Raw genomic sequence first — 144179 nt, forward strand, 5'->3', positions numbered from 1 at the left:
CACTGCAAATTGAATCCTTTGCTCCCTGCTTATTACATGTAGCTATGTAAATACTCAACAACTTTTATGGCGATTAATAGAGAATATGGTAGGCAGTTTTGAGCATTCCTTTCAAAAATACCCTGACAAAACTGGGATTTCACAATGCGTGTCTAGTCCCTTTCCATGTCACTCCAGACATTCCATTAGCATTCCTCATCTCACACAGAGTTTGTATCTGTCCAGTTCCCCCAGACAACCTGTTCATTAAATCTTCTTAAAAAGGAAATGCTGAATTTGCAGCTCACAGTAATTCCTCTGTTTAATCTCTCTTCTAAACCTCCCTTTGAAGACAAAACATTATCCATTTTCACCCTCCTCTCAGGGTACAACTTTCTGTTCATCGCTGTGTCCAAAGATTGCCTCCAGTCCACATTTTCCACCAGCTAGTTTTGGAGAACCCACTGTCTCCTGACTTTGCAATGCAGAAGCAGGTCCTAACTCTCTGCTTTCCCTTTCCATGCATCTACATCAGCTGTGTGATCTAAGGACCACTCACACAAGAGCTGATTTTGCCCTCAGTTAAATTTCACATAGCAACTGGGTAGCTCATAGTGCAATTCAAGACCTGATTTTGTATGATCACTCTTCTTTCTTAAAATAGTGTTTTCACTGAGATTTACAGTATGTGATATAACTTGCAATAGGATTGAGGGATGGCACAGGGTTTTTGTTTAAAAACTATGTGCAGCACTTCTTTTGGTGTAGTTGAATTTATTTGTTGATTTTCAGGTACAGAACTGTATTTGCTTGCTTGCTCACTGTCAGTAAAAAAGCCGAAACCTATCCTTTCATAAAAGGAAGTTGACTAATTTCTCTGGCACAATGAGGAAAAGCAAACAGAACAGATTCAGAAATCTTTGTATAATTTCAATACAGATGATTTGTTATGACCTGCTAAATATAAAACTTCAAACCTGAGAAAAAGGGAGGAAAGTTATTTTATTTTTTTCCTTTGGTTGTACATTCCTAATCTGTTAGTTTAGATGCTACCTATCTTGAATCAGAAATACATTGCTTGACATGCGATGAAATCATTATTTATACCTCAAAGGTCTTCTGGACTAAGACATGCAAGTGCTCATTACAGTAACATCCTTCCCCAAAACCAGAAGGGTGGCACTCTTATCACTGATTCTTACCTCTTTGATTCTTGCAGTGCCATTTACAGACTTCAAATTGCACAGTTCAGTGCACTTTGAGTGGAGGAGAGAAAGTGAATTATGAAGAAAGCATGACTGAACTTTGTGCATTTCTCAGCTGCAGAGTTCAGTTTAGTGCAGCTGCAAAAGTGGGTTTATGGACTTCTGGACTCAAATCATTCCTTTGCATAAAATCTACTCACCTACAGTTTTAAGACATGATGGTAATGATGCTTCTTCCATTTTGCAGAAAGAAGCTCTGTCGCAGGCACTAGGTGACTGGCATTTTTGGCAAGCATTTTAGACTTTATCCAAACTGACCCAAGCTTCCACAGCTGCTTGTCTCCTGTGCCCTTACCACCATGGATTTCCACTGCTGAGACTAGAGCATGGGTACACAGAGCCAGTTGGAAGGGAGCTCAGTAGGAAGGCTGAGGAGTCAGGGGATCCAGTACATATGCCTCTGGTTATTTTTGCTTTTTTTAGTAAATGCTTCTCTGTGCAACATATAGACAAACACCCTAGAAACCTGGGAGCACAACACAGAGCCCTTCTTTCCTGCTAGCCAGCAGGCTACAAAGTCAGGCTTTCTTTCACCTTTTGTCCCAGCCTCTTGCTTCCCATCTGTGATGCTGGTCCAGCTTCAGTGTGAAGAGTGGTCCAGCAATTTGGGCAGCCCCAGCAAGGTGGGAGAGAGGGAGGGAGGTTAGATGCTCTGTGACTGAAGCCTCTTGCTCCCTAGACTAGAGCTATAACCACAGGACTACTGTTCACATTCTTGCAGACCCATGTTTGCAAATGAAACTGTTGAGCTTTGTGCTGGCCTTCCAATAGCACCCCTGGCTGAAGAATCCTCTCTGGATTTGTAAGTACAGGATGCCTCCTTTCTTCATCGAAAACAACTGGAGATGGGTGACAGGTGTCTCCATGCTGAAGTTGGTTGAATCACAGGAGCCATGAACCTTCACAGCAATTGACTTGAAACATGCAAAAATGTTTTTGTTTTTGTTTTTGTTTTGTGAAAAATGCAAAGCTTGAGATGTCATTCAAGTGCTGCAAATATCCACTAAAACATCCTTTTGATTTAACTATCCTTTTAGACATCTTCATTGACATTTAGGTGCCCTAAATAAGCCTGTTTTTCACTTATATCTGAAATATCTTAACTAATCTGAGATACAAAGCTCTAGGCAAATTGAAGTTACCAGTTTGGGCACTCATGTCTTAACCATGTCCTTCAGTATTTCTTTCACCCAGATTTAAGTCATAATACAGAGGAAGACATTATCAGCTCCCATCTATAGTACCACCTGTGCCCAACTATTGTCATTTAAATCCATGTCCAAATCCCTACGAAGACCATATTCCCCTCTTTTCTACAGTGCTTTGTTGAAAAGTAAACTTTACATAAACATATAATAATTTGATTCTTCTCTGAGCCACTAAGTACCTTGATACAGTGTTTGAAAGTGATACAAGAATGAGTGCACTGGTCCCAAAAGGAAATTTGTGGTTTGGTTCATATAAGAGCTCTGTTATTTTCTCTGGAGCAGCGCGCAGAGGACCCTAGAGATGTGAACATCACTCTTCTCTGCTCCTCATATGTCTAATGGCCTGGCTGGTGCCATTGTTTCTGTCTCTTCTTCTGACTCATAGCCCTCAACTTCTCCCCCATTGAATCGAGTTTTTGGCATTAGAGTTAGATTGTCTGCTCTGGTTAAACGATGCTGACTGGTTGAATTTCCTCTTTGACCTGAGAAATTGGACGGGCAGACACGTCTGTCTAAGCGTGCCATTGGAATCAGCTCCTCCTGGTGGTGCTTTGTTTCAAGCGGCCGTAGTCGGGGCTGGGGTCTGAACCTTACTGGGATGCCAGCCTCAGAGTTGCTTCTGGGGTGATCTGAGGGAAAAGAACAAAGAATTCATGCAATGAAGCAGAAAAAAAGAGAAACACCATGATATTGGCAAGGACAATTGAAAGGTATTCAACATTATACAGCATTATGGTTTTAAAGTCTAAAGTGGAATCATTTTAAATAATTACTATAGAATAAGAGAGCAGTCAAGAACTAAAAATAACCCTAGATCTTTATTTTCATACCAAAGATGATGTTTCAGAGATGTTATTGATTTTGCCTCTACTCTGAAACCCCAGTGAAAGAAAAAATTCAGGTATCTTTCCACACCTTGTAAAGCAGCTCATGCCTTCACAGGGCAAGATCACTCCTTTATGTACATTTCAACCAATATCACAAGTATATCTAGTGCCATAGTTGAAAATAATTGTAAAACTCACTAAGAAGATGACTCTAGCACCACTGAAAATCAAGATAACCAGTCACCTGTGGTTAACAACTGGGAAGAAAACAGTTTCACCCGAAACCAGGAGTTTGACTCTAGGGCGCTTTGATTACATTGGGTGTGTCAGACCTGCTCCTACCACCTTGCAGTGCTCCAAGTACACAATTAAAATGTGACTGTGATAGGTCCTAACTCTTTTATTCTGTTGAGTTTACAAAATATACTTTGTAACTCTTCTTAGGGTTACTTCTACTTTGACTGCACAGTAGCATATTAGTCAGTTAATTTAAAGAACAACTCCTAACACGCTGGGAAGTTTGGTGAGATAAAGACCATAAATAACAAAATTTAGACCATACCCTGCTGCAGGTAAAGCTCACATGTATTGGATACAGTCACACAGTCAAAACTTATTAGGTTATTTCAGCTTAATAACTAAGTTATTTAAAGCTTTTTTATTATTATTTTTAAAGATATTTTCAGATTTCAAGGACTTCTACTTAGTGCTATGAGACACTCAAGAGGGACATCAGTGTCCACAAGAAGGACATCAGTGTTACAAGTTTTGATTGATGTATACTGCCAAAGAAATCATTCACTTTTATGAAAGGCAGGAAGAGCTGTTGGTCAGTTTGAGGATCTATTTGTAGTCATTTCTGTCCTGTTGGTTACTAAAATTTCTGCGCATGCTATGTATGAGTTAAAACAAGCTTGCTGGAGGGTGCTTGTTGCAGGAGGACTTCAGGCATAAACAAGTGGTATTTTTCTCTCTAAAGATATATGTATTTACATGAAGTTGTCATTCTGTTTCATATATACTGAGTATTTCTTTTCTCAGTTCCCAACTGCAATTCATCTCATCCTAATATTGATTATATGAGGGGAATTTATGGTGGTTTCCTCCTGAAGTAGACTTTTCAAGTGGTGTGAATGCTACTCTAGGGTCCAGAGATGATAATGGAATCATAGAATGTTAACTGAGTGTTCTTTTCAAAGTAAATACAACTCTGAACTATTTGATTTATTTGATTTATATACGTTTATTACTCCCCACCCTGTTTTCCCTTTAATCTGATAATTCACAGCAAGTCCCCTTTAATAGTAGGAAAGCCTTGTACTCCAGTGGAAACAAAAAAGAAGCAATAAGACAAGATTTAAATTAGTTCATTTTGAAGTATATGTTGTACAGAGATTATAAGAGAACATGTTCAGGTTTGAATTTGATATATATTTGATTTTCACAAGAACAGTACAGAATATTTTATGGAGTTTTAGGATGCCAGAAGCCAAGCCAAGAAGTACAATTATTCAAAGAGATCACAAGGCAGGTCTGAAATGTAGGGCTGAGTATTACTAAAAATGTACCTATATTCACTGCTTCAGGATTTATTCCTCACCCTACTGAAATAACATGCCTGTTTGTGATACCAGGACTTGGTCCTTTGAAAGCATCTGAAATGCTTTCAGGTCTGAGGCAGCTGTGTAGAACAATTTGAGTCTTTCAGAAAGACTCAAAGACACATATCCCCCACATCCTGACAAACAGAACAGAAAATAACCAGCTCTTTAAAATAAAAAAATAAAAGAAATAATAACAAAAATCCCCGTGAGTAACTTTGATCTTCCTCTCTGAATAGATCCTATGGGTTTCTGTTCTGCCTCTACCATGTGTGGGTGCACAGCACCAAGGGGATGGTTTGCCTACACAGATCTCTTTTGCTTTCATCTCTTTCAGAGCAAAACAGAAAGAGAAGAAAGAAAAAATAGTTTTGCACCTGCAGGAAAGGATCTTTGTTGTCCAGGTTTTGATACAAAGACAATGATTAAAAATATACTTTCAATCACTGTAGCTAGTTTTTCCAGAAATCAGAAGTAATTTTCAGAGGTACCCAATATATTTCAGGGTCACATAAAAAAAACTCATAAAGTAGTCAGGAAAATTATATAGGGAGATAATGCTGGACATTCAAGTGTCCTAAATTCCATACTTTCTCTGACACTGTCCTGCTATGTCTCCTTGGGCAATTCAGTGTTGCTCAATCCTTTATCTCTGTCTTCTTAATTAAGGGTTTATGGATGGGTGGTATTCTGTAGTAATACTGGTATTTCTGGACAAACTTACCATCTCGTTTCAGTACCGTTTGAATTATTCTATGTCCACAATACAATATAAATACAATCACTACGGAAAGATCACAGAGAGCAAGCTGGAAAAAAGAAGAAGAGGCCAGGTAATTGCCAGGATGCCAGGGGAAAGTATCTGGGGATCATACAAGACTTATGATGAGATCTTCAGGGAAGGAACCAAAGGTGGGTAAAGGAAGGAATTAGGGTGGTTTGGGGAGTATGGGACAAGTGCAGTAAAACAGAGAGAAAAGGGGATGGAAAGGGGATGGATGCATTTAAACAGAGGCTGGTCAGGACATGTGTCTGGCCATGCCTTGCGCCAGATCAGGACAGTTTTTTCCTGTCTTCTCATTAAACTCCACATGTGTCTGTTTTCCTGAGTGAGCAGCTCCCTGTACTCTGTGCACATGTGCATGAAGGTCTGAATGCCAGCAACCAGAGGGACTGAGGCCCACTCATATTGTGTGGGTATATATCAGTGCAAAACCACTAGCAATCATCAAGCCAGAGGAGCCACTGAGTAGGACAAGAGGCTTGGGAAGCAAGTGTTGGAGCAACCATGACTATGGGACAGACACTGAAGAGGGCAGGGCTGTGAACTAGCTATCAGATGGACCAGGAGATCCAGACCGGTGACTGGAGAGAACATGGGGTGGCTACTGGTAGGGCCACAGTCTAGACCAGGTACCAGAGAGACTGGTTTGTACATATGTATCTGCATACAGGGTAAGGGGGACCCAGGAACCAGCAAGGGGGAAGACTGGGTGGCCAAGGCCACTTATGGAGGGATCTACAGTGCATGTGTATGCATACGTGCATGCATACAATTTTCCACTACCAGCTCTTCATCCTGATCAGTCAGAGAAGAGAACAGGATGATACTGTTGGTGCTGTGTGTTTGTGTGTGTGCTGTACTCACTGTGCTGCTCAGGGTGGTTGGTTGTGTGTGTGTGTGCGTGCATACACTGATCTACAGTGTGTGGGCATGCTGTTGGGAGCTTCTGCTCAGCTTCACTGCCCACTGGCCCTGTAGGCATGGCTCTGTGTCAGCCTCGCCTCTATCAGGCTACCAGCATCAGCATCTCCTTACAGTTCTGCATGCAGCTGAGTCTGTGGGCCTGCAGGAAACAGACAATTTGCTTTCTTGGGCTTATGCACATGCCCTCATGACCAGGTCAAACTTCAGGGATCAGAGGAGAATTTGTGCAAGAAGAAAAAAAGAGAAAAGTAGGTGGTGCTGGAACAAGACAGAAACTGCAGCAGTCATGACCATATAAATGGCACAGATAAAAAGATAGGAGAGAAGGGTGTAACTCATTTAAAGAGACCAGGGATTTCCATGGCAGTGTTCATTGAGTACTGTTAAATCCACCAAACAATTGGCCAAATATCTTTCATACTGGAGCAGGATAGAACATAAAACATTTCCATTACCTGTAAAAGTAACGTGCCTGGCTTTTCGCCAAGTGGGCTGGCCATGGCCCTGCGGCAAGGAGAGGTAGCGTGTGCCCGTGGTGCTAGCCTGCGTACAGACAGACATGGGTTGAACTCAGCTTCTGCTACATAGAAAATCTGTGTCTGTTTTAATAGGCCTAGGGGTGTTTTACAGTCAGTAGAGAGAAATATGCTCTTCTAAGATTCACCTTTCCTATTTCAGGTGACAAGTATGAATAAAATGGAATTGTATCCAGCAAGAATTTATTTCTATTATTTAACAGTGATTATCTCAGCTATGCTATCCAATGCCTACATATGGTCAAACGAATCTTACCTTACGGATCCAAAGCTCAAATTGTGGTGTCAGGGTGTCAAGGCCTTTGGATCAGGCTTTTTGTGAGGCTACAAGCTCACATAGGTGTGATTATACCTTGCTTTGCACATGCCAAAACAATGAAGGTTGCATTATTTTACTACTTCTAGACATAGTATGCAATTTTTAACTGATGTATAGTGGTAGGACATTAAAAATGTGGCTGTCTACATGCTAAGTGGAATCCTTTCTTCTTAGGAGCTGCACTGGGGAGAGTATCCATTTTAATTGTAAAAAGCATATAAAAATGTGTGTCTCTTTCCCTATTTATGGAAAAGCAGAGGATTTTTTTTTCTCTGTTTTGATTACATGAACAGCAGTTTGCATAACAGGTACCGGTCTACCCCAAGGTAAGCTGTTTCCCTTCCTGCAACTCTGCCTCAGGCTGTGCTGCCGACGGATGAGGATTTCCTGGGCTTGTTTCTCTCTGGTGTTGGTGGGCAGGTTGTGGCGGTTGTACGACGGTGCCTGTAACAGAAAGTTCACTCTGTTAGTTTCCTTTGCACTCACAAAGTTAATTAGATAAAGCTGCACAGCCTTGTTGGTCACAGGGCCAAGGGCACGCCACAGACTTGCCATGGGTTTTTTTGGCAACTTGTGGAAAAACACAGCCTTGCACTAACCTCACTCTGCACAGCAAGGTGTGAGGACGTATGAGCACAGCTGTAAGCCCTGGACTACCCCCACTCCCAGCTGCCTGTGCTACCTCTAGGGCTGCATTTTGATGCTCTTTTTGATGCCTGCTTGAAGAGCACCATAAAACATCCACCTGCACTAGCCTGTTAACACCTCTGAGCTTTACCTCCCCCTCAGCCCTCCCCTGATCATGCAGTTGGGAGCTACAGGTATGAGGCAGGTCCAAAGAAACAAATATCTGGTTAGCCCACCCCTGAGCCTTGGTACTCATACTACTGCGCCAGAGCAAGTTGCAGACGTGACTGGGAGGTAAACATAATGCTAAGAGTACATCTGTAGAAGGAGATGCACAGCTCAGTTTCCTTTCCATATTAGGACAAATTACACCTTAAGGTTACCCTAAAGCTCAACATTTTTTAGGACAAGATTTTTAATTTATTGTTTACTTCTTGTTAAATGAAGGGAAAGAGATTAATTCTCTGCCTAAAAGAGAAAGAATCACTTAAGTTTACAAAAATGTCTTCAAATGCAGGATCTGATCTTAACTTGACTGGAATAGGTACTTTCAAAGTGGCTTGGATAAGGCAAAGCACAATCAGGCCTTCAAAGTTTAAAGTGAAGTATTAGAAGTAGTATTATTTTACTTCCAATCTTTTATTTCCAAAGCACACAGACCTCAATGCCACATAGGAAGTGACTGGCACTAATGGTCATTACTGTAATTGATTTTGAAGAGAGAGAGGTCATTTCAGCTAAGATGCAGCCATATATGCAAATTGTTGCTGGCAAGATAAGAAATTAATATCATAAAGATAATTGGCCATGGCAAATCAAACAATATTGGGAATGAATATCATATTAATACTGACACATTTAAATGAGCAGGGCCTAGCTTTTTCTAGCAAATGTGTGTTACACGAGCTAGTTTCATTTATCTGCATAATTTCAAGGTTATATCCTCTATATCCTCTCCCACTCCTTGCTGTATGAGAGCACTCAGTTACATATTCAGGGCCCAAGACTGAATTAAACAGATAGGATAACTTGGTCCGCAGCAAAACCAGTACAAATTTCTGCAAAACAAATCTCTGCTAAGCTTTTTTTTTTTTTGGGGGGGGGTGGCGGGGAGGGGAACTTGTAAAATGAAACTCTGAAGGAGGTGGAATGGTGGAACTTTTTTTTTTTTTTTCCTCTTTTGGCAAGGGGAAACTGTAACTCCCACGCAGGGGGAGGACACACCAGCCTGCCTCTCAGCTGACTTTGGGCCATGGTTTACCACCTCCGCAGAAGAGTTTGGCGGCTTCTGGCGACCCGCCATCCTGCTGCCTCCCACGAAACCCTGCCAGCCTGGGAGTGATTGAAGCCCTGCCAGACTGGGGGTGCTCGGATGCTGCTGGCCCCACTCACCCCCATCCTGCTGCCACGCCACGTAGGCATCTGCTGCCAACCCAGCTTCCCAGGCATCAGCAAAGCAGGGGGTCCCTGAGGGGCCTTGTCACACCTTTGGGTCTTAAGGCTCTACTGTGGGTGGGTTGCTTGGAAAATGTGCTGTGGCTGTTGCTGAAAATACACTGTCTGAGCTACAGTGTGAGGCGGGTGGCCCGTGCGGCTGTGGGAGCACCCCAGCAGAAGCAGGTCACAGGTGATGCAGGGAGAGGACCTGGGAGGCCAGCCTTGGCCAGGGAGATCCAGCAGCCTCAGAAAGGCCATTTCTGAGATGCAGGTAGCTGTACAGTGAGGGAAGCCTGACCTCTACAGCTCACTCCTGGATTTTCCTGGATTTTTCTGCTGCTCTCAAGTGTGAAAAGCTGATGGAAAAACCTGCTTTTTTGTTTTCCACTGGGTAGCAAGCTCTGAGGCTGGCCTCCTTCCCTTCATTGTACAGCCATGGGCTGGTCCCACCGCTAACACTGCCCTTGCCATGAGGTAAGGAGGGCAAACAAGAGCTTTTGGTCCGCAAACACTGCGCAATAGAAGGCGACTCACACACCCTTTGTCGCACTTGGTATAGGTTATGTGTCAGGACATTTCTCATGGACTCCACCTCAGCAGGGGAGAGCCTGTGCACACGCCGATTTCTACAGCTCCTGGAAATAAAGGAGAAGTTTAATTATGACATTAGGTTGGTGAAATGCTAATGCTATGAAATGATGCATGAGCTGCTTTTTGTATTAGGACAGAAGGCGGCAAAGAGCCTTTCAGTAACCAGTGACGGCACAAAGTCATCCAAAGCTGAATGAACAATGTCAGGCTTGGCTCCTTCCCAGGTTTTATCAAAACACTGGGCAGTCAGAGCAGATCCACAGCCTTTATAGAGCTGACAGCAGACAAGTTTCCTTGTCCTTCAAAGTGCTTTAGAAGGAAGTTCATAATTAAGGATTAGATTGGGCAACCAACAGGAAGGTATTGCAATTTCCTCCATTTGAATCTGTTCATCATGGCGTAACAGTCTGGGCCTTGCTGTCCTGCTGGTTTTAACTCCTCTGAGAAACCATGGTACATCCTTAAGAGATAAAACACACCCTGACTAGAGTCCAAAAGACCTCTCTGTGGCTAAAGGAACATATAGGATTTCCTTGGTACTAAACCTGTTTCTCCATTTAAAATAAAAGAACTACCTAAGAGATAGCAATCTTTGCATTTTTAGCAAACTGGGACAAGAAGCTGACAGTCATTTGTAACTGCCTGTCCTTTTCACTAGCAAAACAATACATGAAGGCTGCTGTGAAATGTTAACTGGACCTGCTAAGTCAGTCAATCTGTGTGAGAGTTAGTGTTCGGCTCAATTCCCAAGAAAAGAAAGGGAAACAGATAGTCATCATCCAGGATGAATCAGTTTGAGTTCATCTTGTTGTTTCTGGTTTTTCCCTTTCTCCATTTTTTTCTTTTCTCTTGTTTAAAATTTTATCCTAAATCTTTATTTTCAGCTCAGTGATGTCTTTTAAGTTCTGTCTGTAAATTGTGCAATTAAGGAAGGGATTGTTATCAACATACAGTATTGCCACAGTTTTGTGTATATTTATTTTTTACTCCTTCTGAAATAAAATAACTTTTAACGGCAAAGGAAATTAGATTCAAACAAAACTAAGATTATACTGTAATCATAGGGAAAAGGTTTGAATTTTGCAATTGCAGCTAATTGAACAATGTTACCACAATTTCATGCTATAATCTAAGAAGACACAGGGAGAGAAATGGACTCTTTTCCTGGCTTTGACTAGAAATCTTATCCTGGCTTTGAGAAATCCTTCCCAACAAATGTATGATGGACACAGATCAGTTCTCAGCACCAGCAACAATAACAAACCTAGATATTTACTAGCAAGGAAGAAAGACCACCACAACCACATAATTTCAGTCCAGCTCGTGTTTTTGGTTGGTTGGTTAGTTAGCTTTTTGCTTGCTTTCATTTCTCAGGGTTACCACTGAGAGGATCCAGGGATTCCTCCAAGTTCCCAGGTGAGCACTTTCAATGCACCTTTATTCCATACTGGGTCTGGCATGTCCTAGGCTGTAGGACGGCCCATGTATGCTACTTTCCAAGAAAGGAAGTCAGCCTCTCTGCTGTCAGCAGCCCCTTGCAAACATAAGCATAGCCCCTGGGGACTAATGGCAATCTAATTGCAATCAGCTGGTCAACCAGTACTGGTATATGAAATGCAGCATTTATGTAATGTAAATTGAACATCCATAGTCAGTGCAAGTGGTGTAAATGTCACAGGGAGTAACTGCCTCTCACATCCTCACTTCACCAAATGTCTCCATAGGGTCTTTACACCTTGCTGTTGGGAATAACTAGGAAAAGTGGTGAGTAGAACTTCAGCAAGGCATCAGATAATCTCTTTACCTTTCCAGTTGCATACCTGACCTGTCCACATGCCAGTACAGAAGAGGAGGCCATTCCTAAGCCATTTAAAGGCTTATTGCATATCTTTTAAAGTGACATATAAAATCAATAAAATTCCCCAAGTTTTGCTGAGCTGGAATAGCAAGAGAACAAACAGCAGGAAGATAATGTGCCTTGTTTTGAAGCAGAAATAAAAAGTATGCATTCTTTCCATGGGATTAGATATTAACCTACAAAACTGATAACAAGACATACATATGGTAATAAAGAACAGGTTGCTTTGAAATTTTGCAATATATAATACATTTAAAAAACTTTTTTTTTTTTTAATTGTATTTTACTAAACCCATAAAGCAACCATTATTGAAAATATTTATTTGTTCTTATTAAAACCTTTAGAATGTTATTGACAAAGAATGGCACAGGCAATATAGTTGCAAAGGAAATATTGAACTGATACTATGCCACGGAAACTGCCTCTCTCTGCATAATGAAGACCATGACAGTATCTCTTCTTAAGACATGGAGATAGTTGATACAGGGAGGAAATAAAATTCCTTCCACAATGCTTGTAAAATTATTTTTTATGTATTTTATCCAAAATTTTGAACTTTGTGAACTCTCCACCAATCTTCACTTACCCTATGAAGGAAGTAGCATTCACCAGGCACAGCTCTTGCACAGCTGCACCATCACAAAAGACAAAATGCCATTTTATTCTGATCTCTACTGTATTGATACTCTGTAAGATTTACTTTTACACAAGTCCATATTGCAGTAATATGAATCCAGCATTAATTAAACTCAGAGTTGATTCATCTCTGTCTCTCTAATGGGCATTCCTAGGGTATAATTCCAAAATAAAACCATAAAAACACAGTTTTGATAATATTTGCTTGGCTATGCTTTTGTCTTCAAAATTCTTATTTCTAAGGTTAATATTCTCCAAGCCATCATAACATAATGCTCTATTTTCATTTACATGTGGATTTTTTGTTGCACGGCCTGTGGACACATTTCTACAATCTGCACTGGAAATGCTTAGTGCATATTGAATACCCACTCCACCTGCAGGATTCACACCGGCATGAATGCAATTTCTGAGCACAGAGTTTATCTACAGTGATGGACATCCACCTTGATTGTTATAGAGTATTTCCCCTCATGTCCCTAAATGCTGCAAAGTGATCAGAAATGCTGATGAGGTTTTTTTTACTACTATAGCACCACAAATATTGCTATACATGATATAGATTGGAATATGATTTAAAATCTCCATTGCTTATGACCAGATTTTTGTATGCTGACTGAGGATAGCTTAGTTATAAGCCAGCTCAGTGAGAAAAATCAAATCATTTATGCATGCTTCCATTAAGAAACATTTTAGTCTTTAGCAGATTTACTTAATCACTCAGGAGAATGGAGTTATAAGAACTGCTGCATTGTCTCCATCCTTTACTGGATGCGGGGGGAAACTTAGTTACAAGAGATGAGGAAAAGGCGGAGGTGCTCAATGCCTTCTTTGCCTCAGTCTTTAGCGGCAATACCGGATGTTCTCTGGATACCCAGTACCCTGAGCTGGCGGAAGGGGATGGGGAGCAGGATGTGGCCCTCATTATCCATGAAGAACTGGTTGGTGACCTGCTACGGCACTTAGATGTGCACAAGTCGATGGGGCCGGATGGGATCCACCCAAGGGTACTGAGGGAACTGGCAGAGGAGCTGGCCAAGCCACTATCCATCATTTATCAACAGTCCTGGCTATCAGGGGAGGTTCCAATCGACTGGCGGCCAGCAAACGTGACGCCCATCTACAAGAAGGGCCGGAGGGCAGACCCGGGAAACTACAGGCCTGTCAGTTTGACCTCAGTGCCAGGAAAGCTCATGGAGCAGATCCTCCTGAGAGTCATCATGCAGCACTTGCAGGGGAAGCAGGCGATCAGGCCCAGTCAGCATGGCTTTATGAAAGGCAGGTCATGCCTGACGAACCTGATCTCCTTCTATGACAGAGTGACGCGCTGGGTGGATGAGGGAAAGGCTGTGGATGTGGTCTACCTTGACTTCAGCAAGGCTTTTGACACCGTCTCCCACAGCATTCTCCTCAAGAAACTGGCTGCTCTTGGCTTGGACTGGCGCACGCTTCGCTGGGTTAGAAACTGGCTGGATAGCCGGGCCCAAAGAGTCGTGGTGAATGGAGCCAAGTCCAGTTGGAGGCCAGTCACTAGTGGCATCCCCCAGGGCTCGGTGCTGAGGCCGGTCCTCTTTAATATCTTCATCGATGATCTGGACGAGGGCATCGAGTGCACCCTCAGTAAGTTCGCAGATGACACCAAGTTAGGTGCATGTGTCGATCTGCTTGAGGGTAGGAAAGCTCTGCAGGAGGATCTGGATAGGCTGCACCGATGGGCTGAGGTCAACTGCATGAAGTTCAACAAGGCCAAGTGCCGGGTCCTGCACCTGGGGCACAATAACCCCAAGCAGAGCTACAGGCTGGGAGAGGAATGGTTGGAGAGCTGCCAGGCAGAGAAGGACCTGGGAGTGATGGTGGATAGTCGGCTGAATATGAGCCAGCAGTGTGCTCAGGTGGCCAAGAAGGCCAACGGCATCCTGGCTTGTATCAGGAACAGCGTGACCAGCAGGGCTAGGGAGGTGATCGTCCCCCTGTACTCAGCTCTGGTGAGGCCGCACCTCGAGTACTGTGTTCAGTTTTGGGCCCCTCGCTACAAGAAGGACATCGAGGTGCTTGAGCGGGTGCAGAGAAGGGCGACGAAGCTGGTGAGGGGCCTGGAGAACAAGTCCTACGAGGAGCGGCTGAGGGAGCTGGGCTTGTTCAGCCTGGAGAAGAGGAGGCTCAGGGGTGACCTTATCGCTCTTTTTAGGTACCTCAAGGGAGGCTGTAGCGAGGTGGGGGTTGGCCTGTTCTCCCACGTGCCTGGTGACAGGACGAGGGGGAATGGGCTTAAGTTGAGCCAGGGGAGTTTTAGGTTAGATGTTAGGAAGAACTTCTTCACTGAAAGGGTTGTGAGGCACTGGAACAGGCTGCCCAGGGAAGTGGTGGAGTCACCATCCCTGGAAGTCTTCAAAAGACGTTTAGATGTAGAGCTTAGGGATATGGTTTAGTGGAGGGCTGTTAGCGTTAGGTTGGAGGTTGGACTCGATGACCTTGAGGTCTCTTCCAACCTAGAAAATTCTGTGATTCTGTGATTCTGTGTCTCAGACCAAAGACACAACTATCTCACTATCCTGTCTCCTCCAGGGTTCCTCAGTGGACACTTACTGAAGAACAGAGCTGTGAAAACTTGTATTTTCCTAACACTCTCACAGCCTCCAAGGATCAGAAAGGTTCTGAGTCACTTTTTTTTTTTTTAAAGGTGACATTTTATTTTTAAAAAGTCTGTCTCAAGAGGAAAATCTGTAAATCAGAGGCTGATGCACAGTGGAATTTTATTACAGTTTAAAGTAAAGATGGCAAAATCTAGTCTGTCATACTCTATTTATTATAGAATATTTTTTCAGTCTAAATGCTTATCTCGGGAGAGAATTTTTGAACCACTCTAAAGCAATTTGTCTTATTTTCTTTTTCTCTCAAGAAAAGAAGAGGAAAGTGGTTTGTTTGCCATAGACTGTCTACCAGCCTTTCACATTTACTCTTGGCTCAGAGCAGTTAAGGGAATACAGCAGACAGAAAGGAGCCTGACAGACATGCAATCTCTTTTAATATCATCCATTCAGCAAAGAACAACTTAGAAAGAAAAGAGCTAGGTCTTACACTGCAAGCTGACATCAGTTTCAAGAAAGCAGATGAATTTTGATGTGATTATGCCAAACAGTTTCAAGAGAGATTTTAGTTTAAATTCCTGTTGTTATTTGAACTTTCTGGTGTGGGGTGAGAGAAACAGTCAGTAAAGAAAATATGCTGGGCCTTGCCAGAGGCTGCTGCAAAATAGAAAGGACATACACTTTGGGAGAACTAGCATTCATTTAGCACACTATTGAGAAACTAGACAACTGCATTGGTGTAAATTACTCATTTTCCATACTGAAAATCCAAGGTAAGGTTTAGAAAGTGTTCTCTATAATTCTTTCTGTCTTTTTTTTTATTTTCTTCTCTGAAACCATGTTCTGGCCAAAGTGGGTATGGAAGTATCAAAATATAGCAGAATGATTTGAGGGACAGGAACGTGAAATAGCAAAAACTGCAAATGCTAGAAGGAAAACTGTTCTCTTCTCATTGGGATATTGGAGTCAAGACCTTTTCTCTAGCCTCTCCTTCAGTTCTCTTACCAGCTGGCAGTGATGAATAAAGCGCATCAGTCAGCACACTGAAGGTTACTGTCCCCTCAAACCACTGCTGTGATTCAAAACAGTGAGAGTGGCCTTTACACCTGACTTGTGTTTCTTCTTCTGAATTGCCCATCACTTATAAATAAATAAATAAATAAATAAAAAGTAATTTTCAATCTGTCAGCAAAGAACCGATGTACAAATATGAGTGCCGGCCCAAAACAACACATTCCCATGACTTTTTTTTTTTTTTTTCCCCATACTTTTTTGTTAAAATCACAAAATCCTTTGGGTGTTGCTTGATTTTTATTGCCTTTCCTCCTATCCCACTCAGCTCCACAAAGGATGAAGAGGTCAGTACTCACTGTAAAGAAGCTGTGGATGATTTTGAAATTTCCATGGCATTCTCAGCCATCTCTATGGCCAGTTTTATCTCCATCTTTTTGTATAATGACACAAGGCTGGATTTGGGTTGATGCTCCCGAATTAAAATTTTCTTCAAATACTTATTGTCAAACTTCTTAAATCTGCAAAAGAGAAGTTAAAAATGAAGTGTAAAAAAGTGAAATGTATTTTTATTTCTGTAGGTCAAGCTGATCTTCATTCAAATGTGCACATCTATAATTCACCAGTGGAAACTGTATCCAAATTAAAGGCACCTGTGGACTCCTGAAGAGCAAGTGAACAGAGACCTTTAGGGGGACATTTGGCATGGTCTGGTGGTCCACAGAGATTGTAAAGCCCACTGGACAAAAGAAAGAAACAATCTGCAATCAAAGCAAAGAAGAGGACTGGGTATGTGTTTATATAACACTGCCACATTTGTAAGAAAAGAATATGGCCAGTCTCCATGCTTTCATACAAATGTTGTATTCTAATAGGACATAACAGCAGCAGCTGCTCTTACAGTAATCCTGGCCTATTCAGCCAGCCACCAATAATGCTTCAAATGGCCCAGTAGTTACAGTAGTTTGGGCACATTATGTTGATGATAATTTTGAATCCCAACAATTAGGCTGGATAAAATATATTTCTTTGTATTCTGAATGACAGAAAAATTGAATGGACCACAAAATACTATGTGCACGCATGCTGCAGATTGTAAAGTATCTCTGATGTATGACATAATTTGAATGTGAATGTATGTGTGTGCTTTGGAACAGGTATCTACTTTCAGGCAGATGTTTAGCAGAACAGCAGATCTTCTTATAAGTTTCTTTCAAAGGAACAGTTTACCACAGCAAGATAATGCTTTCCACAATGCTAAGAAAAGGAATAGAATTTTGTACATTTTCTCTAAACATGACTGGTCTTCATTCTTCCTCAGATAATAGAGAGAAGTACATTAATGTTTCGGTTGGGATTGAAGCTCTTTATATATATATATATAATTATTATTTTCAGAAATCAACCTGAAGTGTCATCACTAAGGTAATTAATTCTGATACACACATGCTAAGCATTTTTGAAGTTACACAGGAAAGTCTAGGGAATATTTTTTAATACAATCTTCTTACATTTTTTTTTTTTTACATATATACAATGTGTCATTGGAATCTGCCCATGAACAGAAACATTACATTTATGAAAAAAAAAATAAATAAAAATGGACAAATGTCTCTTATCAAAGCATATGCGTAGATGTGAGATAAGTGGAAATAATATTTTATCTTACTGAAATTTGAAATGCTGTTATTTCAATTAAATTACTGTTCTAAGAGGGATTTGTTTAGCTTATTGACTGCACAGGCAGTGGTGTTGCCCCAGTGGCTGCTCTAAAGCTATCTATCTCTACTGTGAGAGCCAAGAAGACATTAGAAGGCATTTAGCTTCCAGGTCCAGGTATGCGCCCTAGATACATCAGCATACCCTGTAGGAATGAGAACTGAATACAGACCAACCTTCTTCCCACTCCTAATTCTTGATTTTTATAAGGAGAAACCTAGTCATGAAGGGAACTTCCACGTGTCCCAGCAAACACCCAGTCTAGATTACTGGGGTCCAGTGCTGAGTGGTGAGCTGGAGGTCTCAGACACAGAAGTCTAGGCATGATCTTAGGGATAACACTTAGTCCATAGCATCAAAATATGATGTCTGTGGAAAAGATTAGTCTATCTTCAGAACATTAACATGTTGAGGTGGAGGCCAACATGATTGCAGAGTGCCTTTGGGGAAGAAGGCAGCTTAGAATCCCAGGTTGATTTCTTCTGAGCAATGCCTGAAAGATCCACAAAACTTGACAATATCACCTCATCCTGCTTATAGAAGACAGCACAGGTCCTGTGTTTTAGGGCTACTAAGATGATTAGAGGACTGGAGCACCTGCCATATTATGACAGGCTGAGAGAGCTGGGCCTGTTTAGCCTGGAAAAGAGAAGACTGAGGAGACACCTCATCAATGTGTACAAATATTTGAAGGAAGGGTGCCAAGAGGATGGAGCCAGTCTCTTCTCAGTTGTGCCCTGCAACAGGCAACAGGCACAAACTGAAGCACAGAAGGTTCTGGCTCAATATGAGACGGCACTTCTTTACTGTGAGGGTGACAGAGCACTGGCAGAGGTTACTCGGAGAGGTTGTGGATTCTCCTTCTCTGGAGATATTCAAACCCCTCCTGGATGCCATCCTGTGTAATGTGCTCTAGGTGATCCTGCTTATCAGGGTGGTAGAACTTAGAGGTCCCTTCCAATCTTAGCCATTTGTGGATTCTGTGATTCTGTGATTTCCTGGGTGAAGACCTGAACGAAAGTATATGCCTGTGCTACTCGATATTTAAATGCCAACATTTCCTCCACTATTTTTTTTTTTTTTTAATTTTGAATATAACTAATTACAAAGGTTTGTAGGGAAAAATTAGTAATTCTTTAATCCGTACTCACCTACAAGGGATTGTATTTGCCTTGGAGGCTTATAGAGAAAGACAGTGAAGCACTGACACCATACACATCTTCCATTCCAAATCTCAACCTAAAGGAACACTGCCATAGACCAAAGATTTATGCCAAAGCTATATGCATAGTCTGATGCCTGCAGCATGAATTTATCTGCTATGTTTTTTTTTTCTTTCAGAAGGCTCATTTTCTCCCTGTTTGTGCAGAAGCAATTTAGCAGACAATATATGGGCACTGCAGTCCCAAGAGATAGCGATTACTCAGGAGTTCACTTTTTAAAAAGAGATATTGCACACGTCCCCAATATTATCATACTATTTTAGCCTCATGGGGCACAAGATGGATTTCTTATTCTATTTACCTTTTGTATTTTACATCACAGATGATAGGTTATTTTATTATAATAGTCTGCAGTAAGAGATGCTTACTTATCTCTCAGCTGATAATGACTCCAATGTCCACATACGTCTTCAATACCAGCCTTGAAGTGATCCATCAACTGGAGAAACAAACACGGAAGAAATCTAAGTGGCCATTATGAGAAAATAATGTCACCACAAATATGCAACTGTTGACAGGATTTTCTTTCTATTTTTTTTTTCTTTTTTAAATGGGAAGGGTGAGTTAATTCTGAAAATAACTACATTTTTCTAAAAATCAAGGCAAATATCCCACTGTGCTTGGCTGCTGTGGCAATATTTTGATTGAGGTGGCAGTTCTGTCAGTCTGATGTCATCTCACCATCACCTAACAAAATACAAAACTGAGTAAAGGACTGTACACAGTGGAAAACAATACTGAGCATCTAAATTGCATGGTCCTTTTTGTCTACTGAGACCAAAACCAAAATTATTGGATATGCCACCTAGGTCTTCTTTCTGTATGTGTGACATCCCTCTGCATGTGTGGGGCCAGGTACTCCACACTTTAGCCCTTGCCATGACCTGAAAATTCCCTGATTTTGTATATTGTCATGAGAATGGCAAGTTCATCACTGCTAAGTATCAGAATTTTCAGTCGTCTTCTGTCCATTTCTAGCATTACAGAAACAGACAGAAAACGACCAGTTCTTCCATATGTATAGTTGTAAGTGGTGCTTTTGAACAATTACCATTCAAAGGTAAGTGCAAAGGTTGGAATAGCAAGAATTAAATTCAATTCAAATTCAAATCAGTTGAGATGCTCTGGTTTTGCTAATGTTTTTTGAATGTGTTTAATTTTAAGGCACGATCATTTTGTTAATTTCAGATATATTCCCTGGAGTAAAAATAAAAGTGTATGCATATTTTGCCTAGTGTTGCTAAGTTAGTTTGAGCAGTTTTCTATTATTTTATACATAGGTAATTTGAGAGCTAAAGCAAATGTTTGAAAGGGAAAAAGATTGTTATTCAGAATTAAATTTGCAGACCAATGGTTCAACCCTTTTCACTTCACCAAAACATGATTAAGACTTTTAAGGTGTCAATGTGTTTATAATCAATCAAAAGATGGCAACAAAGGTGTCTAACAAATCTGTCTGGAAAGGATGATAAATGCATTTTGTAAATGCTGCTTTTATGTACCTGTCCCACCATGGTCACAAGTATCTAGATATAAGAGCCCTGCTATGCCATGTCAGTTACAGTACTGTATTATTATAATGTGACAGTCACTATGAATACAAAAGAACTATCACATTTTAGAATATTATGCCTAGGTTTCCCTCCAAATGTTCTAAAAAGCATAAGAAGCCCAAATTCAGTAAACGCCAGGGCTACCAAATACATCCTTTAATCCATTTCTTTCTGAACACCCTACCTTTTCTTTTTAGGCTACTATTTACTGATATTAAAAACTTACTCTCATGTGAATTTCTTCATTGATGGACTCCTTTTTGTTGGTCTTTTTAACATCTAGATATCTGACCAATGGTCCAATTGTGATTCCCTGCATTTGGAACAGTAAGTTGAAGTGTTAATAATACCTCAAAAATTAAAGCAGAAAGCAAGAAAATGGATTTCATTTTAATCAGTCAGAAAAGCTGTCTTAGACAGGATAATGATTGGTTACAACAGGAGAGGATTAAAACTCAAAAACAAAAACTAAAAAATGTGTACCTATATTTTAATCAAGACTGTGTTTATCAACATGTATTAACCACATAAAGTAACCGACTCATTGCCAACTTTCACCAAAACAGCACTCAGTTGGAAGAAGGCATTGTCTTTGTGAGGTCCTTATGGTCTTAAAAACTCTTACTTCTATATTTTCAGAATTAAGCATTTTGGTTTGGTTTGATTTGGCTTGGTTCTTTTTTTGTTTTGTTTTTCATGTAGAAACCATTTTTAGCTGTTCCTGATTCTCTATTGCACTACTAGAGAATCTAGCATTTAAAAAAGGGAAATAGAAACAAAACTGGTTTTATGAAAACATTCCGATGGGATCTAAATGCCTGACCACTATTATGCTGAGGTGCATAGTGCTCTATGGACACCCTAGAGTATCTGAGTTATTTGTAGGGGAAAATAAAGAGTATGAGACATCCAGAAGATCCAGTTCCTCCTTGTGCAGCAGTGTAAACCAAGTGGAATGACCTGGTCACCTTGGTTTTGTGAAAGCAATACATTAAGCAATACATCCACTTACCTGGATGAACACTGTAAAGTATATAACTACAAGTGTAGCAGTAATGAACAAATTTTTCCTTGGAAAGAGGTTCACTGGGAGTAAGAACGCAAGAGAGAAGCTGCTGGCTCCTCGAAGACCACTGTAGGAAATAATGAGTTGGTCTTTCACAGTGAAGGGATACGTTCGGAACTTGTTACTGATATAGAAGAGAGCAAATACGCCTAAGAAGGCAAAACAAACAAACAAACAAACAAACCCCAATTGTTATTAAGAAAGCAGAAAAAGAAAATGTTCAAAGCAAAACAAAACATGTTTTGTCTCAGGCAGCAGTTGACAGACCTTTCTTTTCAATTTTTGGTTCTTGTAGTTTCTCTTTGACCAAATATTTAATCTTTGTGTGAAAAAGTCCTAGAAAAGTGTTTATTAACTGCTTCAAGTTTTAAATTCTCATATGGGTTTAGAAGTGAGATTAGGGGAAAAGATTTACTTCCTGTCTTTATGTTGCACTTCTCTGAAGTGTTCTGGACACAAAATAAACCACTAGATGAGAGTTTTTTCCCGTGCCTTCCCTTGCAATGTTTCCTGCTTTCACACAGTGTCTGCCCAAAGTGTTTGAACAATTCTTTACCAACAAATCCTGTGGATAGGTTCACTGAAAGGCAGAGTAATAACATTTTAATTTTTAATCCTCTGGCTTTCTGTCTCTGTAATTCTCTGTTTATTTCTCAGATTTCATTTTGCTTTCAATAAATGTCAATAAAAGTTAAAATTAGTCAGACAGCCTGTGGCTATGTAAGGACTGGTGTTTTTTTATCCTATGATTTGTGTGTGATTTGTGTGGAAACTTATATTGCTAAAGTAAATATTGAAAAATCATGATAATTACTGGTGTTATTTTACTCTGTATTCACTGATAAATTCAGTGAATTATTTTGGGTAAGGCTAGTAGCACTAGCTTTAGATATGTATGGTAGTTTAACATTGATGGGCAGCTAAGCACCACAACACCAAATCTCTCATTGCCTCTCCTCAGAAGGACAGGGGGAGAAAATATAATGAAAACAAAAGCAAACTTGTGGGTTGAGATAAGGACAGGAAGATCACTCAGTTACTGTTATGGGCAAAACAGACTCAGCACAGGGAGATTAATGAAATGTATTGCTTGTTGCCATCAGACTTGAGCAGCGCAAAGATAAAAGGAAACTACAAACACCTTTCCCCCATCCACCCTCTTCTACTTCCTTCCCCCAAGCAGCAAAGGGGTATGAGGAATGGGGGCTGCAGTCAGTCCCTTCGTCTCCACCGCTCCTTCACAGTCACTCTCTGCCCCTGCTCCACATGGGGTCCATCCCATGGGATGCCATCCTTCCTGAACTGAGCCTATGGGGGCTGCCCACAGGCAGCAGCTCTTCAAGAACTGCTCCCACACGTCTCCATACCACAGGGTCCATCCCCAGGAGCAAACTGCTCCAGCACGGGGCCCCAAGGGCAGCAGCTCCCCCCAGACTCCTGCTCCTGCGGGTGCTCCTCCATGGGCTGCAGCATGGAGATCTGCTCCATGTGGGACCCATGGGCTGCAGGGGGACAGCCTGCTCCAACAGGGCCTCTCCACAAGTCGGACGGGAACTGCTGCTGTGTGCCTGGAGCACCTCCTGCCTTCCTTCTGAATTGACTTTGGTGCCTGCAGGGCTGCTTCTCTCACATTGTCTCACTCCTGTCTCCCAGCTGCTGTTGCACAACAGGTTTTTCTCTTTCTTAAATATGATTCCGAAGAGTCACAACTAGAATCACATATTGGCTTGGCTCTGGCCAGCAGCAGGTCCCTTTTGGAGCCTTCTGGAACTGGCTCTGATTGACATGGGGCAGCTGCTGGGCTCTGCTCACAGAAGCCACCCCTGGAGCACCTCCCAGTACAAAACCCTGGCTGCATAAACCAATACATTATGCTAGATAATCAACTACTCAGACCGAAACTGTGTTATGTGTCACCCTCAAACCAATTCTTTTTACCTTATTCAAGCTTCAGAGAAAATGATGCAATCATTTTAGCAAACAAGTTCAGGGGAAATATTTTGACCATCCTCTAGAAAACTCTTGCACTCCCTTTGGTGTTTGAGAGACAAAGGGGCATGCGACAGCAAAGTGGTTTTACACCCAGAAAAGATTTTTTTATCTCTTTATTGGAAGGTTATTCCTATATGGACTCCAAAAGGAAGTCTTTCAAAACATACAGGGCACAGTTGGTCCAGGGTTAGCAAGGAAATATTTAATCATTGCCTTCTTGCTGTCAAACCCACAACAATCACATCACCTTTACAGTTGAGTAATTGTGTCATCGCTATATAACAGAACTGTTCCAATGCACCAGAGCTACCTGAGAGATTTAAGAAATAGCACCTTAATCTCAGCTCTTTGATGCCAATACTTAGTTGGTCCCAAACTCAGAGTATTTTATGTTGGAAGTGACCTTTGGAGGTCATCTAGAACAAACTCCTACTCAAAGCAGATCTAATCAAATCAGGCTGCTAAGAGCACTAATCAAGTCTTGAGTACCTTCAAGGTTGTAGAGTTGTGCTGCTGTTATAATATTGGATCACTCTCATGTTAAATGGGTTCCTACTATCTAATCAGAATTTCCCATATTCTACCTTATGTCTGTTACCTCTTATCTTACTGATGTGCACCTCTGAGAAGAGTCTGGCTTCATCTTCTCTCTGTTCTCTGATCAGGCTTTATCTTCTCTCTACCCTCTGATCAAGTACTTATAGACAGCAATAAGGTCTCCTGTGAGCTCTCTCTTTTTCAGGGTGAGCTCTCTCAGGGTCTCCTTGTATATCCAGTGCTCTAGGTCCTGACCAGTTTGGTGGCCTCTACTGCACTTGCTCCAGAACCTCCATATCTTTCCTTTAACAGGGAGCCAAGAACTGGACACACCAGATACTCTCACCAGTGCTGAACAGATGGGAAAAAACACTTCTTTGGGCCTGCTGGCTACACACTTGCTAGTGTAGCCCAGTATGCCATTGGCCTATTTTGTCACAAAGGCACATTTTTGACTTGTGACAAAGCATATTCCACAGCTGGTTCATCAATCACCTGCATCAAGAAATTTTCTTCAACATTTTTCAGAAATCTCCTGGATGTCTCGTACATAGCCATACTGCCCTTCCAACACATATCGGGGTAGTCAAAGTCTCTCATGAGTAGTGGGGCCTGTGACTGTGATACTTTCTACAGAGCATAAAATATGGTTCATCTGCCTCCTTCTGTTGATCAGGAGGGCTGCAGTAAACACCTGACAAAACATCAGCTGTACTGGTTTGTCCTCTGATCCTTAAGCACAAACTCTCTGCTGATTCCTCACATTTGCCAAGGGAGAACTCCATACATTGAATACACACCTTCACAAAGAGCATAATTCCTCCTCTGTGCCTTCCTATCCTCTCTCTCCCAACTTTTCATTTTCTGCTGACCCATCCTGGACATTAGGAGAAGATGAGAAATTGTGTCCCACATATAGTTTGACGTCCTCTAGGCACTCCTGGCACAGGACCTTTAGTGTTATAGACCCAGGACCAGAAGCATGCTTATGTACATTTATTATCCAATTAGAAAGCTAATTACAGAATGCAATTAAATTATTAAGTCCACTTACCCAAGGGCATATAGTTTACTAAGATATATGCTTCTATATAGGCGTAATTATGGTAATATTTTAATTTTGCTTAAAGTTTTCCATTCTTGCTTAATCATAAAGCCTGCACTTGGAGACTGGCATTAAGATTTGTTTGAATTTGTTTTTTCCCCTTTTTCTGCACATGGGGATTTATGAAATTCAGTTGACTGTAATGCATGCCTAGGAAATTTGTTATTAAACTGGTTATACCAGTCTGCACAGGCTTTACTAACATACCTTTGCACAAAAAGTTTTCCCTCAGAGATGTAGCTTGCCCACAAAAGCTGACTTACTCAGTGCTCGCCAAATGAGGCAGAAAAGCAGAGTGAAGCAAATGAAGGCCCAGTTCCACTCGTGGTTTTTTCCCACTGTAGATACTCCCATGAATACAAAAATCAGGGTCTCACTGACGCTGCCCAGCATCTTCATGAAGTATTTTATTGTCGTATAGGAATTCTGAGAAACATTCTCCTCCACGTATTTCTTCATAGTCACTGCACATGCTGTCATGCTGTACCAGACAAAACATCACAGATCAGTTGCAAACAGTTTTTTAAATTATTATTTTTAATTTTATTTTACTTAAGAACAACTTTTGCCTTCATTACCTGCACTCTCCATCACTGACTTTTAACCTTCCTAATATCATATAGCATTTTACTTCTTCAGTATCACTAGCTATTTCAGTGAGAGCATCTTAATGCAGCACTGTGAACCAATTTTGTATACAGGAAAAAGGAAGCAAATCAGTCAGCCTCCCTCGGGAGGAAGTGAGGGTATCATATTCCTGTTCAAAGTCCATTTTATTTTGAATGTCTAACACACAACCACCACACAACAAATATTTGAGTCTCAAACAAAGGGCGGTCAATTTCGTACCAGCCTGTGGATAGATCAGTTAGAGAGACATAACCTGCCTGTCAGTGATCATCTGCTTCAAGATGATGGTGGGAGAATATGGTGGTAGTCCTCTATATTGACCAAAGCCCCCACTGTCTCCCTTCCAGCTGGGTGGCAGATCAGCAGGACCATATTAAGTTTCAGAAATTCCCATTCCACAGAAACCCACTGTGGGGAAAATTAATTACCCCACAGATGTGTCCTTTACCCCTTTTAGTTGCTCACGGTGTGGGGGATACTCCTAAGGAAGGAAAAGAATCTTTTTCCACATCTTTGCTGTTAATCAAGACCTGCTTCAGAGGTATCGGCCACGATCCAGCACAGATGCTGGTCACATTCATACTGAGCAGTAGTCTCCAAACAGGACTACTGAAGATGGTTTCTCTTATCCCCTTTATTTTCCACAGTAGTATGTAGACAGATTCAGTGCTATGGTAGTAATATATTCCATCATCTGTCTAGTTTCTGTTGATATTCTTTTAGTCTTTAGGGGCTTCTTGGGATTATATTTTTCTGAACTTGTGAATTCAGAGAATGTTGACTGCTCGTTAAATAAACCTTCATCTAGTTTCTGCTCATTTAATTTCCACTGAAAAAATCTCAAGGGTATTCTGGTAGAAATGAGACATTTAGCAGGTCCAAGAACACTTTAAGACAATGTCATTAAGCATTAAAGTTTAATACTGTTGACTTTCAAAGACACATGCATAATAGACTTTCATGATCCAAGTGACAAATGAATGAATTCCTCAATAATTCAGAAGGGTGACAATAAGTTCCCATCCCTAAAACAAGTAATAATTTCCTCAATGAAGCAGTAAGAGTAATGAATCCCAATTATATTAACATTTTTTATTACTAATAATTTCAATACTCTAATGAAAATAAAAAGTAAGAGGAATAAAGAGCTACATAGTCATGTGTAACAAATAGGCAGGGAAGCATTATTCTGGGCAATACAGGTAGAAAAGGGTCCATGTAGTATTTGTGATCACTATACAGGTGGTCTAACCCTGCTCATCTAAAGTCACCAGTCACCTTAGGGTAAGTGTGCTGGAGATGCAAAACAAAGCCTAAGATTCAATTCTGTTGTCTAATTGCCCAGAGAAACGTATTTCCTACCTAAATACTTATTTAATATGGTTAAATATTCCAAACTAGCTTCCCAGGCAATCCTGAAAAAGTTGCTTGTACAAAGCCAGTTGGGCTGTACAGCTAACCAAACCAGGGTTTGACAAGTAGACATGAGCAAATGTACCTGTCTGGAAAGCAACAGCTACACACTTTAATTTATTAAATTTTAACTGGTTTGTTCTCAATATGTAAGTAAGATTTTTCTGGAGATCCCTCTCCTCTGGGAGCACCAAAGCCTGTGAGGCCTCACTGGCTTGTGAGCTCAGAGCCAATGCAAGCCACACCAGCTCCTGCCGCCCACCAGCTGGGCAGCCCACAGCACTAGCTGGAGCATTTGCCACCTCACCGGGTACACTTTCTTTATACTTCACCCTTCTGAGGGGTTGTTAGGTGCCGGATCTTTTCCTCTACCAGTAGTCTTTTCCTGATATTTCTCACTTTTGTCTCCTATTCCTTCCTTTCTCTTCTTCTAGTGATGTTGTTCTAGCATAGTGTAATTCCAGTAAACTACATTAGAACTTATGTTCACAACTATATACAAAAGCAATAACTCTGACATTTTTTAATATTTTTTTTTTTTACAGTTTCCACACCTTACTTTTTATCCCTATTGTAGTTTGATGGTGATGATGCTTACCAATAAATGCAGACACACTGGTCTAGTACCAGTGGCATCAGATCATTCTCTCACTGAACTGGTCTTACCAAAGGTAGCAGACTGCTCCTTCATGCCCCAAGGAACAGAAAACAGCCAGCTGGTGTCAGCACTGGTCACATTACACAAGTGCAACCTTTTTTTTTTTTTTTTTTCTGGCAGGCAAAAGTCTCCCCAAAACGCCAGCACAGATATCCACTCCTCAGTACTACATTTATGCCTACACTGAGTATAGGATTGCTTTTCCTAATTATCGATGCACTAATAGACCCCTTAGAAGCCATTCACTGCAGGTCTCTAAGCCAGATGCTGAAAATGATGGTGTTACACTAGCCTCAAGCAAACAACCTCCATGAAAGGTTACCTGTTCTCTCAAGAGTACATCCAAAAAGCCATAAGGAATACTCACGCCAAAATTCCCGAGATGTAAAGGGTTTCAGCGGACAAGTATGACAGGTAACTGAACATGAAGACCAGCAAAGGTTCAATAGCAGAAACATTGTGGGTGAATCGAGTCATGAGTGCTGAAACAAATCCAAAAACGATGCCAAACAGCATACCACCCAGCCCCACCACGAAGAAGCGAGCAAAGCCAGCAAGGATGTCGATGGATTCGATCTCTTCATACCTGTGCATCTGGGTGAAGGCGATGAAGATGTTATATAATACCTATGTGCAAAAATGAGGATATAGCAGTTATATTTCTTTCTGAAACTTGTAAATTTACACATTTTATACATACATATATGTGTATATACGTGTATCAGATATTGCTTTGGACAGATCAACAAAGTAGCAGTTTCAGGTTGCCTCTAGCTAGATAAATACAATTATTAGAGTTCTGTTATTGGTGTTCGAGTAGAAGTCTTATTTAATCTAAGTTTTAATGAGTTGACTTATTGATACAATAATTATATCCTATCATGATTAACACTGAAAAATCTAGAGTAAATGGCTGTCACAACTGCATTTACACAAATATTCAAAGGAAGCTTTTCCAATCTGGCTGAAAAAGGTGCCAATCTGGCTCTACACCTCTTTACTTTTAACACTCTATTTTGGAGTTTCCCTCCATTTCCTTGCCCACCCTGCTCCCTATAAATCCTATGTTAATGTAGCATCAGTATGTGAAGTTCTTAGTCTCTCTAACCTCATACATGTATGTTTTCGGTTTCATGCCTCTTAAACTCATTCCCAGGAATTCTGTGACAGTACTCTCAACTTCAAAGTAGGAACTAAAAGATATGGCACCATAAAGGGCTTAAAGACCCTTCATACTTACATTCTGACTATAAAACCTGAAATGTCAAAAATAAAAAGAAAACAATGTTGTATTACATGACAGATTGAATTCACTATATTTTATAAATTGGTCTGTAAAGATAATTTCATTTATTTTAGATCAGATAAGTTTACCAGACTTATATTATTAATAATTTCTCTCATTCAGAAATTCATGATGACAAATCTTCAGTATGTTCCTCTTTCATCCATTATTTAAAAACTAATCCAAAGTCTCCACGGGAATGAAGGGAGTAGTGATAAAAATTTCTTAGAAGCTGCTGACAGTTGGTTGTCATTAAGTCCTGTCAGATTTATTTATAGGAAATGTCTAACATATGAAAGTCACCTTTCAGTTTTCAAGAGAGTTTTAGGAACATCTAAGACACCATTTCTCCATACCTGTTGCACCAAAGTATAAGTTCCACAACACAAAATAGAGAAAAATCATTTGTTTTATGTTTTTCTTTTGCTATCTTCTTCATATAGTTAATTTCAGAAGAGTGTTAAGAAGATTAAAGCATATATTTGCAGGTAGAGGATTTAAGCTTATTAAGATAATAATTATTCCCCAACTACTGTGCAATATTAAATTGCTGCTGGGAACATATAAACCTGAGCTATCACAAAGTCTGTTCTCCAGGAGGCTCATTGATAATATTTCTGGGGGACAGACACAGTACAATAAAATATTTCATGTGAAAGCATCCCAAAGTAAATCATCATAGATGTTTTTTTTTCAGGGTGAATATGTATGAAATTGGGTTCTTCAATGACACGTAAGGAAAAGAGGGTTCATGTCTTCCCACAGCAAGCAAAATTTCTAGTACTTACCATGCAGTGTTTAATTACAAAGCCTGTTCTCTCTTTCCTCTTTCTTGCTGACTTCAATCTCTTCCTAAGACGTGATTCTTTATAAATGATATCAAGGTATTGATCCATGCTCACTTTTGAATAAGGCTATTTATCATCAGGAAATGATTTAGTAAGTTTTTCTCTCCTTTTCTGCCTCCTGAAGTAGCTATACAGCGTAAGAGAATTTGCACAAAAATGGTAGCTATTGAAATACGATGCAATTTCCATCTTTTGTAATGTGATTTGTGGAAGTGAACTGTTCTTCACAACAACATTGGACATTACACAAGTAAGACCCCAAGTAAATGTTGCTTAGCTAAGTTACTTTACAGTGTTTCCAGCACATGAGGTACTATAATTCTTTACAGAATCATAGAATAATAGAATAGTTTGGGTTGGAAGGGACATTAAAGCCTTTCTAGTTCCAGCCCCCTGCCATGGGCAGGGACACCTCCCACCAGACCAGGTTGGTCAAAGCCCCATCCAGTCTGGCCTTGAACACTTGCAGGGATGGGGCAGCCACAGCTTCTCTGGGCAACCAGGGCCTCACCACCCTCATAGTAAAGGATTTCTTCCTTATATCTAATCTAAATCTCCCACATTTTAGTTTAATTTCTTTTTTTAGTTTTAGTTTTAATTTGTCCTATCCCTACATTCTCTGACAAAGAATCCCTTTCCAGCTTTCCTGCAGGCCCCCTTCATATGGTCTCCTTGGAGCCTTCTCTCTCCAAGTTGAACAACCCCAACTACCTCAGCCTGTCTTCATAGGAGAGGTGCTCCAGCCACCTGATCATGGCCTTCCTCTGGACTCTCTCTAATACTTCCATGTCCTTCTTGTGCTGGGGGCCCCAGAGCTGAACGCAGGGCTCCAGGTGGGTTCTCATGAGAGCAGAGTAGAGGGGGAGAATCACCTCCCTCAACCTGGTGGCCACAATTCTTTTGATGCACCCTAGGATATTGTTGGCTTTCTGGGCTGCAAGCACACATTGCTAGCTCATGTCAAGTTTTCCATTAGCCAACACCTCCAAGTTCTTCTCTTCAGTGCTTCTTTCAATCTGTTCTCTGAACAGTCTGTGTTTTTTATATAGAAAGAAAGCCTGAATCAGCTTAAGATGCCTTGGTTTGCTCACAAAGAAGGTATAGATTGATAGTTGGCCTCATTTAACAAATTTGTGAATGTCATGTTTCAGTGCTTTTTCTTTTTCTTTTTTTTTTTTTTTGAGGGGGCATTATCGTGTAGTGGTGTGTCACTGGGTGACTGATAGAGCCAGGGAGAGGAAGAGAGAGTGTGACACTGTTGCCCATAAAGTACCAACTTCTCTGGGCTGGGTTCCTTGCTTTAGCTGCTGTTTTGTCAGCCTACATGACACATTGCATACAGTGTTTACATCAGAAACATTGGAAGAAAAGATTTTCAGCTGGCTACCTTAACCACCAACATAGACAGCCTTGAAAACTTTCTTTTTTTCCCCTCTCTGGCCACATGATATTTTTTTTTATATATTCTTAACTTCAGTGGCAGGTGCAGAGAGTATCTCCATCCTTCTCCCTAATACTCACACAACCAGTGGTCAAAGCCTTCCCCAGAGACATCAGAGACATAAGTTCAAGCTCCTTCAAATAGAGAAATTAATTTTACTTTGGTCTCCATTATGTAGGAGATTTCTTTAACTGTTCTGTGGCTGCATACAAGGAAGAGCTGACACCATTGGAGGAAATGGTCGCTGCAGCTTCATTTGGAGTATGTTGTGGTATATAGGTGTTCTCAGAGTTTCTAAAATCAAGCCCCAGAGATGAAGTAGTCAGGGGAAATGTTTAGTTTTCTGATGCACACAGGTACTCAGCTCCTTTCAAGATGGAAATGGTCTAGTCATAAGCAAGGACACAGCTTCAGAATCTTGAAAGACTTAGCAGCAAGATCAGGGTTCTCCATTTGTGTTCAACATTTGAATGAAATCTGCACTGAATTTACCAACAACACTGTTTTGGATGGGGTTTTGAAAAATTGCACTAATGTTAAGATACACACTAGAACCAGTCCTGTTGCTGTCTATGCAATGATACTGATGTAGACATTCTAATGATAAAAGTCTGCTCAGGAGAAGCTATTGGGAAAAGAAACAACAAGACCTGGAACCTTCTTGTTCCATTGACAGATATAGCTCATCTGTGGAGAATGAGAAAAGGTACAAATGGGTACAAAGGGTACAATTATCATCTTCTGTTCCAGTACCTTCAGTCAAAGGAAAAGCTCCCAAATAACTGTTATAATTCAACAATGAATTAGTTTAGGAATTTTTAATACCAAGATATTAAACTAAATACGGGAGAAAGGGAACTATTGTTGCCTCAGATATAACGTACAAGTTCAGCAAAAATCATACCTTTTTGTCCTGCTGGGAGAAAACGTTCAGCAGGCTGGAAAGAACCAGGGGATATTTGTATTCAAACAATAGAAAATAATATGTATTTAATATATCTTGGTGATATTACCTTTTAAACACATTGAGTTAACTCAAAGGAAACTGTTAAGAGAGAAATAGTGAGGAAATGGTAAGATAAGACAGCTAAGGTAAACAGTTTTAAAGACTTTAAAATAGCAAGTGGAATATCAGGGAGGAAAAAGCAACCTATCGGGATCCATCCACATGAGAAGTTCAGTCTTCTCTGACAAAAAAGTCAGGTAGAGACTTTGGAAACCTGCATGCCCAGAAAAACTCTGAGAGGTGGCTGATGCAGGGATGTGCCAGCAGCAGCTGACAAACTGATCGCAACATAGCTGCTGTGAGAAGAGACCAATGATGAGGTGTATGGGGCAATGGGAACTCACTCACAGCGATGTAGCAAGCTCTTTTATTTCTTTTGCTAACACCACCTTGTACTGTGGAGGAATGCCTAAATACCACTGGTTTTAAAGGCTTTCTGGTACTGCAGATTTGTGCTGTAACAGGATCCTGACTGAAAGCTCGTGTAAATGCCATCATGACTAGGACCCACATTGTAAACACATGGGAACAAAAGGAAGACAGGGTAGAGAGCCAGTCAGAAAATGGACCAAACAAGTTCTTCCAGAGTGAGGAACAGGCCTTAAGTTCTTAAGCAGATAGATAAATTGTGCATTATTTTGTTTGCTTGTTTGCTTTACCGCTGTAACACATTAGCAGTATGCATGCAAAGTTAAGTAACATTTGTCCTTTAATCAATAGCCCTACATTTCTGATTTACCAAGATAAGGATTTATGATCGATAGGCTGTGAATTTACTGAAATTACTTTATTCCTTTTCCTTTTCACATTACACATGAACTTCACTTCTCCCATGAAGCCTTTCAGCAGTGAACTCTGTACAGATTTAACAAGTGCAGGTTGTACTGTACCTCATGTATAATAGTATCTGAATAGTTTTTGTGTGGTTTAGATTCCTGTGATTTAAATTCTGTAAAGATGCTATCTAGCAAAACTCCTTAACCTGCAGTTAACTTTCAGTGCCTGAAGAGTCCTTTTGATTTCTGTGCAATGAATTTCCTGTTTGAAATGTCTTGCTTGAAAAACATTCACGTTCTAAGTGTCTTGGTCAAATGTGGCCCACAGCTAGAATTTCATGTTGCTCCAAGTTTTAGTATAACTATGCAGAAAGCGATGAATATATTAGCAAAAGGACCTTTGTTAAAAAATAATAATTATTAAATAAATAAAAATAATAAAACAACAACAACAAAAAAACTTTTCCTATTAAAAAAAATATATATTTTTTTCCAAAGTATTGTTTCTGGACACTTGAGATGACACTTGATTCCCAAAAGAGATTAACACTTGTCAGATGTCATGATGTTATTTTTTTTCTGACAGAATTAGACTTATGTGAAGCAATTCATGGGTTTTGGAATTCCTGTCCAAGGCCTCTGGGAAAAAATCTCAGCAGTAGATGGAGGAGGGATTGAGGCCACCAGAGATTGTCCATACTAGCCTTTTTTTTTTTAACGAGTGCTCTCTAAGACATGGAATATTGGAAGGTCTCTTGTATTGCTACCCCTGCTGTCTTCAGTCCTTAGGGAATACATTTTTCTGTTTATTTGCTTGCACAATATCAAGTATGTTCCTAGGTCTTACACTGGTTCTATCAGCAAAATAAGCTTTTCTTTATCCATTCACCTCAGTGAATGCAAGAATAGGGCGTGTTTCCAATGTCTAATCAGAAGCAGTATCTCTTCCAGAAGCTCTAAACCAGCACGTTTTTGTAAGAGTTAATATAAAATGTAGTGTTTACATATATTAAAATTAGTTTTGGGTTGACAGTGGAATATATGATAAATAATGTGTCTAAGACTTCCGTAGGGCTGCTCTTGCCCTGTGTCCGATAAACCTACAAGCTATAAGGGCCCTAAGGGAGGAAGACAAGGAATGGAAAGAAACTCACCACAGTTATGCCATCATTTAGCAATGACTCTCCAAAAATCATCATATAAAGCTGCTCATTAACAGAGGCTTCTTCAAAAACTTCCAGAGCTGCCACAGGATCCACAGCCGAAATCATGCTGCCAAAGAGCAGGTTCTGCAGCAGGTTCAGGTCAGTCAGGCCAAAGGCTTCAATCTGGCACACACCATAGAGGGAGAGACCAATCCCAAATGAGTTCAGCAGAGATCCCAGCACAGACCACCACAGAATGGACCCAAAGTTTTCAAAAAATGGACGAGTTGGCATGAAATAGCCCTCTTCCAGGACAATAGGTGGAAGGAGATACAAGAAGTAAATACTTGTGTTCATCACTGGTGGGGATTTGTGATCGGTACCAAAGATGATTGCTCCAACCAGTGCTCCGATGGCAATCAGGATGCAGCTTTCGGGCATGAGTCTTGGTAATCGGTGGTAGAGATGGAAACCTTAAACAAAACATTGGGGTATTACTCAAGTTTAAATTAACCTGGTGTTAGACATGTTTTGCCTGCTTTTGAATACTTAGTCTGCAGATGGCCAGGTTCTGCTCTTAGGATTGCAGTTGTAATTGTACAGACAGTACCATTCCCTTCAAAATTAAACATGACTTCTGTCATTACAAGAAAGGAAAAGTTTGTCCACAAATCTCTTTTCATCCCCCTTCCTAGCTGTCAATTTCTGAACAAGTGTGCTTCAGTCTAAGCTTCATTACTAGAAAGGTAAAAACATCTTCAAAAAGACACTGCGCAAATTGGAAATAGTATATTCTTAAAATTTCTTCAAGTATCCTTGCTGAACAACAGCTGCTACCACCAAGCCTCTGGGGCACAGTATGTCCTGCCATCTCAAAGAGCCTCTCCATCCCTGGCCATGTGTTCGAAGGCTGCTCCCACCAATGCTGAGGAGGATTCCTGGCTGCAGAGCTACTGCTGGATTTGGACTAACCAGGAACCTGGAGAAGCCCAAGGGAGCAACTCAGATGCCAAGGTCTGTTCAGCCCTTTTCAATTCCAGAAGTCCCCTGAAGCATTTCACAGACTCCAGATGACCCACAGACTGAGGAAGTGAATACTCATAAATACCACAATATACAAAGTAGCTCAGTTATCAACAGGAACCAAGCCACAGCTGCATAACACTTTCTACAACCTGATTAACCTAGCTTTTCTGGGAATTGTTTTTTCTACATAAAGTAAACAGCACTCTGTAAAGAACCTGATGAGTTTAGTGAAACAAAACCACAGGTTTCAGCAGAGCTGAAAGAACTACTGACAGCCATCAAATAACAGAAAATAAAGGATCCCTATTATTTTTTTTCCTCACTAAAAATAAAGCTTTAGGCCACATTACAAATGAAGTAAGCTAAAGTCTTTTCCATTCAGAAAAGTTTATCTTGCACGTTTACAGCCAAATTCTCTTTTCTACTCAAGAAAAAAAAAAAAAAAAAGTCATATTTAAACTGCCTGTGGGAACAACAGCTGGCCAACTGGCTGTTTTACAGAGAAAGAATGACATTTAGCATATAAAAGTCATGGATGTGAATCTCCTCTTAGCTACCTTGATGTCCTACTACTGTGTGTTCATATAATCCTTCACAGTTGACATGAATATTGATACTAATACTGAGATAACATCTAACAGTAGCTCATCTAGTTGCTATATCAGGAACTGTATAATCATATTGTGAATGAGAGATGCCTCATCTAGAAATGTAGGGAGTTGCTCAGAGAATGAGAACAAGACAAAAACACCCATAAATAGGCAAACAGCTTTAGATGGCCCTGCCTGAGCCAGGGGTTTGGACCAGATGACCTCCAGAGGTACCTTCCAACTTCAGCCATTCCATGATTCTGTGTGAAATCCAGTGCCTCTGTTTCCATAGCTGAAGCTAGATCAACTTTCGTCCCATACCTCTAGCAGTTAATGACATAACTGTATTTCTGTGATGTTAGACTTATCCATGTTCAAAAGTAAAGTAAATGAAAAACATTCCTTTGAATTTTAAAATTATTTATTTGGGAGACTGTGTTTTTTACCAAAAAATATGCTATAATCATAACACTACTTATCTTCTATTTTAATTTAAAGAAAAGAAATAAAAATCATGTTCAAGTCTTCTGTCAGTTTTGCAGAATAAGGGAATTATTTCTCCTTTCAAGATGACAGAAATTTTTCCTACCTTGAAATTCTGAAATCCTAAAAGGAGATTAAACTTGAAGGTGACATTGAAAAAAAATATAAAAATTTGAAAGTCTTCTTCCATGGGCAGCCAGATTATTCAAACTAATTCTTTCTCCCAAGTAAATTTGAAGTCAACAGCTCCAGAATTTTCAACAACAAAAACATTTGTTGGAAAATTCCCAGCAAAACAAGTCTGGCTGGGAGGTGTCATAAAATTCTAAAGTTACCTTATTTCTTGCTTTGAACAAGAATATAGAGTAGATGTGCCTTATAGCAATTCCTGTGCTTTTGCAGATGGTGAATAAAGAAATTAGTCATGCTCACCGCTAACACAGTCTGCTGATACAATAACAACAAACCTGATTTGGAAAAAAAAAAAAAAATATATATATATATATATATATATATTATTACTCCAGCAGTGAAAATATTTGTAGGATTTGGACTCAAACCATCATCTACTGTGAAACTTGTGAATCATGGTCAGTGGCAATGATATTTAACAATTGTGTGACTATGACATGAAAACTGTACATCGTTTGTCCACCTCCAGAAAATCATCAGTACCACCTACCAGCCTATTTTACAGCAATGTTTGAAAATCCCATTGAACTTCAAAGGGGCAGGGAAATCACATGTATGTAGCTATTCGTGTTACTGCCATCTTATTTGTTTATTTCATATTGCTGCATTAGTTCTGAAAGGTCAAATCCAAGTTAAGCCCAGCCATATAGATGCAGAAGACACATGGTAAGCCATTTTTGCTGTATTAATTGCGATCTCTACATCTCCATGAGTTGTCTCTCTTCATTCAAATACCTACACAGAGCCCCCATAGAAGCTAGATGTATTGGTATATCTTCAAAAGGTCTTTTAATGCCTCCAATGACCTACACCTCTCAGACTGACTCTTTCCTCTGATATTACTTTCTGAGCAACTTTAAACAGCAACCATTTAAAACAAAGAAACATAGGGATATTTTTCCTATTATTCACATGACAGAAGAGTTCTTCCCACTTTCCTCTTCCCCAAAGTAAGTACACCTGAAGTTTCAGTCATCTGCTTTTTGATTTCTACAGCTGTGTCGAATTGTATAGTCTTATATCTTATGATATTTAATGAACGGAACAAAGAATAGACAGCACTGTGTGGAGAACATCTATTGCAACTCATTAACATAGACAACCCAAGAGAAGGCTAGAGGTCATATATTTACTTAAATAAGTTGGAAGCATTCAGAAGATGAAATTTTGTCATTGTCAAAGTAATGATCTGTTCTTTCCGGAATGGATAAAAACAATCCCAGGCACAAAAAAATGCATGCAGGGTACTTGGTTACATGGTGTGTTTTTAAACTTTTGCCAACAAAGAACCCAAGATGCCATTTTTTACTTACCTATTTTTGCAAGAGAAGCAAGGAGTATCCAAAGAGTAACTTCATAGGGAATTTGCACATAGTTATAGTCCACTGTGAAAACTTGTAACCTCTTCTCTTGTAGAGAACCAACAGCATCCTCATGGCCAGGTTCATAGTGAGGCAACAAACTACTGCTCGACTTGGGCTCATCTAAATAAGCAGCAGCAGGAAGGCATAGCAGAGTCAACAGCAGCAACAGCAGCCAATTCAAAAGCTTTGCGTGTGTGAGTGCAGGAGAGCCCATGTCTAGGGTTGTGACCCTCCTTTATTACAGTTGTAGCGTATGTTGTGTTCGTGAAGGAATGCAGTACTCACACCTGTCGATTCACACTTCTAATAGACACAGCCACTTCTTCCTCAGGACTGCTTCATTTTCCTGTTAGAGGTAATTCAAAAAACCCTCATGTGCCTGCACTGTTCCTTGTGTTACAGGTGGACGTGGAGTTTTTATAAAGATCTGCAGGTTCCTCAGACCCGGATAAACCCCAGACAGCATCACTATGTTAAAATGTAAAGTCCTTCCCAGCTACATCATTTTTCCAGCTATTCTGACTTTTTTTATTTTCTCTAATTAAAAAAAAAAAAAAAAAAAAAAAAAAAAAAAAAAGTGCATCAGTGTGCATCTTTCAGGCAGTAAGCACAGCACAAGTAAATAGTATCAGATAGGTAGGAGAGGCTCCATACCTTCCTCTCCTGCCTTCACTCCCCGTCTGCCTCCCCAGAGCAGCTGGCACCTCAGGTACCACACTTGGCACTGCTCACTGCTCCTGTCTCACCTTGTAACAAAACCATTTGGTGTGCAAATAAATGTACTCCGCACGGTTTACAGTAGGGACATCTGGTGGAGGACTAAGCAAATTACGTTCTCATTTAGAATTTTTTTCTCTCTCTTAAATGCACGTATTTAAGTTAACACATAACAAATTTTGTTCTAAAAAAAAAAAAAAAAAGCGGAAGATGTGAGTCAGATCACATGCCTAAAACTGTATGCCGACTACTCTTGTGTTTAAAATTTGTTTTAACCATTCTAGCAAGGCATATACTGGACAACCACATTATCCTCCTCCAGCAAGACACTCGTCATTATGGAACGTTTTTAAAAGGTCAGTACCTCCTCCAGAAAAGCTATCATGTTTAGTGTTAGGCTAACAAAGCATTCAAGTGCCGAGTAAAAGCTGCTAAAGCTTATATTAGAAGTGAGAAAATTTCATGTACTGCTAATTACTCCTTTTACACCCACTGATCTGATTGTGTTGGAAAACAATTATGAATCTCCCAGGCTGTCGGGTTACCTCTACATTAGCATGTACTGCAACCTAGTGAGAGCAGAGATGAACTCTAAAGCAACCAGTGCTGAGGACTCTGCATCCGTACCTTGTGTTTGGGAGGGGATTTCTTTAAACTAGATCTCAGCTGGCTCCACAGACCAAAGGTTCCTTCATGGGTGGACAAATCCACTTTATTTTTTTGTGGAAAGGGATCCAGTTTGTGCACTCTACAATGCTCTGAAGTGCAAAGCAAAAAGCAAAAGGCAACAAGTGGTGGCAACTGGGAAACTTGTTTCAAAAGCTTATCATGATCTGAACTAAAACCCCAACGCAGATACAGCTGCAATGTCAAAATTTTCTCCAGTGCAGCCAGTGATACTGGTTGATGCTTTATCTCTATGAGAGGCACTATCTTCTGCTTCTGCCCCGAAGTACCACCAACAGTCCTCCTGAAAGCTTTGAACCCAATACAAAATTAGGTAAGGGAATCAGGCCTGCTTGCAAAGCAGTCTTTTTTTTTTTTTCTCTCTCTCTTTTTTTTTTTTTTTTAATCCTGATCCTACTCAGATTTTCTTAACTGTATTTCATTTACTTAGAGCCATACACACAGACTGCAAGCTGTTTTGCAGGTAAGTGATATGAACCCTGGTGAGCTAGCAGCCAGACAACTGTTAGGGAGAGGTAACTACTTCAGAGTCCCTGGAAGCCTACTAGCTGTGACAATCATGCAATTTACAACCATGATGCACCCATAGTACCAACGGGTTCAGTGGGGCCCATGAGTGACCACTGCCACACAGTGCGGACATTTCTGAGAGTGAAATATTTCATGGCTTGTATAAACACTTTCTCCCATTCCAGGAAGGATGGAGATGCCTGGAATCATTCCTTACACAACATTCCTTCTTCTCTCAACTGCTTCAGCATACCCAGTTGTGGCAACCTCCCAGAGCTTTCATCCTTGGTACTCTCACAGGAGGAGGTAACTCCTTTATAGAGTTTGGATTTGTTCCACAGGAGTGCACAAGAATAGCAAACTGCAAGATTTCTCTGGAGTTCCCTTTTTTAATCCTTTTTGTAGAAAAAAAAAATAAATATATATATTAAAATGTTTCAGCAGAAATACAGTGTAAAGAGCAAAACATTTTCATGTCTCAGCATCACAGTAAAATAAAATAATAAATATAATAATAATAAATTACTAAAAATAGTTCACATTTATGGTTGTGTGAAGTGCCATGTAGTTTTACTGTGTGCTGTAGCACATTCACTCTGTAGTCCTTCTCATTGTTTCGGAGTGAGCTATTACTGGTTGAAGTGACAGTCCACAACAGTCAGCTGATGTATAAAAAGGTCTTTAACAATCATGTCATCACTCCTGAGACTGCAGTCATCCCTCTGTGAAATTTCTGTTATCGATGTACCAGGCTGAATAACCTTTGAAAAAAGCCCTTTAGGCTGCATTCTCCCAGCACCTTAGTAGTATTCACAGGCATGTGGTAACACAGATATTTCCAGAACTTCTTGTTCGGAGCAGCAGATGCAGAGGGCTTCCAGGTAATGGCTGGTAAAATCCTAAGGGCTTTCTTAACTACTGGAGGCAAAGTCTCTGGCTCTTGGAAAGCCTGGAACTTTATTAAAACCAGTTTGATCTTTTTGTCTTCCAACGCACAGTTCACTGCTGCCTGCAGTTCAAAGATGCTTGGTCCGCTGACATAGGCTGGGCTCAAAATAATAATTATTCTTCTGCTTTGTCTAATGGCTGTAACAACTTCATCTGTGTATGCTGGAGAAGAAATTACAATAGTTACTACACTGTATATTGGACTTTTATGAAAATCAGTTCCTTTAACAACAGCTAATCACCATAAATACAGAAAAACAGAAATAGGGATGTCGAGCAATCGCATAACACTTAGAACTGTGTTTGCCATCAAAGGGTACCACTGCCATTTTTACTCAGTGTGCAGAACACAAGTTCATACTCAAAAGGCACAGCTGAGACCACAACACATTCAAGCAAGGTCTCAAAGGATGCTTGGATTTGTCTTCATGTCTCCCAGGGACAGGTACTGAGGGCTTTCTAATTACTGCTGGTGGAGCACTGTCTAAGGTTTGTCAGAAAGTAACTACTGAAAAATTCAGGGCCTTCTTTTCATGGAATGGAGTCTGCCTGCAAAATTATTGGAGAAGAATCTTTGTCTCATCTTAGTATCTCCCCAGAAACCACACTCAAATATACATATTTCTCAGGTGCAGGGACCAGATACAAAAATCAAATGTGATATGATTTAATCAGAAACTCTAGAGCCAAAATATATCATTTGTTGAACTAACACATAAGTTTTTTTTGGAAAGTGAAAAACAATTTTATAAGAAGCAGAAGATTTTCAATCATCCACTGGAAACTTACCTCCTCCTGGAAGAATATCTCTTTCAAGAATACATAACTTGTACCCATATTTGTTTTCAAGCACATCTGGAAGAAGCTCCAGGGCAAATTTTTCCTCACTAATAAAAGCAGAGTTGCTTTCAGAAGAGTCTGATTTTGCATAGGACACAAATGCATCAAATTCTTTGCCATCTAAAATAAATAAACAAGGAACAGTATGTACATTAACAAGTGTCTAAAGCATCCAGTTTCTTAATACAAAGTTTTGATTTATATTTTATACATTTACCTTCTATTTAAGCAGACCCAACACAATCTGAAAATTATCAGCTGTTCATGAAGTACAGACATTCAGTCCCCCAGAGCCAACCCATCCTCCCCAGTCTCTTCTCTGCAGCCATACAGTATCAAAGTGAATGAGGATACTACAGATGACTATTGGAAAGAAGTTTAAATCAGGCACATTTCTGTATTTTCAATAGTAAGTGCCAGCTTTCACCAGTGGAAGATCTGGCCACTTCGAGGCAAATTCCTTGTTGTAGGGAATGATTCCCAATTTTTTCTCTCCTTCACCCAAATGCTAATTCCAAAGACAGTCATCAATGTACAACCTACTTTAAATATGGTGAATTTTGTTTTAAAAAGAGGGAAGGAATTAGTATTGAATATCAACTATTTGTGAAAGATACACAGTTTTCATTTACTTATGTTTCTAGTCAGAGAGATGGGTACAAGTAGCAGTGCTTAAATCTGATCCAAATATCAGACATTGAATACCCACCAGTTCCTGAACTTCGTTCCAGTTTCATTAAAATAATTTGTTTTTCAGGGTGCGGATTACAAATATATAAAGAACTTCTCTCAGCTCTGAAATACCCTGGTACCAGTGTCACAAATTATACCTATTCCTAACCACACGATAAAAGAAACCTTATCTATTTGCTAAACAAAATTTAAACTACACTTTAGGGAACAGGAAAGAAAACGTAAGAAATTGCTTATGAAAGCAAAAGGCACACTGGTCTCATTACAGTTCCCCATATGTATGTTCCTAATGCCATTTGAGATGCCCTAAGGTGCCCTTCTGAGACTGCCAAATTTCGCACAGGAACTATTGGAGACCCAAACATTTTGGAACAGCAGGATAACCTCAGGCAATTCAGATAACATTGGATACCTGTGTTTAAATACCTGAGTCATTTCATGTGTCAATACAGACAACAGAAACCAGACAGCAATTCAGCTGTTTAGCAGAGGGTCCTACTCCAGGGTCTTTCTGCAGGGTGAGCTGAGAAGCTCTCTTGATTTCACTGCACTGACTACATCTATATTGAATGGGAATTGAGACACCTAACTTTGGCACATACACCTAAGTAATGGTACTGAATGTTACCCCATGCATCTGTGCTGACATCGTGATTTCTGTTCCTAGAAGTTAGATTAGGATCACAAATCTGAGCTAGCCCCATCACGTTCCCACAGGATCAGAAGAGACCCTCTCCCTAGGAAGAAAAGAGGCTTGAACACAAATAGAAAAGGGTTTCAATAAAAATGGAAAACTAATGACATGTGTGAGTTGGAGTCAAACAATTCATAACTAGCAGGTTACATTCATAACCAGCAGGTAGCAGAAAACACATAATCAAAAGAAAGCGTAGGTGTACAAATCCGTTTTGGAGGCTGAGGATATGATTAGACAATAAATGTTATATCTCTGCTCCTCCCCCTGCTCCTTGCCAAGTGGCATACACTCCTGCCACTTCCTTGTATGAGTGTTGAAACGTTTGCGGTATCAGAGGAAGCTGTTACCACAAAAGTAGCTCGCTAGCTAATTATCTTGTGCTGGGCTGTTTTACTGCCAAGCTGAGCCAACATAGGTCCACAAGAAAGAATCACCAACAGCAGGCATACGTGGACTGGCGTGGGGGTTGGTGGCAGAACAGTGGGTCATTAGGCTAGTGTAGCCAAAATGTCCAGCTACATCCTAATTTGAAGCTGCTTTGAAAATGTTTTTAAATGACATAAAATCCTTTGCACTACAAGCCAGGTATTCCTTATTTCACCCACAGAGGTCACTGCAGTCTCAGTAGACAATGACCATTGATTAAATGCATCACTTTTTCTTTTTTCTTTTTTTTTCTTTTTAACATCACTATTACAACGTCAAATTAAAAGCATATCCATAGTAAACACCACTGATTTTTTTTTTTATTTTTTTTTTCCCCAGAATTGTACAAGAGAACCGTTATACCTTGAGAAACTTTTGAGACAAACATTTAAGATGCCCCAAAAGCTGAAAATGAAGAACACCTCAGTTAAGGAAAGCAGCTGCGTCCTTTGTCTACACATGTTAACATCACAGCTCTCTTTGTCCTTGTGGGAGAAGGTGAGATTTTTAAAAAGTATATCTTAATTAGGTAAGGAGGAGGCCCAAGAGTTAGAGAGGCATGAGAGTATGACCTCACTACTCTCTTCAGTGACCTAGTATGAGGGTACACAGGAGATGGTGATAGATATTTCTGAGGTACAAGGGGTAAGAGGAAAGGCAACTGCCACAGGCTGCAACAAGGGAATTTCTCAATAGTTGGTAGTTAAAAAATTTTCACGGTGTGAGTGGTCAAACATTGGAGCATGTTGTCCATTTTGTGGATTCTGTGTCCTTAGAGGTACACAAAACTCGTCTGAAAAAGGTCCTGAGCAATCCAGGCTAGGCTTGCTATGATTAGAGCAGAGCCTTGGATGAGATGACTTCCAGGGTCCCTTCCAACCTGTGTGATTCTGCAATTCTCTGGTTCTGTGTTAAGAGGGATAGGAGAGAAGCAACAATGGAAAGGAAGAAACAGCAAAATGAAGTCATAAGTTCTGCTTGCTCTTTGAGCAAGCCATTTCAGATCTCAAGTGACTTGATATGTACTCACATGAAGTGAGAAGTACATATTCTTGCAGATGGGAACACCTTTTGTAGTGAGTCATCTTCAGGCATAAAACTATCTGGATAGGCACAGCAAGTCTGCACATTTCATGCCCTCGTGCTGCAAATGGCACTGTGCACATGTGGTATATAAGAGTCAGGTATAAGGACAGAGGGTACAAGAGACCCAAAGGTGTCTTAAAACTCAATGCACAAATCTCATCAGGTCTGTCTCTGTCCTACTCATATATGTTGCAAGGTCTAAGGGGACTTTCCAGAGGCTCTTAAATCAATTTTCTACCAAACAGAGGGGAAATTTTGAGTGATTTCCCAAATAGTTTTTGCTAGATGCCATAAGGCTTACAAAAATATTTTCCAATTATTTCATTGTGTATGTGTTTATAGATAAATAGATATAGCTATTTCAACCTCACACATAATTAACATACACATATGGAAATGTAAAAGCAGACACATATCTCAAGTTGCATCAAGAGCTAAGGATTTTTAGAAAAATTTCCTTGGGCACATACTATCAGATTTATTTAAACCCATGCAAGAAAACTAAATGTTAATTTTTTTGAAGTAGGCACTGTGATTTCAGATACGTTTCCACACTGCCTACTGTGTTGGCACTCCATTTTAGCTGAGATGATGTGGCAATGCTGCTACAGAGATTTGAAATGTGAAAGAGTTAATCACTGATGTAAATGTCAGGAAGGTCAACATAATTTTTGGAAAGGAAATACTGCCCCAAAGTGCACTTCTCGGTGTCCTGCCATCATCTTATTTCACAGAATCACAGAACCACAGGATGGCTGAAGCTGTGAGGGCCCTCTGGAGGCCACCAGGCCCCAGCCCTGCTCCAGCAGGGCCACCCAGCACAGGCTGCCCAGGCCCATCTCCAGGTGGCTTTTGAAGGTCTCCAAAGAGGAGACCCCACAGCCTCTCTGGGCAGCCTGTGCCAGGGCTCCTCACCTGCACAGCACAGAAATGCTGCCTGGTGCTCAGAGGGAGGCTTCTGGGGGACAGTTTGTGCCCAGGGCCTCTGGCCCTGACACTGGGCACCTCTCACAAAGGCCTGGCTCTGTCTTCTATGCCTCCTCTACTCAGATATTTAAACACATTAATAAGAGACTCCTCTTCTCCAGGCTGAACGGTCCCACCTCTCTCAGCCTCTTCTCATAGGATATTCCAGTCCTTTCATCATTTTAGTGGCCCTATGTTGGACTTCTTCCAGTATGTCCATGACTCTTGTACAGGGGGCTCCAGAACTGGACACAAAGATCCAGGTGCAGCCTCACCAATGCTGAGTGGAGCAGAAGAATCACCTCTTTTCACCTGCTAGCAATACTTCTTAGCATCTTCAGTGTACTGCTGACTCATGTTCAAGAGGCTGTCCACCAGGACCTCTAGGTCCTTTTCTGCAGAGCTGTTTTTCAGCTGGGTGGCCCACAGCCTTTACTGATACTTGGGTCTTTTCCTCTCCAGGTGCAGGACTTGAGCCTGCCAAAGTCACTCTGGATCCCAACATGGCCCGCTGGTGAACCTGCCACTCCCCTCAGTTTTGTGTTGTCTGCAAGTTTACTGAGGATGCACTCTACTCCATCATCCAGATAATAAATTAAAATGTTAAACAGGACTGGACCCAGTATTGAGTCTCTGTATTTTTCTTTTCTGTTTTCTCTTCTGAGATATTATTTGGTTTACACTGAAAAATACATTAGACCTTGGACTCCTTCACTTAGTTCTGCAAGGACATTTTATTCTTGTCCATAGGTTCAGTTGCACATTAGAAGTCTGGTGATGCTTTGTTATTTCCTGAAGATGAACTGGTAAAATGCAACTTCTTATTCTGATCATCTATGGATAAATTAGGGATCTTGTAAAAATCTTACCGTGGTATTTCAATTGGTATTTAGATATTTCCTCCATATTGCTTGGCCTTTTTATTATTATTATTAATTTATTATTATTTTATTCTGAATTTATTATTATTTTAATTCTGAATCCACTGAGCATCTTGCTAGCTTTAACAGCACTTGTATCAGCTCAAAGAGAACAGGGTTATTAAGAGAATTGAATTGATTAATTCACACTGGATTAACCCACACAGAAAAAGACAATTGTAAATGAGAGAAAAGTAATATTACACCACGGTTCTTACCTCCTGTAGTTTCATTGTGGACCAGATAGCTTCGGTACATCAGCACTATTTCAATCCAGTGCTGGTAAATAAAAACAGTGCACGAAAGGAATGCAAAGAGGATAGAAATGGCACTGCATAGTATGTATAAGAGAAACACTGTAGAAAGAAAATCATAATTCATTCTTTTCAAAATAATGTTGACACTTAGATGAAAACATCAGTTCACAAATGGGGATAACCCAGCTCACAATCATCACTCTTGCATCTCTGGCAACCCTTAGCAAAGTTGGGGATTAATTGAGCTGCAAATCTCAGCATAGCGTTTCAGTCTACCACCGGAGACCATGATTAAATTGCATCTCCTTGATGGTGTGAAATGCCCATCTGTGATGAAAGGCACAGAGAAAATAGTCTATGGTACACTCAACAGAGACGAAAGTAGTCATTTCTTGAGATGGAAAAGAAGCAAATAGCTGCACACAGTGCCCCGTTGGAGACTTCCTGTGCCACCCCAGTGATGAATCTTCAGTGTGAACTATGGTTAAAATCAGAGAGCAGTTTAATTTCCATACTGATTCTGGTTTTGGCCTTTGCTTGAAAGACTGACACATTCATATCAGTTATGGTAACTTCTCAGAAACACGCATGCTATAGACTGGGGAAACAAACAGAAAAGTCCTATGAGTCCAATCAAAGAATACTATTGCTTTCAGCAGACACTCTGCCACAGTTTAGTAGATTGCTTATTACCACTCAGAGATGCTGCTATCCTCTTTCCCCTACCACTTACTCTTCAGCTTCCACCTGACTGCAGGAAGTCCCCATATATCTCCATCCTCTTGAGCAATCATCAGAATAATGTGTGTTTCTGACAAAACAAACTTTTTCTATCCAGCTTCAAGAAAGTGCTGTAGCTAGATAAAAAACCATTGACCATGTCAATGGAAAAGAAATATGTAGCAGTGAGTAAATCAAAATATATCTGTAAGGGCAAATAGTCCTCCATCTGGTTTTACCTCTCCGTTTTCTTTTCAGCTGGATCACAGCAGTAGCATTCCCCACAGAATTTTGAGCAAAGCACGTGAAGTTGCTTCTGAAGTCCATCTCAGAAACTTCCTCCAGTCTGGCAACATGAAGAAGTATGTGTCCTTTTAAACCTTTTGGATAAACACTAAAGAGAAAAAATATATATTTGCATGACACCTTTGCTGTTTATTCACACAATCCCCAAATGCCTTAAAGACATTGAAAGAGGAGCTTAGCAACTTCTTGACATTCAGCTTTAAGTTTTAACAGAGATGCAATACTCTGATTTAGAACTTCCATTTGCTTTTTCATTACATGTTGAAGGACAAAGCCTCAGGAGTTTTCTTCCTTAAAACTATATATTAAACTGTTGTGGTAAAATTTTTACAGTTGCTGACAGTGTAACCACACTACTGTGTTTTGTTGTTGTTGTTGTTCTCCTTACCTTGTTTTCTGGTTCAGTTTCTTATCTATATTTTCTTTGTTGCTTCTTTTCCATGTTACACTTCTTATAGAACCTCTTTCAAACCCAAACTGTACTGGGCATTCCAGTTTAAGGGGCTTTCCTGGAAGAAATTAACACAAGAAAACCATGTATGGAGGACACTTCCCTCAAATAGCCTGGGATCTGTAATAATATGTAGTCCTGCCTTTAATATTCACAAAGATATATATGAAGAAAAAAAGATGTATAGAAAATTCTCACGCTCAAAGAGAGCAAAGCTCTTTTGTTTTATCAAGATCTACCATCATCTCTCTAAATATCTCATTTAAACTTTTTCTTTCACTTTCAGAGAAGAAAGCAAAACTTACCAAGCTCTGCTTCAAGGAAAACCACTCCACTGGGATACAAAATATTTGGTGGATGGATAGTATTTCTTGCTGCAATTAATAAGAATATTATTAATGTTCATCTTAATATTAATTATTAATATTCTTCTTAATAAAACTATTGTCAATGCCAATGACCAGAAAAAATATTTTACTGATTTTTCTTTTTCAAATACTGGATCAACTTTAGACACCTCAGTCCAAGAGGACGATTTATGGTTGCTGAAGTGTCTGAGAGTTCACAGATACAAAAGTTTTGACTACAAAATTTATGTAACTACTTAAAGACTTGCTATCTCAGTTGCTCTGATACACTGCCATCTTACCTGAGCTGGGGAGCTCAGCATCTGTCCTGCACTTAAGGTTATTTAAGATTCAGATATTTGGGGCCCCTTTACAAGACCCCTGAGGGAACTTACCCCCACACCAGTCCCCTGCCAAGCCCCATTCCAGTAAGCATACATGCAGCAGGTTACTTCCATGAGTTTCTTTTCATACCATAAGTTTATTTTCAAAACAGAGCTTGTCAAAGAGCACAGACAATGACACCCACAGTTTGTGCAGTTGTGCAGCTAGGCAATGACCCAGGCTATGGGAAAACAGCCTGAAGGGGCTAAAATCCACACTTCTGATACTCTGATATTCTAGAAAAGTCCCATACTGAAGGAAATTGTGCCACAGAGACACCAGAGGCACTTTTTTTTTTTTTTTTTTAAACTAAGCTGCAGCAGAGAAATGTATGCAAAGTTCACGTGTAGTATATATGTACACAGTAGATTTCAAGTGTTTTTCTGACTGCTGTGAACTGAAGAACAAAAACTGAGAAACATAGTTTATTAGTTCATGTTCAGCCAGATCAGAATAAAAGCAGATCTAGTCCATGCCTGGGACCTGTGATTGACTGGAGCGACAGAAGTGTCTGATAAGAGTGTCTTCCAGCACTCAGTCACATACATCTGTAGAAAAGCATAGCTTTTTGACTACACAACTTAGGTAGCTATCTCTGTTATCAAACTAAACATTTCCTGATACTGAGCCAAAAATGTGCTCCCTTGCACAGTGCTGATGTTGCTCAACTGCACTCTGCTAGGCAATGTACATCGATTGCTCACAGGTCCCCTGTTTCTTCTGACATTAAAATATCATGGAAGATGACAGTGATCCCACCAACATCACCTTCCTCATCATTGTCAAGAGCAAAAAAGGGAAGTTCTCATTCATGTCACAAGAAAAATTCTGTCACCTAACTTCAGAAGAGGATTCTGTAACTCTTACTTTCACACAAGCCTCTACTTTAAGATTGAGATACACTGCTTTTTGCTACATTTGCCATGCAGGATTAGCATACAGGATTCTACCTTCCCAGTGTTCAAATACCTCTCTAACATTGCATACATGTATACGCTAAGTACATGGAGAACATTGGCACCAATTGTGGTTTCATAAATTCTACTCACAGATTGAGAGATTTAAAACCTTTTTTTTTTTTTCAGAACAAGAGCCTGAACAAAAGACATAAGTTGGGTAGTAAAAAATAGAGGAAACATTTTATTTGAGGCATTTTATTCTTAGTTATTATATTACTCACCAATGACTTCTACTGTAACTGCTGTTCTCATTGTCCATTTAGTAGTATTGTCAAATAGAGTGTAATCACATACATATATGCCAGCATCTTCATCATAGGTTGGATTCAAGTAGATTTCATTATGCTTTAGCTTTAGGCTTTTTCTGTTTTCCCTGTGTTTTACTCGATGACCATCCTAACGAGAAGAAAAGAGTATCAGGGATTTAGATGTCCTTTTGTTGTTGATACTGCTGTTTAAAAAAAATTATTTTAATACATGTGGGTGAGATTGCCATGACAGCGTGGCTAAGCCAAACTGTTTCCATTGAAACCTCAAAAAAAATTTATTAGCAGTCTGAGGACTTTTGCAAGTTACATTAAAAAATATTGCCTATAGTACATGGATATCATTGCCTGTAAAATAAATAAATAAATGAAAAATATTTAATAGTTGTGGCACGTTAGAGAAATACGAAATCATGAACCTAGTATAAATGAAATTCATGTTACCAAAGAGACAAGAAAATCATCAATATTTTATTTATTGACAGACTATTTGTATTTTGTAAATAAATGATTTTGAAACTAGCTTCACATTCTTTTATGATAAGATTATGGTTTGGGATTGTTTGAGGTTGATAATACCATCACTATATTCAAAAGAAAAAATGCTGACTTTTTTTTTTTTTAAAAAAAAGCATCCTTATTTTTCACAGTTTAGTTTAAGAAAAATCTCTAGGTCTATTACAATTTTTCCTTAAATCAATTTTATGAAACAAAATCCACCAATGTAGAATGAGGTAAAGACATACCTCATTTAAAACTTAAATGTAAATGAAGAATAATTTTGACTAGATGATCATTCTACTTTATAGAATAAATACTGTAAATAAATCAAGATAGTAAAATGCACAACTGAATTTTCAGTCATATTAATTTGCATATATAGTACAAGTTTAGATAATATATTACAGTTATAAACAAAGTAGGAATAAATTTTAGATTGCTACTATTTTAAATTAGTTGAAAAAGATTAAGTCAATGATTTTCCAGTGGACTACTATTTCATTAAAAACAACAGTCCTAGAAAGAACAATCTGAAACATTAATCTTGAAATTCTTTTGTTTGTAACAAAGCCACTTTTTCTTTCTTATATCTGACATTTTCATAATTTATAATGTCAAAACAAAACTTTCAAATTTTAAGTTTCAACCATGTCAATTTTGTAAAAAACTTATTTTGATTCTCAATTGCTTCAATTAGTTGAAAAGAAAGCATTTCTAGACTTCTGTTTCATGGAATAATGTTGCAGGTGTTACCAGTTCCATCAAAATTCTTCCTTATGGACTTGATAGACATTCAAGATTTTGCTTTTGGGCTGAACACCTCAGTCTGTGTTGTTTGTCACAGAAGACATTCAAGAGCCTACGGCACATGAGTATCAACCAGGCCTAACCCTGTACGTCCACCGAGCATTTTCAAATGCTTAAGAGAGTGACTCTTACCTTGTACCATTTTACATCTGTCTTTCTTATATGGCTGTAGCATTTTGTCCCAGGACAAGATATGGAATTCCCATTACCAGCAAGAAGATACAGCGTATTTGTGTCGTAACCAGAACATTTTGCCTCCTTTTTTGTTTGAACCTCCAGAACAATTTTGAGACATGGGATTTTTTCCCTGAGTGATGCATTAAAAAAATATAATATTTTAATACACAAAACAAACAAACAAGAAAACCACAACCAAACAAAATTTATTAATTCTTACACAGAAATATGAGCCTTTTTCCCATTACATACCGTATCATACAGATGTAGATTCCAGAAGCATTGTCCCTTACTGGTTTAAACCAAAGTGCATCCCCTTGCAGAGCAGAGTTAGTGCTTTCCCTGATAGCTTCCAGATGCTCTTTGTCTTTCTGATGCCAGAACCATTTCACCTCATGTTGTTTTACAGGTGAATTTTTATAAATGTTGGTGGCATCTTCAGCTGGTAAAGCGCATCGTAAAACAAACTCCTCATCACTAATAGTGCGATACCATAATTGAGGTTTTGCGTGGAAACACCCTGAAAAGCAGGAAAATAAAATACAAGCACCACATGAAAAAACACACAGCATTCATGTTAAAAAAAAAAAAAAAAAAAAAAAAAAAAAAAGAGAGAGAGAGAGAGAGAGAGGAATACTGAAATACTGAAAAAAATAGTTTTGCTTTTCTTCATGCTAAATATTTTTATGTGACCTTATGCTCAGCTAATGAACAACTTAAATTTTCTTAAACACAGAATTGGTCAAAGATTTCAAACACTTAATCAAAGGCTGTCAAATGTTTATTATGCCTTTTTTAAACATCTAATATGAAAATAGTTTAAGATTTATAGCAAACCAAAGATTTTCACATGGGTGTTAACCTGTTAAACCTCAACTTTGTAGGAAAGCCAAAGCTCTCCTCGTTTCCCTCATATTAATGGAGGAGAGACTGACGCAAACCTGAAAAAGCAGACCCTGCCTGCCTCACTCCCTAATGAGGATGAGATTGACAAACATTTCATTATCCTATCATTGCTTTCAAATTTTTCTCCTTGTAAATTGCAGTTACCTTCTCTAAAGCTAAATGATATTTTGGATTCCGAAAGCTGTGGTCACACATCCTAACCCCCAATTCTCAATTCTCTAAAGGCTCACCGACCTTGCTGCATAACCCCTCCTGCTAGTCAGGATGTGGTAACCCTTGAAAGCAGGATGAAGGCACGATTTCACTTCAGCAGAAGGGAGCACATGAATTCTTCAGTTCCTCGCCTGCCCGTCTGAGAGTTTCATTGTACTTTTGGTTTCTCTCTGCAATTTGATCAAGCTTTTCCAGACAGATTGTGTGGGTAGGAGACTTTGAAATCTCAGTCTCACTCTGCATTTCTCTTTCACCTCCCACTTGCTTGGAACAGCTGCTGGAGACTTCAAGGAGTCATGAAAGCAATTCGTTTGCTCCATTCGGTTATAAGAAATTCTCCTTTATATTTTCCCTTTCCTTTTCATTGAGGAACTGAATTTTGCACTCTATGTAGGGTCAACTGATCTGTACTACCAACACTTAAACAGGCTTCAGAAAGGCTAAAAAGCAGATATTTGCCTGAAACAGCGTTAACAGGTGCAGGAAAAACTCATAAAGGCATGGCAAAATGTACACCCACTTTTCTAAGTTGTCAGCAAGCACCACAAACACCAAAACAAACACCTCACCAAAGCAAACTCTTACCTGGCAAATTAATCTCTCTAACTTCTGCTCCAGTGACAAACAATGCTAGAATCCAACAAAAAGTGAGCATTATTTTCTTTATCAATTTTGGTTGACATTCTGAGACATTTTCTTTAAGAACCATCTTGCTTTCTATAAAAGAGGAAAACAGACATTTATTGCAAATAATAAACCAAAAAGATAAGTAGGTAAATATGTATCTCATGTAGCTCTACAAGCATTAGCAGACAATATTTCCAAAATATTGTGTGTTTTAAAAATGGGGTTTGCAGCACTCTTCCTGCTCAAGCTATTACATGCAAGTTTAGGATAGACGGTATTCAAGAATACACAAAAACCTGTCTAAATACACTTTGCTTACAGTTGCTTACAGCTGTATTTCTGGGTTATACCTACAGAAATGCGGAATTGCCTGCCTGCAGTGGAAATGCAGTTTTTTCAGCAGCTGTTGTTGTTACAAGAGGAGCCTATCCCCTAAAGTGGGTCATAACATATCAGATAATGAGATCAGCCTTTAGTTAGTCAGTGAGAAAGGTGTAAGCGGTACCAAGACCCATGGAGTTCTGTCACAACTTAAGGCCAACAGCCCCAGAGTGTGTAAAGTGGTTTCCTCTGAGATCAAACCAAATCAGAAGGCATGCTTATAGCTGCAAATGGCAAATGGCATGAGGCAGGCTGTCCAGCATTTATTTTCAATAACCTTAAATTAGGTATTTAGTGAGAAGAGTGTCCAGTGTCTGTGACTGACATGTCTGGACCGCCTGATTCAGGATCTCAGTGAGTAAAGGCTATATCCTTTACTGATGTTCACACTGTGCAAATGAGACCTCAAGTACTTTTTCTTTGTTTATTGGTCTATAAAGTGACTCTGCATTTGCACTGCTGCCAGAGAGGCCCTGAGTCAGCCCAAGGGCAAAAAGGAAGAGGTCAGGCAAGGGCCAGTCCCTACTCTGTTGGCACCTCATGCAAATCAGACATGACTCAGGCAGGCAGCAAGAGATCATCCAGTGCACACTGAGCGGGCAACCTAGGAGAGGAAAACTCCCACTCTACAGTTTTTTCAGGCAGCTGTTCTTTGTAGAGAGGAGCACTTTAGTCACTGTTCTGTTCAGCATGTCTCTATTCCCTACAAGTGAATGGAACAATCTATTTTTACACTCAGAGTTCGTATTAGGTGTCTTGCCTCATACTGGTATTTTCTTACACATTGGCTACAGCCAACTATCATCACCCCATACACATTTTATAATCATCCTGAAACTTCAAGCCAATATGTAAGTCTGAATAAAGAGAGAGTTTCACTGGGTGAAAACCTCCTAAACTTTAGAAAGACTGTCCTATCCACTGCAAAAGGATTAATGGATCCTGACTCTTTTGAATCTGGATTTAAGACAGTCACAAAGATCTCTCTCAAAGTACCCATTAGTGCTGCATCTAGACATATGCACACTGCATAAAACAAAAGATAATGCTTTCAGTTATGTCACCCCCCCAGCCAGTATGGCAAAGGCATACTGGTTGCAGCAGCAAGCAGAACCCAAAGGCCTTGTGTGCGATTCAAGCTGGATTCCCTTGAGCAAGTGAGCTGATGCAGTGTGTCAGTGTCACCAAACAGGGAAGGTCTCATCTGCTGTTCTGTCCTCCCACTTCCATCTCCCTTGACCCCAAACAAATGGTCCAACCCCTGTCCAGTGGCAGTTTGGGTCCTCTTTGGTGACTCAGTTCAACTTTCTGAGCCACTAGAAACTATTTGAGGAGTTCCTGACCTGATACAAGATAAGCTGTGAGACTGTTGACTCTGTTGATTCTGTTGACTGTTGACCATGACTACCCATTTGTCTGTGTTCAGGGACTAGCAGCCTATAAGTAGTAAAATTATATTAAGTTGCCATTCACAAAACATTTAACAATGCCACTGACACATAATGTCTCCAGTTTACTGCCATGCTAACAACCTGCTCTTCAAGTTCAAAGGGTCATCAGGAAGGGGAAGAAGTGGGAAAGGGAGGGATTACTAATTAATTTAATAACTTTGGTTAACAATCTGTATAATTCTCTGTTGTATTTTGCTAGCCATGGGAAGACACACCACTGCCAAATTTTGGGGCTAATTTACAACACTTCAGTTAGAGAGCTGCAGAGCCTTCACATTTTTATAGTGCTTGCAAAATCATTACAAGATGTGAAACTAAGAAGTGTGGTCTTGCAAAAGTGTTTGACGAGAAGAAGGAAATTCACAGCTGAAGCAAAAAACAATTATCAAAGGAAGGGGTTACGTGAAATAGTAAATGACCATCCATGTGTATTTGCACTGCAGGTGGACTCAGGGTGATTCAGTGACTCAAAATATTCAGTGACTTGCTTTTATCTTGGTCGGTATCTGCCAAAAAAAAAAAAAAAAGAAAGCAGCCTTTCCCTGGGCAACTTATTAAAAGGAGTCTCTCTGCCTTCTGCCATGTCTGCATCCCTATTATCATATCCTAGGTCCAGTAATTTAGTATGTCATTTCACTGAAACGTAACTTATATGCAAATGAGTCTAATGTTATCTTAACATGGTAAAACAATGTAAGAGAACAAGAACTGTCTTATTTTGCCTATGTTTAAACTCCTTCAGGACTCTCACAAGGAAATAATAAATCTCCATTTGACAGTATTTGGTATACATTTACATAAAATATAAGGAAAAGAAATAAAAATCCTGAGAGCGGCACAAAATTTCACAGTATCTCTGAAATGTACTAAAAATCATCAAACAATTATCTTATGTCTAATATTCTGGTGAAAGTTACTTCAGACTCGGAGCTACCAATTTCTATGAGTTGTTTTGGATTTACATCCAAAAAAAAAAAAAAAAAGGGCAAAGATAATCTAATTCTAAGAGCAAGATTACAAATAGTCACACAGGAGAAGAAAAATAGGTTCACCATGCCTATGAAACAAAAAATATTCTGATGAAACTACTTATTAAGGAGCCACTGCTTTGCCAAAGTAATTAAAACCAATTTACTTTAAAATGCATTTTCAAAGACAATAAAAACAACTCATTTGTCAATCAGGTAGGGGGAGGATTTAAATTTGAAGCTAAAAGCTAATTAAAAAAAGAAATTATCTGAAAATCTTACCTGCACATCCTACACTACACGATACAAATTGTGGTTAGCTTTAGCTGAACACTGTTGAGTTGTTTCCTTTACAGGAATTTCCTCTACCTCAGTGTCATCATCCCTTCCTTTTTCAGTTTAGGTACACTAGATTCAAAGTTTACGGGTAATTTTCTTGTAAAAAGATCAGGGGGGAAAAAAAAAGTTTGCCTCTAGTAAGAGATCTAAGCATTCTGAGTTTTAAAATCTTTTACTTGCTTTGTGTCAAAAATGCATTGGGCTTTTTAGTTTGCTTCATTTAAGAGCAGAAAGGGTAAAAGATTTATTTATTTTTTTTTTCTTTTCCAAATGCTGCTACTGGATGGTTCATAAAAGTGTGTAATATCAATAATCTGCAAGCTAGCCAATGCACAATACACAACACAGATCAATATTCACTGTAACAGGCAAGTTCTCCCTGCCTGTAGTCTCTTTCCACATGCACTGCAAGCAGGCATTATATGAGGGCTATTACTTTCTTTCTGTGCCCTCACAGTTTAGCTTTGTTGGCTATCTTAGTGGGGCTTTTGTAGGAGATAAAATGAATAGTCACAGCTGCCTGTGACTTCCCCATTGGACTGGCAAGGCAGGCAAACCTTTCAGCATATACCGTCCCAGAGAGTCCAGTCCCTCTTCCAGTCTTCCTGTATGGACATGAAACCCTTAAATGACAGGTTGCACAGTGACTCTAACTACAAAAAGACGTCTGACAGCACTTTCTTATTAATGCATTACAATTCTCCCCATTTCAATAGAGGTCATGTGGATACACAGGCCCCTCAGATTGCACCAGACATTTCAAGACCAGTAGGACTTGTTTCTGCTTCCCTGGTGAGATCACTCTCTTTACTGCGGACTGAGGCAATTACTCTATTTCATTCAGGGTCCATAGGAAGAAGCTAGGAACGGCTTTTTGCTGTATAGCAAGTGAGCTCAGCATTGACTATGTTCATGTGCATATTCCTTTAGGCAATGTCCAGTACTAATATTTGGCTATTATTATTAATATTAATTATTATTAATAATATATTGGCATATATTAATATTAATATATGGCTACATTGGGTTCTGAGCATCTGGAGATATAGGATGTGTATTCTCAGATTCAACCACGTGTTTATCCCTTTGCCCCTTCCCAAACGGAGTTCCATATGCTTGCTGACTGTCTCCCCAAATACCTTCAGTATTTTGTCCCAATACAAAGTATATCTTTGGTTTATAAGTTACAGAACACTCCAATGTATCTTTGTAAGTTTCAATATAAAGAGTTAAGCCTTTTGAAGGTGTCTTTTCTGAATGTGGAAAAATAATAATAAGTTTACTTATCTTTTTCCTTCAAGCAATTATGGACTGAAACATAAACAAAGTCAAGACTTCAGACTGTTGGTAAGAGAAGATGGATTTTTCCCAAAGACACACCTTACAAAGATAAACACACTTCATTCTTTTCAAGTGCTCATTGCAGTACTCTCTAGGTAATAGGTTTATTAAATAAATTCTAAAACAATTAATAGGTCAGTCCAATTACTAGAGCAGAATACAACAGAAACACCAGTCACACACAGTTTTGAAAGTCATGCTGACAAAACCACACCAGATGAATATCTTGTCAAGTAGAATCAAATATTTGACAGAGCCTCTGCCCCAATTCACCCATCCTGTTTTGTAAAAGTAATATATATGCTAAAAAAGCAAACTCATATAATGTTCTTCCCAGGCTCCTATTTTCCCCTTGCACGTTTACAAAAGAGAAGGTAAAAGTCTGATCCAGAAGTCCCTCTCTGCTTCCTTTCCCCTCACTCACTCACTTGTTCACTCATTCAGCATACTTTATGCTACAGCTACAGGATATTGCAGGCTCCGTTCTCAGGAATGTCTTCCCAGCCCTGTGGAAATTCAAGTTGGGGATCCATGTCCTACCTTATCCATCTCACTTTTGCTTAAGCATTTTGTCAACCAAGAAGCAGAAGGGGAAATGTACCATCTCAGTATGTAGTCTTGTACTAGTGGGAGGAATTAAGTCTCTAGTTTTCTGGTACTATTCTGGCTTAACACATTCACACATACATCCTCCCCTCCCCAGCTATGGTTAACACTGAGTAGGTAAGAAAATTTCCACTCCAATTATTTTCTACACTGAGTTGGTGGTGTTGATTCTGCTATCACAGGAGGTGTTAAACAATATCTAAACACGAACTTCTGTCTGGTTTGTACTAGTTTATACAGTCAGTGGAATGGCATGTTGTCAAGTGTGGCTTATGGAACAGTAAGGTAATTCACCTATTACTCCCCTGGGAAATAAGAGAAGGTCTTGTTACTTAGCACAAATCTGCTGTACAGTCTGTCTTGGGTATTAGGGTGTAATAATACCAGTGCCACATGGAGGTACTAATAACTGAATAGAACACTTGACAACAGAAAAAAGAACAAAGAAAATGCTCATAACTCAGACCTTCAAAACCTTTTCACTCTTACAATCTTTTTCATTGTTAATTTGGAAAGATTGCCTAGTACTTCAAATTCAATAGCAATCCCTTCTTGACTTTCTTGTTAGTCTAGTCCACTTACTGGAAGCCAAGAAATATAAACCCAACACAGATGACCACCACCATATTATGAGTTTTCTAAACTCACTGTCACTTCTAAATTTGCACAGTAGTTTTTTGTTGTTGTTTAAATAAAAGTCAGATTCATACTGCTTTACAAGCAGTTTTGGATCCTCTTACGGAACAGCATTCCTTCACCATAGTCAAAAAAACTCAACCAGCTACTATTTTCTTGCAATATATGTAGTCAACAGTTTTGTAACCACGTATTGAAATAAGGTCTCCAGCAAATGACTGAAACTGATTTAACTATGGAAGTTATCAAAACAATTAGAACAATAAACTGTGAATTTATTTGATTGTCTTCCGTAAATACTTTAAGCCATCAAAGCACTGAACTTTATTACTTTTGTGTTCGATAGGTAATAATAAATATATTACACTGGACTGTTGTGTATCTCACTGATGTACATCCTATATCCCAGTAATAGAGGCCAGACGGAAGATAAAACAATGCAATCTAAGAGACAAAACCCTGTAATGGGATAATTATACATTTAGTGAAACTCAAAAATGAGACTATTGTGGTCTATCTGCAGCTGCTGTCACTGAAGTCCAGGAATTTGCATTACTGAACCACATGAAGCTGTCACAAGTTGATCAAAACTGGAACAGATTCTAGTGGTGTCTTTTTTCAATTTTGTATCTTATGTAACTTGTGGCTGTTGCAGAAAGCTTAGTAAATACCGTTTCACTCAGGCACCATGTTTAATTATAGCTACTAAACCAGAAAAGTATTTCCCAAAAATGCAATCACATTTTCTGTTTCAAAACACTGAATACGTTTTAACTATGTCACAAGCATAACACTAGAAAGTCAATGTTTCAAAAATTGTATTAAATTAACATAAGATTTAATGAGTTAAAAGTTGCCTCTTCCATGCAAGCTCATTTCTAAGTAATTTCTACGATTTTTTATTTTATTTTTTTTTACTTTCACCAAGAAAGCATGATTGAGAAGTATGACTTTAATATATAAGCACAGTTTTTGAGTACTCTTCCTGGCTACACTCATGTCTGCCAATCTTTACTTTCTTGCCTTTTTTTATGGCCTTTAATGAATCCAGGAATCAATCTATCAACTTCTGGATGTGACACGTAAAATTTCGGACCTTCCTGAACAAATCAATTGCGTCTTTCCTCTACGCCCTGACATGTCCAGCATATAGTAACCTTGCCCTGCACATGCAATAGACACGTGCCCACAGTGTGTTACCATGTAGGACACCTCATTTTTGAGCTGACTGAAAATTTTCTGTTTAGTTTCTAGCTTGGGAAACGTGCTACTGACAAATTACTTCTGCACTCATCTTCAGTATAGCTGCAACATAACCAGCAAATCTTCTACCAGGACTCTTGCAGTTCCCTATGTACTCCAGCCCTTCTGCAAACCTCCTGCTTTCTTTACAATCTTTCTTTACAATCTTTCTTTACAGGTGGAAGAGATAGGATTTGTCCTGAAGCTTGGATACAGAGTGACATATTCTACCTCTCACCACATGTATGTAAAGAATGCAGATGACAATAGAGGAACAGAAGTGTTTGTAGTGCTTGCATTATTTTTCTTACTAGAGGTACAATTTTTGACACTTACTGCTGTCTAACTGCAGCAAAAATAGAAGCCACTGTTGTGTGGAGGGGGAAATGAAGTTTTATTAAGAGCAAAAAATGTAACAGAAATACTACAAAAATCACTGAAATGACCCATTACTTCAAACCAACTATCATGTGAAGTCACTTGTAAATTGACATACACAAGATTAGGCAAATCAGCACAACTACATTCTATAAGTCACATTAGCAGCTTCTTTTCTCTAGAGATTGGCAAACAGAAAGCAGGCATTTCCAAGCCCTGGTTAAAGTCAGTAATTCTGGATATAAGAGCACTAAGAACAACATCTGGCATTAACGTAGACTTAATTTCCTTCGTCTCCTTTTACCAAGGCATGGGCAGTGAGGATTAGCTATATCACCTCTCCAAGCTGAGGTGGGGAGTTCACATAAAATCCAATCTTGCTTTATAATAGCTGATTCTTGTAGAGGGCAGGCTCAGTCCAAAGCTTTAAATAAACTCTGTGCACTCTTCATACTCACATTTGACAATTTAAGTTGTTAGGCAATGTGTTGATGACAACGTATGAAAAACAATGTGGCTGAGGAACAAATATAACATATTGGTTAAGTACCAGAAAGGTTACCACCATTTCTTTTAGTTTTATGGCCAAGGAATGGAAATGCATGGTACAACCAATGGCATTTCTGAAGTAGGGACAATCATTAGTCCTGCTGAAAAATGTTAAAAAGGAAACATGTTAAATGTTAAAACAGGAAACACTGGTGGAAAAGAACTGAACTTTGAGAAAGATTTAGAAATATAAAAGCACACTTATCTACAGAGTAGAAACCCTCTTTGGTAAAAGCTTAAGCCAGAGGAAGGCTTTTGCCTAAGTACCACAGTTTGACAGCTCTTTAGTTGCATGACAGAAATAGGGAGACCTCATGAAGCTGCTATGAAAGACACAAAAAATGTGTGTCTTATTCCTCTATTCCTTCTCATTTGTGTGATTAGGGGATATTTGAAAAGAAAAAAAAAAAATGTATTTCATTCTCATAAATCCCGAGACAGTTATAACATCCATCACTACAACTGTATTCTCAAGAGCACCAAGAAGATAACAGAGCTGCATGAATTAAATGTCAGTATCAAAGATATATCTCCTCAGAATTAGCATTAGTTGAATAAAAGACAGTTATGAGGGTGGGACAAGCCTTGATGGTCTCCTAGCAAAGTGATTGACGTTCTTCCAAAATAATTTTCCAATACTTGTTCTGTATTGGCGTTAGGAGGAAATAGAGTTCCATAGTTTCCAGGTACTTATATGTCTGATTGTAATCTTCTGCCAGGCAGCTAATAGTAACAGAGTATGATCATGGTTTTGAATGACATTGCTAGGTTTGTTATTGAAAATAATGCTAGGTATTAATGTTCTAAAGGGTTAGGAATAGATGTATGTATACTGATCTCATTTTTGCATAAATCCTCTGCAGCTATCAGCTGAAGGTACCTCAGGATATGACGTAGATATTGGTGTCCATGGACAAAGTATTATTAGCTCTATCCCATTCCTCTCTTTTCTCTGCCAAAATGACAATTTACAGTATTCTCAGTTAAATTAGAGGATGAAAGCAAACTTTACCATTCCTCCAAATAACTGCCACTTAGCTTGTCTATACCACACGCAACTCAGGAGTGAATGCAGTTAGCCTGAGTAAATGTCTGATTCCTTTTATCCTTCCCTGTCTTCATTTTCACTTGACTTTTATGCTCAATGTTGCCTAAACCCTATATGCCAAGCTCCCTAGGGCAGGAGCCATTTGGATCAGCTCCCAAGCAGGGTTCTTAGGAAATATCAAAACACAGAACTGAGACCATCTAATTCATAATACTTTGTAAATACTTATAAATTCATTGAGGGGTCTCAAGAAGTATGCAAGTATAACTAACATCATTCTACAAGAAGGAAAAAGTGAAACCAAAAGGTTACGTGTTGTTCTTGGTGCCAGGTGTTGACTTATGCAGAATCAAAGTTCAGCTCCTTGTGTAGACTACTGAGGAAAATGTCTCTGGAATAGCATTTAGCACTGGAATTAACATCATCTTAGCCACTGTGACGTTTCTTATACTCTTCTTATATCTCAGATTGGCCTCTTATGAACACTATCTCCCAAAAATAAGCACAGTTTGTGTTTTCTATTTGGATTTAGCAAAACTGGCAATTTTCTGCAGCATCTTCCATCTCCATAATTGCTATATGACTGCATTACAGTCACAGCCCCCAATCCATGGTTGAGTCCCATCTGAGCCTAGACCTAGATTGTTACAGTGCCCTTTGGTGTTTGACTTGGTAGGTTTCGCTGGCATCAGATACCGAAGATTCTTCCAAAACCTGGAATTCGTGGGAAGAGATTTATCCTTTTTCCACTTCACAACCCTCTTTGATGGTAAAAGAGACAGGGATTCTGGCAAGAAATTGTAGTCACTTATAGGCATATATTCAATTAATATGATCTTAGTTTTCCTTTCAACTAGAGCTTTATGTAGTCCACTCTCAAGTTCATATACGGCTGTGTCAGAAATGTAGTTTTGGCTCAGTACAATGATTAATCTTCGACTTTTATCAATGAATGAATGGATATCATCAACAACAGCTGCAAATTAAAGATAAATGTGTTATTAAACTAAATTGAAAGGACAGGCATTGAATTGATTTCATTTAACAATTGCGCATGTACCAAAAATGTTCCCCTTATAAAGTGACAGCAAGGAAACATCCTGCCCTTAAGACATTAATGTGCATTACAGATCATGAGTCTGTGAAAATGAATTCTCACAGGGCCAAAGCTTGTTCTCTGGGACAGATAAAAACCTACAGTCTCCAGCTACTTGAGACAGCTGTCTGTCAGTAGTCACATGGACTGAAGGTGACAGCAAAATTTATTCTTCTTCCAGCCAGATGTCTCTTTGTTCTTTCGTAATGGATACCGTTAGAGAGATTCCACACAAAGTCACCAGCAGCCACCTGAATATTCAGTAAATCTCAATTTACTCCTTCCTTTATTTCACTGAATCCCCAAATCTATTGCCAGTAATCCAAGGCTGAGAAGACCATCATGTGATGACAGAATGAGTTCCAACTCTGTCTCCACAACCATGGGACAATGAGATCTACAGAGACAACAGGTCTAGAAAACATGCCTTATAGGGACAGAGAAAGCAAACTGCAGTAGTAACACAATACAGAGAAAACAGAGAGGAGAAGAAGGCTGGAAAGGGTATTGCAATATACCAATGGCTCCTGTAAATAGAGGGAAACAATCTGTTTTCCATACTCACAGTGGATCAAACCAGAGAAAAGGAAATAAGCTAGAACTCCTGCAAGGAAGAATCAGACTGAACACTTAGAAAAGCCTTTTTTAATACTCAAAATGGATTGGGAAAGTTGTGGTATCTCTCTCAGGTTAGAAGAATGTGTCAGGAAAGGACACATGAAGAGAAGATCCTGCTGTAGGAAGGAGGGTGACTAAGCTTATTGTTCTGTGTTTTTAACAAGAAAATCCAATTCTCCAAATAGGCCTTCAAACTAAATGGAATCCCCCAGTATCTTTTTTTTTTTTTTTTTTCTTTTTAAGCACCTGTAAAAGGCCATTAGTAATATAAGGAAAAAAAATGCCATGTTCTCATGGCATTTTCTCATATTTTCTTACCCCTATGGCTCCCAGCGCATTCACAACATGCTATCAACTGCCAGACTGAAGATACAGACAAAAATGCAAGTTATCTGAGGATCTGAGTAACAGAACCATTAACTGCTCAGTGCAGTAAGCATGAGTTCACACACAGATGCCTGCCCTCAGCAAAAGCAGAGCAAGAGTGCTATTACCATAAAGCACATTATATTCTCTGTGTTCTCACCCTAACTTTCTCCATGATTGCTTTTTCACATTATTTTGATTGTGTAATTAAAGGTATGTATACATGTATATATGAATTCATAAAAATATATAAAATGTATAAAATGTATTTATGCTGCCTTTGCATGCAAACGCAGCCTAGATAAAATGAAAATGTACCATTTCAATGCATAGAACTTCTGTCAGATTTCTTTCTCGTTGCAGACTTTTACATATTCATGAAAAGGATATGTCTATTTAATGACAAAAATGTTCAATACACTTACCTCCTCCAGGAGAGACATCTCTCTCAAATATACATAACTTGTACCCAAAGTTTTCTTCTAGTATCATCGGTAATATCTTCAAAGCAAATTCTCTCTCTTCTTCACTAGTAGAAGCACAGTCTTTCAGATAAGACACAAAAGCATCATATTCTTTTCCATCTGGAAAGAAATCACCAATTTTTGTCTTATTGGCAACCGTTAGAAATACAGTATCTGATCCACCATTCTGGCTTACAAAATTATTGTCTCAGTATCAAAGCATCCAGAAACATCTTCCTTATTACAGACTAGTATGCTCAACATGTCTGCAACTTGATAAGAAAGTTATACAAGTCCTATTGCCCATTTTCACAATGATTTTATCTTTCATCTAATGCTACCAAGTAGTTCTGTAGAACAGGTACTGAAAAAATAAGCTAGTTTATTATTTTAATCACTTAGAGTTATAAGAATATACTGTGTCTGGTCATATATTGGCCAGTAAATTATAAACATAAAATCCAAGTAAGACCAATTTAGAAACCAGGCTTACCACATTAAGCAATCTTTAATTGAAACTTGCAATAAAACTGTCTGGATTGATGCAATAGCACACATGGTTTTGAATCATAAACTATGCTTCTTCCCTAGCATGAATGGAAAAATAAATAACCCTGGCAGGCATAAATGACATTCACCCATTACTGAGAAAACTCCAACCACTGCAGCTCATTCAAGGTATATTCAAGCAGATTTAGAGACTGAGGAGGTCTAAGGAAATTAGGTACATATAGACAGCAAACTGCAATTCTCAGAAACACAGTCACAGAGTGAAAATTATAACCAGAGTTAGGTAATTGTCAGGCTTGCTCCTTAAGTCAAGGTCCCAGCAAAGTTGCTTGGTAAAACACTGGCAGTGTACTCTCTTTAAGTGCATTTAGTGACAAACCTATAAACACTGCAATGACCTCTACAGACAAGGAAGCATTTTAACCTCAAGCAGAAAGACATCAGTGAGGTGAAAACAAATTTGGAAACAGAAACTAAAAATGGGCTGTCAGTTCCAGGGTGTTCATCCTCCCTGAAGATAGATTACCTATATACTTCCATATCTTTGCCAACAATTCTTCAGCTTCTGTGATAAAGAACATTGCACAATAAAGCATGCTGGATCAGCAGCCAAATGTGTTCCTTCTACTGTCTGTTCCAGAGGCAACTTCCTGACTGTGTTCATCCGCTTTATTACCCCAAGGTGGATAACACACTAACTTGACAATCAAGTTCCCTTTCACATATTCCTCGCTGTTTCAACTTACAAAACTCCTGGACTTATTTTGCCCCTTCCTCTATGATGATTGTTTTTTAGAGCTTACCAGAAGCTACTTTTTAATCAGCACTCTCTTTCAATGTCAGCATTAGCTAAGTCATACCTCCAGCAGTGTCATCTCTTCTGCATATGTTCCTGTAAAGTAGAACTAAGTCTACTCTGAACATCACACAGACAACTATCATGGCTATTAAAACACATGGAAGTAGTACAGCAAGAATCATTCCAGTTGTAAATAGGTGTACTGGCAGATCTCGGGTGTTTTCTGTAAAAGAGAATCCCAGGAAATTAAGGCCTTAACAAAGAGTATTATAGGACAAGATTCATTTAGTAAATTCTCATGGCATCTTAAAATTACCCAAACTAAAATGTTTGTGTGAATTCTCTCCTGCCAGTATCTCAAGTACACATGCATCCCATTCATCCTGAGATGGAGAAAAACTACAGAACATAGATTACTCTAAAAAGTGGAGATCTTGCATGTCTGCACACATTCTGCACATACATAAATGAGATGTATGTGGAATCAGTACTGAGACTACAAGTCCTCAAAGATGTATGGCATCCCAGACCGGAGGAATATACTGGAATATACAACCACTTTTATGATGAGTTCTCTTCAGGATCTCTATCATTTTGTGTTATTCTTTACCCTTCTCTCAGCCCATCCATAACAGCCCTTAATGACACATTTAATCTCTTTGCCCAAGATCTTCTTTTGTGTCTGTCTCTATTCTCTTTCAGGCTTTTTAAAAGATTTATTTTATTTTATTTTATTTTATTTTATTTTATTTTATTTTATTTTATTTTATTTTATTTTATTTTATTTTATTTTAAATTGGTTTGTTCTATTATCCTCCCCTTTTCAATTCCAAATACAGGTTTTTAAGTATTAAATCTTTGTGAAGTCCTTTGTGAAGACATCATGTCATGCTCATTGTAGTCTGTATTTCATTTGTTTTATTATATACTACATCTTTTAAGATCGACTAGTCTACTTTCACACATACAGAATTAAATATTTCTTCTCAATAAACTTTGAAAAGGTCTAAGAGAGAGAGAGATGGAAAACAAGCAGAGTATGCCCATTTGCCATGAATCTCCAAGCTGTATGGACTACAAGTTCAAAGTAGAGCTCAACTTTCCTAAGCTAGAAAGATAGAGTCCCCGACTGTATCCTTCTGAGAAATTATCAACCAGAATGTGTGAGACATTAACAGGAATATCAAAGACTACCTTTTCCATGAATGAAGGAAAGAAGAAAAAAAAAAAAAAAAAAAAAAAAGAGCTGCTTAATAAGCAAAGTGGCCCAAATAACAGACTCTGGGTTGCACTGAGGTTTACGTAGTCAACCCTGATGATCCCACCAATGTGATGTGCTGGAGATGACAGGGGATGTTTTATTATGGAATCTAACAAACTGCTGCAAAGGGATCTGTCAGACAGAGCTTAGCTCAGCCTCCCCCATCTGTATCCACACCATCATCGGTTTAACTGTGGAGCCCTCGCACAGTTAGGGCTGATGTAGCAGAAGGAGAAGCAATCCCCACTGCCCCATCTCAGAGCATAAGGAATCACCCAAAGAGCTTGTTAAATCAAACCCCAGAAGAACCAGGGTCTTTACCAGCACACACCCATATCTGGATCAGTACCCTGCTTCCTCTGTTGAGAGGCTGGCATGATTAGTAATTAAAAACGAGAAGTATGGTTCATAGATAATACTGTACCTTTCTTCAGTTTCACTATTTTTATTTTCGTTGCTTCATCAGCTTGAAGCTTACAGGTGAAATTGTGATGCAAGTCCTCATCTCTTACTTTTTTAATCTGTAGTAGCCTTGTGACATAAAACTTGTTTCCCAAACTGCAAGGAGGAATGGTGTTAGCAACACTACCTGCATAGAAATCTACAATAAGTTGAGAGGCAGATTTTGAGGAAAAGTATGTAGAAGAACCTCAGACATTTTAATGAGTTTGCAGTGCACAAAATATAGGAATTGATCACATACATCAGAAGTTCAGTATTTTCTGGAAACCTACTGTAATTTTTTGAGTTCTTCTTCACATATCAAAGGGTCATTCTTGGGGATATCTGAGCATTTTTCTGGAAATGTTTCATTAATCAACCAGTAGAGGCTGGCATCTTCTTGCATATCATAACCCAAGAAACCTGTGCAATTGAGTATCTCTTCTTTACCTACACAAAGCATAACATAAGAAGATGTAGTCAAAAGTGACATTCATGTTCACAGTGCAATAAAATGTCAGCTTTCCAGGTCTCATATCCAAGCAGAAAGGTTTCCTTATGGGCTTAGTAGCCCCTTTCATACGTGTGCCATGATGGCAGTGGCTTTGGCAACCAAGCACAGGGCTCTGTTGCACTTCACTGTAGAGGGAGAGTCATCCACTCTTTTATCTCAGATTAACTGTAACAGCCAGAAAAGTTTAAATAGGCCAAAGCATTTCAGACTTCAGAGAACAAAACTGTGTGCTGCAGGCAGAAAACAGGAGCGTACCACCAACACCAGTGCCCCAAGGACATATAAAATAAGTAACTAGTAAGGGGAATGATTGATGATGATAGCTAAACTGTATACTACAACGTAAGAAGTAACAAAATCTGCTAGCACCCGTGCTGACCTCTCACAGAGAAATTCTCTTCCCAGCACCACACCTGGAAATCAGCATAATCCTGAATGCATAAATAATATTTTTTATTTATGCTCTGTATAGCTGCTCTGTACCACTCCAAAACACTATTTGGAAGTGTAAAGGAACAACGCCTTAGATTCTGGTTAATTATAAAAAAGAGCAAAAGTAAAAAGACAACAGTGCACATGGGAAAATAAAAGGAAAGATCTGGATCTGTGGAGTGTAAAATCTGATGATCTGCAAGGCATTTGAATTTAAACATTGTCATGGAAAGCTTGTCCTGAGGTTAGCTACAACATTGCATCACCATTTCTAGGTTATGCCAGCACCATTTCCAGGGAACACATCCAGAACACATTTCAGTAAACCACAAAAGCCGCACACTAATTCTTGTTCAGGACACTATGCACAGATGCTTTCCAGTAAGTCAGCATGTCCAGGAATACTTTGAGAACATACATTATAAACAGACTTCTCAAGATTTAACAGAGTGGATGCTTCCAGTGAAACTGCTTAAGAATCTTTAAAGCTAGATCAAGATGAAAATGTGGCACCCTTAGATTTAGACCTTACAAATCCAAATCACATTTGCACAGATTGAAACATAGACCTAAAAGAATATTATTATCTACCTTACAACTCTAGCCTTTTCACTGTGCACAACAGCTACAAAAGTTTTTTTTTGTTGTTTTGTTTTGTGGTTTTTTGTTGTTGTTGTTGTTTTGTTTTGTTTTGTTGTTGTTTTTTTTTTTCCCCAAGGAGATCCTATAGGGCACCATCAGGTAGTTCAATGATCTTATCAAAAAATCTGATCAAAGCATATAAAATGTAGAAGACTTATGGTTCATAATCATTTGATGCTGAACCACGTTTCCATGTAAGGGTTCAGATGAGCAGAGTAAGTGATAAGAACTGTGTAGGAACAGTGCTCTGGGAGACTGGGAGACATAAGGCGATATAGGATTGGGGTGCTGGCATTAGAAAAAAGGACCTACCAGCTGCTCTTTGTGGGGTGGAAAGTAAGCCAACATCTGGTGTCTTAGCTGAGCAGATGAGATACACATATGAGCCACAGAGGTGGTGAATATGTGTTTGCAGAAATGTGCGAAGACTAAGTAATCAAATTGGAGAATCCCTCAGACACAGGAGAGCAAAAATACAGGTGAAGTTATATTCTTAAGAATTACATACAGCCTCTTAGATGCTTTGTGGTCAAAATCTTGGATAGTTTCCAACACTGTGTAAAGCCTACAGACCTTTTCCCAGATAAGAGGACAGTCAATTTTTTGGCTTTTGACAATACGACAAATTCTTTGAAACAGTAACAGATCCGCATGCTTGCATTGCCAGGACTGTCATCTTTCACGTTTCTCATTTCTCTGCAGAATGATGTCCTTGACTGCATCAAATATTAAAGAGATTACTTATTGTTGCTCACTGGACAAACCAGATATATTTCACACATCATTCTGTGGGGTTTGCCGTCTAAAAAGGGAAGTCGTGGTTTATCATCACTGTCACTTTCTCTTGCTGGTCATAACAACAACCTAATCTTCGGCCTCTGTAAGGGTGAATTTAATGTATATCAATCATGAAATCCACTAAGCAAAATGTAACCATATGTGAAGATAGATCACATCCAGAATGGTACACAGACAATTAGTTCAATCAGACTTAACCAAACAATCAAGTATAAAGAGATCTGAACAAAATCTTATATATGATGCAGCTAAAATAATTAGTTCTTGAACTAATCTGATACCTATTTCTGTTTCAATTTCTTCATCGCGTCCAACTATCTCCAAAGTTACAGCCTCTGGTGCATCTAAAAAAAAATAATAATTACTGATATTGAAGTAACAGCTTTCTTAGGTTCTACCACAGTAAAAATGACATTTGCATTATTTCTAAAACAAACCATATAGATTCCATTTGATTCAAGGAGAAATATCTTGACCTGTTATCTGGACCTGTCATTACCAAGCAGTTTAAAAAGCAGTATGTCCTGTTGATTTTTTTTTTTCACTTGCATACATGTACAATATAAAGTTTGCAATGGTTGGAAAGGCTCTCTCACAAAACTCTTAGTAAGTTTGTCTGACTTACAGCAAAGAATTTTGAAAAAATTACAACTTCAGGGAAGACATACTAAATACATTTTTCCAAACTGGTAATAAGTAATGTAAACTTCTGGTTTTTATTTTTAAATTATTGCAAAATAGATCAGATTTCCAGATCTGATCACCTTTATATATTTATTTATTGATCAAATAACTATAATTAGGGGATAATGAACCATATCCATAAACAAATAAGTTTAACAGGGAATTTTTTCCATAGTAAGGAGAACCAAAAGCATGCTTCGAAGTTTTCAGAAAGTTTTCTTACCCTCTTCTACTACCAGCTTAATTGTATTTGTGCTGTGGTATATCCTTCCATTATGACTGATCAAAATTTTACAGGTATATATACCAGAGTGCTGAACTGTTAAGGTTTTAAAATCCAGTTCCCGTTCTGTTTCATTTTCATAGTTCTTACAGTCCTACATCAATAAATGCAGAAAATATTATTCTGTAGCAAAGATATATTCAAAACCTTAAAAAAGACAAACTTTATTTTTTGAAATAAATCGTCACCATCACTCTTTTATTTTCTCAACGCCATTTACCTGACCCAAAGGACGTGAGGCCCAGTGTTTAGTCAGAGTCATTTAAACACAATCTCTGAATATTCAACCCATTAAAAGTAGAGAGCACTATAATATGGTTCTGGTCTGAATTACCTTAGATTAAGAAGGGAAATGGTCACTGGTGGAATCAGGGAATTAACATTTCCTGGATGCATACGTTTGTTACCAGGCTCTTGTACAAAAAGATGTGTTATCATCCCTCTTTTATCTCAGCTTCAAGGGTAATATGAAAGCTTTCAAAAATTTCACCCAAGGATATTTAACTCTAAGGATGGCTGCTTCACCTGTCTCATACAATATTAGTCATAAAAATATTAGGCATCGATATAGTCAGCCATGAGCAAGGTCAGTCCAAAGCACACCCCTTTACTGAGAAAAACATATCCATCAATGGTCCTGCCCTCTCAAGGACAAGGAAGGAGGGTTGTGTCAGGCAGAACACAGATGCCAGCACTTAAGACACCAAAATCCTTTCCTGAAGTTGATTCAACATGTACATGAAGGAATGGTGTTACTCCAAGCAGGGCACACGGAGAGGAATAAGGAGCACTGCTCAAGGTGGTGAGTAGGGACAGGGTGGAAGAAACCTAGTCAGGGTTCCAATGGCTGAGCACACCAACACTCAACAGTTACAAAAGCTTATACAGCTATTGTCTATGCCCGGGCAAAGACTGGTCCAGAGAAGACCAATGATTTGCCTAAACTGAACTAGATCTGCTACATTTTGGAAAAAATGTTCAGAAATGGCAAAATGTAAAAGTTTTTCAATTACTTTACAAGCACAAGCCAACTGTAAAAGAAATATCTTGGCACTTAATTTAATGTCGGAATAATACATACATTAACAAAGTAGCTAAATCAGCCAACAAATGTGCACATCAGATCTATTACCATTCCAAACTAACAGTAATTTCTGATTGCTGGTTCATTTTTCTAACAAATCTGAAAGCACATAGAAACTTTATTCTCTGTATCTGTCTAAAGGCTTTTTTTCACCAAAACCATGAGAAATTAAAGCGTTATAAGACTTGTAAATGTTTCTAAAAATCTTCATAATTAATTTTTCCTGCAGATGTTTTTGATCTACAGCCAACGATTTGAGCGATTACCTTGTACCATGTTACACTGTCATTTTCATTGACAGACAAATCACTGCATTTCAGTGAATGACCTGTTCCAGCATTTTGAATTTCGGTTGTCAAATGATTTTTGTTGAAACAGCTGCTTTTATTCCTTTCAAGCACATTCAAGGTCCACTTCTGAATTGTGAAATTTTGTCTTCCATTGCTATGAAAAAACATTTGTGAAATCAGTGTTAGGAGCTTTTTAAAGGAATATAGCTCATAGCAAAACAAAAACAAGTTCTTTAATACATCTGTTAGGTAAAAAATACATCAGTAATGAACTGATTATTTACATTCCCCTTCACTGCTTTTCCAATTCCAAATGCATTATTTCTCACAATGAAATAGGTTATCCAAACTAAATCATCACAAAACACTTGACAATAAAATTATACCTATGAAATATGACAATATATTCCATATCTACCAGAATAAAAATTTAACTATCTGTGGCATGATATATAGTTACAAGTGAGAACAAAAGAGTTTTAGTAGCTTAAATCAGCATGTGATCTGGCAGGTTTAATCTCTTATGCTAAGGTTTAAAGCAGTAACTAAGAAATATATATTTTAAACATAAAAAATAAAACAGGCTACTGTGTTATTGTTCAAAAAGTCACATTTTTCATTGTTTGATGCTGCGTAGATAATTACCAATATTTTGGAAATATTTCCAAACTATGCAATTCTCATGAATTATTTAATCACTTCTGGATTCAAGCATGATACTTCTGGATTTAAAGTTGACACTAAGATGAGTGGTGCAGTTGATACAACAGAAGGAAGGGATGCCATCCAAAGGGACCTGGACAAGCCTTAGAACTGGGCCCACATGAACCAAATGAGGTTCAACAAGTTAAAGTGCAAGGTGCTGCACCTGGTTTGGGGCAATCCCAGATATGAGTACAGACTGGGAGAAGAACTCATTGAGAGCAGCCCTGCAGAGAAAGACTTGGAGGTTCTGATGGACAAAAAGCTCGACGTGAGTTGGCAGGGTGCACTTGCAGCCCAGAAGGCCAATTGTGTCCTGGGATGCATCACCAGAGAAGTGGCCAGCAGGGTGAGGGAGGTGATTGTGCCCCTCTGCTCTGCCCATGTGATGCTCCACTTGGAGTACCGCATCCAGGTATGGGGCCCCCAGCACAAGAAGGATGTGGACCTGTTAGAACAGGTCCAGAGGAGGGCCACAAAGTTGATCAGAGGGCTGGAGCACCTCTCCTGTGAAGAAAGGCTGAGAGAGCTGGGGATGTTCAGCCTGAAGAAGAGAAGGTTCAGGAGTGACCTCGTTGTGGCTTTTCAATGCTTAAAGGTGGGTTATAAAAAAGGTGGAGAGCAACTTCTTTCTTGGGCAGACAATGACAAGATGAGGGGGAATGGCTTTAAACTAAAAGAGGAGATTTAGATCAGATGTTAGGAGGAAATTCTTCATTCAGAGGGTGGTGAGGCACTGGCAGATTGTCCAGAGAAGCTGTGGATGCCCCATCCCTGGAGGTGTTCAAGGCCAGGCTGGATGAGGCCCAAGTGGGCAGCATCCCTACGTCAGGGTATGGAAACTGGATGATCTTTAAGAACCCTTCCAACCCAATGTGTTCCATGATTCTATGTCTGCCCAAGAAGTCATGTTGGAAGGAATTAATCTCTTTTTCTCTCATTCTCTACTGATCAGAGGTCTACGGTTTAATGGCTACCCCAGGTTGATGGAAAAGCCATGAACTCTTTCTTCTAGAGCATGTTCATCATATCCCATATCTATAAAAAGTCAGGTGAATATGTTCCAAAAATGCCTCTTCTGACTATCTAGAAGCTGAATGTGATCATTCAGGTATCTAATATATTCTATCCACATATTTCCCTAATGACTCAGATTATAGCTGTGAGTTATTTCATTGCTGGATATGTCCAAATACATGGCTACAAAGGGAAAAGAACCTGAAGGGCTTAACTTTGGTGAAGTTAGTCTCACTTTGGCAAAGTTAGGGCTTAAGAGAAAGTTTTTTTTCTGCCTGTAAATTAATGGGTGAGGTTTTACAATTAATGCCTAAAGCTCAGCTCTCATTTTTACTAAACAAACAGGGTCTGACAAAGCAAAAGTAGTAATCACTGAACACTTCCTTCTGGTGTCAGACATGTCTTCATAAATATGTTTGAATCTTCCTGCCTCCACGAAAAGAAAAAGGAATTGCTCCCAGGAGAACTGAAACAAGCAAAGAACTATTTCACTGAAAATGGCTAAGGGACAAAGAGGTTGAAATGGAGAAACAAGTCTGACAAGTGTATCAGCTTTCATACCCTTCTAGTGTGATATACCTTTTACTGTTAAAAGAGTCAGAAGAACCATTACAACATCACTTATATGATGAATTTAGCTTGAGATTTCATTTTTTTTTCCCTTACCAACTCCCCAAAACAGAATTGCTTTGCTCACCCTCTTCACATTGCAGTCCTTTTTCAGCCTGCAGATTTTTCTCCTTACTCATGGTATTCATTATTCATAGTTGCAATTGACTATCTAAATCTAAACAAGGTTTGGTTTCTTAATCAGTTAACTGCAGTGTCATAAACAGGAAAAGCCTTATCAGAACATTTCCATCAGAGTTATATTCACAGTAGGTGGAGTCCTTCTCATCTGTTCTTCAACATCACATTTACACATTTAAACCAGACCTACACACCACAGTCAGCAGCGGGATGACACTCGGTAACCTCTCAGAGTGCAGTTTACATGACCTATTTCACAAGTGTTTTTTAGGACAAGATAATCTGTGCCCCAGAGAGACTTCTCTCTCTCCATGACATTAAAGGCACCTAAGGTAAATAGCTAAGGTGTAGTCATAAATATTAGTTCCAATGAATTTCACCAAGTCTGTGTGCTCTTTTAGATATTACACTTGTATCTGAATACTGCTGGAGATGCAATTATGGGTCTGGCCATAAAATAAATATAAGTTTAGTACCTAGATTCAGAAAATGGAAGAAAATGATCAATAAAACCACATGCTCTCCTCAGCACCATCACTCCATAGAGGATTTTTTCCGTCATTATTTTAGGGAAATCACTTCAAAAAAATGAGGATTTCAGACAAAGTGGATCACGATATTCTAGCTGACAAGACAAACTCCGGCAAGGACCAACACTCTGGAAGGTGACAAAAACATACCTATGCAAAACTAGGATTAATTTGGCTTATATAATTTCTATTTGTCTGCAATATACATGATTTTCTACACCACCAAAAAATAAAAATAAAAATAAATTAATTGTATTGCTTAAACTGCTAGTGTCTGAGCTGTTATATTCCTGTCTCGGTCTTCACTTGCTGCAATTCTTTAGTGATACTTTTGGGGCTATAAAACTGGCTGCTGGCTTAACAGCCTTTCAGCTTCACTCATAAAACCCACCAAGAAGGAACAACAAAAAATAGATTGACCCAAGAGGGAATACAAGGAAGTGAAAGCCCTTAGAGAATATAATCTGAGTTTGCCATAAAGACTGCATGCATATCCAATTTTGTCATCCTTTAGTTATTTCACTGCACAAACCCAGTACTGTATTTCTATCTACATCAAGAAAGTGACAATCAGCCTTCCAGTGCACAATATTGTTGTTCTCTCTATTTCAAATTCATAAATACAGAGTAGCAAGATTTTCAAGTTCATAAGTATAGAGCAGCAAGATGACCTGCTTTTTTTTGGTTGGTTGTTTTGGTTTGTGTTCTTTTTTTTTTTTTTTTTTTTGGACAACCACAGGATATAAGTTATGAAAACCCATATAAATTAGAAATCCTACCAAATATGTGTGACACAGATTTTCTTCTTACCACTCCCACACCAAATACATATGAAATCCTTCATTTTAAAGATTTTTTTGATGAACATGCACACACTCAGGCTTTCAAGTGAAGTCTATTAATTCTGAAATAATGGCTGAACACTACTCTACTAAGAAATGTGAAAACACATCAACATATGCATCTTTGGCTATATATGCTATGTCTCAGCAAAACACTTTAACTGGAAAAAATCTTATTCTTCTTTAAGTCAAAAATAAAAATAAGTGAATAATACACTATACATATACTATATACTATATACTATATATATACTATATATATACTATATACAGTATATAGTATATGTATATATACTATATATATAGTATATATATAGTGTATACTGTATATAGTATATATAGTATATATATACATATATGTAGTATATACTATACTACATATATGTATATATATACTATATATATAGTATATGTAGTATATAGTATATATATACTATATATACTATATACTATATACTATATAGTATATATACTATATACCATACTGTTGCATCATTTTCACCTCTTTCTTGTTGCACATTGTCAGTTGCAACATAGCAGGAAAAAATAGTTTGCAAAATCTGTCAGTGCTATGTTGTCATACACTTCCTGAAAATCTGCAGTAAATTAGATTGACACTTTGTTCACTAAAACTGCCTAAGCAGCTAAAAAAAATATTTTCCTATATTGTTTACAAATTATCATATATAAATTAAATACTTTAAAATACATGTAAAATATATAAACAAAACTATCTTAGAATGTCTACTTTAAAACAAAAGGCTATTATAAATGCTCTGAAACAAAACAAACTCCGTTCTGTCAGTCTTACTAAGTCTTAAACCAATTCATTATTCCACAATATTTTCCTCTCCATAGAGACTAATAAAAGTCCTCCTTCACTGCAGGAAACTGATTTTGAAAATAACCTTCTATATTTTCTGAAATGTAACACCTTTAATATGTTTGCCAACAGTGGGAATCATCAGATAAAATAATCCCAAGATCCCATGAAAATCCCAAGAAAAACAAACAAACAAACAAACAAACAAAAAACCACTTATGGGTATTATTTCAATGACCTTCATTCTGCATTCTGATCCTAAGGAAAAAAAAAATAAAAAAAAAAAAAGATATCCAGATATCCATATATGTCTAACAGAAAGATATTCTAAATAAATAAATATATATTGTTTCATGCTGGTTGAAATATTTTATTTCAGAAACTTTTATCTTAATAAAAGTCCCTTTTTTCAAAACACATTTTTATAAGATAGTATCATAATATAGCATCTTAGAAAATGAAAATAGAGTTTCATAACTGAAAATCAAAACTCTTAATTGCATACAAATACTTTGATAAAATCAAAAACTTTTTCTTCTGTTTCTTGCTTTGACAAATCAGCAAATCAAAACATTTCACAAAGGATCAGACATTTTTGTGTTTTCTAACAACTAATCATTTTAAGAAACTTCATCCTAATAATTTTACTTGGGATCTTTTTCCCTCATCTCTTTCTTCTAAATAAAAGACTTTTTCCCTCAATATTGAGTTTATATTTTTATCATATTAGTTTTATATAGTCCTTGTAATTCACTGTATATTTACTACCATTATTCCAAATTCTCAAAAAAATCACAAAATCACAAGTATTGTGAATTAAGGGTTATCACAACTTTCCTCTGTTGTGCCTTTTTTTAAGACTTGTTATGGCAACCTTCTTTTGCAGGTGATTCAGATATGTTCCTTGCTCCATGCCAGAGTGTGCATTTTATCCTGTTATTTATCCTGTTATTTATGGCAGTAGAGTGAGTTTTTAAATTTAATAACTTTTTATCACCATATTTAGTGAAGTCAGTATATGGATGACTGCTCAAGGTCATCAATAAAGCAATAAAGCTTTAAAGTCAAGTTCAGACTTGATATGAAAAGTATAGGTCCATGACAACCCACAAGCCTATATCAGGTATTGTCTAACCCCGAAGTACCACAGCTAGGCAACTGGCTTCACTTCTGCTAATTTAGACAGATATCTGTACCTAATAATATGCTAAATCTGTACTACATTGCAGAACAAAGTGGCCATACTACCACGGTCATCACCCCTAAGGCCAATTCTGTTAATATCACATTCAACATACCTTAGGAATTTTTTTCTCAAGCTTTATTTACTAACTGGAGAAAGACTGACCTGCCATTAATAAGAAATCACATGCAACCAAAAGAAATATTCATGTGTGTCTTTGCTCTACCTGTAGGCCTTTCTTTTATAGCATTCAGCTTTTCAAATACGGTGACTCATTTCTTTTTAAAATAAAATCAATACAACAATAATGATACATGGAAAAATATAACATGAGGTTTTCAGCTTCTAACTTGAACATTAACTAGTTAACAGATTAGCAATTGAAGCCTAACTTAAAACTATATACTATCAAAATTGTTTATGCAATGTTGGTGGAGAAGTGTGGATAGCATTTTACAGTATATGATGCCCTATAACAGCCAATAACCTTTATGAACCAGGTAAGAACCTTAAAAATATTACCTCAAGAACAGCGCAAATCATTATATGAAAAAAAAAATTGTTTAAAATGAATTGTTACTTCAAATGTAAATCGTGAATTACAGTTGTTGTGCAAGTTAGTCATAAAAACTTAATACAACAAAAATTTGATTTCGTCCTTCTGTCATTCCTCATGATCAAACAAGGAATATGACCATCAGCTGAAGCCCAGTCTTATTTCCGTTTCTGCCTCGTGATGGTAAGAATTCTATGATGGTAAGAATTCAAATACAGTGATTTAATTTGTTCTTTGAATAGCTCCAAGCATGCCAGGCTGTGCAAAGAAACCAAAGTTCAGCTCTGTCACCATTACCTTACTACATTTGATTTACTTGGCAGGCCTCACTGAGTAAGTACCACGCAACAAAGTAAGGAAGAACAGGTCTGGTTGAGAGGACAAGCAAAAGCTTCCTTCTAGTTGGCCATTGACAGAAGGGTTGCCTATTTCATAGAATCATAGAATCATAGAATATCCTGAGTTGGAAGGGACCCTTAAGGATCATCAAGTCCAACTCTTGACACCGCACAGGTCTACCCAAAAGTTCAGACCATGTGACTAAGTGCACAGTCCAATCTCTTCTTAAATTCAGCCAGGCTCGGTGCAGTGACCACTTCCCTGGGGAGCCTGTTCCAGTGTGCAACCACCTTCTCTGTGAAGAACCCCCTCCTGACGTCCAGCCTAAATTTCCCCTGCCTCAGCTTAACCCCGTTCCCGCGGGTCCTGTCACTAGTGTTAATGGAGAAAAGGTCTCCTGCCTCTCGACACCCCCTTACGAGGAAGTTGTAGACTGTGATGAGGTCTCCCCTCAGCCTCCTCTTCTCCAGGCTGAACAGGCCCAGTGACCTCAGCCGTTCCTCGTACGTCTTCCCCTTAAGGCCTTTCACCATCTTCGTAGCCCTCCTCTGGACACTTTCCAGCAGTTTCATGTCCTTTTTATACTGTGGTGCCCAGAACTGCACACAGTACTCGAGGTGAGGCCGCACCAGCGCAGAGTAGAGCGGGACAATCACCTCCCTTGACCTACTAGCGATGCCGTGCTTGATGCACCCCAGGACACGATTGGCCCTCCTGGGTGCCAGGGCACACTGCTGGCTCATATTTCTCATTGTGCTTAGAGAATCAGCCATGAAACAGCAGAAATACTACCTGTTTTATCAAAAGTTTACAGAACCTTTAAAAGGCTGTATCAGCCTGTAGAAATATGTCTGTCTGGGTGGTTATTGTGAAATGATGTGGGAAGTGACACCATAATTAATGTAGTTGCGTGAACTTCCTTTACATAAATGCCACAAACAAGACAAAGACCAAGACCATCTTTATAGACAACTTTAAGGGCAGGATGTTGTTCATCCACTTCCTGTGTACCCACCTGTGAGTGACAGAGTAATTCCCAGAGTCACTGAGTTCAGCTGGCCAAAACTCCAGAAAATTCATTTGGGAAATAATTCTCTGTGTTTTCTGTATCAGCTTCTGCCTTCCAGCATTTTCTTTGTACCAGTTTATCGTGTATCCTTCTGTCTCAGGATGTAGCATCAACTCAGGAAAACAAAGGAAAAAGTATTCCCCTTCTAGTACATCAATGGAGGTGCGAAGGGGACACAGCTTCTCTTCAGAAAGAAAAGAAGAAAAAAAAAAAAAAGAAAAAGGAAAAAAAAAAAAAAAAGGAAAAAAGAGGCTCAATACTCTTTCAGAAAATGTTATTATCCTGACTTTAAAGTGACTTGCTATGTAGCAGGTCTTTTATACCTTAGGACTTTCTTTTAGCAGAGAAGTTTGGCAGTATTTATTTGTTCCAGCAAAATCTATTTCAGTCTGAGAACTCACTTGTCCAAGTTTTCATTCTACCTTACCCAAGCAAAATTAGAAGGCATAGAAAGATAAAAAATAGACATTTCCCTAAGATTCTTTCATGCGGGTCCATAAGTGTACAAATCCAAAGAGCACAGTCTGTAGAACTTTATAAAAAAGCAGCTGTCACAAATGGAAAGGGTAAGGAAAATGTATTGACTTGACAAAGGTGGCTAATCCTCAGAAAAGATCAACTGCCATAAAAGCAGAGATCCTATGAATTAACATGTATATTTTCTTCTTAATTAAAACAAAATTGTTACATGATAAGATTTCTTAAAAACTTCATATATTTTTAGAAAATTTCCCTTGGAACAAGGTTGTATGTGAAAAATTTAGCCTCAAAGTCTGCTTTTTTAATAATTTTTCTAAATGTACCTTTACACATGGAAGTCATACAAAATACAGAAAAGGAAACATGGTCTAGTGCAAATATTCAAGAACAAAATAAGCCTTCAGTCTCTTTGTCCTAGAGATTCTCTCTCTTTATCAACCATTCTGACTACACTTCTGAATGTCACAAAAAGAATCATGATCACTATTTTTCTTGTTGTGGCTCTCCATATTGCCATGCTCCCATACAACATAATCAGGTGTTTCCACATAGCAACTCAGTTCTATTTATTTAATAATTTTGTTACTTTGGACCAAATTTTCCAAGTCTAGAAATTGGTCTGCAATTGGAAAACCTTAAAGATTTTGTTCTTAGAGAAGTATGAAAGTTTCACCACTCTGAGCAACTGTCAAGAAGCTGTCATATATTTGGCAAATATTTTAAAGGTTCTATGGTTGAAATGAGGATTTATACTTACCCGTGGCAGATTCAGTAATAAACATTACTAAAAATATCAGCAGAGTCATTTTCTTGAGTTAATTCTCACTTCTACAGAAAAAAAAAAATAATAATAAATAAATAAATAAATAAGGTAATTTCTTCTTGGTTCTGAAAGCCTAAGAAAAACAGATCCACAGATCATCACAAGTGCAATGAAATAGACCACTCTGAGCACTGAGAGCAGTGTTACTAATGCCTGTTACTGAAGAAGGCTTTCCAACTGGGAAGTTACTCATTTTTATTGTACCAGGTGTTTTTATGTGCCAGGCAACATATCTATATTTTCTTTGGCAAGTCTTATTCCAAATTCAGAAAGCAATGCACAGTCTTCTCCCTCCTTTTACATGTTCACTAGAGGCCCTTTGTACTCCTGAGTAAACTGACAATCATATAGAAGCATCTAGACTTAGATCCCAAGCCAGTGAACACCTATCAGTGAGCAGGACAGTGCTTTTTCTTCTCCACAAACAGTATAATCTTTGCAGGATTGGACCTTAAAGAAACACAGCTAATAGAATCTTCCCTTACACTTCATGAGAACAGCAGAATGTGGATGGATCAGACATCTTGTTGTCTAATCTTATCCTGTTGGAAAACAATGAGGTCTACAATTTTGCCACACATTTTCACCTACAGAACAGATAAGTACCAGTTGAGAGTGTTCATGTTTCCGTCTGGGGGGGAGGGGGGAAGATAAAGAAACCCATTTTCAATTGTTCTTTCAAAGAAAAACATGAAACTTTACTAAATAAAACCAGTGTGGAGTATCTCTTCTGAGATTCCTCTGAACAGCAGGTTAACAACCAAGTGCAAAGCCAATCCTAAAACTGCGCCTCAATTTTGCTAACAAGACAGACAGCTTAGATGCATAATAACCTGAGCTCAGCCAAGACAGATGTCCTTACTTAGACATCTGAACGTGAATATACAAATAGGACACATACTTCAAAGAGATATTTCACAGAGAGCTGTCCAAAGTAATCTCTTTTAGCATTCCATTTCTTTGGTTTTACTACATAAAACTTGCAGTTTGAGAAGACATACTTACTGTTGTAAGACACCTGCCTGAGATTTTTTTATTATTTTATATTCCTGAATGACAGCAAGATCTGTAGCTCCTCTCCCTCTCTTATTCTCTCCAATTCATTACAAGTGTGCCACCATCCCATAAATCACTGTAAGAAGATGAAAGAGCTGTTTCACATCCCCTTTTTCAGACTGACTGGTAGACAGACCCCAGTTTAGAAAGCAGCTAAAGAAGCAACTTTAAGGGACCATACAGTAAACTCCTCAGACCTGGTTTCAGTTCCCTTCTACACATTCTCTGTTTTCATTTCTTGAATTTACTTTTCATTTTTGACCCTAGCACATCCAGAAGAAGTACAACTGCTACAGACCATGAAACTACGATCCGCTACATAAGGATAAAATCACATATCATCAGATGTTAATTCTAAATCCCATTCCTTGTTGGCACATCACTTCAGCACAATATGGATATTTCAGTGAATGCAGATCAAAGCCCTTGATTCTTTGAATAGGGATTAAAGAACAAAGTCTTATGCAAGCTACTTAATGATGGCCATGTTTGAGATTGGTGGGTACAAATAAACAAGCAAAACACACAGCCTTAGTCTTACTCTCACACTGCTATTGAACCTGATCAATTTGTTTGAAATTGTTCTACTTCAGGCTAGTAGTATTTACATTTGAGCAATATGGTTTGCAGTATTCTTTAATGAAATACCAGGAGGGTAAAAAAAAAAAAAAAAAAAAAAAAAAAAACAACGAAACTAAGAAACAAAAAATGTATAGTTTTTGGTGAAATTCAACTACTATAAAAATATTCTTCAAGGATTGGAATAAGGTCTTTTATATTCAAAAAGAAATGGGGAGATAATTTAAAAGGCAAAGATTCTCTGACTCTGAAGGAATACAAAAATATTCAATGGACAAAATGCTAAGGCAATACCAGCGAATGACAGTTTCAAAGACAGAAATAAAACAAGAGTTGTCTATTAGTTGTCTGAAGTGACAATAGGTTTAAGCGTGTTTTTCAAATTTTGTACACGCTTAAAGCTACAGTTGAATTTTTAATAATTAAAAGTGTTTTCTAAAAATCATTGTGCCATTGTGAATCCAAAAAAAAATCTTAAAACAAACCAAATATTTTAAATTCTACAAACTGCATTAATGATATCTCACAAAGTAGACAACTGAGTGTGTTTAATGATCATTAACTTTGTCAGGAAATTCCTCATTTTCCTAGAATTACCAGAGGAGTTCTGAATGAAAGGGTGTTGATACACTTAAGTGATTTTCAGTTTGGTAAAATCACTCATTTTGATCAACACTTTTGGAAACCTTAATTTATACCCAAAGGGCTGTGGCTTCCTTAAAAAAAAAAAAAAAAAAAAAAAATTAAAATATCAGATTCTTCTGAACCTCAGACTGTTTGAACAAACATTTTGGGGTCAAGTGGGGAAGCCACTAGTCTTACATCTTTAAGGATGACTTCTTGTCAACTTAAGTCTTTTTCAAGTATGACTTTAAATATGCCACAAGTCAAATAACATTCATGCAGAAAAGCAAAAAAGATCTAGCAAACAGTTGTCTCAACCTTAGTAGGTCTAAGCACTTTTCTGCCGGGATTTCTAGTTATTGGTTAAAATGAAAATTTGCCTACATTTCAAACAACATAAGTGTTTACTTACCATGCAGGTTTTGTCAAGTTGAAAGTGGATGCAGAGGTAATCTTCCAAACTGCAGACAGTCACAACTTGTACTCACAAATGTTCTGAACCTTCATTCTTCACAGAAACAGAGAGCGATCACTCTCAGTAAGTGATTCAATGCAAAGACAGCTCAGTCTGAAAAACCTCTTGAAAAAGCAAGAGCAGAATTTGTCACTTTGAACTGTTGACTGCACGGAGGAAAATGGAAAAGGTAGAAGTGAGAAATTTACTTTTACAAGTACTGATTGGAAAAGTATAGCAAAAGATGAATATTAACTTTTCTAAATGAGGCATTTGAGGGTTGACATATAAATGGTTTGGGAATCTTTTTATTAATTTATTTATTTTTTTTTTTCCTCTTCCTGCCACCTACCCCAAAGCTACCTAGGGGTGAAGGAAAGGGCCAGGGCAGCCTGGGGAGGGGGGAGACCTTGTAGTACCAGTGAGGGGCTGCATAACCTAATAAGCCATTTCCAGGGCTAAATTATACTGAGTTATTATAAGGAAGAAGCACGTCAAGGTCCTGTGGGGGGAAGGGGGAGGAAAACCGAGGGGGCCTTAGGGGTGACAAGCAGTGCTGGGGACGACGGCGGGACGATGCTGGAGCCCACCAGCGTGCACATCCCCGCGCAGTGATGCGGCCAGAGGCTCCCCCGAGGTGCGTGGGGTGGGGGGAGCAGGGGCTGCCCCTCCCGGTCCTCGCCTCCCAAACCCCACCGCCCTTCCCCTGCCCTCCCGTCGCCGCCCCCGGACATTACCTGGCTCTGCTGGAGCCGCTCAGCACCGCTCAGCACCGCGCCGGAGGGGTTGGAAGGGGCAGGCAGCAGTGGGGGGTTCTTCCTTTTCACGACCTTCGTGGGAGGATAGGGCACAAGAAAGTGATGGCTTTGGTATTTGTAATCGAAACACCGCTTCCTCTGCTCTTCTGCTGAACGCTGGCGGCGGGATGCCTTTCCAAGAAGCGTGATGGAAGTAGTATGGAGCTTTAGGGACGTAAGCTAAATAAATATTAAGCTAAAAAAGGCAGCTTTTATCTTGTTGTTTCTGCTACGAATTTCATCCCTCCTCACTGGCCGTATTGAGGATGGATGCTGAAAAGCTGATACCCTGCAAAGATTATTAAAAAAAAAAAAAAAAAAAGGAGGGGGGGGGGGGGGAGGGAAAGAAAACAAACAAAAAAAAAAGAAAGCAAACCTCACAAATTATGACCCGCAGCAAAAGAGAAAAGGCAAAACACATGATCCTCTAAAAGATTTACTGACACGTAGATCTGATTTTCCTGATTTCGCTGCTGTCTTTTCTGTGCCAGCATCTGCTTTTGGGGTAGAGTGATGCAAGGTTTCAAGACACAGAACATTTTATAATTCCATTATTGTGAAAGGGGTGTTGGTAGTTACCTCTAAAGAAACCCTTGTGCCACCAGCTGGCCAGTTTTAAACCATATGTTGGTCTGCTGGAACTGTGTTTCTATGAAGGATTTCTGACAGCAGCGTTACCTGTTTAAGTGCTCTTCCAGTGTAAATGAACGTTTGACACTGCTTACTTCACACAGATTTATTTGATATTTACTGCGCAATGACTCATTACATTTGTAAATGAAGTTATTTTGATAGCAGCAGGAAAGTTTTCATCTCCTCAGAATTTCTTTTATTTCCAAGGGTGTTGGAACTGGATGGTTTTTAAGGCCCCTTCCAACTGAAACCATTCTGTAGTAATGGTTCGGCTTCAGAAACTTGTCTGGTGACAACCACATATTTTTTTTCCCATTTTTTTTTTCCTTTTTTTTTTTATTTTTTTATTTTTTTTTCCTTTTTCACCCAGGACAGAATTTCCCAGTAACAACAGGAGATGTCACTTTGGAGGTGAAATGAGCGAACTACAATAAAAAGGAGGGATTCCACAGAGCCGGCAGTTTTCACATTTTGCTGCTGAGGTGAAGCAAAGAAACCCCGGAGAGTTTCTCTGCCTCACCTCATTTGTTTCCCTCATCACAGATTTAAACAATATGCATATAAACACAATCAGACTGTTTGCTAATGTAAATCAGTGCAACTTCAGGAAAGTCAGCTGAGAATCTGAACCAGTGTAACTACTTTTAAAATGTGTACAAGGTGCTTCACAGAGTTTATTGTTCTTATGTGGTTGATTCTAAAACTTAGATATATAGCGCATGCATTTTAAAGATGACAGTGATTTTACATGAGTCTGAAAGCAACTTAGCAGACAGCAAATAAACTGTACAGTCAAATATCATCAGTTACTTACTTTGACGAGCTAAGCCTTGATAGTGACAGTTTGGAAACAGCTATTCTGTTTTATTCACTCTTTCACAGCAATATTTTCCATGAGTTGTTCTCATATTCATTTGCTTTTATGTCCTTTTAAAATGCTCTTCAGTTTCTGAACTTTCAGCTGTATGGCAGAAAGCACCATGTTCAATTAGTCCTTTTAACTAATGTCATAGCTCGCTCTGAGATGTATGAATGTACACAGATGGAATCAAGTTTACAATTTTTAGCTCAGAATAATACAAGTTTTAATGGAGAAGTAATAGCCTTGTAATAGGGATGTAACTCAATAATGAAAACAACTGCTGCTCAGTGTGTCACCCTGCTCATGATGAAAGTGCCATGATGAAAATGGAAACACACTAATACTGAAAACAGATTTCATTTTATTTTTTCTCTGAACCTAGGACTGCCTGACCAATCAGCTGTGGAAGACCAATTACTTCTCACAATTTTTCATATCTTACTTTTCCATCCACCATACATAACTCAGAGGTGCTAAATGAAAACCTGAACTGAGAAACTGTTTCCATCATAAACAGCGACACATCCAGCTCTTGTCATCACAGTCTGAGTGTTCTTTGAGTCTATCTAGTCTTTCTAAATCTACCTCTGATATATCTGCATACCAGCCACATTAATTCTTAGCTGATGTTATGTTCAATCATTTTTCAGCATTATCTGTACCTGATGTCAAAAAAGCAGGTTCCCAACTGATACCATGTCTGTAGGACCCTCATAAGATTTTCAGAAGCACTGGAATATTCAGGTTGCACATTTTGCAAACTTTCCTCCATATCATACCATCACATAGTAATTCAGCTTGTAAGGGACCTCTGGAGGTCACCAGGTCTGGACAATGCTCTCAGACATCTCATTATTATTATTTTTTGGGGTGGTGGTGGTGGTCCTGTGTGGAGACAGGAGTTGGACTTGATGAACCTTGGGATTACAACCCGGTCCAACTACATTGCTCAAGCATGGCCATCTAGAGCAGGTTGCCCAGGACAGAATATCTCCAAGAAGGGAGACACCACAACCTCTCTGAGTAACTTGTGTCAGTGCTTGGTAACCACACAATCATCGTACTTCATATTAGCACTGACATCAAGAGGTTCACAAAGTCAATGCTCATTCCTGACTCTTCGATATTTCCTTGTTGCCAGCAATACACCATACACTTGTCAAATATGAAGTATCCAGAAAGCAGTTATATTCCACAAAGACACTTTTGTTTCTTCACAGTATATTATAAGAAATTCAGCACTGGATTTTGTGCCAGATTCTGAGATGCTCTTCACAGGTATGGTTGTCAGGAAATTATAGCAGTATGCAGGTTCTGAAATGTTCACTGTGAATATTTCTAATGGCATCCTTAAATTGACTTATTTCTAGTTGGCCACAATCTTTTGATACGTGTTCATCCACTAGATGGCACGCTGACTCTTCTCTACTACAAGAAAGCAAAATGATACCCTGATCCATTTTTTCAATGGCACCAAAAATAGGGGAGCACAGAAGAGAAGTTAAAAAGTGTTAAATATCTAGGTGGAAGTTCTAATTATGCTACAAAAATTGTTTTTGTTCTGTGTAGTTTAAGTTTTAAGCATTCAAACTCAATCTTTTATAAAATTTTTACAGTGAAATAAGAGATTTTGACACAGGGCAGAATTCTCTTTTGCTATTCCATTAAAGCAGGTAGCCTGGTGTAATGTGTGTGTATCCAACACAATATGAAATAAAAAATGCCAATTTTCCATTCATGTTTTCAAAAATTTAGATCTTTATTAAGCTACTTATGCTGTAAAAATATACCACCAGTCTTTTTGTACTGCCTCTTTCACATTACAAATGTGAAAATAGTTATATATAGATGTTAATTTGAGTGTGTATCTCCAATTTCTGTACTAATCACCAACGAATATAAAGGTAATCAACAACTTCTGCATTTCTCTATCATTACTGCAGTCACATATTCACCCCTAGGCTTGGTAAAAGGTCTTTGCCACTCTCAGAATTTACCCCTTTTCTTTCTGTCAAGGCTATACTGTTCACTATTGATAAATCACATTAAGAGTTCTCAAGCATTTTTGGTATTTTTTTTCTTTTTATTTTTTTGTCCTTTGTTGGCCATGAGGTTTGATGCAAAAAGATTGCCACCACAAGATCCATTTAGTGGGTTTGTTTTTCACCATCCTAACCACAGCCCTGAAGACAACAACTGAAGAGAGGTCAATGAGATATCCCCATATTTCAGAATAATCAGAATAATTTCAGAATAATATTTGTAGTCCCCTTTGCATTTCCTCATCATACTTTCTCCTCCACAACTCTTTTCCAAGTTCAAAATTCACCCCAGAAATTGTTTCCAAGATGGATACCTGGTTATTATCCTTTCTTTCTCATAAATGCCTACTACAAAATCTCTATTAAAAATCATCTCGTAATAGTATTGAAAGTTCATATTTTGTCTTAATCAGAAATTCCTGTGAAAAATCTTCATAGTGAAAACCAACAGGCTTTCCTGCCTTTATACATGACTTAGTATTAGTATTCTTTTTGTGAAAGTTCTTACCATAAGAACTATCAAAACCCCTATTGAGTCTATAATAAACCAAATCTCTTACATTGACATAAATACATTTTGTGGATCTTCCTAAAACAGTGAAGGGGAACTAGAGGGCCCTTCAGGAATGGGTCCCAGTACTGCAGATGGTTTAGTAAGGCAGTAATAAAATGCAGCATTGTATGTTTTACAGTTGTGGTGCAGTGAGTGATGACTTCACTTTCACCAGCATTTGAAAATATAATAAATCAATGAAAAGCTCTTTAGTTTGCCATTGACCTTTATTTCACATTGAAATAAAAATCTATACATGTATTTCATACATGTTCTTCCTATTGCAAATGGCCATCCATAAGTCTGAAGTTTCATATTCAATAAAAACCTACAATGTACAATAAAAGCACTTGGTAACATTAGATATTCTGCATCTAATTTTGTCTTTTCAAGTCCATCTCTGTAGCTGATCTGAAGCTCAAAAACAAACCTTCACTGACTGTACAAAAATTCCTGTTTTTAGAACCCAAAAACATTAAATCTCCCAAGGATATATGCACTAGAACATGCTTTGATCATGCACTCCTGCACTCAGAGGGGATTTTATTCTGACCTTTGCATCTCAGGCTATTCTCTGTCAGAACAAAGTAAAGCCAGGCATAATATCAAAGCAGGAAAAAAAAAAAAAAAAAAAGATACTGACAGTTATAAAATTGCAGTCTCTATTTTTTTTCAGTAGCTTAAAGGAATGTTAGCCATGTACAATATATATATATACTTATGTAACATAAATTTTAATGTGTTATTTGTATCAGGCAGTAGTAATAACTGTACGGTCTATCATGCCTGAAAGATTTAAAATACTACTAGCTATAAGAATTTAATTATGTGTATCTTTAATCTCAAAATCACTTTGTAATAGCTCTATAAGATAATTTCCCCTTTGTATGAGATTCATTTATGTATACATAAATATATTTATGTATATATAAATGCATATATATGTCAGTCAATCAGTATGTATGCACTTTCCTTAACACTGTATTTTTTTAAAATGCTCTATTCACATTAGTTTCAAAAGAGCTTTTACTGAAGCATCCCTACTAAGGAAAAATAAAATTTCATGATAGAAATATGACTGTTGGAGCAAAAACAAACACATGGTGGATAAAATGAAGAAAACTGCAACATCATGCTTTCTAGTCAAGTAATATAGAAGGTGTTTATGTTTGATCAACCACAGTAGAAAGGTAAAGTAAACCTGCAGAATATTCAACTATTCAGAATCAAAACTTTCAGTTATATATCCAAGTACATATAGGAAGAGTAAAGGTAGGTTTGTTTCCAATGATATGCAAAATTTTGTACAGCATCTGGAATAATTCATTTGCAGAATTCTCAAAGCTCCACAGACTCCCCTCAGCCCCAAAGGCCTTCCTCTATCAGTTTATTTGATCACTACTCAATTGAAGGACTAAACAAAAAAGTGAAAAAAAAAATGCAGCCAGACATTCGAACTGCAAAATAATGTTCCTACTGAAAGCAAAAGAAGCTGCATGTATATGGTTTGACCTGACAGCATACTAGAGCTTTCTTAGACAGACTGTTCATACAGCATTAACTGAGCATGATGACCTGAGTCTCAGTGGCATAAGGTACCTCACACGTTTCCAGAACTTAGAATTGGATGACTGTGGGTGCACAGTGTGCTGTTCTTTCCATTTGACAGTACCTTGTTTCTTGATGATATATTTAAGAGATTCCTGAAGAGTCTCATACGTCTCCATCCTCTCCATTTCCAGCAAGATCACCTTTGTATTGTTTTGAATGAGGGCATCGTATAAAGCAACATGTTGATCATAAGCAAATTCTTTACAATTAAGCAGCTGGTGTGTTAGAAGAATGATCAGCCGTCTGCTCTTCTGTATCCTCTTCTCAATTGCACTGGCTTTATCTACAACGCACGAGAAAATGGTGAGACTGAAATTTCTTTTATAGACTCTTTTGTGCATAGGCATTTCATTTCCATTGCTTTTCAACCAAAAGAAACCTGTCTCACTTCAGTCAGATACAGTTTATTCATTAGAAAAAGAGATTAAAAAACTCACAGTAATCAGTTTTCTTTCAGATGTTTTCTTTAGCTGAAATCTTAATATTTTCACACTGTTAGGGATTGTTAGGAATTTCTAATCCACAGGTCAAGCTCAGTAGATCTGTATTACATCAAATTTGTGCTTAGTCAATAATTTGCATGTAAGGCATCATATTCTTTCAGTTTAGTGCTCTAAAAAACAATCCTTCAGTACTTAGCCATTAAAAAATAGTCATTTGGATCCATTTGGGTGACTTCTAAGAGGCTTATTTTCCTGTAGAGGGAGTGCTAATACTCCTGAGCTATAGTGTGCTAATTTAGACGTTAACCCAACAGGGCTGGATCCAGACTTGCAGGGAATTTGATCATCACCATGACTAAAGGTATTTTTCTTTCCCACTGAAAAGCTGTTAGGGACAGTTCATTAACCACAGTTAGGACTGTGATGTTAGCTGTGTTGTACCTACAAAACTCAAGCTCTGGGCCAGCTCAGAAAGCTCCACATCTAGGATCTGCTTTTCTCAATGACCTGCTGTCCACTGCAGATGAGTACCTATCTGGTGAAATACTTGTCCCAGTCAGAAGAGTTTCCTGTGGTCTGCAGAAGGGAAACTGGAGTTGTTTTACTGGAAGTATGTGATGCTGGGCCAAAGAATCCCAAAGTGGGAGCTGAGCTAAGGAATTTTGATGTAACAGCTATTTAATAAAAGCACTCTTTATTAAACAGCTGTTATACTTCTTTAAAGGCACTTTTAAGAGACATTATCTATCATCTGCATATGTGACCTCTTTTCCTTTGCTAGAGGTTGCCAGCCCATTGTAAGGGTCTTCTCAGTCTCAGAGAGGCCCAGCATTTGCAATTCCTGGGTCAGGAAAAGACTGTTCTTACAGTAATTTGCCCATGGTTACTGCTGAAGGTAGGACACTTGGCTGCACAGAACATTGGTGCAGTGAAGTATCATCATTCTTATGATCATTTTTATGTTATTTTCTCTCTTTGTGTGTGTGTGTGCTACAGATACAGCAGCTCTGACAGTGTTTAGTTAGATTCTGTGTCAAGGAATGTAGTTGGGGCAAGCCAATGGGACCGTGAAAAGAATGGAGCAGAAACCTCTTCCTTTGCTGGGTAATACTTGCATTTACACCTCTTTCAGGCAACAGATAAGTCACAGAAAATGCCTTTAATCAGTAAGAACAGGAAACAACAACAACAATAACAAAAGTGAATTTAGGAAAACCAATGGAAGTCCAACAGCTGTGTAGTGCTGTTTGTTGCTTGAATCATTCTCTTCATCTTTTTTATTACTGGAAGAGCACAAGTTATAAATTACAAAGCTTTCCTCTGAAACCAAGAGTCATGAACTCTTCTTCAAATAATAATCCCATTCAAATAATAATCCCATTTTATATCCTTGCTGCATTTTGTTTTCTGGAAATACATGGAGTTTAATGGTGAAAAATGATGATTCATCAGATAATATGATACATATTCATGAAAGTTTACAGTAACTCAGTGGTATTTACTGATAATACTCCTGATTTACTCTGTGTTTAGCATATTTTAACTGTAAGGTTTTAGATTTGGAAATCTGATAACAAAAGAATCAAGATCAAAATCAAGGTAAACAAGAGTGAGGAGTGTATGCGTGAAGTCCATCTGCCTGGAAGCAGGGAACTTTTATGTGCTCCCCATGACAGACTGATTCTGAATAACTTTTCCACCTAAGTGTAAATATTTGGGGACTTGAAAGTGAACAAGGAAGACAAAAGCAGAAGGCTGTGAATATAAACACGAAGAGAAAAAGACAACAGTCAATGCTCAAGACATTATTAGAGTTTCAGTAAAATCAGACTGAATGAGTCAAAAAAGGAATTATTAGTTGTCCGAGGCTGACTTGGTGGGTCTTCATACTGCCTGGGCTACAGGCATTCATTCATGCCTTTGCACAATGAAAATGTCTTTGTTTTCAACCAAGAGAATCCCTGTTAGTCCCAGTCTGCATTTCAGTTGCACGCTGTGCTCCATTTTCTCCAGGAAAGTTTAAGAATACCATCCCAAAACAGAATATTACCTAAGCAGGTGGCATAAATTTCTGCCATTAACATCTTTGTGGGCCAATGTTAGTTCCTTATTCTGAAACTCACATGATAGCTATAGTCTGGATCAGCAATTCTTGCTTTTTTTTGTTTTTGTTTTTGTTTTTTTTTGTTTGTTTGTTTGTTTTTTGTTTTTGTTTTTTTTTCATTCTTGTTGCAGTGTTTTTTCTCAAGTCCAGGCAGAACTTTTGCCACTTGTCAGAAGAGAACATCGAAGATATTGGCCCAGATCTGGGCAAATGAGTCACATCTGGTCCAATGCAGATGATTTTAGCAGTGTATAACTCAGAATGGGCTATCTTTGGTTTCATGCCTGTTTTACGACAAGAAGAGAACATGTGGTCCACAGAACACCAGAGCACAAGACAGACAATTAAGCCCTGGAGGAAAGCAGATAATATCTAGATGACAGCTAATATGAGAGTGTAGGGTTGTCCTTGTGAAAATTAACACAGATTAATTAACACAAATTCATTTTGGATGACAAGGAAATGGGAATAGAGAACACAGATTGTCTCTTGAAGTAGCTCTGGGAATTGTAAAAAATGAAAGTAGGTCATCTCTGTGAACAGAATCTGAACTTCCTGTAACTATGACATCCTTTGTCACAGGTTGAAAAACCCTGAGTGATAACAGCAAGGTTAATTCTTCAACTTTGTGGTTTTCTTCTCTTGGTATCTTGTAGGCCTACTCATGAATGGTTTGTCATGGCTTTGCCCAGACAGTGGCAATGCAGAGTTACACAACCCAAAGAATAGGTGTATGTCTGAGAGTCACACTTCGAGTCACATTTCCTGCATCACCCAAGAAGTTGATAAACAATTTCTGTCCCCAACCTACAACTTGCTTTTCATAGAACACCAACAAGCACAAAGTGCCATTGTGTCACCCTGCTTGACACATTAGACACACAGCTGCTGATGAGATGAGCAGCCCACTCAGGAATGAAAGGGTCTACATGTAGGAACACAACTTGCTCCAACTTAACAAGTAATGCAGTGCATTATCTGAGTTGAAACTCACCTTCTCCGGGATAAGTATCTCTACCATAAATGCATAATTTATATCCACATTTATTTTCTAGAATATCTGGCATAATTTGGTGTACAAAATATTCCACAAAATTAGCCTCATTGCCGTAGCTTCTGGGGTAGATCACATATGCATCATATATCTTCCCATCTGCAAGGTAGAGCAAGAGGAAAGTGCCTTCTGTTAACATGAATTAGAGCTGTCTATTGTAAAGCTGAGTAAAATAACAACTATACAGTCTTTGAAATAGATTTAAGTAGATCTTCCTGATAATTATAATGACGTGCATCTTTGGATACATGTTTGGAAATCAGAGACTGTGCTCATTTTGTGTTTTCCATGCTGAACTGTTATGTCTTATATATTTGCTGCTTTGGAGAATTTGACTGCTGCATTCTGAAAGCTGTATCTTATGGTGTATAAAATAAGAGTTCAATTAATCAATGCATATTAACATGAAATAGAGATGAGTCTGATTGTTTGTTATTTCAGTGGAATAATAGGCTGTTAAATCAGATTTTCACTGTCACTCAATATTTCATGACAAATATTTTTTTATAAAAAAAAAAAAGTGAAACCAGGATTGAATCCTTTGTTTCTGCAATACATCATTATAGAACCAATACACGGTTCTGCAGTGAATGCAAAGCACTACTAGAACTATGCTTGTTCCCCCTTATATAAATGATTTCAAGAAGCATGAGAAAGTGAAGAATAAGGCTCAAGTGTCATTTGAGTTAGTAAACAACTATCAGATTTATCTGTTTCCACATGGTTTGCCCTTTCCTGTCCTTTAAACTTTCTTATGCAATGCTTACTCACCATCTTTGACTGAGTAGGGCTGAAATATCTCCCGATAAAATAGGACAATATCAATTCGGAAGAATTGATAAAGTACAACAGAGACTGCTACTATCACTAGCAGAACTAGAAATCCAACAATCATGAGGACATTAGGATGATCTGCTGCAAAGAAGAGAAATGAAGTGTTAGTTGCAGCCTTAGCTTCTCATATATTTACATCTGCTATGGTTTTAAGGAGTTCACAACTAAGAAGACAAGACCTTTACCTTCCCTAGCTGATGTAGCCAGCACAGAGGCCTGTTGAACCCCTAAAGTAGAAGTGTACTGAGCGGTATACAATTAATATCTGCGAGTGTTGCACTCAGACCAAAGCTCATTAAATACCACATCTGGGAGCAATGTTTCTAAGTATTTTGCTCAACAACAATGTTCAATCACTTTGCAAGGCAGTTGAGCCCAAGCTTGACACCAGTAAGCGTCCATGCAGGGGCAAGCAGAGGCTTGGGGCATTGTTGCGCAAACAGGGTATGGAGAAACATGTGCAATTAATAAAATCTGCAAGATAAGAACAAAGTACACAAGACAAGCAGGAAAACAGAACAAGTCTGGCCTTAAAAATAAGATAAACTATGGCAGTGGCAGATGAGATTCTCCCCCTTCTTTTCCTTTGAGGGTCAAAGAGCATAAAAAAACTACGACAAGTAAGGAAAACTGGGAAGAAAGAAGTCATCCACTGCAGTTCCAGCTTCCCTCAAGGAAGAGCTCTTGAATCCAATCACCTCATCCTCAGAGATGAAAGCTATCAAAGATGGCTGTCATCAGCTTTGTGCTATCATATGCTCACAGTATAGCTATTGTGATTATCGCTCTTCTAGGGAACAGCTATATCTTCTAGGGATTGCTATATTTCTATAGCAATCCAGTCAGATATTTTCCTGTAATTGCCTGTTTCTCCTCTCTCTTTGTGATTCGCATAGCAGAAGTCAGTCTAGATGTGGGCAGCCTCTAGATGACATCTGGTTCTGCTGCAGAAAAAAATGCTGGGAGATAGAAATGAGGTCATTGTGTGCTCTCTCCAGTTTAGAAAGCTAGAAGCTTAATCCTCAGATTATTACACCCAAAAAGCTGAAGAGATATTTTTGACCTATGTCCCAGACATACTGAATTCTCACAGTATTTGGTATAGAAAACACTGTGAATTCTAGATAGCCACATTTGAAATTAAAATATTTAAAAATATATGTATACAGCAATTACACAAAGAGGAAGCATTATTCCATTGGATGGAAGATTAACAGCAATTGCCTCATAGTAGAAATATGCTTCAAAGCAAATAAAAATACCCAAATTAATTCCACCTGGTTTCAACACACAGACACAGAGCAGTTCCGTAGACATTTTTCTCTGACAGATAAACCAGTTAAGAGAGTTCCATTTGCAGTCCACCTTCTTAATCTATTTATTCCCATCCATCATGATGATTCATTGTCTTATAGTTGTAATAATGCAACCACTTTGGTGACTTTTCTGTGATTCAGACCACTAAAAAGATTTGGATTAAAAAATATATACCTCCAGAAGAGTCAGAGTGGGTGACAAACTTTGACCCCAAAAGAAATGCAAATGGAAAAGTCCAGATAGCATATCACAAAAGTGATTTTAAAAGTGCATAAAAGTGACAACATGAATATTTTTTTTAGTACAATGTAGTAAATATAACAATTGTCTGGTGCAATAACTTGGTTCTGAGTATGGCTAGAACCATCCCTTCAGTCTTACAGTGAAGTTTGAGGTATGCTGCGATGTCAGACTACCTTGCCTCAGGAAAGAAATAGTCCACTGAGTGTTGGCCACACATAAATTGAAATATAGACATTCTGGCAGTACTAATTTGGGGGTCTGGCTCTCACACGGTAGACACCCTTTACAACATCCCAGCTGGTGGACGGTGTTCACATGTGCTGGTAGCAACTCTACCCAGACCAGCTTTATACAGGGATCAGATTTTCAGGGCTTTGCCTCCCTCTGCCTGCAAAACATACACAAATCACACGTGGCTACAGCAATAGGCTGTTCACCAGCACCTGAGGAGCTACATGTCACAGCAGTCTGTTGGGCCAGTCTCAACTTTCTCTACAAAAGAGTCAGCAAGACACAGTGGAACAAATTGTAGATTTAATGCCGCCAGCAAGCTACCAGGTGAACGCACAGACTACCACCACCAAGAAGCAATTCCAGAGCTTCTCTTGGACTTGCCCTAAGTGAATGAAATAGGATTAAATATATATCAGTGAAGAGTCTCATATATTGATATTTACAGGTTCCCTAGCTTCTCCAGGAGATGGTGAATAAGTCAGTACATTGAGTAGTACCTCTGGAGACAACCTTAAATTAAAGCATTAATTAATAAATCCCTGAGAAATGCCACTGAAAAGCTAGATAAACAAAGGTTTTGCAAGTACATTTTCCAGTTCCCTTAGTAGGAAATGAGACAAATCTGACATGATTTTCACTCTTCTTGTTTCTTTCTTTGCCATTTAAAGGGAGAAAGAAACATCCAGCCATCAGGCACCTGGTGAAAAATACCCCCACAAGAACTATGAGATTTGCAATTGTTTAGAAAACAAATAGAAAAGAAACAGGTTCCAACAACAACAACTTCTGCAATTATGAACCTAAAACAAGCTGTTTACACTTGGCCTTGCAGTTATTAGACCAAGTCCAGGGGAAAAAAAAAAAAAAAAAAAAAAAAAAAAGATAAATTTCCTGTGCTTATAAAACTTGTAAAGCCTCAGACAAGAATCTCCACAGTGGTCTTTCTGGAAGAGCAGTTTCAGTTCCCAGTAAGGCTGACTCAGCCTCTCATTGCTCTGGAATAAATCGACTATATTCAGGACAATGGGGACAAAGGCCAGAAGCCACTTTTGGAGGCCCTGATCAAGACTGACCAAATCCTGCTGCTTGATTTGACTTCACTGCATTATTTAGTAGCAGAAAGTTCATAAGCTGACTGTAGTTTAATACTATTTATTGATATTTAAGAGCAATGGGAACACAGAACTATCAGGGAAAACAAGTCAGAAAAGAACATTTGAAGGCACCTCCTGACAGATTCTGTAAGAACTGCATATTTTTCTAAATTTAATTTCTAAAGAAAACACACTTCCAGATAGCAAAGACATAGGTCTGGATCTGGAATTCCTGGCCACATCTTTTTACTGAAGATGAGATAAAATGTTAGGTACAGCATTAAATAATTTTGAGGAAAAACAGACCTGATGTGCTGGGATGAATTCTATCTCTTCTCAGAACAACTGGAATTTCAAGCATTCTCCAGAGCAGAACATTCACACCAGAAGGATTTGTGGTACCCCAGACATTTTACACTTCTTTGCAGATGAGAATTGAGCAATGCCCAGGGGGAGATGAGACAATACTTGTGCGTCAGAACCATGAAACACAACCACCAGTTATTTAACAAGCCCTGAATGAAGAAAAATCTCACCATGAGCCAGCAATGTGCACTTGCAGTCCAGAAAGCCAACCTTATCCTGGGATGCAGCAGCAGCAGCATAGCCAGCAGGGCGAGGGAAGTGATTGTCCCCTTCTGCTCTACTCTTGTGAGACCTCACCTGGAACCCTGTATTCAGCTCTGGGGACCCCAGCACAAGAAGGACCTATAGAATGAGTCCAGAGAAGGGACACAAGGATGGTTGGAGGGCTGGAGCACCTCTCCTATGAAGAGAGGCTGAAACAGGCTGCCCAGAGAAGCTGTGGATGCCCCATCCCTGGAGGTGTTCAAGGCCAGGATGGATGGGACTTTGGACAGCCTGGTCTGGTGGGAGGTGTCTCTGCCCATGGCAGGGAATTAGATGATCTTTAAAGTCCCTTCCAACCCAAACCATTCTGTGATTTCATGAAGAACTAGAAGCTAGCGGCAATTTATTTGTTAATAAAAAGGTAAACACTTGGGAGATATTCTGACAGGTTCTGAATTCCTGAGAAGACAGATTAGATGTGATGCTGAGGTAATGTTCTTGTCCTGATTGAGCTGTGCTGGTAGAAAGAGTTAAAACTTCCAGTGTTTCTCCACTTGTCATGGCTTCCCTGTCAGGGGTTAACGGTGTCGTGCCACCTCCCACCACAATCCTGACAGCAACGCATTTACCCACTGCAGTTATCAGTGATCTGAGCTGGCTTGGACACCAGCACTGTGGTGCAAGGAGGTGGTATATTCCAGCATGAGAGACATCAAGCGGCTGTGGAGGGTAACATAGTTTAGCTGCAGGCAGAGTTGCTGCCTCTTGCCAGGTGTCCAGTAAGACTAGCTACATCTTGGCCAGGAAAGGAGGAAGAAATGTAATGAAAACTTTTTGCAAATTCCTTATACTGACCATACAGAGAAGTAATGGAGATGATCTCAGAGCACATCAGAGATTGTGTCTTGTGGCAGGGGGAGAATGTAAAACATGGGATGATCACCATCGCTGGGATTATAAATGGAGGCACAGGATTGAAAGATCTGGAGGAAATGAGACAGCCCTTGTCATGGGCTAATACTAAAAGGTATTACTTTAAATACTAATTGCTTTAAGGTATTAAAACCATTATGAGACATAAAGGGTATTTTTTTATGAGCTAGTGTTAGTAAAGGAGTCAGAAGATACCAAACAGCCTCAGGCAAAGTGGGGAGGGAAAAGACAGGAAATAATTTTGAAGGAAGGGTTTCATATTGTCCTTTCCTGGCAGTATTTAGTATTTTTGTTTGTCATGGAGACAAAACCAAACAGCTGACTCTGACTCTGACAGAAACCCCATATTTTCTCTTCACTCCTCTCTGGCAATTAGTAATTCTTATGTAGGTGACAACTGTTAACAAATCAAATTGCTAAAATTCGTTATAAAGATACTGCTAAAAATGAGCTAGTTCTTAAAGTATTTGATTATGACTGAGAAGATTAGATTTAATTCCTGGTTTCCCAGGAAAATTTCTATGTGGTGATTTATTCATTCAGCATTTTTGAAGACTGTAAGATGGAACAGATTCAAGCAGAGGAACTTAAATGCAGTCACCTACAGCATCTTTGTTTCCTTCTTTAACCTGCCACCTGTGCTGCTAAACACAATTTAACTAGTCCATGCAGTTTCTGCAAGTAACTTCAGTAATAAATGCACCATCTATTGATCTCTTACTTCCTATCGCAGATTTGTGCTACAAATAATAACAATGTAACCCATACTAAAAAACTTAGGGAAAAAAAAAAATCACAATACAGAGAGGAAACTTGTGTAAAAAGCACAATAACAGACAGTAGCTAGGAGACATGAGTTATGCTGTAAGAAAAACTAAGAGATGACCATAGATATAAAAAAAAATAAAAAAAAAATCATCTAAAACAAAAAGAAACAAAAAAGAAGAGTACATGTCTTTATTACACATTTACAAGATGTGAGGCACAAGACATCTATGCAGCATTTTCATTATACTCAGAGGCAAGCTACCAATGTTTTAGAAAATATATTGCTGAACTGTATGAGGAGCAAGTAAAGAAAATCAAAGCAGTGCACAGCCATTTCTGGATTTAGCCTTGCTCACACCAACAGTGATGAGGAGTAGCAGAAGCAGGCATCTTGACAATAGCAGCAACAAGAAAGGCATAGACATCCACATAAAATAGGCTGTTGCAAAGGGTGTCACAGTCAAGAGTTTTCCTGAACATTTACGGATGACCTATGGATAAAAATAAAATAAGATTTGTCTACAGCAGAAATAAGATTTAATGAATCACTTCACAAATATGGAATATCAAATATACTTGTTCCTTCATGCAGCCTTTCCTTCTTCTAGTTTGCAGTATAGGGTCGATAAATGATTGCATTGACTGAACTAGAGTGAACAGGAAGTGTTACTCAGTTTCCTTCCCCTTCATGGTAAGTACATTCCCACACTCATAACTTGGCACACTTCTGACGTGTGCCCAGCCTCCTGAGAGAGGCCACGCTCTCACTCACCCAGTAATATCCAGCCAGAACATCCCCTCTCACCTTCCGCTAGGGAATTCTGGGCTACCCTCCTCAATGATGCTCCCTTCTCCATTATAAATCAACTACATCCCGTCTAGTCTAGGCTGCAGCACAGAATTATGACTCTGCTTGAAGCCATAATCCTGTAGGCAGTTAGGAACAGTCAAGAAGACAGCAGGACGTGTAATTGTGCAAATCCTGTGATCAAAATAAACTTGATTTTACTCATTCTCATAAAAAACTAATCCCTAATCTTAAAGGCCGTGGGATTTCATCTCAAGGTGGTTCAGCCCATCTGAAGGGATAAGAGAGGAAACCATTGACCACCACTCCTGTCATAAGAATCAAACTTAGTGATTTGGCAACAATTCAGGGATTTGACCATCCCTAACAAAAAATTCCCATAACTGATAAAGACAATCCCACCATTCACTGACCTTAATTCTCCTTCTCCAGCAGAAATGACTAGAACAATGCATTTCAAAATGAAACCGAGAGAAAGCCTTCAAATTGTCACTCTCATCTCTGTGTGGCACAGAGTGAGCTCAGTGGCACTTAGAGGGAGAGGGCAGGAATATCCTAGGTTATTCTTGTCACATGGGTGGTGCACTGTCCTGCTCTGCACATTTAATCTCTCACTGATACCATTTTTCCTTCCCCCAAAGCAGAATTTACACCAAGGCATTTCATAGCCTAAGGAAGCCACAAGAACTTGGCCATTAATTTGAAGATGTAGGGAGGATGAAGACTGGTTTTAATTCTAAACAACAAACTTTCTTACCAGCAGAAAATAAATAAAATTTAAAAATAAACATGCAAAATAAATTTAAAATAAAAATAAAACCACCAATGTATTTCAAATTGAGAGTTAAGTATGTAAGAAAACAAAATGAACAAATTCTACCCTTACATTGTGCTTTGAGTTGTAATGTCACCGTGGCCCTTGTATTTCCCATTTCATTCACCACTACACATGTGAAATTTGACTGCAGATCCTCCTCTTTTATTTCACTGATGTGTAAAGTTGCCTCTTTGTAATATTCTCGTGCTTGTCCTTCAAAACTAATAGAGAGAAAGAGTTGGTATTGGCTACTCTTAAACAAAATTTGCATTAAGAAAAGGATTATTCCACATTATATGTACTTACAAATGAGTTTCTTCATGAAATCTTGAAGTATCTGTGTATATTACTGGGTTGTTATCCACATCCCATGAGACAACACCTATAGGCTGTTTCTTAATCCCCAGACGGGCCTGACATTTCAGAGACAATGGAGCACCTAACCAAGATTCAGAGAGCTGTAAACATTCCTCAATGTAAAATATATGTAACATATAACATTATTTTCCTCATAACATCTTTTTCTATAAATCTCCATATCACTTTTGATTTTACCTTAGCAATTTTGACATATTTCTGAGTTAACCTAGAGAAAATGTTGCATAGGAAGGACTTGAAATAGTAAATGGAGATATTAACAAAATATCTAATACATTAACAAGGATTATAAAAGGAATTATTTGTATATGTTACTGTGAAAGGAAAGTAGACTTTACTTGTGATGCTTAACACAACTAATCAACTATTGAGGAGTATGGAAAGGAAATGCTAGTTTACATACAGACATATGAAAATAGCATAATTTAATTTCAGCATACAGTATTTCACTTGTCTTGTTTGCTGATTCTTATCTTGGATTTTATTCAAACTGGACAAGACTAGAGCAAACTAGTCCAACCAAAACTAAAACAGGAAATGTCCTACGATATATTTGCCATCAGGAAATATTTATTCCAGAAAAAAAAGTCACTGTTGCACTGGAAGAAAATATAATTAAAACTACTTTTATTTATTTTATTTATTTATTTTATTTATTTTTAAAACTATTAAAATTATTTCCATGTTAATCTGCATCAAAGCAGGGCTTAGATAAGGTTAACAAATTTTATAATTTACATCCTGAATTGGTAATAAGGATCACGGAGAAGTCCTTTCAGTTCTGCAAAGAGGATATAATAGACCCAGTACAGAAAGTATTTTCTAGATGTTAATCAAATTTACTTTACTTTTAATCTTATTTTTCTTACCTAATTTTACTTTACTTTTAATCTGTCATTGCAAGATTACATACTGTCCGAGAAGGTTAGGCAGAGCACAGAGAATATTAAAGACTAGCCATCTGGTGCACTAATTCTGAGTGACAAAGAAACTGGAGGAAAGAAGAAAAAAAAAAAAAGAACAGGAATACAAGCCTACATGAAAAGGAGCCTGAGCCCAGGTCCCCCAAGGTAGATGCTGTTAGAGCAGTCTTGCTGTAGGACAAGTGCTGGAGGGCAGAAACTGTGGAACTGTAATTGTGATCCCAGCTCCCAGTGACCCAGATTCATCCTACCTCCCCTGGGAGACAGGCTTCTTAGGCAACCTATTAATGTTTCAGATGGGCAGAGTCACTTTCTGGAGAAGCCCATCTTTCTCCATTGACTATACAAAGAAAGAACCTAGATGGCCCTTGCTCCTACCACAAGTTACAAGGGGTGAAGAATCTGAACCATGGAGAACATCCCCAGTCCTAAACAAATGGGAGACAGGGCACATGTTCTGCACCAAGAGCTGTTCAGCCTACTATTTGCTTGTTCAGTCCCTGGTTCTTTCACCCCTCGATCAGAGCAATCTGCTCAGTGCCAGCCACCATGGCAGGACCAATGACTAGTCCCTTGTTCTCATTCATTCATCAACAGAGATGCAGCTGCTATGTCCAGACCAGAATCACAAGTAAAGAGTATCTCTAGTTGCTCTGTCTTTCTCTCTTACCGTCATTCTTTCTTAAGGATACCATCACGCATCTATCCTCTCTTAAGGATACCATCAGTTTCAAAGGGGTTAGTTAAGGCCCTCTTTGAAGTGCATGGAAGCTGTCACACTTTCAGCTGAGATGTGATAATTGACCATGTGAGTTATCCTAGTTTATCCCAGTGAAAGTAGAATAAACTATTTAAGTCCTGAAATTGCTGCTTAATGCCTAAGCATTACCCTATCAGTTATTCCTAACTTCACATCTCTGCCTTGGGGTGCATGAAATCTGGTTAAAATTACAGTGAAAAAAAAAAAAAAAAAAAAAAAAGAAAAAAAAAAGTAATGAACATTTCCATAATTAATTCTTCAAGATCCCCATGTTCATTAGGCCATCACAAACTGTTTTAAAAGCAATTTAAGATCTGTACTTACCAAGCTCTACTTCTATCACATCTTTTTCTTTTGGAAACAAAATTTGAGCAGGTAGAGACAGGTGTTTTGCTTTAGAAATTAAAGAGAGAAGGAAGTATAGATTAGAAAGTTTTGAAATTTCATTTTGTAAAATAATGACTATCATTTGTACTGATAATGCTTTAGCATCTTGAAGTAGATTTGCAAACATTACAACAGTGCTTCACATTCCTGTCAGTGTTATCTGATTTTATTCCTATGACCAGATATTTTTGGTGAGACAGTACAAGTCAATAGTCTAAATATTTTCTGCCTGTTTGATTTTTACATTTGTACATAAAGAGCAAGGAAAAGTTTCAGTTTCTCAAATACTGTTTTTAGATGCTGAGTGGAAGGGGAAAAAAAAAAGCTAATATTGGGAGTTGCGTGTTTTCTCAGTTGCTAATTTTGTTTTTAAATGAAATTCCTTCAGACATTTGAGAAATGACTCCTATCCATGATATGGAATAGCTAGAATATACACTTCTGTGCAATATATGACATACAGTCCCACTTCCCCTGATGCCTGCCTCTGTTGACTTCTGTTCCCAACGTTGAGCACATCCGGCTCCCTACACACTGGTGCTGCACACAACCACTCCCTCTTACATCTGTCTTCCCTCACACTGAACATCCCTTGCCACTAGCTTTTAGGAGTGCTTCTTTTCTTCTGATATTCTTACGTTTCATCTCCAGTAATAATTGATATGGGCAGGTCCCAAACTACATCCAGATGCTTCAGTTAGGCATCTTTTTCCTGTGTTGTATTTTGCTTCTTTTCTTACCATTCATACTGTTGCATACATCACACTCCAAACACATGGCTTGCTATCCTTTCCCTCATTATAAGCTTTTCCTTCTCAAGGCACCTCTGTAAATCCCATAACAATATTTCCCTAAAAAATCCGTAAGAACATATTTAGCACCACTTTCCCAGGCTGCCAGAAAAGCCATTCTCTTTATTTATCCTAACCATGTCTAAGTTTCTTTAGCCGGATCTGAACTTGGAGAAATGCAGAAATTTCGTAGCTTGCTGACAATGCTAAGCATTTAGATGCTGGCATTCAGAGGCAGAATATCCTCTGGGACAGCATGGATCTGCAAGGCAACGGGGATTTACATCATAAACCAATATTAACAACATGTAACAGCTTTACTCATCCGGCATAATAATTTTAAGGGCTAATAAGAAGTCAAGAATGATGCTGTTAATTATTTTGAATGGTAAAAAAAGCAGACTCAACAGACCACTCTGAGACTTCACATGTTATGTTGCAATCTTTTCTTTCAGAATTATTTAAAAAGCCAGATTATCTTTGAAATGAAATAATCTGTCTAGATGCAACAAAGATTTGTGTAATTTTAGGTGGCTTTGTGCCAAATAAATAATAGCTATTTCTGTTATAACCCAAGCAGAACAAAATTCTTGACTGGTTAGAAAAGTTTTAATGAAAGTACATTCAAACAAAAATGGAATGCTAGGCAGAGATTGTCATGTAGACCAACAGGGTATTACATGGAAGACGCGGAGAAAAGGTGTGGCGCCTCCTAAACTACCATATTAGCTCTTGGCTCAAATCTCTTCTATCCAACTCAGAATAATTGGAACAAACTCTGCTACTGAGATCTGGGTACATCAGCAAAAACTAATCAAGGCTTCTACACTCCAGATCAGTATCTTTTCCATAAAGTTGGGCATCTTCCAACAACAAACAGTTGTGATGTCGGTCTGCAAATGAACATTATTTAGTTTCGCCAAAAAAATTATATATATATATATATATATATATATATATATATATATATATATATATATATGTATTGATCTTATTGCAGAATGAAAACACATTTTGAAGTCTTGTAAGTTGATGCAGTCTGGCACTGCTGATTGCTGGCATGCTCTTCCCTGACTGCCATCAAAATTCAAGGCCTCCCTGAGGACATTGAATCCTAGAAACACCCCTAGGTCCACACAACTCAGCTATGATGGACACTTTCAAATTAACAAAGACAGTAATCACGGAGCTCCATTAATTTTCCATCTATATATGTCCCTCATTTTATCTCAGTCAACAGAAATCTAAAAGTTTTTTTCTTTTCTTTTTTTTCTTTTTTTTTTTTTTTTTCCAGTCCAACTATAAAATAAATGCTAGATAATCAAGATGGGGCAGCAGGTATTGAGTTGTATGCCATCACCATATCAGTGATCCAGAGATCACCAGATTGTCGCTAGCTAAGGTCCTTCTTCCTGCCAAACAAATATAAAGTGGAGCTTTGTGGTAACCCACAAAAAAGACCCTTCACCTCAAAAATATGAGCCCTGCCAACTGCAGCAGGAAACCAGAGCCCTCAGAAAATGTTACCAAGAAAACAAACGTGGACAGGTCTGACTGTATCTCCAGCTTTCTCCTTTGGAATTCCCTCCCACAAAATTCATCTAAAAAAAAAAAAAGTTGAGCTAAAGTTTCATTAAGAAGATATAACTAACCAACCAAAGATATTTTTATTTATTTATTTATTTATTTATTTTTGGTGATATTGTACAAGGAGTTTCATTTCCTTTAAGGAGATGATAATCTTTTCTACTTTACCGAGCTAGAAAATGACTGTCTTACCTTCACTTATAAAGATCCTTGTAGCTGACACATTGAACACATTTCCTCTGTGAGTGTAGGTAAAATGGCAAGTATAATAACCATCATCCTCCTTTGTCAAGTCACTAATAAAAATATATTTATCTTTCTTCAAATATCTCTCCCCCTGAAGAGGTCTGCAATCCTGGAAAAGACAGCTTTCTTTATTTGGCTGCAAATAACTTCTCACAGTAATCTGATCTACAGCTGGCACCATCAGGATTTTCTTTACCTTATACCACTGGATCATAGTAGCATTCTTATAATTGTCAAATGTAGGACAAACAATTTTTCCACTTCTAGTGTCATTTGGATAAAGTATCCGGCTTGGGAAACATATTCCTTCCTTGTACGGATGCACCTTCACGCTCATGTTGAACTCTTTTGTGCTATTATTCGGGCTTTAAGAAATGAATGAAGGTATTTTAATGACAGTATTATTATATGGAATAGAATGAATATTTGTAACATGTGAGTCTTGTTTTAAAAGCACATGTGTGGTTACTATATTTTGATTGCATATTGATTTTTACTGGGCCTGTTATAAAAATAACAATTGCAGAATGAAAGTTAAATAAATTTCCATACACCATCAAAATCACATAATTTGCACAGATAATAATCAAAATGTATTTTTAAAATACTTATGCTTTTTTTTTCCCCAAATCTTAAGTTTTTATCTTTTTAATATTCTACTTACTAATGTGTAACACAAGTATAGTTTCCAGAATCTTCTACAGAATTTGGCAGAAACCAGAGAAATCTTCCTAATGAAAATATTCGTGATCCCTCTTCTTCTTGGGGAATTATTTTCTTAGTGTCTGTGTGATACCAGGTGACTTTCACAGCTGAATTTCCTCGGGGACATTTTACAACTAAAGCCTCACCTTCCATTGCATCATCTGCAAATGAACAAAATATTAAAATCTCAGATGAATTAAACCTTATTCATATTGAAGACTGAGGAGACCTTAGCATTTCTGGATCAGTAGGCCATTCAAATGCCTCTAATACCATCCCCAGGCTTTCAGAGATAATGAAAAGCAAATGAATTCCCAGTAGATTTTTTTCAAGAAACAAAACAAAACAAAATCTTCGTCAGTTATGAAGACTATGAAGACATGCAAAAATAGTGTGTGGGACAGAAAACAAACAAACAAACAAAAATACCTGGGTTCAAAGCAGACATATAGTTAAAAAAAAAAAAGTTTTAAATTGGAAAGTATGATTGGTTGAAATGAACTCATGCAAATCTTTGCTTGAAATCCTGTATTTATTCAAAGCAGAGTTCTAAACATGAATCTTTCACAAAGAAAAGTATTGGTTTTAATAGTGTTTTATAAACTTAGCTTTCCATACTCTGGTAATAATATTTATTTACATAACAGAGGGGATTTTTTGCTATACCTTTTCAATGCAGAAAATGGATAAAAACAACAACAAACAGAAGAGCTTCTTTCTTAAAATCATGAAAATGTGAAGAAAAAAAAATGCAACAGACTGAAAGGAAGAATCAGATGAAAAGTTGAAGACACCAGAGAGGAATGAGAGGAGTAAGCAGAGGAGTAAACAGCTTGGGAATAAAGAAATAAAAATTAAAAAGAAAAAAAAAAAAAAAAAGAAAGAAAAAAAAAAAGTTGGGCATAAGGAACTAATTTTTAATTAAAGAAACTGCATGTATTTTTGAATAAACTTTTGAATACTGAAACTGGTCCAGAGAAATTTGAAACAGGCATTTTGACAGCTATTTAAGTGCCCTGCTACCTGAACTGTAAACTGACTTCTGAACATAGAAACTCTAGTCTGAAGGTCAAATGCAGTTTTGGAGAAGAGAAACATGAGAAAATTGGCAAAGATAGAAACTGGGCATATCAGTACAAGAGCTACAGTAAATGAGGGAGCAAGAAAATGAGATCACACACAGAATCACACACAAAATTTCTAGGTTGGAAGAGACCTCAAGATCATCGAGTCCAAACTCTGACCTAACGCTAGCAGTCCCCACTAAACCATATCCCTAAGCTCTACATCTAAACGTCTTTTGAAGACTTCCAGGGATAATGTAACCAAATGATGTTGTAACCAAAAAGCTAATCAAAAGATGATGTAACCAAATAGCTAATCAAAACAGAGAATCTCTATCAAAAATGACACTTTGGGGGAGCACTGCCTGGCTTTAGATGCATGCATAGATCACGTCATGGGTGAGTCCTTCTTCATTCTTCCTTCCCATTCTCTCTGAAGTGGTCTTTCTCCATTGACATTACATATAGACTCATTTACTCAGACACCTAAATTATCCACATCAGGTATACACAACCCTGAGTCCATCATTGTAACAGCATTCCCACCCACAAGTCCTTTCTTGCCCCACCAAAGGAGGAACATAGTGGAAGTACAGCACTCTTCAGGAAAAAATAAAAGAAAGGAAACAAAGATAAAATGGGAGGCCTTATGTAAACTCAGTGACATCTGCAAAAATTTTCTTGGTTAATTCTTCAGCAGAATTCGATCTCTTAATAGATCTAGTTTGTTCTAAAAATTATTATTCATATTGTAAAATTGAGAATACAGGGAAATATTTAATATTTAAGATATTTAAGTGTAAGATTGTATCTTACACTGTTTTTCAGAAAAATATGCAGTGCAACTGGAGACCAGGTACAATGTGAGTGCTATATAATGTTGTTTCACTGGTAGGAAATGATTGCAGGGCCACTAGAACTGTGCAACAAAGTGCATGTGTTAAACCTGCTCAGTGTGATTTAAGCATGCTCTGAGAGACTTTGCCCAGCTGGGGCCAGGAATATCAGCTACTCTAAATCTAAGAAACCTTTTCCTTCTGCTTGCAGACATGCCAAAGAGCAAAAGTAGAACCTATACTTAATGTCAGAGAAATGGACACTACTCTGTGCATTTTAATATAGGGAGAAAACAACGTGTAGAGCTAACTTTTAAGCTGTGATCAATGGTTTGAGATAAACTAGCTAATTTTAGGTTAAAAAATATTAATTCAGTACCATCTTAAACACTTATGCAGAATAAAATTAATTAGAAAATAAATTTTAAATGCGACTCACATGATTCTGATGTCACGGAAACCAAGAGGAAGGTAGATAGGAATATCAAATGTACATACCCCACCATATTTCTAAACCAAAGGAAAAAAATAAAATAAAGATATCTCAGAATATGCTCTTACTACATCGGTTATGCTATTGCCACGTTGCTGATGTACATCTACTGGCAGATAACAGCATCATGCAGAGATAAGCTGAGTCATGTGGGCTGTTCTGTGCAGAACATGTGTGTGTGCCTGTAATAGCAATTCTACAGCTTTGAGGTGATGCTCTTTGTGCTACAGTCAATGCAACAACTGATGTTCCATCGAAACTACTGTTATGACTTAGTTTGATTTGAGGGTGGGGGAATTACTCTGCCATGGCAGGCCTCATACAGAAGCCTATTCTTCCTTGGTTGTTGTTTTTCTTTTCCTATTTTTATTTTTAAGGAAGGCATATGTACTTTGGCACCTTCTTCATAGTCAACTGTGAAAAATTATACCTTGATTTAGAAAAAGACAGATCATGGATTTGAAAATACATACCTTGATTTTGAGTTAAGCTTACATCCAATCTACTGCGTAGTTGCACACCACCTGCTTTGTTTTCTGTGGAGGTATCTTCAGAGACAGGTTCTCATAGGTAAGGGTTTAGCGGCAAGAATAGAAACAGACGAGCACCATCAGCAATGCAAACCTGAAGGGTAAGTGAAGAAATGAACTGGAAAGGTAGGTAAAGGAATATATATTATCCTCACATAATAGTAGTAGGGCAGATCCTGTGCCTCACTGATGTTTTTATTTGTGTTTATTTGACATACACCTCCTATAATTAGGTGTATGCAACTAGCAGCTGGCAGTGTGGCTCAGGAACCCTCCAGAAAAACACTTTATCTCAGAAATTGGTTATTGGTTTGTGGACATTATTTTTGACCTAATCTGTGAATATCCCAGGAAACAGCACACATGCAATCCAGATCTATTAAGCAATCATAAGAATTCTACTTACCATTAATAAAGATTTCACTTGAATGTTATCTGTAACTGCAGATTACAGAGTGGTGGCTATTGCTATCACATATAATGAAGGAGTGGGTGCAACAGATGGCAGATAAGTTTTAAAGAGAAAGCAAGTTAGCAGTGAGTTATAATTTATCCCACGGATAGAAAGCACAGGAACACCAGTGAAAAAATAGGCAAAAAAAAATACAGGCAGCGTAAGTACTGTCGTCACATTAACTGCAAGGAATTTTTATTTTGGTGCCAAAGATTTCCAGACTAAACAAACACTGGCCTACATTTGTGCCAAGTCTGAAATTCAGAACAAGCTTAATTTTGAAATGCTTAATTTTGAAATTTCTTTCAGAAATGCCATTGTTTTTATATTGATGTGGGAAACTTCTTCTGTTTTAAAGTTTAATTACACCCAGGGATTTATTCTTAAACTCTAAAAAAAAATGTAGTGTTGGAAGAGAAAAGCATGAGTGTTTCAGTGTAGGTGTTTTGCAGGGATACTCACAAATTACTGGAAATACGAGGTTTAGACCAAAAATGCATCATCCCAGCGAGGTTGTTGCCATGCCTGTTATAGGAAGTCAGTGACCATCCAGGATCTCCTAGAAACAGTTTGTGTGAGGAGCTGCTCATTCTCTTTAGAGCTTTAGAAAGAGCTTTTTTTAGAGCTTTTTTTTTCTTTAGAAAAGCACCACATACAAGCACCTGCAGTTCATTGACTTCTTTAATTTTAAGGAAATCTTAGGCCAAATTAATAGATATTTAGAAGTTACTTTTTAACACAACAGCTCAGGAGTCCAGCTGGAGGGCTGTAGTTGGTGGTATCCCCCAAGGGTCAGTACTGGGCCCAGTCTTATTCAATTTACACATCAGGGACCTGGATGAAGGGACAGAGCACCCTCAGCAAGTTTGCTGATGGCACAAAGCTGGAAGGACTCGCTGAGGCTGTGCTGCCATTCAGAGGGGCCTGGACAGGCCAGAGGGTTGGGCTGAGAGGAACCTCATGAAGTTCAACAAAAGCAAGGGCAGGGTTCAGCACCTAGGGAGGAATAACCCCATGCACCAGTACAGGCTGGGGGCTGTCCTGCTGGTCCTAGTGGACCATGAGCCAGAAATGAGCCCTTGTGGCCGAGAAGGCCAATGGTGTCCTGGTGTGCATTAGGAAGAGCGTTGCCAGTAGGTCGAGTGATCCTGCCCTACTCAGCCCTGGTGAGGCCTCATTTGGAGTATTGTGTGCAGTTCTGGACTCCCCAGTACAAGACGAACATGGAGCTACTGAAATGAGTCCAGAGGAGGGCTACAATGGTGAGTAGGGAACTGGAGCACCAGTCATATGAGGACAGCCTGAGAGGGCTGGGACTGTTTAGCTTGGAGAAGAGAATATTGAGAGGGGATCTCATCAACACATATAAATATCTGAAGAGAGGGTGTCAAGAGGATGGGCCAGACTCTTTTCAGTGGTGCCCAGCAACAGGACAAGAGACAACAGACACATACTGAAGCACAGGAAGCTCCCACTGAGTATGAGGAAAAACTTCTTTACTGTGTGGGTGACAGAGCACTGGAGCAGGCCACCCAGAGAGGCTGTGGAGTCTCCTTCACTAGAATTATTCAAAACCTGCCTGGATGCCATCCTGTGCAATGTGCTCTAGGTGACCCTCTTTGGCGGGAGGTTGGACCAGATGATCTCCAGAGGTCCCTTCCAACCTCAACTATTCTGTGAGTCTGCGTGATTCTGTGAATGCATGCGGCATGCCAAATACATGATTGTGTATATGCATACACAAACTTGATATGCAAAACCTAGCTGCAGCAGGGCTAACTCATACAGCTGAGATTGGATACATCCATATCAAATGAGACTCCACAGTGAAGTTTGCAAATGGACCCTAAGAATCAGCTAAGTGAAAAACTGAGGTGAGTAATAACTAGAGTTTATTATTATTAGATTATTTGAGTATTAGTACTAATATAGGCATGGGAAAAGGTACTAATATAGGCATGAATATCCCTGCAGCTCTGCTGGGAGTTTTTTCCCTCCAAGTGTTTTGTTCTTTTCCATTAACTTGTTTGTCCCAGACAAAGTATACTGGTATTATTAACTGTCTGAATACTTTTTAGAGTTATTTTAAGCAAGCACATATTTAAGCAAGATGACAAAAAAGTGAGGTGGGTGATTTTTAAGGAAAATCAGTTTCTCAGTTGGAGACTGTCTGAAAGATTCTTTCTCATTTGATATTTTATTTCATATTTGACCCAAAGTAATAAAACTATTGGAGATCCTTTCAATCCATTTATTGCCAGTGCTGTTTCCAGTCCTAGAAACTGAAGGTTGGCAATTAAAAAAGTTTCAAGGATCTGTGCTTCCTTTGTTTTGAGAGACAACTTTGTACAGAGATGAAGAAAGCCAATTACTTACCCTCACTAACTCTTCGAACAAGTGCCAGAACAACACAGGGTAAGAAATTGTATTTGCCTATGGTTGTACTTGTTGGCTGTTGTCTTTAGCCTTCTGTTTCTTGAAAATGTATGACTTCAAGAAACCTTACACATATTGGGCCACCAACCTGCACCAAAACAATGCAAAATAGTTGTGCTGAAAGAACACATTCTTCCCCCATAATTTTGATGATCATTTTACTAATTTCTCTCCCATTTTTAAGCAGCTATGTTTTGCTATGTTTGGCATCAGTTCAAGTAGAGTTTGTGTATGCAAATATGGGCAACATATGGGGCTCTACTTAAAGACAACTGTTGCTTGAAAATAAATAAATAAAAACTTCAGACAATTAAAAGAACAACGCAATTCTGTTTGCATTTTCCACTTCGGTCAGCTGCAAGCTACCCAATTACCTCAACAAAAACTGAGGCAGAAGTTGCAGTTCTAGACAGTACATGGCAAGACAGGGACTGAGTAACTAGTGCTTCAAGCTTGTGGCATTACCCTTTGCAAAGCAAAATTAAAGTATCCACTCATCTGTGATATTAAGACCAAATAAAAAGGCAAACAGCACAAGACAAAAGCACTGACACCTTACATCCCACAATCAAAAGTGCTTCCTGCAGCTCAACGCACTGTGAGACAAAGGCCATGACTTCTGAAAATACTTATGAGAAGATGTCTCCTTCTCTCTGTTTTTGCTTATTTGTATAATTTGTAACTTATATATATTTGTCTATAGTAAAATCTGCATTTTCAGGTTCTCAGTGTACAGTAAATTTAGATTGCTAATATTCAGGGATAAAAAGGAAAGGATGTACTTTCCATAAATTATTTCCTTCCATATAGTTCACAGTACCTGTATGTAATAAGCTTAATTCACTCTGTTAAGGAAAACTTCAGTCTGAGGTTGAAAAAGCACTAGATCCAAATACAAGGGTTTGCCATAATTACGTAAGTCAAAATCTAACCCCTAAAGATCCAATATCAAAGGAGGATGAAAGAACTGGGAACTACCTTGTTATGTTACAGAATTACTAGTTTCTAAGGCTTAACTCCTTGCTTCTCCAAAGGCAATTGTATTAATAGCATTCTTTTTTTCCCAAAGGTGTGTTTAGCAACAAACTGTACTGCTGTTCATAAAACTGAACAAACATTATAAAAATAGCATGCCAACAAAATTTGAAAATGTTATTGTAATTTCTACTTTAAGAAGCTTAAGAGATTTCGCAATGTAAAAATACCATGAAATAGCAGGTGTGTGAGATAGGTTTACAAAGACATAGAATTCACTCATTCTCCCTTTGAAAGTTATTTTCAGTCTCTTATTATAACAGAAAATCCAGTCTAACTGAAAATGAGCTATTAAAATAGAAACAGTAACACTAAAATTATTCCAGAACAGTCATGATAGTTGACGCCTACAATAATTAGTTATTAATTTAAAATTTAGGAATTTTAATATTAAAATTTAATTAAAATTAAATAATGACAATGATAGAAATAATATATACATTATTTTTATAAAATATTTTGAAGCAAAACTTTATACTGAACTGCATAATGAATATTTTCTGTTGTTGAGTAATTGGCAAAAATACCTGTCAGATATTCAGATATACTGAAGACAAATCCATTTCCATACACTTCATTATAGATAAGATTTTAAGTTGGTCCCCAGATGACTTGTATATCACAAGTGTATCCCCAGTTTTAATCTAACATTTTTTTCTTGGGATAGAGAGAGATGTAAGTGAACTGAAATAAAGTTTCTTATAAAATAATAGATAGTTCTTCCAACAGCTTCACTTATTTTTGGCTAAATGATAAAATAAAGGTTTGACTTACCATTTGGAAAATTCAGACAGTAGAGAAGTAGTTTATCCTGTGACTGGATCCTTTGCTTGTACCAGAGATTACTGGGACCTCTTTTTAACTGGCTTCTGCAACGCGTATCTGGAGGAGCATGATTTACAGCTCATTTAGTTGCCTCCCACTGAACAGAACAGAATATGCAAATGACTGTAGTGACTCTAGGTACCTATCAGAGATGGCATCTTCTAGTTACAGTTAATCAGATCTCTTCTACTGAGAGCACAGGTTTTGCATTAATCACAAATTATGCCATTTTAGTGTGATTGTACTAAAAGCCTGCATCCTAATTAGGGGTTTTCTTACATAGTTGAGGGGAACAAAGGAGGAGCATTCAGTCGACAGAGGGTGCTTTAAAACCGATTTGCTTTGAAAACAAGTGGTATCTCTGATAGGGCTGGTCAGGGAGCAGTTTCTGCAGAACAGCTGTACACATCACTGGAGCACCGGGAATGATTTTTACACGGGAAACTGCTTCACGGAAGGTAAACTGATAAAAGAAGGCTCCTGTGAAAACAATTCTCTGCACCACAATGACTAAACTAAGTCAGTGAAGGAAAGAAGGCTGGAAGAGCAGGGCAGTTTCATTAGAATTCCAGGAGAAAATCTGGGAGAGCAAGCAGGAGCAGGAGAAGTCCCCACAGGGATGGAAGTGGCTCAGTGCACTGTGACAGCCATGAGCAGGTACTCAGGAGGCAGTATGGACTACCTAATGTCAGAAAGACATTTTAGGAGCACTGTGCAAGACTGCTGATGCCTTCCAAGCATCAGCACTAAACCTGGACCCCAAACGTCCCAAGCTGTCCCCTTATGTGTGTCTGCTAGTCTAAAGGGGAGATTTCAGTAACAAATCAGCCATATTCCAAGGGATGAATGAGCTTTGTACATCTTGGCAGAATAAAATAAAAAAGACATTTTGAGAATCAATGTTTCATTCTTTCTTGAACCAAACAAGAGGATTTCATACTACAGTCATTCAAACACTTTTTTTTTTTTCCCCCTGACAGAGTCGCTGATAGTCTTTATAACTTTCAGTGTTTCTGGGAATCTGCTGTGAGCTGCAGTCACTAGCATTGTCAGCAACTCCATATTAATATACAAAGATGTAACAATTATACGCCAGCAGGCAAGTGTCTTGCCACTGCTGTCCATACCCATGCTTTCCCCTGATCTTGGCATGTCACTTCCTATGAAGTGGTCTATGTGATAAATTAGTGGGGGGTTTGTTCATTGTCTTTGAGGAATTTGGAGAAACTGCTGAAGAGATAAGGTTGTACAAATTAACGGCCTTGGTAAAGGGGAGGATTAAAGCAAGCAGATAACAGGAGGGAGTATTGGATACACATCCTTGAGTGAAACCAGACATCCTGTCTGCCGCTTCATTACCCCCACCTGAATACGAGCACAACGTGTGAACACCAGCAGAGGAACAACGACCCCCCCTCTCAACAATAAACTGCGCAGCCTCAGCCAGTTCAATAGGTCTCGATAAGCTGGAACTCGACTGCTATAAAATAGCTACCCTGGAAAGGGAAGGTGTGTGCTGTTGCGGAGCGGAGACTCCCCAGCCGCCCAGCGCTGTTTTGCTTGTGTCTGCTTACTTGATTAATAAAATAATTTCAATAGACCAGTAAATTGTGTGGTCTAATTTATAACAATTTGGTGCCGTGACTCGGATGAAGGCAAATCTGATTGAAAGACCTTCGGAGGGGGCGCCCCGCTGATTTCAGCGGCCTTCGCTAGGACTACTTTCAATCAAACCCTTCACCGACGAACCCAAAATTAGACACAAGCAAATAAAACCGGTAAACCCCAGGCAACCTTTGTGCACGAAGCCCGAACGAAGACCCACGGGGTGGGTAAGTATAGGCCGGTGTTCCGTTCGGTTGGGGTTGGGTATCCCGGAGCACGACATTTGAGACGTCCAAGTGCGGACGAAGCGAGTGCGGACCCCTCGGTAGTGCGGTTCCCACCTCCCGCGAGGGACTGGGCCACGAAAAGGGGGAAGCGTTGTGTGTGTGTGTGTGAAGGTGCTCCGGAAGATGGGACAGAAGAAAAGTAAGCCTTCTGGCCCCATGAGGGAGGGATCCAATGCTGTAGGGATACCCTCTGTTCCTTCTGATAGTCCGTTAGGACAAATGATTAAGAATTGGGATGATTCCCCTTCTAGGCGGGGAAAGAGTAAAGTTAAAATGATTTATTATTGTATAGAAGTGTGGGGCAACAAGCCCATCAAAGGGGACAGCGTTTTCTGGCCCCCGTTCGGCTCCTTTGAGGATTGGGTATGCCAAGCCCTCAATATTTATGTTAACTCTAAGGAGCCCTTTAGTTTGGAAGAAAGTGAATATGCGCACCTCTGGATAAATTCAGATACGAGGACGCATCTATATCCTCTAAAAGAAAAAGGAGGGCGGGATAAAAAGAGAAAGGACTTAGAAGTCCCGACATCGCCCCCGCCCTATATTCCACTGCCCGCACCAACGGCTCCTGTCCTTAATGGACTCCCCGAATTAGCAAACTCAGGAGAAACGGAATCGGATCATGAAACACAGGGGCCGGTAACCAGAAGCAGGGCAAGAAATCAGAAATCTGCTTTAAGGGAGGGATTATATCCCCTACGAGAAATAGCGATGGGGGGACCCCAGCCAGGAATGGGATACGTGGCTGTTCCCATTAATTCAGGGGATGTGAGGGATTTTAAAAAGGAGATGGGAAGTTTACTAGAAGACCCATTGGGAGTGGCGGAACGAGTAGACCAATTCTTAGGCCCAAATATATATACCTGGGAAGAGTTACAATCCATCCTGGGAATCCTCTTTACATCAGAGGAAAGAAGAATGATTAGGCGTACTGGGATGCAAATTTGGGATCAGCAACACCAGCAGGGGCCGGCTGCAGACATAAAGTGGCCAATGCAGCAGCCTAATTGGAATAATCAAGACCCCATACACAGGGGACATATGCAAGATTTAAGAACAATCATAATTCAGGGGATACGAGAATCTGTCCCCAGAGGACAGAACATAAACAAAGCTCTTAACGAACAACAGAAAAAGGATGAAACCCCAACGGAATGGTTAGAAAGATTACGAAAGAATTTGCAACTATATAGTGGCTTAGACCCTGGAACCCCGATAGGGGAGGCATTACTTAAAGCCCAATTTGTGGCAAAATCATGGGTAGATATTAGGAAGAAATTGGAAAAAATAGAGGATTGGCAAGATCGAGGTCTGGACGAATTGTTAAGGGAGGCACAGAAGGTGTATGTTAGAAGGGAAGAAGAGAAGGAGAAAAATCAAGTACGTATGGTGGTGGCAGCAGTGCGAGAAGGAAAAAGGGGGGCTGAACCGAATCGAAGGTTCGACCAGATGCATGGGAGACCTAGGGCGGAGGAAAGAGGTAGCAAAGAACGAAAAAATGTGACCTGTTTTTATTGCAACAAGAAAGGTCACATGAAGAAAGAATGCAGGCAAAGAAAAGAGGATGAGAGGATGTTTAAGAGCGAATAGGGGTGTCAGGGGCTCTATTTGCTGGGGATCCGAAACAAGACCGAGCCCTTGATAAAATTAAAAGTGGGTCCCCAGCGCGAGGAGGTAGAATTCCTCATAGATACAGGGGCTGAAAGATCAACAGTCCAAACCTTGCCCACTGGATGCAAGGCCTCCACTGAAAAAGTCCAGGTAATCGGAGCAAAGGGGGAGCCCTTTGGGGTCCCTGTTATAAAAGAAGTAATAATAGAATCAGATTCTAAAGTGAGTAAGGGGACTCTGCTCCTAGTACCGGAAGCTGAGTATAATTTGTTAGGCAGAGATTTAATAATAGAATTAGGAATAGGATTAGAAGTGATAGGAAAGAAATTAGAAATAAAATTATGCCCACTCCGAGTAGAAGATGAAGCAAACATCGATCCTAGAGTCTGGTACACGTCAGAAAGTGTAGGAAAATTGAAAATAAGGCCTTTCGAAGTGACCATAAACAATCCAGAAGTACCAGTCAGGATAAAACAATACCCTCTTTCGGAGGAAGGTAGGAGAGGGTTAAAACCCGAGATTCAAAGATTGCTGCAGCAGGGGCTGTTGGAGCCTTGCATGTCTCCTTTTAACACTCCTATCTTACCCATAAAAAAGAAAGACGGCAAGTACAGATTGGTACATGACCTGAGGGAAATTAATAAGAGAACTGTTACTAGGTTCCCCGTGGTAGCAAATCCACACACTTTGTTAAGCCAACTGCACCCAGACGACCGATGGTATAGTGTAATCGATCTAAAAGACGCATTTTGGGCATGCCCCCTGGACGAAAAATCTAGGGATTATTTTGCCTTTGAATGGGAGGACCCAGACACCTATAGAAAACAGCAGTTAAGGTGGACGGTCCTGCCCCAGGGGTTTACAGAATCCCCAAACTTGTTTGGGCAAGCACTGGAGCAAATTTTGCAAGAGTACAACAGAGTACCGGGCACAACCCTGATCCAATACGTAGATGATTTACTAATAGCTGGAAAAGATGAAGACATTGTAAGACAAGCTAGCGTTAGCCTATTGAATTTTTTGGGGTCGCAGGGATTAAAGGTGTCCAGGTCAAAACTACAGTTTGTAGAAAAAGAGGTAAAATATTTGGGTCATTTGCTAAATAAAGGAACTAAAAGGCTGGATCCTGAAAGGGTTAAAGGGATCCTAGGAATAAAGGCCCCAACTACCAAAAGGCAAGTGCGGCAACTGTTAGGGTTAACTGGATATTGTAGACAATGGATAGAAGATTACAGTGGAAAGGTTAAATTTCTATATAACAAATTGAATAGGGATGGATTACTAAAATGGACAAAAGAAGACGAGGAGCAATTAGAGAAATTAAAAGAAGAACTGATGCATCCACCAGTTTTAAACTGTCCAGAATTAAAAAAACCATTTTTCTTGTTCGTAAATAGCACAGAGGGGACTGCCTATGGAGTACTGGCTCAAGAATGGGCAGACAGTAAAAAACCAGTAGCCTATTTATCTAAGCTATTAGACCCTGTTAGTAGAGGTTGGCCCAGCTGCTTGCAAGTAGTGGTAGCAGCTGCCCTACTAGTGGAAGAAGCACAAAAGATTACATTAGGGGGAGAAATAAAGGTTATATCCCCTCACAATATACGTGGGGTGCTGCAACAAAAAGCTGAAAAATGGATAACGGATGCAAGGTTACTAAAATATGAAGGGATCCTAATATCATCACCCAGATTAACATTAGAAACGACTGCAGCACAAAACCCCGCTCAGTTTCTTTATGGTGAACCAAATGAGCAGCCTGAACATAATTGTCTTAGAAACATAGAAGAACAAGTGAGATTGAGGCCTGATCTGGAAGATGTAGAATTGCCTTTAGGGGAAAAGATATTTGTGGACGGATCCTCAAGGGTAGTCGAGGGTAAAAGAAGATCAGGTTACGCATTGGTTAACGGAAAAACATTTGAGGTAATAGAATCAGGCCCTCTGAGCCCAAGCTGGTCAGCGCAGGCTTGCGAGTTATATGCCATGTTAAGAGCTCTGAAATTATTAAAGAACAAAAGCGGAACAATATATACAGACTCTAAATATGCTTATGGAGTAATACACACCTTCGGGAAAATATGGGAAGAGAGAGGACTTATAAATTCACAAGGAAAAGGACTAATTCATCAGGAGTTGATTCTCCAAGTTTTACAAGCCATCAGGGAGCCTAAGGAGATTGCGGTGGTGCATGTAAAAGGACACCAGCGAGGGCTGAATCCCCAAATCAGAGGCAATAACTTAGCTGACCAGGAAGCAAAAAGAGCAGCCCTCATGTGCATATATGAAGTGACTAAGAGAGCAGACTGCCCGAGTTGTGGCAAGGGGAAGGATTTAAAGAAATTTCCATGCTATGATTGCTGGAAAGACTGGGGAGTAGAAGGGATTGAATGTAATTGTTCGGAGGAGGAGAGTCCGCCTTATAGAAACTGTTACAAGCATGGCCCAGCTAAATTTTTATGGTCTGGTGGGCACGTCCCCCTCCCCTTGTTTTGTTTTACTACTGTAGAAAAGGAAAAAATGACAAAAATGGGGATTCGAGAAAATGAAAAAGGAAAATGGGTACTACCTGATGGACGAGAAGTGTTACCAAAATCAGTAGCTATGAGGGTGCTACGGAGATTTCATGAACAAATGCATTGGGGTGCTCAGGCGTTAGTAGATCAATTCGCCACTAATTATATGTGTATAGGGATATATAACATAGCCAAAGGAATTGTTAATGGGTGTATGACTTGTCGGAGGATAAATGCTAAAAATATGAGAAAAAGGGTTCCGGGAGGACGAGAATTAGCCCACCGACCCTTTGCAAGAATTCAATTGGATTTTACCGAACTTCCCAAAACAGGAAGATACAAATATTTGCTGGTAATTATAGACCATCTCACAAATTTTGTTGAAGCATTTCCCACGACAAGGGCTACAGCACAAACTGTAGTGAAAATATTGTTAGAAAACATAATTCCCCGATATGGGATTGTAGAAGCAATAGATTCTGATAGGGGACCGCACTTTGTGTCAAAAGTATCCCGTGACACAATGAAAGCTTTAGGAATCAAATGGGAATATCATACTCCCTGGCATCCTCAGAGCTCGGGAAAAGTAGAACGGATGAACGGTGAAATTAAAAAGCAACTTACTAAATTAATGTTAGAAACAAAAACCTCTTGGATAAAGTGCCTGCCACTAGCTTTGCTAAGTATACGCGTAAAACCCAGGACTGATCTGGGAATCTCCCCTTTTGAAATGCTGTATGGTATGCCTTATGATCTCGAGATACCCCTTGATCATCCCCACCTACAAGATGATCAATTAAAACCTTACCTCACACAATTGATAAATAGACGCAGGGAATTACAGAAAAAGGGTTTAATTGCGCAACGTCCCCCTTTGGACATAGCAATTCACAAGATACAGCCCGGAGATAAGGTCCTGATAAAAACTTGGAAAGAAGTTACATTAACACCACAATGGGAAGGCCCCTATGTTGTTTTGCTTACTACAGAAACGGCTATTCGAACTGCGGAGAAAGGATGGACACATGCCAGCCGTGTTAAAGGACCCATCTGTGATGAGAAGTGGGAGATCGCTCCAGGGAACAAAGACCTGAAGCTCACATTGCGACGAACCCGATAGGTACCGTGGGTTAAGGTAAAGGCTCTCCCCTGAAGAACACTACTGCTGCCGAGAAGAACTAAAACCCTCGTAGTTGGCTGCAACCCAACTGACGAGTGAGGCAGAGGAGTGAATAAGTGGGGAAAGAAAATGAGCCTCAGCCATTCCTATTGGTATTTGGGGGTTCTCGCAGTGATTTCATCCTGCATAGCGACTCAACACCACCCTCACCAACCTTTTAAATGGACTTTAAGTCGATTCGAAGATCAACAGGTTATTGCAACCCAGATAACATCAGGGGGGCCAAGTTTTACTTCTACACTGTGTCAGCTGGTCCCGAGGCCTCGATGCTGGGAATATATGGGATTTTATATGTGCCCAAGTTCGAATCCTGGAAAGGGGTACTGCAACTCCCCTAATCAATATTACTGCAGCTATTGGGGCTGTGAGACTATAGCCCCTAGTTGGATACCGGGATACGGTAGAGATAAATACCTAAGGGTCCAATGGGGTCCATATGGGTGCATTCCACCGCAAGGGTGGGGAGGACGTGGAAACTGTAAATATCTCTTTTTAAATGTTACCCAACCCACGGATAGAGGGTGGAACATGGGAAGAGTGTGGGGAATAAGGTATACGGAACCTGGAACTGACAGGGGAGGACTCATATTAATAAAGAAGGAAAAACCCGAGATATCCAAGGTAGTAGGGCCTAATAAAGAGTTATTAGGGGAAGGTTTGGTTGCCCAGACTGTAAAGATACCTGGGACTGCACAACCTACTACAGTGTTTTCTAATAAGACGACAAAGTTATCCTTTCCCACACTGCTTCCTAGCATTGTAAAAAGGAAAGGGGTTGTACCCGAGAGTAGTATGTGGAAAGTTATAAATGCTAGTTTCCAGGTACTAAATCAAACTAATCCTGAGATAACTGAAGGATGCTGGCTATGTGTAAGTGTTAAGCCCCCATATTATGAAGCTATAGGAGATATGGGGGGGCCTGAATATTCAAATGAGTCAAATCCTTCCAAGTGCAGTTGGGGTCAGGAAATCGGGATAACTCTGACTCAAGTTACGGGAAAAGGTAGATGTATCGGCACAGTTCCAAGAGATAAAAATGATCTATGCCATGCCACTGAAAAAATGGACCAAACACACAAATGGTTAATTCCTGCAAATAATACTAGGTGGGTATGTTCATTGTTGGGAGTCACTCCTTGCCTATCTTTAAAATTGTTTAGCATATCTCATGATTTTTGTGTACAGGTGGTCATTATACCAAGGATTCTATACCACACTGAAGAGTATATGTATACCTATCACACAGTGACTGAATACCATCTGGTAAAGAGGGAGCCTATTACAGCTGTCACCTTAGCCACTTTAATGGCCCTTGGGGCTGCAGGTGCAGGAACTGGAATTGCTTCCCTGATAAAACAAAGCCAGGAATTTACTTCTCTACGCATTGCCGTAGATGAGGATCTGGCCCGTATAGAGCAATCAATAACAGCTCTGGAAAAATCGGTTAGGTCATTATCCGAAGTGGTACTCCAAAACCGTAGAGGGTTGGATTTGATTTTCTTACAACAAGGAGGACTGTGTGCAGCCCTACGTGAAGAATGTTGTGTATATGCAGATCATACTGGGGTGGTAAGAGATACAATGACTAAATTGAGGGAAGGATTAGAAAAACGCAAAAAGGAAAATGAAGCTCGTCAGAATTGGTATGAATCCTGGTTTAATTACTCACCTTGGCTTACTACCCTGCTATCAACCATAGCGGGGCCCTTGTTGTTATTAATATTAGCACTGACTTTTGGACCATGTATATTCAATCGAGTAATCGCAATTGTGAAAAGCCGATTAGAGGCAGCTCATCTTATGCTCGTGCGTGCTGAGTATGAATTTCTTGAGCAGGAGAAGGAAGACACAGAAACTTTAATGCTCAGCAAGCAAATATTGCAAAAATTCAATGAACAAAATATGTTAGAAAAAGAAAAAGGAGGGATTGTGATAAATTAGTGGGGGGTTTGTTCATTGTCTTTGAGGAATTTGGAGAAACTGCTGAAGAGATAAGGTTGTACAAATTAACGGCCTTGGTAAAGGGGAGGATTAAAGCAAGCAGATAACAGGAGGGAGTATTGGATACACATCCTTGAGTGAAACCAGACATCCTGTCTGCCGCTTCATTACCCCCACCTGAATACGAGCACAACGTGTGAACACCAGCAGAGGAACAACGACCCCCCCTCTCAACAATAAACTGCGCAGCCTCAGCCAGTTCAATAGGTCTCGATAAGCTGGAACTCGACTGCTATAAAATAGCTACCCTGGAAAGGGAAGGTGTGTGCTGTTGCGGAGCGGAGACTCCCCAGCCGCCCAGCGCTGTTTTGCTTGTGTCTGCTTACTTGATTAATAAAATAATTTCAATAGACCAGTAAATTGTGTGGTCTAATTTATAACAGTCTAGAGGCTGCACTTTCCATATGACACAGAAAATGCAAAGTGTCATATGGACATTCTGCAACAATGAAATCCCACAGTGCTTTGGTCAACCAGTCAGCGTCTGTTAAAGATCGATAGCTTGAAAAGCTGACAAACCACTTCCTGCTAAGATTCGTGGAGTTTCATCAGCATCAAGGCCTTCCCTGTTTCCTCATGCCATTCCTTAGAGACTCAGGCAGAAAATACACAGTAAATTATCTGCATTCAGTGTATATTCAGCCTCCTCTCACCATGACATGTCAGGTCACTCTAGGATAAAGTTAAATACCTTCAGTTGAAGATATCTTCCATTGCCTGAATGTAGAATTAGATCTGTAATAAAGTGAAATCAGAGATGCTGACAATATTGCTCCAGACCTCAGAAGAGTCCTTTATCCCATAGACCATTCTTCAAGCCCAGTTCATTCCCAGATCATGATGCAGGTGTGGAACTGAGCTCATGGCTATAGATTAAAGTTAGCAGCTGAGCAAAAGCCATCCTGCAGCTTTTGTAAGAAGTCACAATCAATGTTGAATGCTTTGCTATTTTTGATCCAGTGTCCTGTTTTTGGTTGGATAGGGTAAATTTTTTCCCCGGTAGCTTCTATGGTGCTGTGTTTTGGATTTGTGATGACAATATTGCTGATAACACTGATTTGCTGACATTTTAGTTGATGCAGAGCGGTGCTTACACAGAGCCAAGGGTTGTTCAGCTTCTCGTGCTGCCCTGCCAGCCAGGAGGCTGGGGGTGCACCAAGAGCTGGGAGGGGTCACAGCCAGAACAGCTAGCCCAGGCTGACCAAAGGGATATCCTGTACCACATGGTGTCATGCTCAGCAAGAAAACTACATGGAGTTGGCTGCATGGGGGGTGGCTGCCATTGCTCAGGGACTGGCTGAACATCGGTCAGCTGATTGTGAACAATTGTGTTGTGCATCACTTGTTTTGTTTTCTGTTTTCTGTTTCGTATTGTTTTTCCCTTCCTTCTTATTAAACTGCCTTTATCTCAACCCACGAATTTTCACATTTTTTCATTTCTCTCCCCTGAGGCCAGTGGGTGGTGAGTGAACAGCTGTGTAATAATTAGCTGCCTGCCAGGTTAAACCACAACCCCCAGCTTGGAAAAAAAAAAAAAAAAATCTGTTCAGTATAAATGTGGAAAAATGTGTTTACAAAAAAAAAAAAAAAAAAAAAAAGGAAAAATTCCTTTAAGGAGTTATGTGCATCATACCCCTTTGGTAGACTGTATGCATAGCAGTCCAATGAGCAAGAAAATCATCAGTCCGCCAAAAAAAAAAAAATAATCAAGAAGTAATGGGCTTAAACTGAAGCAGGGAATAGCTGGGTAAGACAGCGGAGGAAAAAAAAAAAGAAATAAAAAAAAAAAAAAGCGCAGCACTGCAATAGCTTGCTGAGAACCTTGTGGAGTTGCCACCAGACTTTCCATAAAGATAAATCTGTGACTGATAACAAGATGCAGTAGACGGCTCCACCGGTCTCTACCAACACTAGTCAATGGCCTTGTGACTCAGCTGGCTATGATCCAATGGCTGTTTTGATGTTGCATGGCTGTATGAACTTAACTCAGTTGTGCCTGCAAAATTACTCCTGAGCTGTGAAAAGTACACAAGTTAAAGCCATGCTAGATAAGAAAAGTGAAAATATAGTTCAAATGATGTTATTGAGATGATAATAGGAGCTCAAGAGTTCAAGACAAAAAAAAAAAATGATGACATGAGAAAAATAAAATCCTGAGATAAAAAGCCAAGATAGGTAAACAGCAACTCAGCAACACCAAGATCCACTCTGCTCCAAAAACATGTGCTTAGCTTACAGATGTGATAGTCTAATACTTGTCTGTATAAGCCAGGAAATAATTGGTGTGTATTTTTTTTACAGCCTGCTTGCAGACTGCCATTGCCCACCGTAGAGGACATCTGGACAGAAGTGACCCTGGCAGAGAAGGTTATACTACATAGAGTTCTTGAGGATGAGTCAGAAAGCCATCAAATGGCAGACTGGCAGGGGAAGCTGCTGTTATGTGTGCCCATACCCACAGTAGGTCTCATGTTTTTTAGTTGATGGAGATCCACCCTACTGAGCGTGCAGACTTTCTTTTTCCTGTGCATTTTGGCACCTTGCCCGGGGCTTGCATGTGCATGTGGTGGTTTCACACTGATGGGCATCTGAACTCCACCACATTGCTCTCTCATTCCCCCTTCTCAAAAGAACTCCAACTCCTAGGGCAGTGAGAAACTAAAAACAAAATGAAACAAACAAACAAACAAACAAAAAACCAACACCACACACACACACACACACACACAAAGAAAAAAAAAAAAAAAAAAACTTCCCACCTTCCCCACATCCACCCTCTTCTACCTCCTCCCCCTGAGTGACACAGGAAAATGAGGAATGGGGGTTATGGTCAGTCCCTAATACTTGGTCTCCACCACTCCTTCACAGTCATTTTCTGCCCCTGTTCCCCATGGGATCCCTCCCACGGGATGCCAGTCTTCCCAAATTGATCCTATGGGGGCTGCCCACAGGCAGCAGCTCTTCAAGCACTGCTCCCACATGGCTCCGTCCCACAGGGTCCATCCATCCCCCAGGAGCAAACTGCTCCAGCACGGGTCCCCCACGGGTGGGCGGCAGCTCCCCCCAGACCCCCTGCTCCTGCATGGGCTCCTCTCCATGGGCTGCAGCTCCGGCCCAGGGCCTGCTCCTGCGGGGGCTCTCCATGGGCCGCAGCCTCCTCCAGGCCACATCCACCTGCTCCACCAGGGGCTCCTCCACCCATGGGGGGGCTGCAGCGTGGAGATCTGCTCCATGTGGGACCCATGGGCTGCAGGGGGACAGCCTGCTCCACCAGAGACCTCTCCACAGGCCGCAGGGGAATTGCTGCTGCCTGTCTGGAGCACCTCCTGCCCTCCTGCTGCACTGACCTGGGGGGCTGCAGGGCTGCTTCTCACTCCTCTCTCCCAGCTGCTGTTGCACATCAGGTTTTCCTTCAATCTGCTGTCCCCGCAGCCCACCCAGTGTTGCTCCCTGGCTCGGCTCTGGCCAGCGGCAGGTCCCCATTGGAGCCAGATGGAGCTGGTTCTGATCTGACATGGGACTGCTGCTGGGCTCTGCTCACAGAGGACACTCCAACACACCCACCGCTGCCAAAGCCTTGTCACATAAACCCAACACAGTCCATCGCATTCTTTCTGTAAAAAGGGAAGTAAGACTCGGAAAAATTTTCAAGGGTTGTAGATATTCTGATGGGACTGGACTCATCTTTCCCCAAGGTAAGAGTTGTCCCTGGTCTTTATCATTAGTCATTCAGTTCTATCACGACACTGAGTCAGGGGGCTACTTTGGGTGACTGATAGACCACGTGATTATTGCATTGCAGGGTCCCACGCAACAGTAAATGAGGACATGAATGTGGACAGAAAAGGCTTAATGGCAATTTAAATGTTACAGAGCCAATAGCATTTTCATCATACTCATCGATCTCCTCCATCCCACTAAGGCACAGCTATTAAGTTTCTTATCAGGCTTTCAGCTCTCCTGTAATTGCTAAATAGTGTATTAAAGTTCAGAGGATACAAAATGGAGGTGAGAGTATCTTGAAAGAGAGAATTGTCCAAGAATTGTGTGCCTTTTTTTTTTTTTTTTTTTTTTTTTTTTAATGTGGTTGGCACATATTTGCCTCTGGTTTGCACATTGATATGTTACTTGGGAAGTCCTTTGATCACCAGCAGTTTCTATAAAATCTTGACAGTGGTAGTTACGGCTGTCAGGCTAGGGATGATATTGTTCAAACAAAAATCTTAACACCATTACCTTTGCATCTTAAAACCAGATTCCCTTTACAACAAAGTTCTCAATTTCTGTGTTCCATGCCTTGTCCCAGACAGAAAGCAGTTGAACTGCCATCCTAAGGAGGCTGAAAACAGCGTAGCCAGAATGAAAATAGCAGCAGCTGTTCTGAATGTGATCGGGTCACCAGCAGGATCCCCATAAAAAGACCACAAAAGCAACCAGAGAGGATTGTTGCAGTACATCTGTTGCTTTTTATGGAAATAAAAATATTACGCTGAGCTCCCAGGGTCTTCTGTTCCCACCAGTGGTCCTGTCAAGCTGCATTGGATGCCACACTGCTTTACAGGACAGAGACAAAAGTGAGTCTGAGCAGGCAAATATCTTTGGGCAAGAAACCTATCCAAAGTTTATCCACAAAAGCAAAGCTGAATGAATCAACCATCCTGTGTCCAAATAATTTTAGGAAACAGGTCCAGAACAAAGACAAGATATACCCAAGTTAAATCTTCCAGTTTTAATTTAAAGACAACTTGATCCAAGAGGTTACTGCTTAGTGTAACAGCAAATGCCTAACCTCTTGTGCAGCACTTTCTCTATTTCCCATTATTGTTGAAATTGAAAGTTAATCAGTATATTGTTGTTCATATCTGACTTCTTCCCTGAAAATAAAGAGTTCTTCCACACTATTTCTTAGGAAGAAACTTCTATAAATATATCATATACTGGAAATTGTGACTTGGATGGGAATGACACACTTCTTCCTACTTTACAAGACTGAACCAAATTGGGATTCTTTGAAAAGTCGTTTAATATCTTTGTTGACAAATGATACAGTTTATAGTGACTCCATATAAATAGCCTTGTTTGTTTCTAAATGTATATGAATTACTGGAAGTGAATGTCTTACTGATAAAAAAGGATCGTAACATATCGACAGCACGTAGGAACAGAGCTTTAGTTTTAATAATTATTTATATTTTTAATAATATTGCTATTTGAGAAAATGTTTTGTTTTACCTATAGGCTATGGACTGAGTTTTTAGACAAACCTTTTTTTTATGAGAACTGGTTCACTGTATTTAGCATCAGATCTGGCTGCCACTCGGAGTTTCCACTCCCTAAAAGTTCTAAGCATTTTGGAAAGGAAATCAAGGTTTTCCATGAAAGCCAGAACATTTCCTGTGAAAAAGAAATGTCACCCAACTCTTTTTTTTTTTTTTTCCAAAATAGAAAACAACAACAACACTTTATTATTTTTTTTTTCTGTAACTGTAGTATCCAGATGTTAACCCAAGTGTCTGGACATCCTCTGCTAGTGTTCAGAAATTTGTTCTTCTCCTTAGACATTAAAACACTTATCAACATAGGGAGGGCTATGAGCAGTAAAACCTTCTTTGACCCTGATTTCCAACTTCTAGTTATATGGAAACTAGGATAGAATATGTCAGTGATTTTGCTGATTGTTATAGAAATGTAAGCATCTGGCTTGGTCAGTTGCAAGGAGTTTGGGGAATTTCTTGTTCCTTTCACCATGAAAATATAAAATTAATACATCCTTCCTTCTGTCCCTTCACTAACCAAAAATTCCTCTGAAAGCACCTTCTTGCAGCTCTCCACAGGACTTACTGCAAGTCTTCTTGGGAGATGTGCTGTTTCAGGAAGCACATTTCTTTTCCCATCACTCTAAAAGGAGTTATTTTTGCTCATTCATGGTCACCATGCCTACTCTTCCTGCATAACACAGTCTTGGTGTATCAATTGCTCATCTTTGTATTCACCGCAAGGTCAAACTCCTAATTTCTGAACAGAATAGAATTCAGTTAGTATCTGTTTAGCTAAAAGTGTTCAGTTAAAAACATCTTTGCTTTACCTCTTTTCCACAGCCCACAGCAGAACATCTCCACCTTCAAAAGCTACAGCTGTCAATCACTCCTGTCAGGCAGCCTGCCCAACTACTAGAGATCTTACTGCTCTCAGCATCTGTGACCACTGGCCAAACCATTCATAAACTTTTCGCTCAACAGCCTGCAGAGGCAAATTTACCCCAAACCTCCCACATCAGCAGTGAAGAGCATGCTGTGTGTTGTACAATGTGAGCAGGTACATCTCTCTCCTCCCCTCACTACATCACAGCCTCACCCCATGCCAGAGCCTGACAGCCATACTAAATAACCCTACCTACAGCCATACATAAATAACCCTAGTTCCCAGATGCTGGAAGTTTCATAGATCTGGTGAAACTAATTGAAACATGATGCCAGTCCGTTGGTCAGCTCTGCATCAGTGAGGCAGTTTATGAACAGTGTGTTCAAATGTTCATGGGGTACCCCATGAAATTAGGTGTTCTCTAGTTTTCTTGTGCTTGGTGTTGTTGGCCATTGATATACACAAAGCACTATTCTCAGACAAATGGTCTTACCAACACACAGAAAATTATCAGCTTCCACAACCTGGGAATGACATCTTGCACTTGTTTTTATTTATTTATTCTCCTGAAAACAGCTTGATGTTCAGCAGCTGCCAAGTGGGCAAATTGATTGTGAGGAGTTATTAGAAAAAGAATAAAGAACAAAACAGGAAATGTTATACTGATGCAACATATTCTTATCTTGTGCACTGGATGCAATTCTGGTCACCAATGACAAAAAGGATGTAACAGCACAAATGTTACCGAAAGGAGTGGTGAGGCTATCAGAGGTGCAGAGGACTTCTGCTGCAAGGATGAAACAAATAGACTGGCACTCTCCGCATATGAAAAGAGAGGACTTTTAGCATGAGGAAAAATTACACAGGGAATGACTTTTCAGTACCTTTCATGATAAAAGAAATAGGGAAATTATCACCACATGGTTAAAACAGAGAAAGCTACTCTTTCACATAAATAAAGATGAAATTTGATGCTGCATGAAGTTGCCAAAATGGATACACAAATGTGTTCCAAATTATGACATGAACTTAGGAAGAAAAGATACATTGATCAACGTTTAAGATGCCATTGGAGAAGTTACTTTATACAGAGGACATCCATCCCATAAGATTGATTGACACTGGTAAGGACTAACAGGGTTCATCATCCTCCCCTTTGTCTGTTTTTCGGTTTTGGTCTTTTTTTTTTTTTTTTTTTTTTTTTTCCCGTCGTGGTTTTGTTTAGCAAAAGGATAAAGACCTAGGTGAGGTTTTTGCATATATATGTGTGTGAGCTGGTATGATAATTCTTATTTTCTTACATTAATAAGGAAGCAAACAAAACAGACTAACTAAAAATGAGGTAACTCCTTTGAGTTTAAATTCCCTGCCTTTTCTTTTTTTTTTTTTTTGTCTGTTATTTCATTTCGTCTCATAAATGCTGTGATTAATAATTCTGCAAAGAGCTAGAAAAACGGTTTTCCTTCCCTGAGACCTGGAAATCCTGCAGAGCCTGGAGGTCTGATCTTTTGAGGTCTTTAGTTGGGCTTTTTGAAAAAGCTCATTTCCTTCCTCCCACTTGTTCTAGCCTTGAAGCAGATGATATTGCTTCATGCTTCCTGCCCTGGCATTACTGGGGTCAAAGATGACAGCAATTTTTTATCTTCTTACACGAGTGAAATAACTTGTGTGAACATACCTCAAAAATCACAGTAATTTCAAATATATGTTATAGAAACATGTATTTACTGCCATTTGTTGAAAACACTAGGGAATGAAGTATGAAAAAATGCCCTGCATTTCTACAGCTTGAGTGCAAGAGGCAAGTTTAATGGTTGAGGACAGTAACAGATTCCAGAGTAACAAATTTTCATTCTTTATGGCTCAGAAATATAAAGAAATGCAAAAATATGGAGAAATACTCTCCATAGAGGAGCCACTTAAATTGGTGGATTTTGAGCTCTGAGAGTAGCAAAAACTAGTAGCAGTTTTTTTTTCATTTCTAAGGAAATAAACCTATTATTTTATGCCAACAGATAGTTTTCTGTTCCAAATCTCAGTTTCACTGAAGTGCCAAAGGAAACAGAGTTTCCAGCACAGTCATCTTTTTTGTTTCCTGCTAGCCAGTTTAGTAATACCTCACTGAGCTCTGTTAGAGCCTCACCCATTTCACTCACCTGTGCTAGGTATTAGGGCCTGTGGGTGTCCTCCTCAGTGGCAGGTAAGCTACACTTCTGGAGCCATGCTCTTCCATTACAGGGGTTGCATCACTATACTTTTTTTTTCTTTTTTTTTTTTATAATATATATTGATATTTTTTGAACCAGTCCCTCAGCACTTTGTGAGTGCAATAGGAAATCAAACCTAAAAGAGGAAACAAGAAAGGATATTTTTTTTTAATTACCTATTGTGCATATGTTGGTATCTGTTAGGGTACATGAACATTCCTAATGCAGAAGCATAAGTACTAGAACTGATAAAAACATTATTAAAAATGCATGTGGGTTGTTCAGCAAAAGTCTGTCCTGCAAAGAATGACAAATCATGGCAGGTGTGCCCTCGTGTCCTCTGCACTTCCACAGACTCAGTGTGTACCATTTATTGGACCCCATAGCAACTGCCAGTCACCCTGCATTGTTCATTCAGGTAACTGTACATGAGGATTGCTACAGCCTGTCTCTGTATTTCTGATTAGCTTAGTAATGATCTTGAGGCTTGTGTCTTCCATGAATTGTCTGACTTCCTCAGGTGGCATTGCATTTATGTGCAGTACATAACACACCGATCACAGACTAGGCCACTGAGCTGAGGATGCTCCCTGGCCAGCTCCTTATTGCCTCAGCAACAATTGTGCAGATGTGCCACACCGCTGTGGATGTGATAGGACAGACTCTGTCTGACCCAGTTGTCTCCATGTATCTAGACAGCTGCAGAAGCTTTATTATTATTATTATTATTATTATTATTATTATTATTATTATTATTATTATTTCTCTTTAATTAAATTATCCTTATCTCAACCCACAAGTTGTTCTTTGCTTTACTTCTTCCCCTCCTCATCTAAGGAGGGGGAGTGAGAGAGCGGTTGTGGTGTTTAGCTGCCTAGCACGGTAAAACCACCACACTAACTCATTCAGGATCTCTTCTGTGCTAAAGACAGGTACTCTAAACACTCAGAATCCCATCCTCTGGACAAGACAAAGATTGCTCTCCTATGTAAAATCATTTACAACTCGGACTGAGAAAAATCCACAATGCCCAGAGAAGACTTTCAGTCCAAATACTTATCTAGAAACCAGAAGACTCAGCTCCTAAGTTCTGTATAGGTGTATACATCATTGAAAGAACACTCCCCCCTGCCCACTGAAACTGAGATGTTATGTATTGGTGGATTATAAATCACGTGGAAGAAAAAAAAAACAGGCAAGAATTAATTTTACTCTAGCCAAATTAATGTGGGATGGACATTAATATGAAATGTTTATTCTGAGACTCTGACTTCTCTTAGGTGGGTTGGGGTCCCTCCTGTTTTCCTTCAACAGGCAAAACTTCACTACCAGGCACAAAAGAGCCCAGCTACCTCAGAAGAAAAGGAAGTGTCCAAATAGGTTGTGAGAGAGCGCATTCTTCAGGGCAAGATTTTTTTTAATTTTTTTTTTCTTGTTTTTCATTTGGTTTAGTTTGATCTGCTTTGGTATTTTGTACTGACTGCTCTGACCACAAAGCTAGTATGAGAATGAAGAATTGAGTGGGAGTTCACTGGTAACATCTATTCTCAGAAAACATATATAGCCAGCTTACAACATGACTGGGGGTGGAAATAGAAATTTTTTATTATTTCCCTATGCAGTCAACAGCAAGGGTCAACAGTAGCCAGTTTAGGGAGAAGGGCTCCCTCTGAAGGCCTTAGAGGTCCTCACCTTCTGCGGCTGACTAGATAAGCATATCAGACTCTCGCTTTCCCTTTTGTTCCTGTGTGTAGAAATTCAATCAAACATATTGCCCAAGGCACTCATGTTTCTAACTCTGCAGGAGTTACAGGACTACAGAAGTAGTCCTACATTCATGAAAATTAAATTATCCTAGTTAGTTCAGATAACCAGAAGTCTTCTGAATGGGGGTGCTTTTTTGGGTAGCTCTTTGCACAGCCTTTCTGCCTACTGCCATCACAAAGCTTATCTACACAGTCAAGTCAGCATAAAGTTTCTGTCAGGTTGGTTTTGTGCCCCAGAAAAACCTTAGGTGTCAGATCTGACCTTTGGACAGACACAGACTTTGAGTTTGAATAGTTCAGCAGAAAAGGGAGTTCATCATAAAAAATAAAACCAGAAAATCAGTTTAATCTCTCTCTACATCACTAGCAAAGTGGTATTTTTTTTCTTCTACGAATTCATACACTAAAGGATGGAAAGACAGAGTTTAAAAGTAGTCATAAATAGAATAGCAACTCTGTGGTTGATAGATCAGTGAAGGCCTATATGAAGCTTAAGTTGAGCCAGGGGAGTTTTAGGTTAGATGTTAGGAAGAACTTCTTCACTGAAAGAGTTGTGAGGCACTGGAACAGGCTGCCCAGGGAAGTGGTGGAGTCACCATCCCTGGAAGTCTTCAAAAGACGTTTAGATGTAGAGCTTAGGGATATGGTTTAGTGGGGACTGTTAGTGTTAGGTCAGAGGTTGGACTCGATGATCTTGAGGTCTCTTCCAACCCAGAAAATTCTGTGATTCTGTGTGATTCTGTGTGTGAAGCTCATGAAGTTCAGTAAGGCCAAGTGCAAGGTCCTGCACCTGGGTCAGGGCAATTCCAAACATGAATACAGGCTGGGCAATGAGGGGGTTGGGAGCAGACCTGAGGAGAAGGACTTGGGGTTGTTGGTGGATGAAAAATTCAACATGAGCTAGCAACGTGCACTTGCAGCCCAAAAAGCCAACCGTACCCTGGAAAGGAGAAGGCTCTGGGGAGATCTCATTGCAGCTTTCTAGTACCTAAAGCATTTCTATGGGAAAACTGGAGAGGGATTATTTGTTAAGGAGTGTAGTGATAGGACAAGGGGTAATGTTTCTAAACAAAGAGAGGGGAGATTTAGATTAGATATTAGGAAGAAATTATTCACTCGGCAGGTGGTGAGGCCCTGGAAGAGTTTACCTCTAGAAGCTGTGGATACCCCATCCCTGAAAGTTTCTCCCCCTGGAGGTGGGGGGAGAGAAGAGGGTGGAGTTTGGGAGGAGGAGAGAGGAGATCTTTTGATTTGGAGAATACAAAACCTACAGTGGAAATCCCACCATTAAATAACAGCTGCACTTTGTTATTATGGTCAATTTCACCTACCATTATAGCTTAAAATGTGCAATTTAAGGAAGTTATAAGTAGTATTCACCATAACAGTTTGTGTTTCATTCCAAACACTATGGAACATTTCTATCTAGTTCATGCATCTCCCTACAACAGGGCAATAGAAAAGTCTGGGAAGTTCCAAATCCTATTTTATTTTCTTTTTTTTCTTTCTTTATATATGTCAGAGCCAAGTGATCTCACTGTTGGGCAATATTTTTGGAAAGAGTCAACATCTTATGACAGAAATCACAGTAAATTAATGAGAAGTGAGAAGTTTAAATCAAAAAATAATATCCAATGTGAAGCTGGAACAGCATCATCTGCACCAAGAGAAAATAAATATTTATATCTCAAAGGCTAATACAATAGAATAATGATGACAAAAGAGCCTGCTCTACACAAATGATTCCAGATGATTTTCACCAACGGTGTTTCATCTGATGGTCCATTAAAGGTTGAAAAGACAAAGAAAAAAAAAAAAAAGCTACAAACACTGGAAAACTCACATCTTGAGTCGAAAAATAGCTATTTAGGTGACTGAAATAATGGCAGAATGACAAATTCTCAGAGGGATAAAAAGCAATGGTGAAGCCTGTTGATGCAATGTAATGGACAATGACAGCAGACTTTGTTGAAACAGTGGAACAGGTAGTGACAGACAGAAGAAACAGATGACAAATTTTGAAGAGTTTACTATTCATACAAGAGGATTTCCTGTAAGACTTGATATCTGTGGAATAAGACCATTAATAAATTACATGAAAAAAGATATGAAAGAATGTCTACAGTGGTGTTAGCGAACTGAAGGAATGACAGAGCAAGCTCCATCATTGTCATGTTTTTATACTTCCAGTCATAGGAATATGAAAACAGCTGTGCAGGTTCACACCATCTATCTCAGTACTTTTTCTGCAGAAATGACTACTAAGAAAAGTAAAGAGTAAGATCAGGGCCAGCGTACACCATCACTCCTCCACAGCACTCTCCTAGTTTCCAGTTGCTCTCAGTACCAGGAAATCCCTGAGCCTGTTAAAATTTGTCTGTTCATTCACCTGCTATTGGATATCTCTTCCAAGTCTGGCTTCCCCAGGAACCCATGTAGGCTTCCTACTGCTGCAACGTCTTTTTTGCAAGGAGTGCTACAGTACTGCTATTCTTTTCATAAAATCTGACATTTATTTCAGTTTAATGAACTGGATTGCCAGCACTAAAATTGTGCTGAAGCTTACTTGGTAGCAAAACAAGAAAAGTTGTGTGGGTTGCAAAACATACCCCTCATCTGATACTGGTGTCCTAGAACATGCTGCTCCCTGTGGCTTATAACCTTTTTCATTCAATCCCTTGACCAAGGCAACTAAAAGTCTATCAGATGCAATGCATGGAAAAAAATCCCCCAAACCCAAATGAGGGACCAGATAAGGGAGATGTTATATCAGACAATGTGTTCCTGGCACGACACTTCAGTGTGTAGAGCTTGAGTGCTAGAAATGGTGTGGCCACGATAGGACAGAACATCACCCAGGCATTTAACCCTCCCAAAGCCATACTTTAGGAGCAGTACTTCTCATGCTATCCTAACCAATCACTTTGACTTCCCTGCCTTTTCAGTACTAGAAAACAAAACAAAACAAAACAAAAACTTTGTATTTTCCTAGATGGCAGACCTTCAGAAAATAGATCTGCCTAAGAAATAACTGGCCAAGAGGAACAGGAAAACCGTAGTTATTTTTCAGTTGGTTTAGTTCTTGGGCCAACTTCACAGCTGTGCTGGTACAACAGAAGGGGCAGCCTTGGAGCAAGTGTGAGCCGGACAGTCCAAGCCAGCAAGCCCAGAGCATAAACACCAGTCAGACTACACCAGATGAAGAGGGAAAAAGTGTCACACCTCTCCCAGTACTCAGCTACACTGGATGGCTGTGTCAATGTGATGTCTGCAGGCATTTATTTCCCTGGTGATTTTATATTGCGTGTTTGTCAACCAAGAACCTTCGAAGAAAGATGTTTCCTTCAAGAGCAAAGGGGAATATTTTAATAACTCTCAGTGTCCAAAGTCACCTTAATAAGGAAAGACATCCCCATCTCCCTTCTGAGGGAGGTTAACTGTGTAATGTTTAACTGTGTAAAAACAACAGACCAACTCAGCATAATTATATCTAAACAGGAATGATCTCTGTTCCATGCAGCTTATAAGGCTTACAGGACATAAACTAAACAAGCTGCACAAAACCTGGCAGGTATCACGTTTTGTTTGTTGCTACTGAGGGGAAGAGGAAGCATAACCAAACTTCAGGGTTTAGACAAGAGCATGTTTTCTCGATTCTGGGGTTTCAATGGAGCTCAGGTTTCACATTCTGAATGCTGGACATAAATATTTGTAATCTGATTTAGCCATAGCTCAACAACTGCAAACGTGCATACTCCCTGCTGACATTTGTTTGGGAGATGGAAAAGCAAAGCACCTTGCCTGCACTTGGCTCCATTTCCTAGCCTTTTACGGAGCACCTGAGGAAGCTGTAAGGATGACAAGTACAGGATCAGACCTGAGACACTGAATGAGCAGCCTACATGATGGTGACAGCAGAGAAGTTGTCTGGCCATGGTGCAAGAGCCAAGGTGGATTTTGCTGATGGCAACAAGAGGCACAGCTAGAGCCAGCACCTTTGAGAAGCTGTTGGTGCAGCACCAAAGCAAGGCTGGCTTCAGCTTGGACATCCACCTGAGCTCTCAGAAATAACACCCTTCCCCATGATGACAGAACAACCTGCCCAAAGCTGGAACAGAAGGGAGCAGATAGCAGGGACCTATCCAGCTGCCTCAGCAAGCAGAGAACCAGCCCAGATGCCCATTGAATCTGTCAGCACTGCTGTTGAGATGTCCATCTCAACAGATGGGCATTCAGAATCTCCTCTTGCCACTGTTGAGGGCAAAATGCCTGTCTCAGTTGACTGCTGGCGTGACTCTGCAAAGTGTTTCTTGTGTTATTCTACAGCGCTTTTTTTTTTTTTTTTTTTCCTCCCAGTAAACAGTATAAGTAAACTGGGCTCTTTGGCTGCAAGACAGCCCTTGGCCCAAGGAGTATGTCAGCTGGAGCTACTGCAGCAAGCTCTTTTCCCTTCGTCCATTACAAGCCCCTGTCCCAAGGAGCATGCAGGCATGCACCATCTGTAACCAAACTTCATCACATTTCAAAAGCCTTTTTTTTTCCTCACCAGGACATTTATAATAATCTGCAGGTGGATACATCCCACATTCTGTAATGAAATACAGGTGAAGATGTTCAGTGTAGGTCAAAAATAACAACTTTCACAGCTGAGTCTATACAGTCTGTAAAACCTCTGCTCCCCTTCCCCTCCTACTCAGAAGTACTCTGTACTCATGCTTGAAAAGACTTGGTTGATGGCAAACCAGAAGCATTTAGGGGAAGAAAGAATCTGCTCTGCATCTAAGTAAAGGGAATTTCCACAACACTGAGTCTTGTGAGAGGAACATTGTGATCCAGGAGGTTGCCCCGATGAGGAAATCAGAATATGATCATCAGGCTGATTGAAGTTATCTTCAGTGAGAAAAACAACAATCAGTGAAATACACACATTTTATATACATCTGTGGTTAGAGAGAGGCACATACAAGGATAAAACTGCACTTTTCTACTTCATATGTCCCACAAACAGCTCAAATGCTACCTGTGATCTTAATCAGTAATTAAGTAAGATGCTGCTGCCATTTTTATTCCTCTCTTCCTCCCTTATTCTCCCCCAATACGGGCCAGGACGCAGAAACTTTATAATACTGCCAGGTCTAAGTCAGATTGGATAAACACATTTAAAACATTACAAGATTTATTTTTTTTTCAATTAGCCTCTTACCCAATTGAGATGTTGTTTAACTGCCAAAGGTTGTCTTAAGGTTATTTTCAAAAATTCTATGTTTTCTTGGCGAAAAATCCTTTTTGAGTTAAAATCCACCCCCCATGATGGTGTTGCCAAACATCCTCTTTTTAATTTCTTCAAAACAACATCTAATACTGTCCAATACTACTCCCTAAGTGGAAATAGCCACTATCCTATACCATTCACACCTCTGAGAGAAATATATATAGTCCTTTCTCAAAGGCCCTAGCCCAGCTGGGATTTGTTGTAATGCACAGTGCGGAGTGCAGAGGAATTAATAGTTATTGTTGGTGATTTGGTTTGTGTCTTGTTTTCTTTCCTTTTCTTTTTTTCTTTTGTTTTCTCTTCTTTTTTAAAATTTTTTAATTTTTTTTTGGTGACAAGCAGCTGAATGCCACTGAGTATGAGAGATGAACGAGAGAGAAAGGGATGAACAAGAGACGAACAAGAGGTGGGCTCTTTCAAGGGTTTACCAGCAGAAAGAAATAGAGTGGGGAAGGAGGGAAACAAGAACATGACATGATTCCCTGGTTTCTGAAGCCCCACCAAACCCCTGAGTCTCTCCCACAACTGCCAGCCTCCCCAAAAAAGCCAGGGACTGCTCCAAGCCTCCCAAGAGCTGGAGCAGAAAACTCCAGCTTTGGCAGCACCATATATTTGAGGGCGACATGAAGCACACCTGGGGCTATTCTTCGACCCTTCAGTCACCAAAGGATCTTTGTTGCAAGACAACTTCCAAAAAAGAAAGAGGTTTTAATCTATCCTGGTTTGTTTATTAATGAATGAGCAGGAAAGAGAGGTGTGTCCTTGTATGTGAAGAGGAGGTGAAGGAACAGCTAGGGCGAGGAACACAAAAGTCAATTGCGTGAGACTAATACATGATTGGCTCTGAGCTTGGAGACTGTGACCATCTTCAAAATTCCAGATCTAGAGGAACGCTTTCGCTGCAGCCTAAAAGCCATGTGCACAGAAGCTCCTCCAAGCCAACAAATCTTCTACCCACGACATGTCAGAAAACAGCAATGTAGGCATGTAACCAAATTAAAGCCAAAACTTTCAGCCCCGTCCTTGACCTGAATAGGGAGTGAGGATCCGGATCGTGGCATTTAGACATGATAGTTTGTATGCAGCCAAAGTAAATACTGCAGTCAGAGGTCATGACACTAGATTTCGAAAAGTCCCGCATAAAGAAGAGATCTCAGAAAAGCAAGTTTAAATAACATTAATGTCAAGAAAAGTCTTTCTGATTGCTATATTCTTTATCTGTCATGACTAGACAGGTGAAAATCTATGACGGCAATTTTGCCTTTTAGATAATTTTCTTTTTTCTTTTATTTATTTCTTTCATTTGTGTTTACTTGTCTTATTTTAACAGGCTCTGTACTAATTTTCCTCACAGAATGACTAGCAGAAATATGGCCCTTACGCACCTTTTGTAAATAATTCATTAGGTCAACTCTAACCACTAAGCCCCTTGTCAGGTTATTTCTATTAGTGATAAGGAGCAATTGACCTTAAAACATTGAAGCCAGGTAGATGAGCCTATTCCACAAAGTCTCTTGGCTTCACCCTTGTGAAGTGAAATCTGCCAGGTGGGGATCATTTGACCCTTGCTATATAGGAAGCATGAGGACTTATGGGAGGAATTGTCTCCCCAGGGGAGTTTGAGGTTCAGGTTACCTAGGGTGCTTTTCTACTGTCCTGGTGAAATGGACTCCGTGCTCTCCAGTAGGCTGCTTTTTCTTCGTGTTTTCCACTATCTCTGTGAAATAGTTTTAGAGATTCTATGAGCTAGTTACGTTGGTGGTGCCTTCTCAGGACAGGAAAACACTGGTGGTGCTGCTTCCCTTTGAAGTAGTTTGGTAGTGATTCAAGTTCAGAAGCTGGCAGGTAAGTGTTCCTGGGTTCTACAATTGTTTTGTGTTGGGGAGTTTGAGTACTTCCTTCACCCTGCCTGTTTTCAGGGAAGTTACTTACATGGATTCTAAGCTTCCTTCCCAGCCCTAAAAAACAAATAATAATAATAATTAAAAAAATAAATAAACTTAGAAGCTCAAGTGCATGCAGGTAAGGCTGACTTTGAAGAATGTTTTCAAGTATTTGTTAAGATAGAACAACAGGCTGTATGAAAAAGGTGCCTTACTGTGAAATCAAATCTTCTTTGTGATAAGAAACAGATGGAGTAGATACTGGTGGCGTTCTCATTACTTCTGTGAAGTGTCAATTGTGAGAATGTGCTATATGTAGAAGAAATACTGTTTTTACAATACGCAAGTCAAAAGCCTTTGAGCTACTAGAAGTTACAGTTTCAAGGAGATAACTTGAGAGAAAGAAATTAAGGTTGGCCATCTCCCTGGAGAAAAAGCATGAAAGGTGTCATTGTTAATAGTTTCTGAGGCAGGGTCAGGGGAAGATGTGTTTTCCCACTTGTTCAGTCTCCCTTTTTTTTTCCCAGGTGAGTTACAGTAGATTTCCAACAAGCCCTGGTTATTACTATCACATCTTAAAAGAGAACAAGCATGCATAGTACTTGGCATACTTTACCTTTGCTCTGCTGCTGCCTACATTGGCAGCAGGGGAATAATGAGCATAGAGAAGAGAGGAGGAAACTTTACTGTTCCTGTTGTTCCTGTGCCATAGCATACAGTGCTGAACCAGTGACCTGGGTACTCTGGAATAAAGCTGCTAGTTACCAATTCTACTTACATGCCATCTTGAAGGTAAACATATCCTTAATTATTTTCAGACAAAAAAAAAAAAGGTTTTCCTTAGCCTACATTTTTATAAACATTAATGGCATTCTGCCTGCTTTACTTTCCAGCTAACTGCAGATATGGAAGGCTTACCAATGTAAACCACCATGGCCTCAGAACAGAAGGCAGAAGCCTTTAGTTTGGACTCAGCATATCCTCTTCCCCACCACATGAGCCTCTATTATGAACTATTACAGTCATAGATGTGTAGATTTAAATGTAAAGTATGCCATATGCTCAGCATTAGCTGACAAAGACAGGAAAGAGAAAAATTATGAAAGGAGAAAAGCACTACAGGGGGAAAAAAGTTTCACAGCATGGATGGAAAGTTGGATTGGAGTTAGAAAATTTGAGACAAGTTAATCACAAGACAAGAAAGGGGAGGGACAACTTGCAGTGCCAAAAAATATATATAAATAAAATGACAGGAACAAGCTAACAGGAGAAATATTACATATTTATGGTTCAAAAGTAAAAAAATTGTGGAAAGAATACTTTGAGTGTATCTTCCAACACATACCATTCTGACTATTTTCTGTTAGCACAGACAATGAACTAAAGTACATCTACCCCATTGTGGTGAACAAATACTACTTCAGAGATTTTTTTTTTTCTTCTGGACCTATGAAGTTTCCAGAAGCAAACCTCTTGCTAACTAATTTGTTATTGTTTGTTTTTTTTTTTTAGTTTTAATCAAGAACAATCAGCACATCTGTCTCTATGGGAGTTCTTTTATTGAACTAAAAAAAAAGTTTCCAAGAACAGAAAACAGATATAAAATTCAACTGCAAACAAACTCCCACAGTAGAAGGTTAAGGCACTTTGTTTTGGGCTGCACTCCAGTAGTTAACTAACAATTAACCACAATAACCAAAACCTCCCCCACTTTTTCACACACACATACAAAACTTAAAATGCCTAAATACTCATACTGAATGTGGTTGCTTAAAAGAAAGTCTCAGGTAGATAAATGCCAATTTACAATCATCTGTCTTCATTTACAGTCCTTAAGAGTCTT

General features: G+C 39.1%; 4 protein-coding genes across 4 annotated transcripts; all 4 read right to left on the reverse strand.

The window, feature by feature from the left end:
* Nucleotides 1-2779: 2779 nt before the first annotated feature.
* Nucleotides 2780-38458, reverse strand: SLC9A4 (solute carrier family 9 member A4; the record flags this gene model as incomplete). The annotated part of the gene is made up of 12 exons (XM_084296838.1): nt 2780-3081; nt 7044-7131; nt 7756-7887; nt 10046-10142; nt 16552-16713; nt 19503-19573; nt 20914-21000; nt 21700-21902; nt 25651-25868; nt 28456-28715; nt 34599-35062; nt 38194-38458. 12 exons carry the CDS (start codon nt 38456-38458, stop codon nt 2780-2782), a joined length of 2349 nt encoding a protein of 782 aa, XP_084152964.1.
* Nucleotides 38459-40894: 2436 nt separating this feature from the next.
* Nucleotides 40895-53683, reverse strand: IL18RAP (interleukin 18 receptor accessory protein; the record flags this gene model as incomplete). Its single annotated transcript, XM_084282068.1, has 10 exons — nt 40895-41268; nt 41896-42066; nt 46953-47090; nt 47951-48105; nt 48406-48526; nt 48774-48842; nt 50380-50554; nt 51865-52039; nt 52162-52429; nt 53614-53683. 10 exons carry the CDS (start codon nt 53681-53683, stop codon nt 40895-40897), a joined length of 1716 nt encoding a protein of 571 aa, XP_084138194.1.
* A 9486-nt stretch (nt 53684-63169) lies between these two features.
* Nucleotides 63170-81973, reverse strand: IL18R1 (interleukin 18 receptor 1; the record flags this gene model as incomplete). Its single annotated transcript, XM_084305837.1, has 10 exons — nt 63170-63570; nt 65100-65258; nt 66509-66670; nt 68133-68266; nt 68443-68599; nt 70817-70879; nt 71443-71596; nt 72853-73030; nt 80634-80871; nt 81925-81973. The coding sequence occupies 10 exons, from the start codon at nt 81971-81973 to the stop codon at nt 63170-63172; spliced, it is 1695 nt and encodes a 564-aa protein (XP_084161963.1).
* Nucleotides 81974-91137: 9164 nt separating this feature from the next.
* Nucleotides 91138-110603, reverse strand: LOC311209380 (interleukin-1 receptor-like 1; the record flags this gene model as incomplete). Its single annotated transcript, XM_084286677.1, has 10 exons — nt 91138-91484; nt 94743-94901; nt 95574-95714; nt 102490-102641; nt 102727-102859; nt 104806-104874; nt 107439-107601; nt 107689-107857; nt 108157-108358; nt 110537-110603. 10 exons carry the CDS (start codon nt 110601-110603, stop codon nt 91138-91140), a joined length of 1602 nt encoding a protein of 533 aa, XP_084142803.1.
* Between the last annotated feature and the right edge of the window lie 33576 nt (nt 110604-144179).

This window comes from Netta rufina (assembly GCF_964035555.1).
Source record: "Netta rufina genome assembly, chromosome: 1".
Classification (NCBI taxonomy): domain Eukaryota; kingdom Metazoa; phylum Chordata; class Aves; order Anseriformes; family Anatidae; genus Netta; species Netta rufina.